The sequence below is a fragment of the Tinamus guttatus genome, unplaced genomic scaffold (genome assembly GCF_059628265.1).
Source record: "Tinamus guttatus ecotype Peru unplaced genomic scaffold, ASM5962826v1 Tinamus_guttatus_pri_ptg000104l, whole genome shotgun sequence".
Taxonomy (NCBI): domain Eukaryota; kingdom Metazoa; phylum Chordata; class Aves; order Tinamiformes; family Tinamidae; genus Tinamus; species Tinamus guttatus.
Window position 1 is genome coordinate 1 of NW_028288638.1, and position 115,070 is coordinate 115,070.

General features: G+C 39.1%; 2 protein-coding genes across 2 annotated transcripts; one reads left to right on the forward strand and one right to left on the reverse strand.

Moving 5' to 3' along the window:
• The first annotated feature begins 1,220 nt into the window (after positions 1 to 1,220).
• On the forward strand, positions 1,221 to 27,970 carry LOC104567375 (histone-lysine N-methyltransferase EZH2). Its single transcript, XM_010214185.2, is given in 21 exon segments — positions 1,221 to 1,309; positions 1,312 to 1,337; positions 1,717 to 1,774; positions 1,777 to 1,844; positions 4,705 to 4,821; positions 6,042 to 6,162; positions 8,373 to 8,516; positions 8,990 to 9,092; positions 9,680 to 9,843; positions 15,262 to 15,353; positions 16,437 to 16,677; positions 16,790 to 16,959; positions 17,348 to 17,442; positions 22,358 to 22,398; positions 23,569 to 23,694; positions 24,074 to 24,252; positions 25,330 to 25,425; positions 26,000 to 26,081; positions 26,885 to 26,965; positions 27,087 to 27,171; positions 27,892 to 27,970. Coding segments are annotated over 21 exon segments (2,238 nt in total). The 5' UTR covers position 1,221; the 3' UTR covers positions 27,953 to 27,970.
• A 2,290-nt stretch (positions 27,971 to 30,260) lies between these two features.
• Positions 30,261 to 74,383, reverse strand: LOC104567377 (cullin-1). Its single transcript, XM_088520854.1, has 22 exons — positions 74,275 to 74,383; positions 61,872 to 62,163; positions 52,549 to 52,723; positions 51,138 to 51,305; positions 50,053 to 50,103; positions 48,944 to 49,034; positions 48,086 to 48,249; positions 44,446 to 44,608; positions 40,823 to 40,953; positions 39,957 to 40,064; positions 39,768 to 39,874; positions 38,952 to 39,000; positions 38,371 to 38,502; positions 37,703 to 37,820; positions 36,249 to 36,325; positions 35,361 to 35,492; positions 33,904 to 33,996; positions 32,742 to 32,789; positions 32,574 to 32,656; positions 32,132 to 32,237; positions 31,372 to 31,485; positions 30,261 to 30,886 (listed from the first exon to the last, which is right to left on the reverse strand). The coding sequence occupies exons 2-22, from the start codon at positions 62,009 to 62,011 to the stop codon at positions 30,806 to 30,808; spliced, it is 2,331 nt and encodes a 776-aa protein (XP_088376980.1). The 5' UTR covers positions 62,012 to 62,163; positions 74,275 to 74,383; the 3' UTR covers positions 30,261 to 30,805.
• Between the last annotated feature and the right edge of the window lie 40,687 nt (positions 74,384 to 115,070).

The following is a 115,070-nucleotide window of genomic DNA, read 5'->3' on the forward strand; positions in this document are numbered from 1 at the left end:
CAAATTGAGTCTAAAAAAGTTATATACAAAACTGTTGAAAATAAATGTCTGTCTACAACAGCAAAGAGCTACCAGTAACGTAGATTAAATTGTCTTCCTGACTGTCAAGGAGCTGTGATGGCAATGTAGCACCAAATGTTTTGCTCCAGCAAGTCACTTATTTTGTTCACATTTATCTTTGTAATTAAGAAGGCTAGAATTATTTTTGCTCAAATTGATTTTTCCCTCCTTGAGAACGTGTAACTGTTGGGCAACTGGACTCTTCAACGTTGCAGTCCATGATGGCTATCACAAATAGTCAGTTGTTAATAGTGCAGCTCTTGAGAATAGCTAACCTTTGATGTAGTGGTTTTGTTTCAGATTGTTGACAAAGTAGTAATTGCCAGCATTATAGCATATGGGTCTTCCTTCTGAAAAATGTTGAGCAGATTGCATATTCTAGCAAAGTGTTTAGATTACAATATAAAGTACAACTTAATTGCCTGTGCTCCTGAAAAAATAAAAATGAAGCACTTTATACTAGAAGGATGAATAGCAGAAGTGGAATCTGTCCTATTTGTGTCCAACTGGACAGTTTGGATGTTATTAGAGTACTTAAGGGAGGGATGGAGAGAGAGAGAGAATAGGAGACCTACAGCCTCATACTTAAGCTGTTACAAAGCTATGCACATATGGTAGAATTTGTAGATCTTCTTTGACCTTGAGTGATTGGCTGGGAGAGTTATGCTGGGGTAGATGTCTATCCAGTCCTCATTTGATGTCTATCCAGTCGCCATTTGATATCCTAGTGCAGGGTGTGGTATTTGTCTGAAGGGGGCAAACCCTGTGAGGAAGCAAAGTATTTTTGTCTGCCTTAAAATAGTTGTTCAGAAGTTAATTTACAAGATTGCCTGCAAGGATTCAAGCCAGCCCAATGCCTCTTCCCAGTGGGAATCCTGATTGGTTCTTTACCTTTTAATCCCTTATCTTTCTGTATACTAGTATACTACCACTATATGCTAGTGGTGCTTAAGGCACCTGAATGCTTTGACTGACTTGTAACTAAACTTTTTTTCAGTGTCTATCACTCTAGTATGTTTTTTTCTGTCCCCGTTTTTATCTGGGACTATATTGCAATTGTCTGGTATTAAAGAATGTCTCTGTCGTGCCTGTCCCATCATTCTAACTTGTGCTTGTCAGAATTCATACTGTTAACAAGATATTGTGACTTGTAGGATAACCATGGGACAAACCGGAAAAAAATCTGAGAAAGGACCAATCTGTTGGCGAAAACGTGTGAAATCAGAATACATGAGACTGAGGCAGCTTAAGAGTTCCGACGTGCAGATGAAGTAAAGGTATTCTATATTTTGGTTCTTCAGTTTAAAAACTGTTATCAAAAGAGATTTTTTTCTGAAGCATGGCTTGCTGTGAAGTTCTGGAGACTGAATATGGGGCTAAAGGAATAGCCATACTCTTTCTATTTCCATTGGAATGTAATTACATGCTAAACCTTAAGTATCTAAACATGAAAATATGTTTAGAGACAAAGGAAGGGATAATCAAAGATACAAAGATACTGATTGGCATTTAAACAAAATTAGAATGGTTTGTTTTGAGCAAATTTCTTTCATCTTTTACATTCATGCTTAACTTTTCAGTAAGTGCTGCGATGCTTTAAGAGGTTAAGAGGTGCCATTTATTTGTAATGGATAAAATTTATGTTTTATTTTTTAGAGTATGTTTAATTCTAATCGTCAGAAGATACTGGAAAGAACTGAGATCTTAAATCAAGAATGAAACAACGTAGGATACAGCCTGTACACATCATGACTTCTGTGAGCTCATTGCGCGGGACCAGGGAGGTTGGTTAACATGTGTTGTGGTCATTCCAATTTACAAGGTTGTCAGCACGTTTTGTTCTATTGCTGAAAAGTTGTTTGTTTGTTTGATGTTGTTTTGTTTTCTGCATGCCGTGACTTGGCAGGTATATATTTTTCTTTCGAGTCTCTTTATCAGATGACTTCTGGAAAGTAATAAAGAGCATCCTATCTAGCTTTGAACTACATGCAGAACTGAAACAGTATCTTTACTTTTGAAAGATTGAATGATTTTGATCATTATTAAGCAGCCTTTTTCTCAAATCTGTTTCTCAGTGACATTTAGTCTGATCTCACTCCTGCTAGAGTTGACCCCACCCCCCACAATGCAAATGAGAAGGTAGTTCAGTTTCTATTGAACTAAAGCACATGAAAGTCATGAACATGATTATTTGACCAAGCCTTCTTTGTGCTAATTAATCATGTAGCCACATCAATTCTAACAGGAGTTAGCTGAGTTAGTGTTCTCTTAATGTTGCACATCCAAATTGGACACCGCTAGAATAGTGACAAACTGTTTTCATTATTGCGGTGCAGTTGTAAGACCTAAACTAGCTTTTGTGTGGGTAGCTTGGATAGTGGTTGAAGCCTGTCTCTATGCTTTCACTCCAGGTTAATTTTTATTGTTTCTCAATTGGTCTGTAGACACTTCGTCAAACTGAGCCAGCTCAAGAATATTTGACATGTAATAATAGGAAGGGATAACTCTTCTCAGTAAGATGCATATAGAAAGACATTAATGTGAATAGGTTAAACTCTTTGAAGAAGTTTGTTAGACTTCCCTTTTTTCATCTGGTAAGGTTTTCAAGGAAACGGGGTGGGGAGTGTTACACACAGAGGGTGTTTGTGTGAATGTTCAAATGTAAGCAGGAAGTTACTTTTACCAAAGTATTTTCCTTTAAACAAGACTGAAAGCCAATTACTTGCACACACCTTTACATGTATGTGTGTGTCTATATAGAAGTACATGTGTTTGGGCAAATACCACATATAAACTGTGGGATCAGAAATTTTTATAATATAATATTCTGTAATAAATGGCAAGTATATCTCAAGATTAGGAACTCGTCTTTTTTTTTGGTAGCTGAATTCAGTATTCTTTTATGTTAATTTCCTGACTGAATTGATGAGTGCATCACTAATCACGTCATTCAAATCCATGCTGTCTCATCAGAATCAGAAGAATTTTAGTGCTTGATTTTTAGTGTTGCCATAATTTAAAGTACAAAAATTGAGAGAATTAGTGGGGTTTTTGAGAGTTTTTTTTAATCATTTTATTAATGTGCTGAATTTCTTCAGAGTTGTATGGTATGTTGACTAGAATTTGAATTACCTAATATGAAATCTCTGTCTCAGTGAGAATCTTCACATGTCTGGTAAAGACTGCAGGGTCTCACTGGCGATGTAGCCCTTTCTTTCCTGTCTATAGGTCTTTAGTTACTTCCATTGATTAATCTGGTCAGCAACAAGCAGAGACCGCAGCACGTGCTGTGCTAGGCTAACAAACATCTAACTAAGCTTCAAAGCAAAGCAACTGGGGAACGTACCTGAGATTGAGCTCCAAATAGTTGAGTCATCTTGATACAGCTTATTTGTCAGGCTGAGACTTCTAGTTCCAAAGATAAAAGTATATATTTTTTTTTCTCGTTTTTCTGTAAAAACATATGAAAAACTTTCTACATAGATGACTGCTAGCTAGAAAATTCAGTGCTAACCTGCGATGGGTAAAAAATATTAAGGTGTCATTAGTATTGATATACACCTGCAGCTAGGAAAAAAAAAAATTGACTTTTGTCATTCTACCATTCTACTGCCATTCTACTGTCTCTGTGTACTGTTTGTTACATTACTTTGTGTATTTCTTTAGAAATGTGAAGCTCTGTTCATCTTTCCCTTCTGGAAAGGAGAAAGATCTTTTGTCTCCACTTCCTTTTTTCCTTACAGGTAGCTATGATAGCTGTTCTAAACTTTATTTTACCTGCCTCCAAATCTTGCATCATACATTTCCTGGCTGTGTATGTTCCTATATTGCTTTTGTTTGGAACTTTTTTCAGAATTCTTCATACTGCTGTTTGACTAATTGAGAAAAGGTTTTGGTATTTCTATGGCATGTTTATTTTTTTGAAAGCTGAATAAGACTTTGAGTCTCCTGTAGCTAAAAAAATATGTATTCCCATAGCTAAAAATTATTGACATGTCCGGAGTTGTCTAGTAAGAGTTAACTTTTACTTTTCCTCTGGCTTTTGTAAACAAAAAACATAATCAAAAAATAGAGTATAAGATTAAGTATACGCAGGTGGAAAGAGGACACAGAAAGAGGATAGGAGTCAACAAGACATTTGGAGCATCTATTTCCAAAAGATGTCTTGTATAGTTTGTTTAGTTTAACATAATTTATGCGGTTTCTTAGTGTATCTAAAACCATCAAAATTCAGCTGCCTCTCAGATGTTTTGAGTAAATACACTTTAAACACCAGTATAGCAGCATACGATTCTAAACCATGTTTTGAGGTAACAAACATGATCTATATTGCAGGCTGCATACTCTGAGGAGCAGCCTATGAATCTGTCACTGCTACTTACATTTGGATCATTATGTATAACGAGGAAAAAAACACACCATGATCTATTCACTAGAATACTGAAAAAAATTCTTACCTCTTTTCACCTGTTCTTATAATTTCTTAGTGTGATTTCCTTAAAAAAAAAAAAAAAAAAAAAAAAAAAGATTTTGGGAGGCAGATATGTTTAATTTTGACAAACAGTTTGAATTTTGAATGCTGAGTTGTTTTTTTTTTTTTTTTGCTGTTGCTGTTGTAAGTGTAATTTCAACCTCTTATTTCAGTGCTCTGTTACCAGCGACATAGATTTTCCAAAACAAATCATCCCTCTAAAGACTCTCAATGCTGTTGCTTCTGTGCCTATAATGTATTCTTGGTCTCCTCTTCAACAGAATTTTATGGTAAGTTTAAAAAAAAAAAAAATGACGTGAGGAGAAATATTCTGTGAAGGGGGGTTGTTTTAATTTTGGAACTAAAACATCAGTACATCTGTTGTGTTACACCTTGTATCTTTTTGGTGTAATAATAAGGCTCAATTCACTGAAATCAAGTAACTGTTACTTATTAACCAAATCTGTGTCCTCATTGAACCTCATGATCTTGAAAATCCAGCTGTAAAGACAGAGTTCTACTTAATTCAGATGCTCTATTACAATGTATAGCATTTGACAAGTGCAGGTCTGTTTTAGAGAGCATCTAGTTAGTGTAATGAAAAATGTTTTCTGAGGGATATTAAAGTATTTATGCATAGAACGACAACTGACCAACCTACCTTGAGGTAGGATAATAATTCTTATGGACTAAAGAGAACTTATTCCTGAGAGAATTTCTTTATAAAATCTATAGATTTCTGATATTGGTATTTGATTTATTTGAAAAGCTTAGCTTATAACCAAGTGGTTTCTGTACTTTTTGTTGTTGTCTTTTTTTTTTTTTTTTTTTTTTTCTTCCTGTGTTATTTGGTACAGGATAGCCTTTGCTGACATGGCTATGATGGTAATAATGTGTTTCTAAACAATTGAAGGTTCTTTTGAAGTAGCAGAAGATAAAGCTGAATTTCAAGGTTCCCAAATTCTACTGTTAGGATATCGTAGTACTAGATATTTAGTCTATATACAGATGAAACAAAAGGAGTTCAGGTTAAATAGTCTGTGGCCTATTTCCATTTTTGCTGCTTTGGACTTGAAGCCTTTTGCGTATGCATGCTTGTTAGTTTTGGTTTTTATCATCATACTTTCTTATCTCTAGTAAAGGAATGAAAACGTGATTTCTAATGCACATGACAATGGAAGAGAAGTAAGCAAGGAAGAAAAATTACAATCAAATGTACACTTCCCAAGGCCACGTAGCATACTGGACTTCAGTAGCAGAAGCTTTATGCAAACACCTTCTTAATGTTAGAAGCTCATATCTTGTGCTAGTCACTGCTAGTGCACTAAATAAACATCAAGGGTTTTAAGTATTTACTTAATAATCATAATAGGTTGTAGCAGTGGAGTCCATTCAAGTGTGATAGCTGTCCACTTGTGAAAACAGGAATGCTGAAATGCACTGATGAAGACACATTTTGCATTTATTTGAGGAACATCACCCTTTCATAATCGTAAACGTTGTCTACTAGGTAGAGGATGAAACTGTTTTACATAACATTCCATATATGGGAGATGAAGTGCTTGACCAGGATGGTACTTTTATTGAGGAACTAATCAAGAATTATGATGGAAAAGTGCATGGAGACAGAGGTGAGCCCAAACACTCAGGTATACTAATCCCTTCTTTATATATACATAATTGCTTTCAATTTTATGTCATAAGGCCTGGAGTTTGTTTCTTAGAGCATTATCTTTAAAATGACTATACTATGTAAGCATTGGGTTCCTTCTTTTAACTGTATTGACTTGCATTTTCAAAAGACTGCACAATATTAAAATAGTAGTATAGAGAAATAGAACACTATTTATTTTTTTTTTCCATGAGAATATAACATGAGCCATCATGGTGGCTAGATTTTTACCTGAAGTAGTTCTTGGTCTTCATTTTATATCCAGAGCTCTGGAATAAAATGCTGTAATGTCCCTAAGCGTGTTCTGCCTAGCAGAAAGTGGCAGGAGAAGAATGTAGAACTCTGGTGACAACACTTACAAATATGTTTTGACAGAATAACTGTTTGTGTGGGCTTTTCCTTGCCTTTTTTATGGTAGAATTATATATATATATGTGGGTGTGTGTGGGTGTATATATATGTGTATATACACACACACGCATATATACACACACACGCATATATACACACACACGCATATATACACACACACGCATATATACACACACACGTTTTCCAATAATTACCACAAATGATTGGATATATATAACTTCTTCCCTCTTTAAGATAAACCTGAGGAAAGTTTGGCCTTCTGTTGGTATCCTGTATAGTGTTTCACTGGGTATTTTTCCTCTGATTTTGTGTGGGAGTTGTACTACATGTGGTATCATCTGCCTCTTAAAGGGTTAAACTAACCCTTTAGTTGCATTTTTTCCCCTTTATGTGCCTACTCAGAAATGGCTCATACGAACCTGATCTGAGTTGTGAAGGTTTCTTTGACCAATCTGCCTTCCCTGCCATTTAAAAGTACTTTTTTTTTTTTTTTTTTTTTTTTTAGGAGTAATTGTTTCTTGCAAATTCCTTATTGATTATATTCCTGTTAACAGTGGAATGCTGGGGAAAGGGAATACATTGTGTGCTGCTCATGAAAGTTAAGCCAGTGATTCAATAGTAGATGTTACACTCTGCCTTCCACTGGTCTTGTTATTAATGTCCTGAGGATGGCTGGTGCCTTTTTATTTCGTGAGCGAAGTCATGGATTTTTTGCCTTTGATTATTTTTACAGATGTACTTGTTCCCTGACACCCAGGGAACTTTTTAGGTCAAGAGAATGACTTATAAATGTGTTCTATTATGAAGTTATTATTAAATGGTTCTAGCCTAGAAGTAGAAATAGTTGCTTTTATTTTCCCAATTACATTTTTATGTGGTTGTAAATAAATATAAATGCTGTGGGGAACCTGTAATTCAGAAGAATACCTATGTGGGAGACAAAATTGTAAATTGTGCTCTAGAAAGAGAAATTCATACTAACTGTGTGTCTGTATTATGATTCTATTTAAAGATAGCTATTGTTCTATATAAAACATCTTAATGTAGTACATGCTTGTTTCCATTGTCTACAACATAATATATTTTTGAGCTTCCTAAAAGTTAGTCTGCCACCTCACTCCAGGTCCAAAAGGATGGTGATAAACACTACGCTTCTACATACTTCCCAGTTCCCCACCACCACTTTTTTTTTCTAATAAATAACAACATTCACTTTCTGTCGATATTAACTACAATTTTCCTTCCAGCAGAAATGCTTTTTGTCAACCTGTGTTGTCCTCTAAATTTTGCAGCAGAATCTGAGCTAATGAGCAGCCTTATAACTGCAGAGCTTTTCCTTGAATTTATTGCATATAACTGAACTCCCTTATCACCTTGCTTATCACTTGATCTGTAGTGAGGAAGTGGGTAATATAGGACTGATAACGAAATATTTATGTGAAGATTCCATAGCTCCCCAAGAAGGATAGTTTCCATGGTATGTTTGCCTACAATGCCAGACTGGCTTAATCTGACCATATCAGAATTGGGATTCTGGCCTAAAGTCTCTGAAATCATCTAGATAGCAGTTTCAGTCACTTTTTTATTTTTCTTGTAAGGAAGAGAGTTCTATTCTTGTCTGCTGTTATGAAGAACAGAGTCAAGAACACAGAAAAAAACATTCAACAAGCTTCCTTCCCAGTTATGAATTTGAAAGTCCAATACTGAGCACTTCTTAAGTCACGTCTAGGGAGTATTAAAAATAATTCATGTATGTATTGTGCTTTTCTGTTCACTCCCAATTTTGCTGAGTTTCAGAATGTGGATTTATCAATGATGAAATATTTGTTGAGCTGGTCAATGCTCTTGGTCAATATAGTGATGATGAAGATGACGATGATGGAGATGACAATCCTGATGAAAGAGATGACAAGCAAAAAGATCGGGAAGGTAACAGGATGGGTACGTCTGTCTGCAGACTTTAAAAACAAGACAAAACTCCCTTTTCTTTGCTCACTCAATAAATTAAATTTGTCCAAACCTTTCTGCTTGATAGCTTTCAGATCCAAAGTTGCATCATTCTCTCCATCATTTCCTTTGCCATTTAGTTCAAGATTTGCATAAGAATGCTATGAAAAGTGCTGTTGCCATTTTATGTTTATTTGCATACAGAGAAAGTCAAGTGCTCAGAAATCAGTAAGGGATCTAATAAATGCCTAAGTAGAATAGTAATATTCTAAAGTAGGCAAAGTTCTGAATTGCCGTCTCCATCTGCTGGTGAAATAATGGTTTGACCAAATCTTACAAGTGCAATTCTGTCAGCAGGAAAGATCACTCTAAGCAGTTTAATCCAAGAGCTCTGTAGAGCCATGAAGTAGAAAATGAGAGAGAAAAAAAAAAAAAAAAAAAAAACTAAGTGTTTTTTACTTTGACAGAGAAAGAAAGCCACCCACCTCGGAAATTTCCTTCTGACAAGATATTTGAAGCCATTTCCTCAATGTTTCCAGACAAGGGTACTGCAGAAGAACTGAAAGAAAAGTAAGAAAGGATTTCTTCTAGGATGTATTGTTGTGTTGCATAAAAAGACGTACTGATTTTGTTAAATATTTTATGATCAGGAGTGATCCTCCCTGCTTCTAGGTTTCACAGCAATTGATAAACCAACTGATGCTTCAAGGAAATTGGCTATATCAGGCAAGACTAAAAAGACTGTTCCTTCCAACTGAATGAAATAATAAAGAGGGATTGCATTAGCCTTCCTTGCAAACTATCAAAATGTGGTAGCTTGTGGGTGTTTAGTATTGCATGTCATTGTTTAAGGTGGGAAAGTAAAAGCTGCTCTTACAAAAGTCTCTTTTTGGGGTTGGTGAGTAATATAAATGAGTAGATGAGCTTGTAGAAAGTAAATGCCATCTTTCCTAACAATTTTATATTTGTGCTAATGAGTATGGAATTAATAACTTGTCATGTCATTGAATGACACTGATGAACATACTGTTATCTTTCTAGTAGACACACAATTCTTACATATTTTTTCATTTGTCACTGAAAATGTGCAGTGATGCTACAATGAAAATTATAGTTTTAAAAATTATATTGAATAAATAATTTTTATTTCTTTTAAGATACAAAGAACTCACAGAGCAGCAGCTTCCAGGAGCTCTTCCTCCTGAATGTACACCAAACATAGATGGACCAAATGCTAAATCTGTTCAGAGGGAGCAAAGCCTTCACTCCTTTCACACACTCTTCTGTCGGCGCTGTTTTAAATACGATTGCTTCTTACATCGTAAGTACAATTGCTCTTTAGTGTTAAGGAAACTTAAAAGTGCCATAAAGTAGAATACAGAAAAAGAGAATAAAAAATAAAAGCACTGATGTCTGCTAAAGTTCACAGAATAAATTTGTGTATATCAACATCAGTTTCTAGTGAATATTGTAGCTCAAGAAATTTAATGCCTCTGTTTGGCATAGTTTAATATCCTTTTTGCACTTGGGAATTTCCGTAGAATATTTGGTGTGGACCAGCCTGATGCTACTTCACTTCTTATTTTCTTGCAGTAAAACAGCCTTATGTTCTGTGTTGTACTTCTAGAGTTTGTACAGAGAAACTGAGAATAGGACATATTTTTTCATAAAATCTCTGGTCATTCTTCAAACTTGCTTCATTTTCATCAGAAAAACTGAATATCCCTGAACAGTTTTGTCTTTTTTAGGGGAAGGGGAGTAATTAACAAGAATGTTAGCAAGAATTTTAGTTTCCATTCAAAAATGTGAAGAGACGATTCTTTCTCAGAGAACTGAGCTGAATGTAAAGGAGAGCCAAGCTGTTGAATAAGAAGTGGTTTATACTTGCCATTGAACACTGTGACCTTCTCTGTTTCAAGTTAATTTTCCCTCTTGACTTAATGGCTTGTGTGCATGTTCCACCGATAGTGTGCAGGCATGTTGCTTATTTGGAAATATTTGTGTGCTGTCAGCAGCTGTCTGTTCCGCTTGCATACGTTCTGCCTGTACTTGTATTTTAGACATAAGGCTCCGCACAATGCTGCTGCTTTTTACTATCCCTTGGTTGCCTTTCATTCTGAGGTGGAATTGGAGTTGTGCTTTTTGAGTGGGGGGAGAAAATTCTTCCTATCCCTAGTTTCTTTACTACTTGTAGCTTTTGGAGTTAAATCCATTAGTGTCATTTCCTAACTGTTGACAACTGTTGCTTGAAAATAGAAACAAACAAAAAAAAAGCTCTCATCTGTCAATAATGTTTAAGAACAGGAATTTTTTTTTTGGATAGGCCTGCAGCCAGTTTCAACATTGTCCTGTGGAGCTTTACGTACTGTTAAAAGTATTTTTTTTCTGTCTGACTCATTCCAAGGAAGTACTATATAATCAGCTTTCACCTGAAGAGCAGAGAAGCAAAGCAGTATGCTGCCTCTTGGCAAAACCATTAGTCTGGTGGTGTTTTCAGGAGTGCCCAATACTCGTAGTCTGCCAGGGAATTTGCATGCCAATCCAGTTGTCCTTCATTAAAAAGATTTTTTTTTTTTTTTTTAAATCAGTAGGAAAGCATAACTCGGCCTTAGATTGCATTTATTTTCAGTAGCACTCCAGTCTTCAAGTCCTGAGATTTTTACAGTGCATGCATAGCCACAAGTGTATGTTTAAAAATACGCTTGTGTTTGATTACTTATTATAGCTTATGGATTTACCTTTCCTCTTCACCTTCTGCAGGTCCTTACAAGTAGAACTGAATAGATCTGGGGACCACATGATGTGTCTATTGCTCTGGGGAGCCTGACATTGTCACCCCTTAGCTTTGTTGCTCTAGCTCTGTGATACTTTTTTAAAGCTGTAGAGGCCTGGTTCAAAGCGTTAATTTTTTGCCATGCTTTTAAGTGCAAGAGCAAACCTGTGGTGCAGTGGAAAGCCGCTTACCTGCTATGGGATCTCAGCTCTCAAGGTAGCAGCATCTTTTGAGATGAAAGTATTTGGCTCTTTTTCTATCTGTTCACAGTCCTCAGATGATAAACAAAGTCTTCATTCTTAAGGATTGCCTATGTTCTTGCTTCTGATGATTTTTGTAAGTTCCTTAACTGAATCAGTGTTCTTTCCAAAGTAGCTTGTGTTCAAGGTATCATTTTAAGTCATGTCTTCTAGTTAAAAAGGCCTAGTCAAGCAATCTCTTCTGGTTCTTGGGGACATAATGGAAAGAAAGAGGGGAAAAAAAAAAAAAAAAAGCTTTTGCTGAGGAGATGGTTTAAATAGACCGAAATGTGAAAGTGTAATTGTTAAGCTGTTCATGACAGCTCATGCAGCATGTGAAGCTGAAAAACTATCAACAAATCTTTGCAACTATCAAGAAATATCAAATATATCAAATATTCTTGATAGTTGCAAAGACATCTCTTGAAGCTTTATTCACACGTTCACAAGGTAGTTTGTTTATGAAGCCTCTAGATCGGACACTGAGTTTAGCAAACTGATGCTTCATTCACCATTCCCTAAATGCGTATCCAAATCCCACTTTGGCTATGACTAATTACTACTCTGGATGCGTCACTTATTTCTGTTTTAATCTGTGATATCACAAAAAAAAAAGAAAAAAACCCTTAGGACTGGATTGCTTGAGCAGAACAAGAGCTAGGAGTTAATTTGTTAAGAACTGAGAAGTTCAGTTGTGTGACTTCTTCATTTTCTGAGATGATTCCAGACTATTAGTCAAAATCTACCCAATTTAGTGCTGGAAATAAATAACCCATCAAGAAAAAATGCATCAGTAAGCATGAGACTGCACTCATTTGAGTACCTCCACAACAATACAACTATCTTCTAAATTAAATTGATATGCTCCTGCCAGCAACCTAATCAGTTACCCCCAGTTCTACTTCATGCAGTTGCCAGGTCCTGCAGGACAATGTCCTGGCTTCCACAAATGATATTGTGGTTGAGTTGTTTTGGTGAAATGTGGTTGGCTCTGGCAATCATATTTCTAATTTGAGAGGCCTAGATCTCAGGAGGAGGCATTGAGAATAAAAAAAAAACAGGGATTCTTTTAGTTCTATTCTTGGCTTTGTAATGCCCCCCTCTCAGATTCCCTTTTTTTTGTTTGTTTGTTTTTTGTTTTTTAAGATTAAACCTATTTTATGTAGATTCAAACCTTTATTCTAGAAAGCTTGAGTTAAATATTGAAAAAATTATCACTAGGTTTTTAACATGTCACATCTTGATTAGGTGGCCAGCCTTTCACATGCAACTGATGACATTGCTGAAAAAATAAAAATAAAAAAATGTGTACAGGTTTCATTTGCTGACAACATGGAATTATGCCTTGCGTCAGTGTGTTAGTGTCAGGCCTAACTAAGCATTTAGGAAAAGGAAAAATACCAGGTAAGGAAAACTTCTTGTATAACTGTGAAGCAAATGTATATTTCGGGCTAAGCTATTGTCTGTGTATTTTCGCATGAGGAAAAATAAGAAAATTGAGCCCACTGGGAATATGATACAGGCGACATATCACCAGGCAGAGTAAAGACAGAACATGTGCTTTGTGTTTCAGGACTGGAAATAATTTCTTAAGGAAGCTAAAGAAATGTGGAGTGCAGTGATTTGGGAAGTTCTGCAGAATCTTCTTCCCTTTTGAAAAAAAAAAAATTGCTCCTGATGCTTGAAACATTCATAGCAGAGCTATATAAGCATACTTTTTTTCTTGATCTGTTATTTCTTAGACAAGCCTCCAAACACTTTGCACAATTCTGATAGATTCTGGTTGGAGTTGTTAGTACTATACTTTGCTGAGTACTTCGAAATAGTCCAACAGAAATAAAGGCTTTCAGAGTAAATACCAGGCTTAGCGTATTTTTGAGTCATCTTTTTTATTTTTTTTCCAGTAAAAAAGTCAGATGTTTCAGGTTTCATTGCTTTACAAACTGAACATTTTCTAGTCTAAAGGAAAAACAAAATTTCAAAAAATAGCCTGTTTTTTAGGACCTCACACAAAAGACTGAGAGAAATGTTTACATTTGCAGCTGATATGTAACGAAAATAGTTTTTATTCCTGCACATTGGAGCAATTTGATGATCATGGCTTGAAAATGTTTTTAGAGTGTTTTTTGCGTTGCTGCAAAACCATATTCCATATGGTTTGAAAGAGAAATGAGTGAAGAAAACATTGAATTAAAAGATTCAATGTTTAAAAAAGTCAACTTTTTCCCCCCGACTTCTGGGGGAGGAGACTATCTTTTTTTTTTTTTTTTTTAATTGGGAAAAGTGGAATACTTCAAGCTTAAGTTGTAAGAAATCTGTTTACTTTTTAAAATTATTTTATCTGTAGAACATAGGAACACATGCTGTGTGCTAATAGCAATAATATACATAGATTATGTTTCTCTTCTCGCTTGTAATTGATTTTTGCATACCTATGTCCCCACATGGTAAATGGAAGCTACACTGTGTTTTTGGATTTATAAATTGTAATGCACAAAAATGTTTTGCATGTAATAAAATGTAATAGCGGTGAAATACTTGATTAGTAATACCTTTATATTTGTCTGCACCGTCTGTGTACACATGTGCATCTAGCATTTTACAGATGCTAAGCAAGCCTTCGACAGCGTTGCTTCCTATGCTGCTGCTGTTAATGCAGACATGTGCACGCTGGCTTGCTTTCTTTTTTCTTGATCACGCAGAACTATTTAAAAAAGATAATTGTAGAAAACAAAGGATGTTATTTCAAAAAGCTCCTTATGAGAGTGGAGAGCATGTGCTCCGGTGGCAGATAGGCTGCAAGTTTTCCAGACTTTGGTTACTAGGCCAGTAAGTACTTGGAGTACTCAAGGCCTCTAACAAAAAGAGGAAAGCCTACGACTCTGAAACCCTTCCTGGTAGGAGGAAAGCAGTGCTTGAGAGGGAGGAGCTGCTAGAGACAAATTCTGGCGCAGGCAACGGTTGTGTGTTTGTAACATTGCCATTCTGTGATGCTGTTATAAAGGTCTGCATGTTGCACCTGTAACACACCTAATGCTGCTGCCGGCTAAGTCACCGTTTATACAATTTAAACTCGGAAAGAAACCGTTCAGTTACATGAGCGTAAATAACAGTAGTTGTCTGCAAGTTGCACGCATACTGTGGTGGTTCTGAGCCATAGGGTGCTAATCTTATTTCGCCTTGCACTCAAGGAAGGTGAACCGTGCTCCTACAGCCTCTCCGCTTCCCTGGGGTGCTGGTAAAAATGGTAAGGTCCTCTCCTTACTAGTGCAGATGAAAATTAGATCTATTCTTTTCCAAGGTCAGTGCGGTTGTGTGTGGTTTTTTTTCCTGGTCAACAAGGTAGAAATTGAATGATCAAATCTTAGAGTTGAAAGATAAACATTAATAGGAGAAACCCTGAATATTATTTTTTTGTCCAATGATAGAAGTCAAATTTGCTCTGTTTGGGAAAGGCAATCTAGAGAATCTTCCTTGATATATGAAACAAATTGATGTAAAGGGGCATATGTAGAACTTACTCGAGTATTCAAATGGTAAGTCAAATGTCACTAGTTGGGATTTATTTTACTTTTTTTCTAGTTTTTATCATTTTTGTGGTGCTTCTGGTATATTTTGTATTTTTTAAAAAAAAAACAAGGTAAGCTTTGTTTCTTCAATGCTATTTGAGATATCTAATGCATTCTTCTATATTAAGGCTTACAAGTGCAATATTTTGATTCTGCAGCATTCCACGCAACTCCTAATACTTACAAACGAAAGAATACAGAAACAGCACTAGATAACAAACCTTGTGGACCGCACTGTTATCAGCATTTGGTAAGATAATTTCAAGTGGACCATCAAAATTGATTGAAGCAGTGTTACCATATATAATAGCAAGCTATACCTGGAATCAGGACATACGGCATCTTTGAATGTGGGGAATATGGATGTAGGCCACTAGCAGACAGATATGTTGTGTTAAGGTTTTGAAAAAAGAATTGCTAACTTCCAGTCATTAAAAGAAAGCCAAAGTTGGAAGCAGAATATTTTTTAATTAAATTATTTTTATTAAATGTAGTCCAAAATATTTGTAAGCAAAAAAAAAAATTATTATCTCTTAATAATGTGCTGCTGTTACATTGTATGCAATCTAGCTGAAAACAGGGTGTTACATAACTACATGTCTATAAATTAACTGAAGACTGGAAGGGATTGATTATCTCTTCCTTAGCAGAACAACAATTCCATCCAGTGTTCTGTGCTTAAGAAATAAGATATTGGAAAATGGGAAAGGCTTACGAAAATACTTTTGAATCTCTCTCATACGTATTCTAAATTTTCCATTATGAGAAAATAAGTGTCTAATTTTCCAATCCAAAAACTCACGATGCATCACTGTACCCTTTTTTTCACTAGCAAGCAGATTATCACTGATTGCATTTTGAAAAATGTAGAATATGTACTGTTCAGATGCTCTGTGCAAGAAGCTCTTGTATTTTGAAAGGTAGTTTGTTTGGGAAATCTTTGTTTTCTGTCATAAAGGAAAATGAAAACTTACTACTGATTTTTTTTTTCTTCTTCATAGCCAAAATGAGATCAGAGCTCATCAGAGCTTCATAGCCAAAATGAGATCATTGTAAATATTTTTTTAAAGTAGATTTATTTATCCTAGGATCAAAAGTATTCGTGTTTATGACTTTAATTAAAAAACGCCTGTATGTGCAGAAACCCTTTAAAACAACTTGGATAAATGCCAGAGGACATTTAACTGGAATTCATATGTGAATTGTGAATCACATGTGAAATAATACAGGCTTCTACATTATGGAAATAGTGCCTGTTCTCCCTAAGCCTCTGACCACAAATGAAATTTTTTTTAAAACTCTTGTACTGAAAAGTGTAATGTTTTGTACTTAGGAAGGTGCAAAGGAGTTTGCAGCTGCCCTCACAGCTGAACGTATAAAGACACCACCAAAACGCCCTGGTGGTCGCCGAAGGGGGAGACTTCCAAATAACACCAGCAGACCCAGTACACCGACAATAAATGTGTTGGAATCAAAAGACACAGATAGTGACAGAGAAGCTGGAACTGAAACTGGAGGAGAAAATAATGATAAAGAAGAGGAAGAAAAGAAGGATGAAACATCCAGTTCTTCTGGTATGACTTAATGGATGCTTTTTTATTTAGTTACTTACAGTGCTTCAAGGGATGTGTAAATCTTTTGGGACAAAGCCTTACTTTGACCCGCAATCTCAATTATTTATTACAGAAGCAAATTCCAGGTGTCAAACACCAATAAAGATGAAGCCAAATATTGAGCCTCCAGAGAATGTGGAATGGAGTGGTGCTGAAGCCTCAATGTTTAGAGTGCTTATTGGCACTTACTATGATAACTTCTGTGCAATTGCCAGACTGATAGGGACCAAAACATGCAGGCAGGTAAGAAGGGAAATTGCTTACCAAGGATGATAGCATTTTACCTTTAAAACTCTAGGGAAGTATATAAATGCTAATATTAAATGCTTAAAGAAGAAAACTCATTAATTTTATTTTATTTTATTTTTTCAAGAGTGCTGTGATCCAGAATTCACTCCACAACTGTATAAAAGTTGGTTTAAAATCTGTTTTTAAATTATATTTACATAAGATTTAAATTAGACTTTGTTCTTAAATGATGAATAGAATTTAAGTATGTAGGAAAAAGGCTATGGCTGGATATCTGTAATCTGTAAGCCATTGGTTAGGGGAAATCATACTAACTTAGAAAATGAGTAACTTTCTACCCATGAGAGATTTATCGTGGATGTATTATGGTATCTCTTGTTAGGTGTATGAGTTTAGAGTGAAGGAATCTAGTATTATTGCTCCAGTCCCTGCTGAAGATGTTGATACTCCTCCCAGAAAGAAGAAAAGGAAACACAGGTAAATCTGTTACTAAATAACCTTAGCATTAAACATAATACATTGGAGATAAAATGGACCAGTACTAAATAAAACACAAAATATTTTGAAGGAAAAGTCATAAAAACTTCTCTTTTTTCTTTAAAAATTAATATGCAACAATAAAATCTCAGATATAAAGTGTTTTTGGTTTGGGGCAAGTATAACAATTTCTCTCCCCTCCCCCTGTAAAACAGATAGATTCTTGTTAGCAGATTCTTATAGTTTATTGCTGCAAATATTCAAACTAAGGTTAGCCTAGGAATGCTCTACACATTGGTTATAACATTTGAGACATTGCTGCATGGTTTAGTTTGCAACAGTAAGTATTAAATTTACAAGTATTGTAATTGGATTAGATATGGGTTGTATATGGTATTTTGCAAATTAATTTATTTTAATGTAGAAAGTATTACATTGAGATAATCAGAAAGCAAAAATATTAGGGCAAACTAAGATTTCCTTATTTTTAAAGAGAAACAATTCTTTACAACACGGACAAGGACCTTAACTTCATCAGCAACTAGAATTTCAGCTGAAGAATCAGATTAGCAAATTACTGTATTTCCAGCTCATAAATTTTGGGTTGTTTTATATTCTTCTTTGTCTAATGAAAAGCTGTAGTTCAGATCAAAAAACCTCTTCTGGAGCCAGAAAACCCATCTAAAATGATTTCTGTCAACATTTTAAACTTAGTGGCTCTTGTCTGAATTTTTCTTTTATGAGAATCTTGAAGTTTGACAAATGTGACAGCTCTGAACTATGATTATTTTTATTCTTGGAGAAAAGAAAATAAGGGATAAAGAACTGACCGAAAATTAGCAAGAAGAGCATTTCTTTCGGGAGGCAATAAGTACACTTTTTTTTTCTACAGCATTTCCTATTTCTTCCCTGAAACTTCCATATTTTCCTTCTCTGTCTCCAACTTCTTCCTTCCAATTCTTCTCTAGTAATTCTTCTTGCTTCTCGAGGTTTAAACACTTCCAGGCTTAGTGGAATTCCTGATGCTGGTTCCAAAAACTACTGTTCAAGTAAAACAAACTGTTTCCTCTTTGTAGCACAGAAGCAGCTGATAGAGCTGGGAAAAGATTCGGTGAATATTTGGAAGAGGTTCTGCTCATTCTGGGCAAAACTATTGATTAAATGCTTCTGGCACAGCTTTCGAGTCTGTGGGCATTTCATGGGCTTGTTGTTTGAAGATGGAGTTATTGGCCACGCTGCGAATTTGGAATTTGCATTTGGAGGTTAGCTTTCTTGCAGATTCAGGAAAATTGCTATAAATAGTGCCTTCTGCATCTTTTTGAAAAGTGCAGCTGAAAGGCTAAAACATGTATTTGAAAGCTGAAATGGATCATCTGGTTACCAGGTTGGTATTTATTAGAAGAATTTGTCTTGTTTCATTTGTTTAAACAAATAAATGAAAGCATATATCAATATTCGAGGGTTTTTTTGTTGTTGTTGTTCTTACTAGTTACCACCATAAATTGGATGTCAGCAGCTTGGTTGTGAAATGCCTGGTATCACATGCATACATGGTGATCAAGCTATTTCAGTTTTTCTCTGCACAACAGTCTTTAAGAACAACCTTCTAGTCCTTCTGTGTCGTGGTGTAATCCTAGGCATCTCTAAAGATGTTGTGCAACTAGCGGTTGGGAAAAGTTAAGTGGAAATCTTCCTCTGTTTCTTAGTCTATTCTGAGTTTACTCAGTGATCAGACTAAATCCAGTCCCAGAGCCAGAAAGTCCTTGTTTCCTGTTGGGACTTTTTCATTGCAGATTTCAACCTGGTCAGATTTCACTGATGCACATGTAGCAGGACTTACGGAAGAGCAGCATTTGCTAAAAAGGAAAGCAGCAGCAGCGGGCTGAAATGATAACTTTTTCTATCTGATTTAATAGCACATTCTGATAGGACTTTCAATTTCTCACTGAGCATCTAAGTAGTATTATAGAATGACAGACGCCCTCTTGCCAGGGCAGTGTCATTGTCAGCGGAGTCGCTGCTCACTCTGGTGCTTTCCGTGCCATCCCACACCAAGCAACTAGCCCATAGGACTAGTAGAAGTACTTGCCTAGCAACAGACACGCTCTCCCTCTTACCACGTCTTTATTTTTCTGGAGAATTTTCTGATTTTTTTCCCCTTTCCCTGCTCTTCTCTAGGTTACTGTTCACTGTATATATTTCCTTAGCTTATATGATTTTGTCTGGTGCCTTTATAAATAGATCAAAGACTCACTGCTGTCTGGCAAAGATTTTTCTGAGGCCATGTCACAAATATTCCTCTCTGGTACCTAGAAGGAAGGTGGAGTCTTAGTGGGGCGAATGTTTTAGGAGACTTGAAATAAGAGAAGTCTCTACGTGAGTGATGCCAGAAAATCAAACACTGAAGTTTTAGCCACATGTGTTTGCATAACTGTTGTGTATTTTGACTTTCCTATTCTATCACAGCATCCCTATATCTTTATGTGAAAAATAAGTTAATAATGTCTTTCAGGAATGGATCTCTGCTGTCGCAGTAGCTGATAGCAGTATTTCTTTATAAAACTGGCAACACCTAATAGGCTGTTAGCAGAGCAGAACAGCATTTTCCACAGCTTCTGTAAGAAGGCTTGTGAGAGAAGAGAGAGAAAAAAAAAAAAAAAAAAGTTAAGCTGACTCTCATGCAGATGTCGGGAACCAGATGCACAAAACCACCTGCTTGCTTAGAAATCTGCCACTGAATTTCCAGTTTGCTCTCTTTTCTGGAGCCTAGGCTCACAAATGCTTTCTCAACTTTCTGCTTTTTTTTTTTTTTTTTTGAAAACACATGAAATTTCTCTGTATTATCAGATTGCCTTTAAATTAGAAGATTTCTACATTGGAGCAGGTAGTAAGTGGTTGGAATATTTGCTTCCCATCACTTGAGGCCTTGCGTTCCTGGCTGAGATAGGGGACCACAGGACCAGTAATGCAGCGAGATCACTTTTCCTGCATGAGGTGCTGTGCTCATTCAGGCCTCGGCCTCGTGCAGTAGCCGAGGCAAACAGCAGGGCTTTCCGGCAGGTTTTGAGCATTGCACGGCTGCTGCTGTGGGTGTTTGACTGCACCACTCATCAAGCTTCTTCCTCTTGCTTAACCCATCAGTGCTGGGCAACTTAGGGCACATTGCCTTCTGCCATTTCCCCTGGTCACCCTGTCTCCCATTCCCTCCTTGGCAAGTCGTATTCCACCTGCTACACCAGTCTCTGTTACAAGACTGGCTAAGCTGGTTATAATCATTGGGAGTTCTGTTTTTTTTTTTTCTGTGAGTTTGAGTTATTTGGATGTTGAACTTTTTGTTGATGAGAGTTATTTTGTCATATTCAGGTCACCTTGTCAATGCAGCCTCTAATTTTCTTAGGCAATTGCCATAGAAACCCCCAAATCCCAGCTGGCAACTAGTCAGTAAGTAGCATTTTGTTTTGGAGTATTAGGATAGTGTTTAACTCAAAGCATATTCATGTAATAATTGGCTTTCTGCTAATGAAATGATGCTCATCCCCAGAAAGCTTTTAAGGGTTTGATCTGGTAGGAGGTCGTTATTATCTTAGGCAGAGAGATTAGCTTATATGAAAGAAGTTACATATACGATACTTCTCAGCAGTACATTTGCCAAATACCAGACGAACAAAACAGAAGTAGCTCGACTGCATTAGAGTAATTTAAGTCCAAATTACACTTGTTCTCCCAATTACCTGGGAAGCTGCTGCTGCTTGCAGAGTATCAGTGCCTCATAACTCATAAAAGCACATTGGTGGCTCTCTACTCTGGAGCGAGCCACTCTTCATAGGATGTCATCTTTTTAGCAGCGTGTTTTGTAGTTCTGATGGTCTTTGGGACTGGACCCTTCCCCGCAGCCTCCCAGTTACCTGGACAAGCTCAGCCTCAGCAGAGGTTTTCTCTCGCGTGTGGACCATTCAAATGAGTGAAAGGAAGGAAGTTAGCTACAGAGTATTCATTTAATATGAGGCTTTGAACCAGGAGTTCCACAGACAGCATGGCTCACGTAAAGCTGTTTTGTGTGCATCTGTGAGAGGGTTATTTGTTTAAGACAGAACTCGGTATAATGCATGTGCAAAAGAAAGTGGCAGCTAAAATTTCCTGTTTGCATTCATAGAGCAGGAGTTTATTTGGGAATTCAAACTTTTGAGTGTTTTATTCATTTTTTGCGCATTTTTTTGCATGTTCTGTGCTGAGGATTTTTGAGTGCACACATTCACTAGTATTTTGGACCAGTCGTAGTAATAAATCTGCATAGAAAAAGAGATTGAGGTCCGATTAACAGCAAATTCAATAGTTATTTGGCTGGGGTGTGGAGAGAGTCCCTTACTTTTGATGTTGCTATGTGACATCCTAACAACTGTGAGAAGTCTAAACTTTGATAATTGTTACTTCAAATAATTCCTTAAAATTAGGTTTAGGTCACCAAACTTTAAATGCTAACTGAAAGGAATAAAATCATACCCCTCAGCCTAGATTAAAAATTAAAACAGTTGATTTTGATTTTATTTTAAGCTGTAAGTATGTCTGTGTGCAGCACCTGGAGGCCGGAGAGGTGCCCCTGCAATCCCTGGGGTAGCAGGCAGGCCCTGCCTGGAGAGGCAGTTATCTGAAGTGCGTAGAGAATGTAGAAAAGAGGGGGAGTGTTAGGTTTGCAAAGAGCTCACATGCACAGAACGGGCCCAGCTAAGGGGAAAGCAAAGGAGAGGGAGCGACGGGGGCTGTGCAGGGAGCGGGAGGAGGCCAGGAGCAACTTCCACTCTGCGCGCGCTTAGCAGCCACTCGCGTCGGCTCGCGCCGTGCTCGAGCGTGGGTGCTTGCAGCCTGCTGCAGGAGGAGCTCCTGTCAACCTTCTCGTGTCTGTTTTGTGTTTTTGCAGGTTGTGGGCTGCTCATTGCAGAAAGATACAGCTGAAAAAGGGTTAGCATCTTTCTATTCAATTTATGTCCTGAACTTTTAAGATCTTACTATTGTTTTGGGCTTTTTTTTTCTGGTTTTGTGGGTTTTTTGTTCATTTTTTTTTTCCTTATTCTTTTTTCATTTTTTAATGTTAGGCCATTATATGCATTTCATAGGGCTCTAGAGAATATGGAGATTTAAAAAGAAAAAAGTAAGCTCTTGATACAGATACAGAAGGGATGAAAGATTACGTTTGCTTTATGTAACTGTTTGGAAGACCTTTATTAAAAAAAGGGGGAAGGAGTCTGAATTTATAATCTTTTCAGGATGGCCTCATTGAAACACAAACAATACTATTAGTATGAGCTGCAGTAATAGGCTGCATTTGTTTTCTTTTGAAAGCAGTTTACTTTAGAGATAGTTAACTGAAAATCCATTGAAAATGACTGTGACACTTATTTAGCAACATAAATAATTAGGTTTTGTATCTCTTTCCCCTTTTGGTTTGCTGATTGATAACTCGTCGTTTTTACAAATGCATGTAAACCAAGACAGGAGTGTTCACAGCGAACGTAACTTACACAGCACCCGATTCTCCTAGCTGCTCTACAGATAAAGCTCTAGACTTCAGTCCCTCCTTGCCTGCAAGAGTTTAGACCTGTCTGTGTTGGAAAATTGACTTGGGAAAGCACAGTGGTATAATGGCCAGGTGATATTTTGCCAGTGTATCTGTTTGAGAGTTGACTCTTATTCCAGAATAAAAGTGATATGGGGTATTTCACACAAATTTACTCTGAATATTCAACACTGTCATTCTACAACATTACTTACACAGGAAATTATACCATTGTAGTTTCGTGGTTCAGTTTTCCACAGTAGGCAGCTTTGGTCTCTGACTGTGCTAAGCAGATGAGTAATGGGACCAATGAAGTGCATGAGGAAGCAACCAGCTAATGCTGACAAGCACCTGGTTTCCACTAAGCCTTGGGTTTGGTGGCATTGGTTTTTTTTGTTGTTTTTGTTTTTTTAGTTTTTGTTTTTTTTGCCTACTGATTGTAGGTTTGGGGGTTTTTGTTTGTTTTTGGTGAGTTAAGGGACCGAAAGGGTATTTCCTACTTTAAAGAGTGAAAGGAATTGTATTTTGTTTATTTGTACCTCTGAACTCTTCAAAATATTGCTATTTTTATTCAGATGGGTCATCTAATCATGTTTACAACTATCAGCCATGTGATCACCCACGTCAGCCCTGTGACAGCTCATGTCCATGCGTGATTGCTCAGAACTTCTGCGAGAAGTTTTGTCAGTGCAGCTCAGAATGTAAGTAACGACTTTTAAAAGTGACCTGTGACTTTGTTCACTGCTCTGCTTGCCAACATGTAAGGTGATCCGAGCTGTCTGTCCCTGTTGCAGACACTGCTTTCAAGAGCAATAAACAGTGTGAGAAGGGAGCTCATGTTCTACGTTGGCTCTTTTAAGATTCTTTTTGACTTTAATAGCTAGTTTAATAGCTAGTTGACTCAGTTCTGAGAAAGACAGTAGCAAATTCAGGACAGTCCCAAATCTACAGAACTTCAAATTTCCCACACAGATTTGAGGAATATATTTTAAATATTGCAATCATCTATACTCATATTGCCTTCATTTTGCCATGTGCATTTTTCATATTCGTCTTTGTTTTCCCTGCATTCCCTTGTAGGCCAAAACAGGTTTCCTGGCTGTCGCTGTAAAGCGCAGTGCAACACGAAGCAGTGTCCCTGCTACCTGGCTGTGCGAGAATGTGATCCCGACCTCTGCTTAACCTGTGGAGCTGCTGACCACTGGGACAGCAAGAACGTTTCCTGCAAGAACTGCAGCATTCAGAGGGGATCCAAAAAAGTATGTAAATATACACCTATGTGGCTGTTGTCTTATTTTTGAGGAAGTCCCATCTCCATGTGAGGAAGAACTTCTTTACTGTGAGGGTGACAGAGTCCTGGAACAGGCCGCCCAGAGAGGCTGTGGAGTGTCCTTCTCTGGAGATCTTCAAACCCTCCTGTGCCACGTGCTCTAGGTGTTCCTGCTGGGGATTGATCTCTAGAGGTCCCTTCCAACCTCAACTATTCTGTAGTTCTGTGTGTTTTCATGCCAGAGAATTGAATTTGACTTCACACTTTTAACTAGCAAAAACAAATACAGAAGAGGATATAATTTTCTCAGGTGTGTGCTGTTCACAGTTACAGTTGCTGCTGTTAAGCTCTCTGTATGATTCATCATCTGTCAATATCAAATCAGTGTTTTGCATATTATAAACTACAGTGGAGTATTACCTAGTCTCTGTCATTCCCCCATTCAGGCTTTGCTCATAATTTGCAGAATTACTGTTGATTTAAAAAGCTACCCCTTAAGTAGGTCCTTCCTTGGAGCAGCCTTAAGGAGGACAGGTTCATATGCTGAGTGTTGGCTGAATTTATTTTTTTTTTTTAATGTTTGAATAGTTGGTGCTAAAAGATAGATTTGTATATAGACTACTAAAGCTGTCTAAAAAGCCTGCTTAGTTCTCTGCTGTTTTTCTTTTTTTTTTTTTTTTTTTTTTTTTTTTAAAACTGCTTCGTTGTGCTCTGAAGCATCTTCCCAGAGCCAAGTCAGTCTAGAATTAAACTAGTCAATATGAGGCTCCTGTCAGCAGGCTTTTATAGTTTGAAGTCTGTAGTGCATATATAAATAAATAATCCAACTTTGTGTATGCAACACCTTCATTTCAGGGTGAAACTTTGAAACTGTAGTTTCTTGTGCAGTTTTCTTTCATGTACTACCTGTGATCTTTGCACTTGAATGTTCGGGTGCATCTGAGGGTTAGGAAATCTGAGGTCCTGTCTCAGGGGCCCCAGTGGCTCAAACGGGTTGCACTAAAAAAATGACAACAATGAATGAAGCCCAGTATGACTGAGCTCTTTATTTTTTCCTCCTCCACAGCACTTGCTCTTGGCACCTTCAGATGTGGCAGGCTGGGGAATTTTCATCAAAGATCCTGTACAGAAGAATGAGTTCATTTCTGAATACTGTGGTGAGGTAAGGAAGGACAAAACTGTTTATAACCTGAACTAACACTGTGTGTTGGCTAGAGATCAAGAGACTGCCTCCAGCTTGGTAGGGTCTTCAGCTCTGTGTGCTCAGCAACTGTTGTCAAAGGCTCCATATTCAGGAGCCCGATGGTTTAAATGTCTCAAAAATGGACACCAGTTCTTGTGAGGATAAGCGACCAGAGTGGTGGCTGCATCTCGGGATTTAACTGCAGTTCAGACGTGCCAGGAATTTTATGTAAAACCATGCCATATACTACTAACACCTTGAGCCAGTTAAGCAGTCTTCATTTTGAGATGCTTGTAATTTTTTTTGTTTTGTTTTGTTTTCCCACTGCTCTGAAAGAGTAACTACTTTATACTAAGAGCAAATTATAGCTACTTAGTAGGCCCCAAATACTTGCTGAAAAACATTTTAAGGGTGAGAATATTTTTAATGACAGGATGGGGGTGGGAAATAAACCTTTTTTTCTGAGACCCAAGACTCATTTTGTGAACCAAGGCCACAATGGTTACAAAAGAAGGGAGGTGGTGTCTTAATAGTACTGTACTGTTTCTTTCAGATAATTTCTCAGGATGAGGCAGACAGAAGAGGAAAAGTATATGACAAGTACATGTGCAGCTTTCTGTTTAACTTGAATAATGGTATGTATGTATTAGTGCAACCCTTGCACCAAAACATGCACACAGTTTCCTTCATCCTTCGTTTTTGCAGGTAGCATGGAACACTGAGAAAAAAATTCGGAACATTTTTTATCAGCACCTTAAGGATTCCTAACACCGATAGCTAATGCTGGGGGTGGGTTTAATTTCCCATCACATCTGAAATGCACATCAGCAGTGATGGAGCCTGTTACACAAGTCAGCTACACAGGGGGATTTGAGCAGATGGAGAATTTCATGGAGTGGGATTACACACAGGCATTACACACAGTAAGACAGCTCAAGGAACAAAGTCCTGCTAGCTCTTGCCTGCAGGCAGTTTACTGGGACTTTAAATAAGCAGCAAATTATGGAGGTAATTTGGTGGGGGAAGCAAAAACATCTTGGGAAACAGAGCTGTGTGGCTGCATGTTGGAGAGTAGAAATCCTCCTGTGACACACATGAAATATTTCAAAAATTTTTCTTTGAACTGTCTTCTATACATGCTAACTTAGTGTGTATGTATAATGCTCGTACTTGTGAGATAAAGAAGCCTTAAATCATAAACTAAGGTAATGTCACTGTAGCAGGAGATGAATGAAAAAAAACGCAGCATGAGACAACAGAAAGCTTTTGTGTGTTGCAGAACAATAAAGCTGTCCTATGATGATGTGCCAACTCCCCTCCATGGTGCAAGTTGAACAGTTTTCTGGCTGTTAAAATCCAAGTACAATACATATTTTAAAAAGTGAAATTAAAAAAGGACAAAAATCCGGTGATAGGTGACGATTTCTTTTTCTCCTAGATTTTGTGGTTGATGCAACACGCAAGGGCAACAAAATTAGATTTGCAAACCATTCGGTAAATCCAAACTGCTATGCAAAAGGTAAGTTTTAAATGATTTACCTTGATTTAGTCTAACATGATATGAAATGTTGTAGGACACTAGTTTAGAATACACATCTATCAGTATGTTAACATAAGTTATTTCTGTTTCTTCTTAACAGTTATGATGGTTAATGGTGATCACAGAATAGGTATATTTGCTAAGAGAGCCATTCAGACTGGTGAAGAACTGTTCTTTGACTACAGGTTGGTGGATGTTATTTTGTTAACTTCTTCCCTGTCCCAAAAGGGGTTAGTTTACAAGTATTTTTGGGCTAGCTCAAAACAACTAATTCCTGTGTCTGCCTTTGGTCTAGACTTTAGATCTCAGCAGTGATGAGGCAAAGCCCTGGCTTCTTAAAGCCAGTGATCACAAGTTAGGAAAGCAGCTGGCAAAGAGCTTTGTAAACTTCTCTGCTGGAGAAAGGGTTTTAATTCCAGACTTCCCCTGGTTCCCATGATTACTATGTAAACAACTATCCAAGTCAAGTAGCACCAGGGTTTGTCTCTCCCACCCTTCAGAACAGGCTAGAAATTCTCTTGCTGCTCTGTTACCAAGTGCTTGCTAAGCTCATTCTGTTCCTTCCTTCTTCTAGAAGTGGCTTGATTGAAGGAAAACTGAAGCTCTGTAGTGACAGCAGTACTGTTTAAGGCTTGAGAAATGGTTTGAACTAGTGGATTCTAAATAAGGTTGACCACTGTAAAATTTAAGAAGAAAGAGAATAGAATTTACTTACCCTCCTTGTTCAGCCTCTTCAAAAAGAGGGGAAAAAAAAAATGTTTGCTTTTGTTCCATATCTGCATGCTTACCCAGGCCCCATCAAACTGTGGAAAACCCAGGTACAAGAGTTTAGTCCAGGCTGTGCTGTTTTGTCAGAGCAACAAAGATGAAAACATTCAGCATTACTTTCTTTTCTTTCCCTCCAGATATAGCCAAGCAGATGCTCTTAAATATGTGGGCATTGAAAGAGAAATGGAAATCCCTTGACACCAGCTACCTCTTTTTTTTTTTTTTTTTTTTTTTTTTTTAAAGCTGCCTTATCTTCAGGAATTTCTAGTACTGTGGGCAATTTTAGAAAAATAAAATGATGCAATTTGAAATTCTAAATTTGCGAAGTACTGTAACAGTAACTTATAGTAACAAATTTACAAAACAACTTTTTATTGCCTTCTCACCAGCTGCAAAGTGTTTTGTACCTATGAACTTTTGCAATAATGTGGTGTGGTACATTTTTCAACCGTGAATAAAGGATACTTGAAGTTCTTCATTTTTACTGGAACTGATTGAAAATTTGTATTAGCCACTGGAGGAAACCCAGGCTGAGGACTTACCTTCAACTTCTGCACAAATGCAGTACTGAACTAAACTAGGCTTTTGTTACATTACTTCCGGTTGTACTTGAGATTAAAGAATGAACTGTGGAGGGGAAGAGGCCAGAGTCCAACATCATGGGGAATGTGAAAGTAAAAGCTCCTCACTCCTTGACCTTCCTTTCTTTCCCCTTTGTTTCAACTACCCTAAGAACAATTATGTCACACCTCAAATTCTGTTAGCAACAAATATTTTGCCTATGGGTGCAGATTACTCATTGAACTTTTTTATATGTTTTAATCCCTCAGGGGGCTAATGGGCAGCTTGGGTCGGTCTTGTGCAGAAGCTCAGCTTTGCTTCTGACAAACTGGCTTGAGTCTGAACACTGCAGCAAAACCTCTGCCAACCAAAGGGAGGAAGTAATATTGCAAAAAGCAACTGAAAAGCTGTCTCTACTGCTTGCAGAGCAAGTACACCTTCCTGCTGTCCTCTTGCTCCCTATGAAGGCTTTAACTCAAAGGTAAACTTGTTGAGCAAAGAGTCAAATGCGGAGCAGCCTGGCATTTCTCTCTTGAGGGCAGGCAAGCAGGAACCCCTCAGTCAGGTTGAACAGCTAGAGCAACTACCCTTCCTGCCTCCCTCTGCTGTACTTGTTGCTTGGGGTCCTGAAGAGGTGGGAATTCAACTTCTCATCTTATTAATGCAAAAGAGTCTGACCCAAACACCTCAAACCTTTTCCTTGGTGAGACTTATCATATTTGGGACCCCTGCTCCAGCAAGAAGGTGGCAACAGGGGTAGGTAAAGTGAGGAGTACCAAGACTCAACATGTGGGTCAAGGCTGCCTCTCTTCACTAGCTCAGGCTGTAGCCAAAGCAACACACACATGTCCAGCATTAACAAGACTCACAAACTAGAATACTGCTGCTTTCCCTGTGCTGGGTCAGGCTGCCACCTCTACTCTGCTTCCCTTGGCAGCTCGAACCTGGGGCAGATTATTTCTGGTTTTCCCCATGACACATCATTATTCACACCACTCTGGCTCATGCTACAGCCACCTTTGAGTTGTGCCCTTGGCAAAACACAGGATTTTCTGCAGAAATGTTAAAATAAATTTAGCAGCCTTAAAAAAAAAAAAAAAAAAAACACACACACTCCCTTTGTTTCAGTTTTTCAAGCCATTTAGAAACAGTTCTTCATAATCATTCCTTCTTTATAATATATATTCTTTTTATATATTTTAAAAATATTCATGCACACACAGAGTCCTTTCTTTATGTAATCATCAATTTCTGTAGGTCCCACAAAGCAAAGCACAACTCTAGCCATTAAAAGCTAATTTACCTCACAAAAAGACAGTATCAACCCAAATCCTGGACCCCTTTCCTTCTTGTCACAACAAACAGCAAACAAGTCACCAGTTCTAGCAGCCACCCCAGGTCCTTTCACCATTGATAAGAGAAGGGCACATGTGGCAGAACAAGCACCTGTAGCACAGGAAAGCCAGTACTCCTCACTTCACCTGTGTATAGGGAACACACAACACTGAGAACAGAACCAAGTCTGCTCCGGCAGGCTGCATGCAGGAACTCTCCAGATGGCTTTATTCCAGGGCAGGCTGCATTCAATAGGAACTGGGAATTATTCTTCAGGAACATAATCAACTTTGTCTTACTAGAAGAGAAAGGAACAGCCTAAACTTCTTATTAATTCTGGACAGCATTTACATGCAATGCATTTTGTATCTGTTTAGTATCCAAAAAAAAGGCTCTGATTTCAAGTGATCACACATTGACATATATACTCATACTCTTTAACGTATTTTGTATTCTGCATAGTTGTTGAGATCAGCTCTTCTCTTTCAAAAACATAAACATTTCCTCTTTAAACAACATGCATATTTGTTAGAGATGAAAAAACAGTTTCTTAGGTGCTTTAAGTTACTGGAAAACAGTGGAAAGGAGGAAAAGCAAAACAAGCTGTTACAGCTTTCATAACTATTATACCTTTTATTTACATTTAGAAAGGTAAGTAGTGAAACTTAATAAAACCAAATGCAACTTGTACAGAAATCTTTTAATTTTTTTTTATTTATCACACATTAAAAAATGAAACACACTATACAAATGGGTTTTCATAGCAGATTACACATGGGTCCATTCAGACTCGCTCTCAAAGTGCTGCCAACATTTAAAAGTGCTGCCTATGACGACAGCTGTTTATCATATAGCCAATGTATTGATTTAAATGCAGTAGCATGCAACCCTCAAAGGAGAAGGGTTTGATTCCTTTCTGTTCTTAAATTAGGTTAAATGGCATTGGTGTCCATATTTACATACTTGAAATGTATCAATCCTGAGCAGTTCTGATGTAAATCTGAGACTGGCTGATGGGAGTCCTGGTCTCAGTTATTAAAAAGGGAGGTCCAAATGGCAGCAGGGTGGCTGCTATGAAGTTCAGTTGCTTTTGTCCTTTCCATCACATACCTATTTGCCGAGTGTCACACAGTCAGATAATTGCTAATAAAAATGTTAAGCCAAATAGCTGTAGGTGTCCTTCTCGCCATCAACACGTTCCAAGTACTCCTTCTCGATGAGAATGTCGATGCATTTCTGGAGAGAGAAGCAGAAAGAGAAGTGGCGGGTACTCTCAGAAACAATCCTTTTGTGTTTCTAAACCACTAAACAAATCTGATGAAAGAACCTGAATTAGGTACTATCTGTTTTTCTCCCTGCTTATCTTATCCTACAGCGGTTCCCTGCTCTGTTGGATCACACAGGCCTGGAAGCCGTGGTACTGGCACAACTGGGAGGGCAGCACAAGTGTAGGAACAAGAGCTAAACGTGGGGCAGAGGCTGCTGCTTCTAAACACAGCACCCCAGTTACTGCTTCACCATTGCAAACAAAAGTAAACATGCACATTAGCATCTGAGGAACACTGGGAGAAATACAGTATTTTTGGAAGCATTCCCGACTTGTTTAGAATTCTAAAAATGTTCCAATTCACCTCAACTGTTAAGAGGTCCTTTCTAGTTGGGAAGCGTGTGTGTAACATTCTCCTTGCCCCCTCTCCCACCCGCCGCACGTTACCGTGTACCTTAATGACGGGAACTCGTGGCTTGAACCGGGAGGAGAGCTGCGTGAGCACCTCCCCAAGCAGCTGCTGGTGTTTCAGAACCTTCCTCATTTTCATGATTCGCACAATAGCAGCCTAAAGGGCAGAGTCAGACAGGCAGAGGAGGAGCTCAGTGCTGCGCGTGCAGCAGACAGAGCCCGCTCCAAGTGCTTGAGACGGGCACTTGGAACCACCCTGCTTAAGGCCAGTAATAACAACAGCACCCACATAAAAACATATATGTTAACACAAAGCCTCTATTCAGCTATTTAACATTTGTGTTTCATTTAGAAACAAAATTTTACTTCCTTCCCCTGTCTCGTTTGCATCTCAAGTGGATTCTTAGTGGAGTGATAAAACATCTTCAAAATATTGTTTGTAACATACCCATTTATCTAGACATTATCTATCCATCTAGTTAGCTAGCAAGCTATTGCTGGCTTTCTTCCAAGATCACTATGTGGTGAGGCTGTGCACCTCTGCAAGCCAAAGCAGCATGTTGAGACGATCTGAACAACACAACGTGAACAACAAGGTCCTACCATGCCTTTCGGCATCTCTTATTACTGGCCCTAACAGCCTGTAAGGGTACTGTAAATACACCCCTGGCTTCAATTTGATTATGCACTGGATAAGCACATTGTCTTTTAAATAAAAACAGGAAAACCCCAATCTTCCTTAAAGAATTTTAAAGTTACAATTATAGGTACACAGTGTGCAAATATTGTGCAGTCCAAATCACCTGAATCAGTAGTTTCCTATCTTCCTCTATATTTTTGTGTGTAGTTTCTTGCTCCTGCTTCTGTTCAGTCTTCATTGGCACATTGATGTTTACCCTTAACTTTTTGCTACAAAAAGACAATAAATAATTAGTTTTTTAAAAATACTGCACCAAAACCCACACTGAAATGGTAATCTTTTTAGCTTTGATACTTTGAAAACAGTATATACATATATATATTTTTTTTAATTAACATGCCCCTAAAGAGAGTAAGCATAGCTTAATGCCCTACTAGCCACCTATCTCCTTCAAAGCAGGTTTACTGGATCCACACTGAATTTGCACCTGAACCCTGAAGCTTTTGTCTCACACAGATCAGGGCACACACAAATTTTGAACATGCAGAGGCAAGGATGCTGCCAAGCACACGCACAGGGCGGATGCGGCTGGAGGTTTGGCTTACTTTTTATAACCGAGAAAGAGTTTTATTAAGGTATCGGGTTTCAACTCCACTTCGTCAACATTTGCATTTTCATCTTCTAAAACCTGCAAGAAAGGAATTAAATAATTAAGCAGGAAGACATTTGGCTGAATGGTAAGCAGATCATTTAAAAAAATCAAAAGCACTTACGAGTAATTTTGATTTCAACAGTATCTGTAGAACTTGTGCCAAGATATCCTGCAAAGTTACAGGAAAAAAAAAAAGTTATCAGTGCAGACATATAGCACCTTTCTCTCGAACTGGCATTGGAAGCATTTTAAAGATATGGCAATTAATCCACGTTTCATTTTTCACAGTTTGAATCATGCTACAGAAAATGAAACACAGAGATTTAGACCAAGAATCACAGGAGTGCTGAGGCTGGCGGGGAGCTCTGGAGGTCTGCTGGGACAACTCCTGCTCAAGCAGGGGCAGCTGGAGCTGGGGGGCGCATCTCCAGGACTCCAGAGGCTCCGCAGCTAAGCAATGGGGCTGGCAAACAGTAAATAGCCCATTCACACAGATGAAACCCTGTGAGGTCCTTTTGGAGCGCTGAGACACATTCTTGTTGCACTTGGTCAACTGTTGGCTGAAGTATTATATACAGTACATATACGAAGCATTTATTAGTATTTATCTAGCTGTCCATATGTATATTACACAATATATTAAATACTATGATAAACGCAACTCAGATCTCTGAATATTCTGTAAAGTAGTAAATTCCTATATATACATAAAATTTACTATCTAGTAAATACACATAAAAATCTTCACTGACTGGGGATTGCCTAACTTTCCTGACTTGAAAACTAACTTTCCAGGTTTCCTTTGAACCTGACTTGGTTCAAAACTATTTCTAAAAGACACAGATGTCTAATAACCTGTGGGCCATAAAGTCTAAAAGAAGGAACCTTTTCTACAACATGTAGTGAGACAACAAATCTGAAGTTTCTACTAGGAACCTTGAGATACAAACAGGAGGAAACCCTACACTTTAAACTGGAAAATGCACTGCTTTTCCTTTTTTTTTTTTTTTTTTAAAGTACAAACATATGCACAGTGGAAAAACTGATAATATTTATTCTACTATCAACAGCAGTTTGGATATGCTAACCAATCTAAGAAATTATGATTACAAGAAAGCAAACCAGGAAAGAAAGTTGACCAAGAAAAGAAAACAGCTGCTCCTTCAGAACAGGAACCAGCTCTGGCTTCTGGCATATCTAACCCCCGTTTCTTATGATACCAGCAAGAGCTCTAAAGCCCAAGAGACACCTCAAAAGTGCAGTTAAATGTGCAAGGTCACTACCATTTTTATTTGGGTGCTGTCTGTCAGCTGCTGCACAGTATAGGCATCTTCTGTGTTGTATTGCAATAAAATCGCCATCTGGAACGTCGATGCCTTCCAGACCCAGAGAAAGAAGGGAAGGGGGGAAAAGACAAATATGAAATGAGTGAACAAACATACATGCGAAATGTGAACAGCTTCTACTTCCCCAGTGCATACACATATGCTTTCTAGTTGGATATTGGAAAAATATCCCACTAGTGCTAATAAGAGAAGTCTGACAGATCTTGCACAGCCACAACTCTACATTCCAGCATTACCTCAACACAAACCCCGAGACTGTCAACATCTAACTAGCTGCAGCCCCTTCTCCCCATCTCCTACTGTGGTGTCAAAGTTTAATCTATCTTTCTTACTAATACTACCCTTAATTATTTTCCTCTGTCTCTCTGACTCTTGCTCATTTAAACAGGCATTAAAAACCTACACAGACTACCGGATTCATCCTCACAATCCTTCCAGCTCTAGCAGAGTAATTAAATCAAATTTATAAACGAGGGGGCCACCAGCAACTTATGCAAGTCTATCAGCAGCATGTTGGTGACCCAAGTTCAGTGAGAAGCAGCAGGATAATCTCAGGCTTTGATCTCCTTCCTGTGCCAACTTTGCGAGACAGAAGTGTACGAACAGTATCAGATCACATCCAAAGCACTTAGCACATACAACCCAGTTCAACGACTGATTAAACCACAAGTAATTTGCTTCTGTAAAGTCAATTTTCTTTTAAATTTTGATCTTAAGTAGCATTAAAGCAAATAAATCAGATGTGCAAGAAGGGCTCTATGAATCTGAACACCAACAACTGTCTGGGGAAGTCAAACAGCACTGCTTCATTTCAGCAATACAGAAAGGATTTGTGCTTACTAGATTTGCACTTGTGCTTTGTTCTATTTATTTTAGAGGCAGCAGGATTACTCTCGGGTATAGAGCTGATCAATTCATATAAGCATTTTAAATGCAGGATAAACATCTATGTGTGTGTAAACATATATATGTACACACAGGTGCATTATTTGAGGAATTCAATAATTTAAAACGCTTACTGTGAAATCTCATTACTTACTATTAATGAATACTTTGACATAAAAAAAAACACAGCTCAGTGCACTCCGTTATCTATTTGAATTAGTTGGTGTGTTGGTGCAGGTGAATGAATGCATGAATTTCACTGCTTCAGCATATGAGCATGTCTTTTTTTTTTTTTTTTTTTTTAAACACATTTACCTGCACAATGCTCCTCTGGAGGCAGGGAAAGTCTATTACCTCCACTTTGGGAGTAAAGACACCTCAGGGATCATCCCAACAACGCACAAGTAGCATAGCAGAGAGTGCACAGCTCTTCCAAGGGACCAGCTGGCATTCAGTGCTCTAGAAACTGCATTAAATCAATGTTTCTGTTAGCGCAATGTTTTGCTTACCTGTAACGTGTATCTGTTTTTGAAACAATTGGTAACCAGTTCCCCTTTGGACAGCTGATACAACCAGGTTAATTTTCTTCCACTATGACGACTGGCATAAAATGCTGTAAATCTCTGATAACTCCGTTCTAACTGTATGAAAACAGCAGCAACAAAGAAGATTAGTTTCTTTCATGCTTCTCCCTGCAATACGGTCCCAAACCTGCCATGAGAGAACCAAACTGGGCAACTTTCCACTGCCACGTTTTCCTCTACTCTGAAAAATTTGAATAGTTTGGGTTTCCATTTGTCTGTCCTAGAAAATTTCCCCTTCTCTCTCTAAGGAGGTCCCAACAGGAAGAACCTACCCAAGGGAAAAGGCTCCCATCTTCCTTTATGACAGATTAAGCAAGGCTACAAAGACAGTTTCCTTTAACCACCTTACTGTTCTATTTAGCAATATTTCTTCATTCCTCATGTTAAGTACCTGTCTTGTCTATTCTGGATAAACACTCAGCAGAAAACTGATGTTTAGCAGCTGAATAGTTTACTGGACTGAAGTTAACTGCCAGAAAAAAACGTATCTTAGGCAAAGGTATACACAGAAAAATAACAAAGATTTACTTTAGTTACTGTTCAATGTTTTGAAGAAAGATTCATTAATCATAGACTTTCCACCAGAAGCATCAGTTTAGTCTTTGGACAATTTCCTCCCACCACCTGAGTGACTTATTTTCTTTCAAATATCCTCCAGCCAAAAAGTCAATCTAGACCCACAAAGCCTCTAGACAAAACAGTAAAAGCAAAAGAAATCCAGTCCTCTTCGAAATGCAACAAAGTAGGAGGAGAAACAAGCCACCCTCTTGCAACATAAATGCACGTAAAGCTTTGTAAAGGTCATGGCCTCACCTCGGACGGCAGAGCAAACGTGCAGGACTGCTGGAACGGCCACGATCCGGAGCTCAGGACCTGGATGCTGAAGTCCACTGCAAGAGGGACACAGAGGTTAACAGGCTTAACCATTCTCCCCTCCTCTGGTCCACCCTCTTTCCAAACATGCAGCTTCAGAGCTCTAACACAAACCAGGATGGGCGCTGTCCTCCTCAGACTAACATGGTGCAAATCACAAAACAACATGGACAATATTTTACTTATATTTATTTATATTTTAGTTACAGCGTAAAGCAAAGGAATCCATGTAAGATGAAGTTGCTCTCGGGTAGCGTGAAAGTTCTTATAATTTAATTTTCCTCTCATTTGTAAAGGTCGCTATCCTGTTTTTACCCATATGAGAGATTTTTCTAACTAGCAAATGTTAAAAAAAAAGTGTAAATGCAGATTTATTTACTTAATTTTATACGAAACTTTCCAGTCTACAGTAAATACCGACAATAATAACGATAATAAAAATCAAGTTCATGTTTGTATGGCATTTGGGACAGGTTAGTAAATATAATACAAAAATAATTAAATTTGAAGCTTGATAACGAGCATTCGGACATCATTCAAAACATAATTACCAATTTCTGAAAGAATTTGTTTCAGCAAGTTTCAGTGAAAAAAAAACATTTCTTCATAAGAAAGCAACACCTACTGATCTAAAGCGTCAGTGTCAGATCATGTCTATAAGTACCTCAAAGGAGGCAGCGAGGAGGATGGTGCTGGCCTCTTTTCAGTGGTGGCCACCGACAGAACTAGAGGAAACGGCCGGAAACTAAAGCATCAAAAGTTCCATAGGAACTTAAGGAAAAATTTCTTAACAGTGAGGGTGACAGAGCACTGGAACAGGCTGCCCAGAGAGGTTGTGGAGTCTCCTTCTCTGGAGATCTTCAAAACCTGCTTGGATGCAGTCCTGTGCCACGTGCTTTAGGTGACCCTGTGTGTGCAGGCAGGTTGGACTAGATGATCTCTAGAGGTCCCTTCCAACCCTAAGCATTCTATGATTCCATGAAAAGACAGCACTCTTTTTCTTAATATTTTTATTCAAGTCTGATTACCTAAGCCAAACTCTACTCCAAAATTAAGGTTGTTTTTAACAAAAGAATCTTTCCGATCACTAAAAAAGACAGGATTCAACTTAATTACCTACCTAAAGATGAGCTGCAAAATCAGGAGGAGGCTACCCATAACAGAAGATACAAAGCGCTATTAGAAGACACAGCACAGACCTAGAATATTAATTAAAAAAATACTACCTATCTTGGTCAAAATATATTAATGATGCTAACCTTTGGAGGGCATGATGTATAAATCAAATGCTTCCCTCAGATACTTAACTCTTCTCTGTAGGATAAGAGGAAGCTAAACTACTAAACAGTAACTCAGACTGCAGAAAAACAGCTGGTTATAAATGTATTACTTACAATCTAATGGCTCTGAATTGGTCAGGTGCTTTTTAAATTGCTCATTCAAGTCCTTGCTTACACCAATATCTTGAAACATCCGCTGCAGCTTGGAAGTGTACTCAAAACCACAAGCTTGCTGCATTTTAAAAGCAAAGATGTCAGCAAGTTTATACATTGGCATTAAAGAATGAAAAGTCAAGAAATCCATTTTCGTAAAAGATCACGTACAAAGTGCACTACCTCCCTTACTCAAACCATTAACCCAACTGGGTAAGGGGTATTTAACTGCCACCAAAAAGACAATTTTGGACAATAAATCAATCAATCAATAAATAAACCCACCGCACCTACATGCAATGAGCGGACTACTAGAAGACCTTAGACCTTATTTGGTTCAACTTCTGTACCAACAAGGGTTAATAGAATTAAGCAACACGACCAGCAACATTTCAGCAGTGAATCACTTGGATAAGGATGTTTATGTAATTTATTTGCAGTAGAATTAAACTTATTCCATCAGATGGACATGCAAGTCTGCCAAAAGCACAGCAGTCCGACTTTTCTATCACACATAATGAGGTCTGAGTAAAAATCACAATGTTTTGGGAGAACACACATCACCGCTTTCCAAGATAATGCCAAGATTGGCAATACTGGAGGATTTGGGACAACCAAGGGGTGCTTACTTTAAGCTTGGAGATCATGCTTGCCTCAGCATCATCACTAGCACTGTTCTGATGCACAAGTCTCTTGGCCAGCATTTTAGCATAGAATTTTTGAAACACATCTTTATCCTCAATATACTTGAAGACAACCATCTGGATAAAGACAAGAATATTTATAAGAAAATATTTAAGCATTTGTATTGAAGGAGAGCAACAATAGTAACTACTTCATTAACAATTAAATTTTTAAGATTTTTTTGAGAGTGAATACAGTTGTAAACATGTTTACATATTCTGCAGATACACCTTGTATACGTGCATGGACACACACATATACATGTATCTCTACATAAAAATTCAACGGAGCACATTCTGTTCCGCCATTTGAAATACATTGTTGAATTCAAGCTAAGGATTTTTATTTTTTATTTTTTAGTACAATCCCTATAAAAGCAGCCCTGGCAGAAATTATTAAGTATATTATTGAAAATCTAAGATATTATATAACAAAAGCAAATATACAGAACAAAGTGGGGTTTTTTGTGTGACAATTGAATAATTTAAGTTGTCAAAGCTTATACAGAACTGTATTTGAGACTTACCACTTGATTGAGTGTATCTTCTAATTCTGCTTCTTCGGGGTTCTTCGAGCTGCAATAAAATTAGGATTTTTTTTTTTTGTAATTCCAAAATCACTAAATTGAAACTACATATGGAGGTTTGTGAAAGTTTATTTCATAAACAAGGATCACGGTTAAAATGACCGAGATAATATTTTTGGGGCCAAGGATTCTTTTGAGAGGAAACCATGTACTGAAATGAACAGTTTTCTCTTCACTACTCCACAAAATGCACATACGTTAGCAACTTTAATGGATAAGAGCTCTAAACAACCAGTCAAAAATCCTGTACCATGAAGTGCTTGGGACATCCTAAGAGCCTAGGAAGATATGCAGGCTTTGTGTGTTTAAATGTGCCTCTCTCTCTTCTGGCTTCCCTCTGCTGCTAAATGCTACGGCTATTTCTCATCCCAGGTGCCGGAGACAGCGAAAAAGCAACAGCTCCCAGAGCTCACTCTTGAGCGCGTGACAGTTAAGGTGGCAACATCTTGTTTTCCTCCGCATTCTGCTAGTCCATCAGTCAAACCCCAAAGCTACCTCAAAGAAAGAGAGTATTTATAGTGGGAATATATATTTGGAGGGAAAAAGAAGGGGAGGAAGGGGGACAGAGAACCTTTGTTACCCTCCCTGCCCTTAACGGAAGAAAGTCCTACTGAAATTTTTAATTCAAAATGTGGTATAATTAAGTTTTATTGAAATGTTCAGTTCTGTTGCTCAAGATAAAATAAAATTTCACACAATAAATCTTTTTAAAACAGAAGTCAACCTGAAACAATAATTCCCACTTTGAAGACATACCTTTTCTTTAGTAAAGAGTCACAGTATCGTGCCAGTAGCTCCGGGGATTTACTGGATGATTGAGCCATTTTTGTCACTGCATTATTATTTATAAATCGACCGCAAGCCTATAAATCACAAAAGACAGTGAAATTTTTAGGAGCCAAAACATTAAGGATGACTACATCATATGACTACACATATACCTACTTTGTCCAGTGCAGCCACAAAACCGGCATCATTGTTGAACGCAGACATGACTAAAGCATTATACTTCTTATGGACATCCAGCACTGTCTGTACATACATTTTTGGATCCTGTAAGAAAAAGAACTTGTTGCCTGTAATGAAACTCGTTGACTTTCTGCTGTTTCTTCCAAAACCCTGCCTTAAGCAAATTTTCATGGTGAAGATCTACAAAGCATTTAGAGGAATTTTAAATGTAAGTTAGCGTGCAGACTTTTCTTTTTTTAAAGACAGAATTTGAATTCCAAGCAGTCCCAACAGAAATGGGCAATCTTTTTTTTTCTTTTTTTAAATTAGAAGAAACTCTCCAAATTCGTAAGTAACAGGTCTGTAAAAGGACATTGAAAAGGAGTGCCCCCTGCCCCACCCATAACATTCCTATCATATGAGCTCTGGATAAGGAGAATGGATAGAAAAATGCGGCTACACTTGTATTAGCGCTCTGAAAAGCTTCTCCTGCCACCAACAAGAGCAAATTTGCAGCTGTAGGGCCACTGCTCTAGCGCATGCGCCAGATGTGCAAGACCCTCACATGAGAATTTCAAGAGCTCCCAGAGAACTCTCACAGAGGAATCTCCTGATTACAAAGACTCTAAAAAGACAACCAAACGTATTAAAGGTATCAATCTTCTGACTGACATTAGTTAACATAGTTAATGGAGTCTAGAACACAACTCATTCTACACTAAAAGTCTAAAATAGTCAGCTGAGTCATTCTGACATCTCTCTCCACTAACTACCAAGTATGACCGACCAGTCACCTCTATCCCCTGAGAAGACGACTCAGGGGAGATGGGCAAAGGGTGAGGTGTCCCTGATGGGATACTTGCATTTAGAGCAGCTTCTCCACATTTCTCAATTGCAGCTAGACCCTGATTATGAATGTGGGTTTCCAAGAGTTTTTTCAGCTCTCCAAGGCCATCCTGGATTCGAGATACAAGGTTATACATGCGTCCTAAGTCTGAAAAAGAAGAAAAGAAAGTCAATGTCTCCCACTTGTATTAAGTATAACTCCAACTCCTCACGTACAAAGTGGAGAATAGAAATTGTCTAATTCAATAAACATTCAACATTACCAAAAACATACATGCGATTGCTGTTGTAAGAAGTCACATAAGTTATACCAAAATATGAAGTGCTACAGTAAATCTTTGCAATAACCTGGAGAGTTATGATTAGTTAAAAAGGAAACAATTTGCATAAGTATCATGTTTTATCTTCACAACACCATGGAAGTTTCAGGAACTGAAACTAAATTACAGAGGTATACAGAGGTAAATTACAGAGGTATATTAACTACTGATTTTCAGTTTTTATAAACAATATCCCTCCCAACCCCCTTATTTCAAGTTTCTAAATTGATACATTCAACCAGGACTGTCACTAGTATTACTACTAGTTAAGAGTGCAGTGTTCTCTCTGAGCCTCCTGCTCATACAAAACAAGTTTTCAGAAATACAACAACACCGGCAGCCTTTTGCATATTCTGCTGGTGACAGCAACAGTAGCAACTGTAGCAAACAAAAACTATAAACCAACTTCCCTGCAATAAATGAAGTGCTGTCAGTAAAGCTACCTTTTAAAAGAACATTTAGATACCTGACATTTAGTAACAGAAAAAACTAATGAGAGAGAGAAAGCCATTGCCACAAAGCTCGAGATTAATAAAGGTGAAAAGAAACTGGACATAATTTCATGGAGGCTAAAACCTCATATTAAAATCTCACCAATATTTAGTCAAGACTTCCCAAAGCAAACAGTAATTTTTGGAAATATAATAATAAAGAGGGCTTTGCACTTATTCTTTTTAAACAGGGCAGAGTCTTGGTATTTTCTGAATGCAAGACTCAGAAATGCTTCAACATGGACATAAACCATAAAACTACTAGTTAGCTCTAGCAATCTTGGCCTTACTTAGTAGACACTCATGTGAAAAGGCAAAGCACCAAATTAGCTACTGGAGACTAATGAGAGTAGTTCACCTTAAGGTCTTCAACTATATGCAGCTCTTCCACAGCTCTCTGAAGAGCTTACATATAATTTATTACCTCTTGAGTATTATTAGACATTAAATAAGTTGGAGCAATAAAGTAGCTGTCCGGCTAACTACCTCTGAAATACAACACTCAAAACTCGATGCGTTTCTCATGAGGCTATGCCAGGTATGTTCAGGCCAATTGCTCTTTCCATTTAACACTTTCAGTTAAACAGCGGCAAATTTTCACCTTTTGGATTAAAAATATGTTGTTCTTTTAGCAATAGGATTTTATCAAGATGATAGGACAATAATGCCAAGCATGGGTGGGATGTTCTGCCACTAGTCCTGACCCCAAACAAATGGTTTGGTCATAGGTTGCTTTACCAGGTTGTCTCTAGTTAGCCAAGTATGAAGCTGACACCACAAAAGCTCAAGGAAGATTTGGATAAACTCTCCCCATTCCTCAAAGATAATTATTTCCCACAGTTATCATACTAATGTGCAAAGGTAACAAGCGGTCAATGTGCCCCAAAACCTTTGTTACTGGTTGCACAAGAAATTTAAAGTTACAGAACAGCAGCTGAGTTGCCTGCAATACAACACACCTAATGTACTTCATGCGAAGGACCTCAAAAATCAACTTACTTTCAAGAACAAGGCAATAAAGATGTTATATGAGGGTAGGATAATCTAAAATAGACTATGTAGTCTATTTAGAGTTACTGTAAATTTAAGACCAGTGCTTTGAGAGTGAAATGATCATAGATTTTGTGGCAATTCATGTGTTACTCATGATCAGAATCCATGTTTCTAACTAAGAATTTATGATACTTAGAAATGGCCAAGGAATAACTACCTTAATTTCTGCAAGTGAAATGCTGCAAGAGGAAGAGGAATATTTTGGAAAACATGACTTGTGAAAAAACACCAAATAATCTCAGAAACAGCTTCAACAAAGGTAAAATAAGACCTAAAAAACCAACCAATCAAAAACAAACACACACACGCTTTATGGTTTTGGCTTTTTGTAGCTCAAAATGAGCTACAAAATGAAACAAAACGAACAAACATACGAAGTTCTATCACTATGATAAGTGACTACATTAGGTGATCACAAAATCCACAGACTTATTGATAAAAAAAAGAACATGGAAAGGCCTCCTGAGTCCAGAAACTTTTTCAGAATTGTGCTATTGCTATTTCTATTACTGAAGTCATTTTACTATTCAAGATCCACCTGTATTCGAACTTCTTCCAATTATGGAGAAAAAAAATGTTTTTTACAATTGTAAACAATAGCTGATCTTTTAGGGTTATAGGGCTAACAACATTCAATTTGCTTTTGAAATAGGTAACTTTTGATGCAACAAGCGTGCTTAAATGTTTATTTTCATTTTGAAGCAGCTCTTGGTAACAGAAAAACGATTACATTGATTGTTTACAGCTGGTTAAGGTTGATATACCAAGAGTTCACAAGTCATAACTGAACAATCATAACTTAACAGCTTTGCAAAAAGGCAAATGTCACGCTGGCCACTAATCCTCTATCTTGAGCCACTCAGAAACCTCAACACTAAGTGGTTTACAACTCTCAAACCAACATCATTGGCAACATCTCTTCAGCTCTGTCACTTCCTTAAAAGAAACATTTTAGTGTAAAGCCTTACTCTTATTTTCTAGATAGATTTAATCCCCATTGCGAAACACCATTCATTCTCCCCACCTGCATGATCTACAAGAAGTATGTTTTTGATAGTTTTGTTTTTGTTAGGCATTATCTCCTTCTGAATGCTTACAGCCCAAACCAGTTGTTAACTTCTTAACGATACCTCAGCTTTTGGCAACCAGGTCTCCAATAGTTCCTCTAAAATAAGTAAGCTTCTGTACTGCGTGCTATCTACGAAGGCATAAACTTACTACATTAGTGGCATTTCAGACTAATTTTCACAGCAAAAATTATATCATTAATTACTAATTTGCACCTTTTTGTGTTATCTGTCCTATGTGCATTTCTAATCAACGTCTCAGAGGCTCCCTATTTGTTTCTATTCTACCTTTAAATTTCCTTAAGCCTACTTCTAGAAAATTGGATTGCAAAATTCTCATTACTGACTCCAAAGAGGTCTTGGAAACAGATGGTGAGAACAGCGGTCTGTTTTCTGTCTCATGCCTCTCGTGCAAGCTTAGCTCCTGCTGGAAGAATCGCCCAAACGTTCTTGAAGCTGCTGCAGGCATATTTAGAGATACCAAAAATAGTACTGTTTTGCCTTAAAATTTGAGATTGGAATGGGCGGCCTGAGGTCAAATCCATTTAATCAACAATTGCTCACTGACTGGTTCAGCATCTATCTTTTCCCTCATTCTAATTACTGCATAAAACCATCACACTTAGCCATTATCAGAAGTTACATTACTTACAAATCACCAGAGAGGAAGAGTGGTAAAAAACTAAACCCAATATTTCAGTTGGCTTACCTTCATTTTTGTCAGCATCCAATAAATTCTGAAACTCTGTATGAAATATCTCCAAGTGTTTTTCAATAAGTACTTGCTCACACTTTCGTGCCAGTTCATCTTGCGTGCTCTCATGGAGATACACCTGAACTCTGCGCTGCTCCTCAAGAAGACGCGCTTCAGCCTACGGAACAACCAGGTCAACCTCCACGAAAAGCAGAGCAGAGCTCTAACAGCAAAAGTAGATGCCTGTTTAGTTAGTTCATTCAAGAAAACTAAAATAAACAAACCTTTCCATAATGCGGCATATCTGTTCCACCTATGTGAACAGTTGTTATGTTTCTGGGAATTGTAGTGTAACTCCTCCCCTACTGCATAAATACAGATTCAATGTCTATATTGATGAAAATCTTATACTGTTGAAGTAGGGGGAGAATCACAGCAATGTTACTTTCCCTCCTTTTTTTTTTTTTTTTTTTTTTTTTTTTTTTTTTTTTAAGATGAAAATCTGCTGACAGAAGAAAGTGGCCAACAGGAGATGCTCGCACCTTCAGGATCTGCAAACTCTCCAGCCACAGAGGTAGTTTCCTTTAAAACAAACATGAACACATTTCATACCTGCACAAACACTAAAAGGCACACAATTACCATTTCATAATTTGCCCATCTCAAATTTATTTTTGTGTATTTAAATTCATTGAAAAGCACTACATTCTTGTAAATAAATGCTTCCCAATAACCTACCGTCATTTAAATTGTACTAGTGTTTAATTTGGCACATTAAATGCTACTTATGCATGTATTCCTGCTAAACCAAATTTCTAAGTGTCACTTGAGGAAGAATACTAAACTCAAAAACATAAACCTGAAGTTGTTTATATAACAATTACCTCTATTTCATTTGTGAGAAATGTTGCTTTAGAAGCCATCTGTGAGAGTGACACATTATCAGCAATAAGGCATATATGGCTTCTTATCAGTCCATATTATTTGAATTAATAAATGTAACTAAGAGAAGGAAATGAAATTAAAGCAGTTTCCTAAGACTTTAGGATACAAAGTGATCATGAAGGATCACATTAAGGACAACAAAAATCACAACTTAATTGAAAAAATATTGTATCACACACAGACAACTTTAATCTCCTAGATAATTGCTAACTTCACTCATTTTTGTAATAATTTTGCACTTAACTTTGGTCGCTTGACTCTGGGTTACTGTCTTTCACTGTTAAACCAGTACAGCTCAGAACACAGTAAATAAAAAGTTTGGAAAGGGAAATAAATTTGTGTTTCAGAACACACATCAGCACTAAGGACTAACTTCCTTAATGACAGCAAATAACAATTTTTTGCTGAATTTTCTACAGCAAACAACCAGAATCCTGTTAGATCAAGGTAATGCCCTGATATGATGCTAAAAGGTTGGCATGCACTAAGGTACCCAATACATTTCTTTATACAATAACTTTGCAAAGCCATTTAATCCAATCAGAACTCAATACACAGAGGAAGTGAGGCAAGGAAGTCAGCTGAAAGTACTAACAGTATATGATTTTTCCTATCTCCTAACAGGGACTTTCAAGACCCTCTTAGTGATAGTATGTTATGTGACTGCTGGACTACTTACAGATGTGCACAACAGTGTCATTAAAGGCTTTTCACTAATGTGGGGAAGGAGGGAGATAAATCACAAAGAAAATTCTATTCATATACAAATAAATGATTATAGAGAGCATTGCTCTGTTCCGGGCATTAAAGTAAGTTACACATGTGATCTCAGTCACTGAACAGAGCAGATAACTAGGAAATTGACCCTTGTGATGCTTAAGGCAAAAACATGTTAATAATTCCTTATGCATATTAAAGTTTTTAAAAAATCATATCTGAATTACAAATGAGCAGTTCATTCTGATAACTTGCATGATCTCTCTTAATCCCTCCTGCACAGCATACTGGTTCACAGAAATCAATCAGACTTCCCCCCGGCCCTGCCAGGCAATTCAATTCATGCATCTCTCCCCTTTCTCCGAGGTCACAGTCACAGTTCAGACCATTTTGCATATTTTGCATGCTCCTACTACCTTGACTTCGGGGTCCAATATGAAGCTTTTTAATTTGACTGTTTAAACGCAGCAAATGAGTAATGAAAACAAGAGTTTCCTGTCTGGTTGGATTTCTACATCAGCACATTCTTTGTGAGGACATGGCAATCCAGCCCAAAGGGCTTACTTGTCTCCAGTATCCGAATTTGATCAAAGACTACAATAAGGCTGCACTGCCTTCTTGAAGATTTTCTCTGCATTTGGACAGTTTTTTACATAAGCTTATCTTCAACATCATCAGCTTCAACCCACATGTGGAAATTGGAAGTCTTGATGATTGTCTGGGATACTATTAAGTCACTATTCACCACTAATCCCTAGTTCTTGAAACAGTTCCAGCGACTTTCAGCCAGCTTTTCAGTGTCCTGAACCAAAGATGCCTGGACAAGCCTGTCATTTCTGTTATGAGTGACTGAAATGTCCTTATTCTAGCTTTATATAAACATTTTGAAGGATGAAAGACAAGAAACGGAAAGGGAAGTAATTAAAATCATTACTTCAACAACAGCAGAGAAGCAAATACAGATGTCTGAAAACAACTGACTCTGGGCACCATCCCACTGATGTCCAGATGACTTTCACTGGGTTTTTCCTGAGCATATCTGTTTTTTAATTATTATTATATTTTTTTAATCACTCACTTCAAAACTAAGATTCAGAAAACCTTTGTGTGGTAAAAGGAGCACAGAGATATTGATGCAAGGGACACATTTTCTAGGTGCGTGAGCAGACTTTTTTTTGCATACTCAGAGCTCTGAATTAAATTGAAAGGGAGGAGAAAGAAGTAATTTAGAGAGCAAGGAAACATACTGAAGAAAGTGTGCATGTGTGTGTGTATATAAATAAGTATATATATATATGTGTACACAACACACACAAGCGCGCACGTGTGTGTGCGCATATATAGAGCAACACCTGTTCAGAATGAACATGACATATTTATTTTAAATTCAGTAAGACTGACCCAATAACCAGCCTGTAAATAGTCAATGTTTATCCAGCTTGTTCTTAATTACCCTGCCTAGGATCCCAGAGGCCAGAGAAACTAAGAATTTAAACCAGGTCTCTGCTGATCAGAATTATGGTGTAGGGTTCACCAGACCAAAATATTCTGAAAGAGCCAAAGCTAATTAATGATCTACTTATTCTATGGAGGCCAGTTTGCTCAGGAAGAGATTTCAATAACATGCTACCAGTGCCTGGTATAGAAACAGTAAGCTTGCAGTTTCAAACCAGAAAGGACTATTTTGGAGGCAAATCTGAAATCCTACAAAATCCGTATTTATTTTACTGTCCTCTTCTGGCTTACCCATTAAGTTTCAAATTTTCATTGCACTTAAATGCAATCCACTAAAGAGATAAACTTCAGACAAGATAAAGCTACTAAACATAGGAACAAAAGACCTTAGCAAAAAAAAAAAAAAAAAAAAGCTAATCGATTTTCCTTCATTTTTTAGAAATTTTAAGAAATTGATAAAAAGGCAAGAGGTTACATTATTACTAATTCAAATAAACATCTCAACCCAGAAAATAATCAGAGTTATTCAATAACTTACCTTCTTCATGTACTCTGTGACTGGGTTCTGTTGCAAGAATTCAGTGCTTTCTCGTGTATAAAACCTCTCTGTGTCAGCAAGAAACTGAGATTCGAAGGATTCTTTATAGACAGTTAGTGTAGGCCCCTTTGCAAATGCATCGTCTTCATTCAGCCCCAGCTCCACTGCAAGAAAGCCAATCACGATAAAACTGTCTCTTACTAAACGATCTCTTGCACATAAACAGGTACTTAGCACTTTTAAAAGTATACATTTATTCTGCATTTAAAAATAAGTGGCAGAGATTATTCATGTAAATTGCACTTTTAAATAAATTAGTGAGTAAACTGGAGAATTCAGAAAACTTCCCTATCTTAAATGCTAGTTCAAATTCCATTTCCATTTTATCTCTGGAGTTCCAGATTATATCCACATGTCTATTTTTATTAACGATTGATTAATCATTAACCATCATGAGAAAATTCTGTTTCACACAAATGAGGGTGATGGGGAAAATAAAATTAAAAACAAACAAACAAAAAAACCCACACCACACACAACCTTGTAACTTCTTATGCTGCCCTTTTACCCCTCCCAATTCTAGTTCCAAAATACCTGATTCATAAGTCAAACTTGTTCATCACCGTAGGTTACACAGTTTATAGGCACTTCATTATCAACTGGAATTGTAAGCCATGTATCTCAGCAAACACAGTCATTCACAGTCTCAGCATAAGTTAAATTTTTTCATAAACAGGTTTAATTTATTGCAAAAATCCTTACTGGACATCCATGGAGGTGGGAGGCTATTTCTAGACTTTGATAGGGCATTTTTCCCCCCTGAGGAACGTAAGGAAGCCTTAAAGAAATCTCATTTACCGTAAGATTGTACAACTCCACTGATCAGCCTTGTATTGATAGTTTCACCATTTCTTTCCTTTTCAATCAATTTCAATACAGCATTTGTTACCTTCGACAACAGGGAATAAAAGTGAGTCAAGCAGAGAGAAAAACAGGTGGTAGTCCAAGCACAGTACTTAACTGGGAGCATAATCCTATATTCAAGACAGTTTGAGCCCCTTAAGAAAAAAAATTAAAGAAACACGAACATGGAAATTTCCCTATCGCAGAGCAAGGTACAGCTGCAATTTCCACAATACAACCACAGCTGATTAGGAGAGAGCTATAAAAGAGTATGAAAGTGCTGGCTTGATTTACTGTTTTTTTTGTTGGTCTTGTTGCATTTCCCCTCTACGTTTTTTATTTTTCTAGAGGACCTTCTAAACCAAAGTACTGTCTATTTTATACTTGAAATACAGGAGAATCTTGTAATAACAGCTGAACTTGCCTTCTGTAACTTGTACAAAGAAAGGAATAGCTCATGCTCATGACTTGTAAACATGTTCCTTACAACTGAAATGTAACCAGTATTTTAAATGTAACTACTATTTTCAAAAATGAGTCTTTTCACTATGAAATACTGTTAAATAAGAGTGAAGTGTACTGTACATTTTGATGGAATGCCTTATTGTATATTCTGCTGACTCACCGATTCAAAACATTTAATTAACCTGACACAAATCTTCGAGGCATCAGGGTATATTTAAAGATTCATGGTAACATGAGAACAGACTGAAGTCCCAGTCCTGTCACTGTCCTCGGAGATTCTCAAATCTCAAACCTTAAGACATTAAGGTCAGTAAGTACTCATCTGGCTTCAGGTAACACCTTCCACTGATTCAATTTAACACAGTTAGCTTTTTAAAACTGTTAGTTTTCTTTAAACGCCTGGGGTCCTCTCATCAAAGAAATCACAACATTCTTGGTATCAAGGTTCCTCTTTTGAACATCACAAAAGGAAGAAAGAGGAAGCCTCTGCTGTAGGTTTTGATCTTTTAAAAGTTCTCTCTGGAACAATTACCAATTTAAATTTATCATTTAAAACTAACCCTATAAAATAGTATCACATTCATAAAATACACACATACCTGCTTATTTAATGGCCTGAATAAGCAGTCTCTCCAGGTCACCAAGGCAAGCTAGAATCGGGGATGAAAAATGAAAGAAAAAAAATATCTATAAATAAATACAAGCAAACACAGACACAATAATTCTTTACAGAAAGCTAACACTATGCTACATGATCAGAACTGATTTTTACCATGATGTTTTGGTGCACAAATCTCTCATCTAACAACATTTTTTTCAGAGTAAAATTATTGTTTCTTTTTTTGCCAATCCCATCTAAGGTGTCTCATTTGCTGGCAGACAGAAATCCATCAACAACTCTGAAAAACAACAGACCTTTCAAACTCCTTTGACAAGATAGTTCTTCCTGTTGGCATTTTTCAAGTTTATACAGTCCCTTAGCATTAGGCTGGTAAAAAGCAGAAGAGCTGAGAGGAAGGTAAGTACAGATAACCTAACCATTTGTTTTAATCTATGCAAAGTTATTCTAGCAATAAAACCTAAGTTTCCTAACACTCAGACTTTATAAAGAAATATTTTTAGTTATTGGCTCTACCTTGTTAATATTACTTTTCATCACAAAAACTAACAAACAAAAAAAACATAGTAATCACATATCATTCTGCTGTAACACAAATGTACCAAGGCAATCCCTGTTAAAAATCCAACGTTGACTGAATCTTATCAGGCCAGATGCCAAAAGAAACTGTAGTAATATAGTAATGTTAACAAAGAAATGCAGTTTGCTTTCCTTAATGTTGGGAACAACTGGTTCAGTTTTAAGTAGAATAGCGAGGCTACAGTGATACACACAGAATCGTATCAGCATATATTCTTAAATACACAGCCCATGACATACAGTCAGTGTGTAAAAACATACAACGCAGACTCAATCTTACGGATTGGACCCATGGGCTTTTACAGATATACGTGCAGGAGCATGGGGAAATGCTGTGGGCATTTAAAAGGGGGAGAAAAGCAATTTTAATTATAAGCACACTTCAAAACACCTATGAACTTCACACAGTTTCCAGGAGCAAGTTGTAGGATCAGAATGCAAAGGATAGGTGAAAAGGATGACTCGGTCACTTCCAAAATGACTTACTGAGTAAATTTCATATATTCCTTTACGACCTTCATCGCACTCACGACGAACCCAATGTCTATTGAGGTAGGCACATATCCCATTCAACACTTTGCTTGAGAACCTATAATCTTCCCACTGTTGAGTGTAGAACTTCAGCACACTCTCATCCATCAAATCTTCACCATCCTGAAAAGGAGAAGGGTTATCAGTATTGCAGGGCAATTTCTGAAGTACACAGGGACATACAAAGGCACACAAATGCATGGTGTTAAGAAGTCCACATTGTACAAGGTATTTCTGCAGTATCTCAGGATGGCAGCGTCATAGGAAAAAGTGCTAAAATATTTTCTATTATAAACACAAAGCCACTATCAGATATATAAATTTTGAAAAATGGTGGAAAAATAAATAGCATAGATGGAGCTCCAGATGACACTTGCTCCTCTCTTTTGGAAGGGAGCAAAAAGCACCACATTAGAAATAGAGCTACGCTGATGAGTGTGCTAGGTAAAACTTGCCAGCGCAAAGAACAGCAATGCATCCAGTATGGCAACCTTAATAAAACTGCAACTTCCCTTGCTGCTGCTACTTGAGGAGCTGAAAGAAACGAGTGTGTACAAGGCCTTTTCTAGGAGTAGAGCATCAGGTAGCAAAGAGAACTCTATACCCTTGGATCTGCCTATGGCACTGTGTTTGTTCATGTTTTAGGAAAAAAAAGGATGTGTGTGAGTTTAAGCATATTTCCCAATTAGACCAGTACATCTTGAATGGACAGGGGAAGAACAACAGGAGTTCATTCTGGATAAAACATTACATATATATCTATGCAGCTGCATCATCACCATTATCAAATTGCAAAATAAATTCACAGGGATTCCAGAAATTCTTCTATCACTGCTTAAATCTAAAATTTCAAAGATTAAAAGCGAGTGTGGTTCATTAACACTGATCCCCTTTCCAAAGGGCTGAGGAATTAGTCTCTCAAAAAGCAGCCCAACATAGAGTTGCATCAGTAACTTTCTTATTAATGACTGTCATCAGGCATTTTCAACATTATAAGCAACACTCCCATTTTTGCCAGCGCTATTTAATATGCTGGCTAATTGGTTATAAAGTCTGGCTGTACTTTTTACAAGCTACAGGAGAGCTTAAGACGACGATGCTTTTATCTAAGTGAATGTTTTCTCTACAAACACCACTTCAGTGCCAAGAAGGAAAGCTCATGGGTTTGCTCAATAACTGCTCTATATGCATGGCTAAACATATGATATTTTCTAACAGCTAATGGAATATTTAAGAAAAAATATACATTTTGGGCTCTCCTAATTTGTTTCCAACAGCTGCACTTAGCTCTAACTTTTGCGATGGAAGTTTTCCTCCAGCAGCTTGTAGTTCTACAATTCTGAACTGATCCATGGTCCCACCTTACCTTAAGAAGGTTTGTCAAGTAGTTCTTCAGAAACTCTTTTAGACGTTTGTACAGCTCCAAGCCAACGAACTGAGCCCCTCCAGGGGTCTGGCCTTTTTTCGACTTCGACGGGGGTACCCCAGCTCCCCGCGCTTGGTTAGACTGGTGTACGCTAGTACAGTAGTTATAAACGTGACTGGCAGGCAAGTTAAGGAGTACACACGCATGAGTAGAACATCAAAACGCAATAAAAAAACAGTACGTTCATTTTAATGAGCTCAGAATGACCATAAACAGTGACCTAACCTTAATGTGTTACAAGACACAGTAACCTACATAAAACTAAAAAACTAAAACAAAAACAAACAAACAAAAAAGTTAAAGCAGAATTGTCAGTAACAAGAACATTTCATACTGCAAAGAGACTACACTGCAAATCAAACTTACCTAACACTGTAATCAACAAGCCGAACAAACAAAAGTGGTGGAATTTACAGATAACCTTATTTTTAAGATGCAATTGGAATTTGATGTATTTGAGTGTCCTAAAAGAAACTCAATAAACCAGAAGTAGTCCTGAAAATAGGCTGGATCAGGACTTGGATGTGACAGCAAAGCTTACTCGAGTGACTCGCTCAGCAAATGAGCACTGCAGAAGAACAGAGCTACTGAGCGCACCCGTTTTTACCGACAGGTTGAGAGCTGCTCTAGCCTGAGCAACACTGTGTTAAGAAACCCAGAAGGTCTATTCTGATTTTAACTTGTAGTTAAAAGCTCTCAGACCTAGGCAGACTTCCTTCAATGAATGTATGCTACTAGGAATTAGTATTTTGTTGAGATTTGTTTTCCACTTTTTCCTCCAGAAAGGACAGCACAGTAAGCTAAAAATTAAAGCAAAATTAAACACCAGGGGAATTAGAAAACTAAAAATACACAATGTGTTAAGAGTTTTTATAAACAGACTTATTTGTAGTCTTGGAACAATAATGCTTCAGCAAGGAAAAAAAATCTTAAAAAATATATCCAGTTAATTCCTTTTCATTTTCTTTTAAAATTACGCTGGTGGCTTCACAGACAAGTCAGATCCTTAAATTGGATTTTCAGATGAGCGTCTACTCCACACTACGCAGTGGGTCGCTCATGGTCTTTGGCATAATTGGAAAGGAAAGACCTTCCTTCTTTCCCTTCCCACCTACTTTATACGCTTGTTTCAGAAAGTCATCTCAACTCTGCACAACAGAATAACATTCTTAGCTTAACATTCACTTTTTCAAAAAGTACACATTTAAGCCTTACCTGTTGCCTCTTCTAAGCGAGAAGTAATTTGTTTCCCCACACTATTAACCAATAATGTAAAAACCCATTTGTGGTAGGAAACCAAGGCTTTATTCTCTACCAGCCACTTATGTCCTGAGAATGTTCCTGGCTACTTGTTTGTTCGACTTTCCTAGCACTGTCCTTCCTTTTGCCATCGATGCTTCCATCCCAGAATTCCTCATTTCAGCCATGTTCTAGTGTATAACAACACAATACAAGAATGCTTTCTCCCATCTTGTTTACAACCGTGTCCCCACCTGCTAACGCAAACCACCAGCACAAGCGATTCAAGCAAAATCAGAATTGCGCAATTTACACCAAGGTGCATCACAGGCCGTGCAAGAACCATGAGGAAAATCCTTTTAAAACTTCTGGGTTGCAGAAAGCAAACTAATCTCAATTGCTGCCCGATCTGGAAGCCATACAATATCCCAGCAGCCATCAGCAAACATCTTTGGCAGCGTCTGCACAATTCTGCTTAGTAACTCATGCATTACTACAAGTGCCAATCAAGTTATAGACAAACCACTCTGTATTGCAGGGAAGCCGATTGCTTCTCCCAGCTTGGGACATGGTCCAGTAATCAGGCAAAGCACCTATTGGAAGAGTAGGTCAAGATCATTTTCTTTCAAAATTCTATACCGTTCCTATGACAAAAGATAAATTAAATTTTAATTTAAATGCATAAATGTAAGGTAGAAGACTACACTTCAACGTTGTGCAATTTCACAGGAAAAGAAAACTCTTCCAGAATTTAACTCCTTTTTTAAACTCTAAAAAGAGCACAAGAAGCACCCCATAAACTGCTCTAAAAATAATTTTACCATCTTAGTGTTCAGTACCCTAATCCATTTACAATGACTTTGAAAACCTTGACTCAGTTTCTAAAGTTGGGCAGTGCAAAAAAGACAACAAAATCCCCATGCAACCATTTCATAAGTAACCTAAGGCCTTGTAGGGGATCATTCCCAGTGAAGGGAATGATCCTGACACTCATCCCACCGGGAGGGCTTTTCCCCCAGCCCAGCCACCTGCTTTTCAAGTAGCACAAGCACTTGTGCAAACGGCAATTCCATCTGGGGAAGTGACTGAGGTTGCAAATAACCATTTTCCCTTTTCCCATATACTCTGCTGAGCAAACTTCTGTGTCAGCACAGAGGAAGTGGGAAACACTCCAGCAGCACCAGCGCAGAAGCTTCTTGCACAGATCAAAAGGCAAACCAGGAAGTACCAAGACCATCCTCAGTGTAACCACTCCACCCAAAGCATGCCAAAATTCACCACACAATAGACTGTACACCGATAGGTAAAATAATGCTTTCACACGACCTCTAAAAATTAGGGGCCTCCTTTTATAAGGGAATCTGCTCTTCTAGAGGTAATAATTGGTTGCCTTTTCATAAGGTCATATGACCTTTTTTTTCCCCTAATTTTACTAAAAAAAATGACAGCAGTGGAACAAGTCACTTGGAGGAGCAGACACGTAAAGCCAAAAGGGAAGCCCAAATAACAAAGCTCCAGCCAAGTCGAATTTCATCAGAACACAGAGCAAGACACCACGTCAAGCCAAATACTAACTAGGTATTTTTCCACCGATTACTTTGGGTGTTTTAAATTAGGTCACATTTAGGCATCACATTGCTATTTCACACATCCAGTGAAGTAATTAACTCTGTGCTCAGGTCCTAGCACCTGGAGAACCGGCTACCAGGAACGAGCTCGGATTAGTTGGGCTCACACGAAATGCGTTTTCCTAGACTGCACTCAGGCATGCACAAGCAGGGGGCAGGAGGAAGGCCGCAAACGCTGCCTTAGAGAAATTGCCTGGAGAAAAACACAGGAAATTGGTATAGCGTTGTAAAATGACCTCTAATATCAGCAGCTAGGCTCACTATATTCAGTGAGACTTGCATCTTTTCTTCATCAATTCAGATCATTCCCTGTAAAGCACACATGGTCACCCCATGCCTAAATAAAGCTTCTAAGGGAAGTGGACACAGGTGCATTATTCTTCTAAGGTTTCATGATCCACAGACAATGGAATCTGGTGTAAATTTTGGAAATATTGGAATATTGGAATATTTTGCAAATTTTGGTGCAAATTTTGGAAATTTTCTTAAACTGTTGTTAAGCAATCACTGTTCTATGCATCCAAGCAGACCTAAACTCATGTTCACAGAGGTAAGTTAGAGACTCGAGAAACTGGGTGCAACAAAAACCATCTAAAGGCCTCTAGATAATTTCCTTTTGCCGTTTCCATGGCATAAACTCAAAGGAAAAGCAGTGAAGCTTCGAGCTGCAGGAAAATACACATTTTTAAGCACACCATATATAAAGTGTACAGTCTTTATGCCAGAAAGCCTGAGTCACCATTAACATCTGTTGCTTTCAAGTTTAGTTTACATTATCAGAAATTGTTTTGCACAGAATATTCTTAGTAACTATAAACAGCAGGTAGAACAGCCAGTGATCAACATGGAGAAGAAAAAAATATATATATCAAACATAGAACCAATAATCAAACAGAACCAATTGCACTACGTAAAAACATAGTTAGCAGATCTTTTGAACCAAGGCAGTAAGCTTTATAAATAGCAACAAAACCATACCTACATTTCCAGGCACAAAAATGTAAAGTGCAAAGGCATGCTACTGTCAGCGGAGCACACTTTGAACACCTAAACACATACATTTATTTCTAATTTGACATTCCTTTAAAGCACTAACCGGCATGAAAGAGATGCTATGAAATACCACGCGGAACCTAAACAGGATTAATCCTAGAAGACAGGGGAGGCTGCTCTGATGTATCCAAAGTGACCTCAGACAATTTGATGCTAAAGTGAAAGGAAGTCTTAGAGAAAACCCATCTCTGAAAAAAGCGGAATAGTTTCCCACATTTTAAATCAGCACTATCTAAACTTCCCACTATCTTTTCCATGCAGGAAGAGCACAGTCTGCCCTGAAATTGCCTAGTACCAGCAAATCTCTGCAATGAGGAAGCAAGAATGATATTTGTATTTCTGCATTTCAGTTCACCAGGGCTTGGGCTATCCCAGGTCATCCATCTCTTCCCATCTGCAAGCACGTTACCCTTAGTCACATACTGCTTAACTCAACCTCTCCTTCTGCTCCTTGCTCATAGCTCTCTCAACAACCCACCAGCTCATAAAGCACAGGTTAAAATAACCTCCTGTGATTGCAGCACATATTTGCACCCAGTGAAAACAATCATTGGTAACTATCACTTTATCACAAAACTTGAACCAACCTAAACAAGTTTAGATACAGGCAAAAGATGATGCATAAAATGGGAATGAACATCCTGATGTTTACCACACTTTGCTTTATATGATACTTTTGAAAAGTATTTTAAAGTAATGTTTTGAGAAGCTACTGACAACTCTGTCAGTAATGAAACAAAAATAACCAGAGTCAGAGAATCCAACTTCGTGGTATGAGCGGAGAAAACTTTCTTATAATGTGTGTGACCGTTTTCCTTCAAAGCTTTATACAAAGTTTAATAACAAGTAAGCCAAACACCGCTACTTGAATGCGTTAAAGGAACCTCTAAAATTGACATTGAGACTTTTACGGAGAAAACAATAAAAGACTTTCAAAGTCAATCTAAACACTGCAGATTCATTTTTAGTAACAAAACCAATCCTTCTACAGTACTGTATACTTCTCAGCTCTTCCTCATCAGCATCCTCTCTCATCAAAAAACTAAATTTAAAGATAGCTTCCTGTTTCATGTAAATAGACGTCTTATTAATAACAAATACCACCTAAAATATTTTTTTTCAAATTAGGTTTTAACTATGAAAACTGAACAAAGAGACTGCTCTGCTCAGCATACAAACAAATTACACAGTCTAAAAAAATTCTTAAAAATAACATTTATCAGATTATGTTCTGCAAGCCAAGATAGTGAGGTGAAATCATGAATTTATGCCACAAAGATCACTTTGATATTTTAAATTGAAATTAAAATCAAAAGTTCCTGTGTGCTTAAAGTAAGAAGTTTCAAAAATTTACTCATATTTGTGTAAGGCACTGAAAAGTTGTGTAGTTTAATATCCTGCATGAAAGCTTTCTGATATTCTAAAAGCTGGTCTGAGCATCAGTTCAAGATACAAAAAAAGATTCCAAATCATTTCATTCTCTCCAATGCAGAATTACTCATCCTCTCAGGCATCCTCTGAGGAAAATGTTGCAAATTTACTGTATAATTAGTATGAAAAATTGTCAAAGAAAAAACAAAAACAAGGTGCACAAGGATTTTATCAGTATCAAACTGTTTAGTTTAAGGAGAGGTAGCCATAAAGCCATGCGACTTGCGACTTGCCAACATCCTGGTATTATACCAAGAATAATTCTGCCAAAGTAATATGTTTTCTGCCAATGGTCCATGACCGAAGCTCAGACCTTGCTGCACACTAGCACGGTGCTCTCTTCCACCTTCCCCTTCGCTTAAGGTACAAAAAATTACTTGACGCTAGAGTAGTTACTCTCAGCTGCAGTGTACCAAGACTTATGATTTCCCCCCCCCCCACCCTGAGAGCTCCAGAGACTTTTACAACTCAGACATTTGCTAACAACCTCCAATCTACTTTTTACTGAAGGAAAATCACTCCCTCATAACATTAATGATTTAGGTCTACCATCTACAGAAATCTAGTTCATTTCCTTGAATGTTTCTTTTTTCTCTACGATCTCAATGGTTGGTGTGTAATTCTATGCTAGCTAGCAATAAAGCCTGTCATAACACGTTATTATTGCAGGAGATACTGGACCCTTCAGTACCAGAAATAACTTCATTATCTGGGTGGGTAAGTGGCAGAAAAACACCAAGATAAAGGAATTCATGAGTATTTCACATGAGAAGGAAAAAAAAAAAAAAGCTCATTTATTCCACAGTAAGAACTGTTCTAAAGGAATCCTGTTTCTATACATAAGTCTTAAATTCGCAGAAGGAAATGCATATGAAGAACATACCTCAGAAGATAATTTTAGTATACTGACCTTCATAATCTTGTAAGGAGTGGTAAGCAAAAAATATCACAACTTCTATAATGGTCTGCTCTTCTGGTTACACATTCTGGCATAGCCAACAGGGCATAAGAAAGCAAAAAAGTAAATGGAGTACTAGGAAACATTCAGGGATGCTCTCATCTCTCAGAAAACAAGCTCTTAAATCAAGAGGTACAAGTCAATTCAAAATGCAGCGAGAGAAGGGACGAGAATCCTTATGTTTAGAAGCATTTTTTGGTTTGTCCCTTCAGTTTTCTTGAATCTAGAAAGCCTCTGGAATAATCACAACCACTTGCTCCTGCTGAAATATAAATAAATAAAAGCGAAACAAAGAAAACGAGTTAAATACAAACTCTGGATTGTACTTGAAAAATGACAATTCAGTACTACACAAAAACAGGCCCTGGTGAGGGATCAGTGAAGGAAAGCAGTAAAGATAAGACGGAGGCCTAAGCTGTCTGGACTGCATAGCTATCTCTCTTCATTTTCAGATTCACCTGAGTACAAATGTTCAGGTTTTAGCTATTTCAAAATACAGGATGCCACTGCTTGATACAAATAGCTGTGAAACTTCCACATTTCCAATCAACTCTGCCTGAAACTTTGAGAGCAGATAGAGAAGTGAAAACACTTTTGTTTGTATGCATGATTCTCCTCCTCTTCTAAATTATAGAGGAGAAATAGAATCCACTTTAGTAACAACAATCCGACAGAAAAAGAGACGATAAAAAAAGGATGAGGAAGTGATTAGGCTGTCCATAGCACAAAGTTTCCAAATTGCAGCCACATTCGACATTCCCCTAAGGACGGCTGGTCTGCAAATCCATTACAGCTGGAGATGAAACTGGTCTCTCTTGCTTTCCCAATCAAGTTGCTCTACAAGCAAGAATCTCCTGAAATAAAATCTGACAATCTATTAGACTTTCTTTGTGTGATCACTTAGTAAATACATTACATATACTACATCTAACAGAGTGAGAATAAAGAATAACTTTCTTCTAAGTACGTTCTGGAAACGTGCACTTAACCTAGGATGCAAAATAGGATCACTATCTGCAAAGTTGATTCAAAACTTCTAGTTTAACTAATTTCAGTAATAAATTAGTCACAAAATACAGCTTATCTACTAAAATTATGCCCTGTAGTATGAAAGCAACAGAAACTGCCCTAAGTTTCTGACCCAATAACTGCTGCTGAAGCAGCAACTAGAAGAAAGTGAGTAGGTAATAGACAATATATCCCTTTTACAACTTTGTCCCATGAATATTTGGAAATGCCAAAAGCAGATTAAAAACACAACAGTGCCATTAAGAGAGGTACTTAGTATTCATCTGGACTGCTTAACAGAACTCACAGACAGGAGTTAAATGTTAAAGGTACTTTGCAGGAAAAAAAAAAAAATCCCTCGCATGTTCTGCTTCTTTTGCTTCTAGCACACACTCAATTACTGCAGATTCGTTTTGCTCAGTCAAGAATAGCAACAGGCCTCGTGCTTAAAGAAATCAGGCTTGCAAGTTGTTGGGAAAATTCTGACTCTAAACCAAACCATCTTTAATCTTCGCATGCCTATTCAGGAGGTATCTTACAAAAATATTAAGCAGACCTCATGGGTTATTTTCCATAGCAGCATCAACTCCGCAGGTACAGATAAGATTACACGTTCACTCCAGGATTGCACGTACAGAATGCAAACTCCTTTCCTCAACTTAGGAAGTCCAGAGAACTACAGAATTGTTTTATAATCATCAACAGCTTTTTTCATAAAAAAAATCTGACCTTTCAAAAGAATTCACAATAGACTCAAATTTGATATGAAATTCCAAACCAGCGCCAACATGAGTTTTAGATGTTAATTTATGCATTATAACAATAACCTTAAAAAAAAAAGACCCACAAAAGCAAAACACACATTACTTGAAACTAAATTAAGAGCCAAACTACTTACCTACTTAAGAGAGGACATATATTCATTTACTGAGTAACGCTTCTTCTACCACTTGCCTCTGTATTCTGCTGTTAACATCAACATCCTCATCTTTAGCAGTACTTACTCTACTCAGAAAAAACACAGTTCTGAGAAAAAACAATGACTAACAGATGCAAACAGAGGAGAGCTGAGAGATCTCATCTTACTGTGGCTTCATACTGAGGTTTCAACTTATTTTTCATCAAATCTCTTTACATACAACCTGACAGGTGGAACACAGAAGTAGGATTTCTCATGTTCCAAACCAAGACCTCAAGCCATATACTGAAACTTTAATACAGCAAGAGGCATTACCTCTCCTTAAAAAGTAATGCAAGCTCCTTACATGCTCCTGTCAAACAAGTTCCCTGAAATTTTCCACAGAGTAATTCAGCCTGAATATTTAAGCGTGAACACAGCACCGTTTTTGTATCCTAATCCCCAGTACAGAAGCTGCTGAGAAGCTTCAATAGCTCCTAGATACAAGCAGGAAATTCAAGAGAGCACCAATGGGCACATCCTTGCCTCAGCTGGAAAATTATAAAGCAAATTCAAGTAATTCTGCAGAGAAAAGGACTACTATAAGGCTGAGTAGAGAATGTACTTCAAGGTAATTGGACATTATTATAAATTAAACCTCCAGCATAATGTCAGAGACCACTAACACAGAAAAGAAAATTATACCTTCTTTTGATACATCCTTTGTACAAATATTTGGTGTACATAATATCTGGTGTATTGTGTATTCAAAATAAAACTTATTAATCAAAAAACCTTAAATATCCACTCTGTCAAAGTTAATTGCAATCAAAACCTGAAATTCAGAGGTAAACATAACTATAAAGAGAGTTTCCCAGGAACCAGAATTTTTCTGCCCATCTGCCAGAAAAGGCTAATCTTCAAAGCAAAAATATATGCTTAGAAACCAGCAAAAATCAATTAGTTATGAAGCAATTTTAAGTTTAAAAACATAAAAAACCCTCATCTAACAACAGTGGAAGTACCAACTGGCTTGGTGCTAGGATACGTGTAGAGTTCCATGTATCTGGATTTTGCCATACTTTGTCTGGTGTAAACCTGTTGAATTCCAGCTCTTAGGTCATCCCATATCTGGTCCAGACCAATCTGTTTAAGTCCATGTGGGTTCTGACTTCTATTCGATGACATTTTGTATTTCCTGTAAAGTCTTCCAGTGCAGCAGTCTGAGATCTGGTTATTCCTCCATCAGATTCACAAGTAAAGTAACATTCTAAACCCAGTTGCGGTAACTCAAGAGATGATCTCTACATACAAAAAGCAATGCTTTCCAGGAAAGTAACCTGCAAAAGGAAAAGAAAATACATATGCATTATATGCACAGATAGTCCAATTGGCTTCATTAATATAGATGAGAAAATATAAAACCAATGACTTCATCAAAACAGTTTTTATTCACAATGGTGAGAAATCCATGATGAGACCTGAAATACCACAGCCAGAGAAGATAATTTTATGAATCGCCACCCTACAACCACTTGTGCCTGAATCTGTCCAAAGCAGTTCAAGGATAAAACTGTAGGTACTCTGGTTAGCACAACTGAAAACAAAAACCTAAGGCTGCCAAGAAAGTGTAATAGAATTACTCACAGCAAGAAACCTTCCAAGCAGCAGACATTATCCTCCTACAAAGGGTTTCTTCCCTATACAGCATTAAAACTCCAATAATTCACTTCAGAGTTCTGTAAAACCTCACTGCTGAGCAAACTTCCTGAAGAACGTCACCTAAGATTAATCAGAAGCTACTAAACCCATTATTTTTCTTCCGTTATCACTGAGCTCCTCCAGACTCAAGATTCCACTAGGGTAAAAGCCCAAGGTATTTTGGGGAGGCATGTTTTCATCTCTGATAAATGCATGTTTACATTAATTTTAGGGGTAATTAAACAAACATCCCCTTCTTGCATGTCACCTTATGAGTGAGAGAACATGCAGCCAATAATGAGGGGGAAGAAAAATAGAGCGCACAAAACAGATGTACAATCTTACAATGAACCTGTCCTATAATGGAATATATAGGACAAAGATTACAGGGGCCACCTAAAATTTCAAGAATAGTATACATGCTGTATATGTCAGATGAATCATATCATTTATTTGTGATCTTTGGGCAACGGAAAATACATTCCTTCAGCACCTACAGTATTTAATACGTGCTTTGCCACAGCCACGAGTGGATTGTTACACGTCCCACTCCAGATTTTACTCTGTGTCCAAGACTTAGTATCTTATGGGGAAAAAAAAATGTAGGACTTACCTTCTCTTCGGACCTTAAAAACAGCTAATATTGAGAGAATTACTACTGCAAGGTTATTGCAATTATTGCAGTAACATTCCCCACAGTCCTTTACTACCCACCACTCTTTCTTAGTTTTTAAATGGTTATTTAAATCTCAAGCTTTGAGTAAAAAACACCAAGAAATATTTTCATTAGGCTGATCTAAACAAAAAGTACTGTCTCATTTCAATCATGGATACAACTGCTTCTGTATCTTTTTTTTTTTAAGGAAAAAAAGGGGCAACAACTTATTGGAAAAATATGTAGAAAAACAAAATAATTTAATGAATATATCGTATCAAACATACACCTTAAAACATACATCTTAAAATATAATACACTTGTAAGATAAAGATAAAGTTTGCCATTCTGCACTTCTATAATTAGAGCAAACTGACTTATATAAAGAACATGCAGGCATGATTACCACCACAATGAAATGAAATGCAGATCATTTCTTGGTTGTCTTTCACTTCTTCAATTTCTGGAAGTAGAACTTGCTACAGTACCAACAGTGATGGGAGTCTCACGACTGAGAAGAAGAGAAGAGCAAAGACCTGCTAGCGGCCATTCGCCCTTATTGCCAGCAAAGGATTGTGCAGGTAACACCCTGGGTATGGACTATGATCCTGGATCAGCACTGCAATACAAAGCAAGAAAAACTCTTTCTGGGTCTAAAAATTAAGCTCTCTGATTCCTTAAATTTATTACTTGAACTCTCCATATGAGAAGGAGAGAACCTGGTTAAGAAACGACAAGTCTAGCATTATAATAATGTCTCTAAAAAGTAACTGATTATTACCGTTTTCCTAATCTGTGAAAAGCAAGTAGCCTTGAATTAGGGTCTGTTTTAGAAAATATTTTGGGGTAGCAAAAACAAAATACCTTCTGCCACATAAAAGTTCCCAACAAAAATACAACCCTGTAACTAGATGGAAGAAAAATAAATAAATAAGGCAAGTGCGCTGGAACTGGCACTAAGCTTATAATAATTTACAACAGAGACAACGCCAAAGCTAATGTGCCTTTCCAGGCAGAAAGCAATGGCCACTGTTCTTACTTAAATGTCTCTCTAGGTGCCACTAAGAGCCAACCTCTCTTCCACACAAGCCCACATCACCAGCTGCCTAACCAAGGCGAAGCTTTCCCGTCTGCAATAACAACAATATTTAACTTCCTTCCCTAATTAAGACTCTCCTAATTGCGTAGATGCCCTGGTGCCTCTGCAAATATCACCACTACCACTGTCTTTTGAAATCAGAGCATTGCTTGTTCACATCAGACCTTACTTCCCCTACCATCCTGTGTTCTCAGGTCAGGATAAGATCATCACAAAAAAAAGCCACCAGAAGAACATTATTTTGATTTGTTTCACATATATGTGTGAAACTTATTTTTTCAAGCCCTCCACTCTTAAAAATATCTTCTTTTTACAAGTGATAATGTGCACTACAATATTTGGATTTGACTACATGACCCGACTCTCCGTTGGCTGATTTCCAATTTGAATTTTGCAGCTAAATGAATCAACACAGAATCATAACAGCATCATATTACTCACTTCCTAGACTAAAGAGATTGACTTTTTCCAGTTAGTTATTAGTTAATACAAGGGGGAAAAAAAAAGCAACAGATGAATAAGTGTATGAAAAATAAGTGATTTATAGCTTACTAATGCGCAGCACATAGAAAGAGAATTTAGTATATTAACTTTATAGGAGTAAAAAGTGACTAGTACCACTATACAAGATTAATTTCCAAAGCTCATTCGAGTGATCTTTTGTAGTGAGCTCCTAAACTAAGAAATGATGTTCAGACTGCAGAAAGGGAGAGAGAAATGAGACTCACTGCTGAGCATTTTTATTATATACAAACACGCACTGATAATACGAAGCTCTATTCCATAAGCCAAGTTTAAGTGTAATTTTCAAAATGATTTTATGATTTAAGCTCAGAAAGCTTCCTCTCCTAGACACACAACTCTGGAAGGCCAAATTTGGTTCACTGTAGTTACTCCACATCCCTTCACTTGAGGACCTGATTGCTAGGCTTCTAAAAAAGAAAGAAAGATCGAAAATCTGCAGCAATATTTCTGTGAATTCTCTGATAAGCTACACAGAGGTTTAAGCCCTTAGAGCTGACTGACAAGATGACATTGTACGGACTACCTGAAATTATACAATCCAATTTTGCTGATGTGCAAAACTTTTTAGAGAGAAGATAAAAAAAAATCCATTGGCGTGATCCTCATGGCTTCTGACCTTTATAAATACCGACATACAGGAGAAAAAAACACAGCACTATGTGCCACTGCCAAGAGCAGGATGCCCGTCCTAGAAGCGTAAGCTGCTACAGGTGAATTAAAAGCTCAACATTAAGTCGTAATCTTCACATTAGCAAATTATTCACCTTGTAAGCATCGCTAGCAGGAGTAGGTACAAGGGAATCTTGACCTGATGGTCACCGGGCTTCCTCCCGCAAAGCTTCATCAGCAAGACTGTCGGCCAGAGCAACGTCTGCTAAAACCCACTGCGTTTACAACACCTGAATCCATCCTGAAGGGGTTACTACCTTATTTTGATGTCTTACTACCCTTCCGCCTCACAGCTCCAAGACCTATGCACCCACTCCCACAATCATTTGTTTTCCAAACTATCAATCTGAAGATAGTTCACTTAATCTCCAAACTAGCTATTTATACTGCTAGTTATTACCTTCCTGACCCCCATAAGAAACTTGTAGCTCTTGGATAAGTTTCCCACTGACCCAAGAATCTAAACAGCATTTTTTTTTTTAAGAGAAACTGCAGAGATTTATAGGACCGTGACTTAGTCATTTCCAAATATTTCATTCATTTTCTAATTTCAAACACATGGAAAATATTCTTGCCACTCACAGCACCATGAGGTTTAAGGTGACCAGATTTCATCATGAAAAATAAATACATTGCGCAGAAGAAACAAGCTTCACTAATAATATATGATACCACAAAATCTATTAAAAAAAAAAAAAAAAAACTCAAGGACTACGCTATGAGGTTTCCAAAATTTACACATATATATTAAAAGTCAGAAATTAACCTTCAAATCCATTTACAACTTACAAAATGGCAATCCTTGAGAAGGTTCCGAATAATTTTACTCCCCCAAAGGCCTCTGCTATTTCTCTCCACTAAGTCAAGACAATCATTAAGCTTATTTACCTAACATATGCAGTATGAAACAAACCAGCTCCCTTCTAAACAAGTATTCCAAAAGCATTTTCACATAAGAAAAATTAGAAACACATTTAAACACTACCTTTGCACTAACACAATTCATTTGTTTGTTTTTATACTTATTTTAAAATCAATTGATTGAAATGACCCTAAAGTATTACCACATTACAATATCTGACAAGTTTTTGTCTGGCAATAAGTCTCCAAAGGCACATCTCTTAGCACCAAGCCTAATGCTAAAAACATACAAGCAAACAAGCCGCTCTCATGAAGAAGTCCATTTACTTTCCATATAGCCTTTCTTGCCAAAAAGGGCAGCTCCACAGATATTGCTACCGAAGCCTCTTCCTAAAGTATGTAAGCAACACATACCTTTTCAAAGCACATGCAAATGCAAAGCAAACTGTTGAGAACAATCTACCTTCACTGCCCATTAGCCTGTAGAACAGCAAGATATAATCTACATATTTAATCAGACACAAGCAGGGTGGGAAGAGGCAGGAGAAGTTGCTTTATTTTGTTCCTACAATCATTTGCACTCAGAATTTAGAATTCTGAGGATAATTTTCACATGTACTTGTCTGTAAATCTATGGGTTACCTTCATGATGTAAAAAATGATAATGGAGCACACAACATTTTACACCACAGATGTTCCACAGATGTCCAGAAATGTTTCAGGTCACTAAATATAGAAAGTATAAATTAGGCAGATGGATACCAAATGACCCCAGTTCTACTATCCTAGTACTATCAATCTTTCTATCAAGTACAGAATTATATCCTCAGCATTTTACATCTTACATTTGCATCATTAAACCAAATCTAGAACCTCTGTCTACAGCAGACATTTCCACTGTGAGCCAACAAAATGAAGCCACAACTACTGTGAAAAACAGCTATTCCAAAATTCCTATCAAGACTAAAAGAGAAATATTGGAATATATTTCTTCCCTCCTTTCCACTATAGCAAAGATGTTCAAGAGAGGTTACACAAATCATAGTGCTTGGTTCCCCTGTATTATTAGGAAATACTGAGTTAGATGTAGCATGAAAAGTTTCAGCTTATCTTGTCTTCTAAAGAGTTAAATTCAGTGCAAATCATTATGAAAAAAATAGGCATATATACCCTTCCTTCCCAAAATTGCCTTTGAATAGGAAAAACTTGTTGCATGTCAGGTTCTTTTAGAAAGAAACTCAGAAGTGAGTCAGGTCACAATTTCCCAAGAGTTTAATATCAAGTTGTGTAAATTTGGTACGAAGGTTGCACAGTTGCTAATTTCCTCCCCTGACAGGGCTCCCACTCAGGATTTCAGGACTCTGGTGTTTTTCCTCTTCCTTCTTTCCTTTCTACAGGTTACAGCTCTGATCAATAATGTGTAAAGCTGTATAAGGAATACATACCTCTTCACACACCAGCAACACAATTGCCAGCTGGAAAAAAAGTGAAAAACAAATTTCTGGATTTGTTCTTGACAACCAGAAACACCATACAGTCACCTTATTTCCAAATTTAAACACAATACACAAACATAATATGGAACTGCAATTTTTAGGCTTCTGTTAACTTATATATCATCATGACCAAACTAACATGGCTTTAATTCGCATTTCCAATCACAAAGACTTCCAGGACATAAGTGAGTGCACCTCAGAAGAGCATCCAGTAAGTCTGAACATGCCTCCACTGCACATTTCTCTTTGCTTGTTCTTCTAATAATTTTTAATGTTCTTTCATTATTTCTTAGTTCAGCTTTACCCTTACTTTTCTTGAGCAACAAAATGTCCCACAGCATGACAGAGATGTCATTGCAGCAATGCAATACCTAGTTCAACAAAACAGAAGCATGTAGGCACTGCCTAGTAATTGAAGAGGTAGGCTGTGTGAGAGGTAGTAAGGTTTACTAATGTCTCTATATAAGCACGCAGTCCTTTCTGCACACACAGATAAAGTAAAATCTGTCAGAATAAATAATCTTGCTTAACGAAAAAAAAAAAAAAAAAAAAAAAAAAGGGGAATGAAGCAACATCCGATGCAGAGAAAAATCAAGACAAGGAGTGAAAAGGCTAAAGGGAAAGCAGAAAAGTTTAGGCAGTCTCAAAGGAGGATATGGATCAAGATGCATTTCTTGAATCAGGCAAGGAGGTGCAGAAAAGAAAGGCAAGGGTAGACAGATCAAGAAAACACACTGCTAGATATCCAACTTGCGAAGCCAAAGACAGAAAAACCCACCTTGTGTTCCTATAAAACAAAAACAAAAGGCAGTGGGGAGTTGCATCAAATGCAACCTTACAAGAACGAACACAGACAACCCTCGGAACTCAGGAATGTCTTTGGCCAATTCAGAGACCCTGCTGATCTTAGGAGGAAAATTCTTTTGGATATCCAATTTGCTAAGAGCTCTGCATAGCCACTAAAATATTATCTGAAACTCATTTAGTAACTGGAAACACTGTGATCTGAACGATCGCCACCAAGAACATCCTGGTGCAGTTTGCGAGTCCATTTCAGAGATGATATAATGTACAAAGTAACCTCAAAAATCGCAGGAGAAGTTTCTAACACAAAATTCTCTCACTTAGAACTTAGTACCTCAGATCTTGTAACTTCACACTGACCTGTTAGAGATGAGCAGAATTTTTTTTACTTGCAATAATGCTTGCGTACCAAGTTTTCACTTCACTCTTGGACATGACCTGAAAAAATCACTAACATTAACAGTGCCTCCAAATTCTAGCTGGAGTGGCTTCCTGAAGCAACTTACTAATTTTACTTCTTCCATCTTGTTACTTGTGCAAGGGCTCAGCTGATCAAAGCAATGCAGTTTGCCACTTCAGTTTATAAATAAAGATAACAGGTCGCATTGATTTGTCTTGCAAGCAGGCTGGAGTTTCGGAATGTCCAAATATATCACAAGAGCACGGCTTAAATGCTGAAGTGCCTCCTCCTTATCTGTCTTCACACAAATGTTTTATTCAGGAGTGACTGGCATTATAGCTAGCAGAGAGTTAAAATGCTTCATAATAACAGAGAGTCCTGCATTCTGAAAAAGTTTATTCTCAGCAGCATTGAGATTATTCACATTCATTTCCTGCAAAAATCGCTACTCTGGGAAAGCTGACCACTTTTAAACTTATTTTTTAAAAAGTGTGCAAGTTCTGCATTTGACAATATTCTAACTGCATGTCTGCATTAAGCTCACCCATACATCTGCTAGTGATGTAACCTCCTAGTATGGTCTAGTGCTGTAACACTGTTAGCAACAAACAGTATGACTCCAAAATATTCCATCGTGGGCACCTAAATATTGACAAAAACGCACCCACGCATCTCCAGAAGTGGCAGGAAAACAAGGGGAACTTCCTCATGAAAGCTTGGAAAGGTATCCATATGTTATTTTTCTTGCTCAACTCAAGTATCTTAACTGTAACAGACACAAACTCAACCTTCACATGGCACAGAATTGACATCTTGTAAAACATTTGTTCCACATACAATTCAGCAAGTTTATCAGTTCTGTCCTACAACAGTTGCAACAGGCGCATTTGGTACAAAGTGAAATGGGTTAGCTTAACTTTGTAAAGGTTGAAGTCACAAAAATCCAAAACAGACACATTTAAATCTTAACAAAACAGGAACTATTTCCTACAATCCTTACCCTTAATTTCCCTCACCTGAATTCAGTCCTCCAAACTACAGATAAAATTCCCATAGACGACAGTCTTTGCTATTACAGGAGAAAAGGAGCATGTAAAATTACATGTGAAATTAAGTTTAAATTACAGAGCAAAGCAAGATGAACTTAGGTCAGAACAGGAGCCACAATTTTAAATTCTATCAGTGTTAAGACACTGCCTGACGTTAAACACACCAAACACAAAAAGTCAAGTTAGGTCAGCTGCAAAAAAAAAACACAAACAAGAAATTTCTGAGCTCAGCTGTGGCTGAAACTGTATTCCTAACGACCCAATTTCTTTTATCTTCCTGTTTTACATTTAAATGAAATCCTCACATTAACTTTCGTCTACTTTGTACATGAACAAGTCACATTCACCTGGGTCCCAGGAACAAAATCACCAGCAGCCTCCCAGGGAAAGGGGAGAAAAAAAGTCTCTCAAAAACCAGGACAGTATCAGAGCAGAGAGTGCCCACACTAACTGCAAAGTTATTAGCAAACATGATCCTCACCTTCCTATGTGTGAACGAAAAATTTCAGCTACTCATTCACAGTAGCATCAAGTTTTTGGCGTGCAGCAACACTGACTAGAGCAAATCAAATGAAACTAAGGATAATGGATATCTTCTTGAGTACTTCTTGAGTACTTCTAGTAAAAAAACACAAGCCAAGGGTACTAAACTATGGCTGTCATTTCTTCTGCATGAGTATGAAGACATTAGAAAGAAAGTGTATGATTGTTTAGTCTTAGTATTGATTTAAAACATCTCAAACCTGCTAAAGCGATCAGTAATAGTAAACAGACTGACTCCAAAAACAGGGGAAAAAAGGGGGGGGCGGAAATGAGATGAGATTAATTCTTTTCTGAAAGAAGCACTGCATCAAAATTGTGCTGTTTATTCAAGGTAGGACAACCTCCAGAACAAAACACCAAGGGATCTCAAACTCAACACTAATTGCCCTGTGACTCTGTGCCACAGTTCTCTGAAGTGAAAAATTAAATTAATATTTTCTCATCTTTACAATATCCTTCACTCATCTTTTTTTTTTTTTTAATTCTTGGATGAAGAGTGACTTTAGAACTGTTAAATAGAGTGAAATATTAGGTTTCTTAAAAAAAGACATTTTATTTTGACTAATATCATATATATGATAGCAAGTCAATGATGTGAAGAAGTTCGTAATTGTAACATCAGGTGTTTTATGGATAAAAAGAAAACAACCAGAAAATAAACCAAGACACAGACCTTTTCCTAAAATAGTATTTTTCCCCACCGACAGCATTACAAGTATTGATTAGACCATATATAACTATTCCTGCTGGATATAATACAAAGAATGTTTAAAATGTAACCGTCTCAGTAATTATGTTAAAGTAAGCCTACAAGCTACAACACTATGCATCAGCTCCAAAAAAAAATCTTACTACAATAAGATACGGTGTCCTTTAGTCATGTCTATAGGAGGTCCAAAATACATTTTGGGCCAGCCTACAGCCATCGGCAGCCAACTAGTAGTAGTTCTTTCACTAAAAGGCCAACATCTCTTACAATAAAATAGCAAGTTACTTGAAGAAGAATCCAAAAGCAGTTGAGATCAAGACCTCTGTAAGATTTTCCAACGATTCATTTTTCTTGATCTTTGCCATCTCACTTCTTAAAGGAGGACTTCAGTAAGAAGAGGAACTGGTCTCCACAACAAAATTAAGAAACAGTTTAATTTTGCGCTATATATAGGCTATAACTTTTAACTAGGCCTCTAAATGTTGGTTCCAACCACCAGTTGCTTACCTTGAGAATATCTCAAAATTAAGCGGCACATATGAGCCTGTCCCTTTCAAGACAGACCGGGTTAGTACACTACCAACAGAAGCATCACTACAACACAAAACAGCACCACTAATCTAACAAATTACAATTCCAACTGATTTTGCCTTCAGCAAGTTAGAAAATCCTGGCCAAAGAGTGTAGTACAAATAACATAGGTATCCATCTGTAATCCACAGACAACGCCTCACTAGGACAATGTGCTCACATCACATTCCCAGTGTGTATTGTTGATGGTGACAGTGGTACGACTACAGGAGAGAAGCCGCTTCATCCACCAGAAAAAATAAAGAAAGAATTAAGCAAACAGTCTCAGTGCCAAAAAAGAAGACTCCAGGTATATCGGATTCACCTCTCCACTGACATCCAGGATGTGACTCATCATTAAGATGGGCCTCAGTGAAGTATGAAGTTAGTTTTGTGTGGCTACACAAAAGCAGACACCGCTTGAGAAATATAATCCATGAACAGCAGCATTCAGAAATGCTGGCACCTAAACTAATAGACGACACTTAAGCTCAATATCTGATAAAACAACTTTTTCAAACCCAATGTTATTATACTCATAACAACATAGCTAGGATATAAGAAAGACTTTAAGCTAATAATGAGAGCAGGCTAAAAATCAAAAAAGGCACCCTCAAATCAGTTTCCAAAGAAGGGTGTGCACTGAGCAATTGAGCTTAAATTAGTTTAAATGATAAATTAAAGGGATTCAATTTTCTCATGCTGGCAGACTAGGTAACAGCGTGAAGCAATAAGGCAGGTTTAAATCAGTGTAGAAAGGATAAAGTGCAGATTTAATTAAATGGTTTGTTGAAGTAGTGACACACATGTGCCTTAGGTGCCTGAACTAAAAAACTGCTCTCCATGTGACCCTTTGATAGAAAGGGACTCCTCCAGAGGAGTGATTCTGACTAGAAACCTGGTTCAGCAGCTCCAAGTTGTCCTCCAGTTACTTTCTCAGTGAGGAACAAACAGACCCTACTGTGAATAAGCTGTTAACATTGGACTCTTTGGGAGTATAAATTACTACAAAAAGCGAATGTACTCCCCACATTGCCACGGGACAACCATGTACAGTGTTAAAATGGGATCTCAGATACATCATGGTGATATAAAAGGCCGTATTAAGAACTAAAGCAATTAAGAAACATTTAAAACAGGAAGTTGGGCAATCTAATACTGAGAAACAGGAGAAATCACAAAGCAGAGGGAAAGACTATTTCCCAGTAAAATCACCAGCAGAGACACAAGCCAAGCACCAGTGCAACACAGACACCCAGCCATGAATCCTCAACACTGCAGCAGGTCACTGATGGTGTTTCCTAAGGAAAATACATGCATCATGCTCCTAGTGAGGCCGCTTCCCTGAAAAGAAACCACCCCAAACAGCCTTGTTCTTGTCTGAAAAGGATTCACAGAACAGTTCTATAAACAGTATGTGGCACTAATGTAAGTTTACAGTTTCTTCTTCCCATTCCCCTCAATCCCACCAGGAGGTTTTCCCAGAGAGTTGAGTTTTCCAGACTAGCATTACGGTATCCGTGTGTATTGCTGGAGAAAGTGAGCAGAGCACACCAGTCCATAGGGGCAAATATACTGGGGGAAAGGTCTGAGGACGAAGTCAGTAATACAGAAAATAAGGTAAAACAGGCTAAATTCTGCTGCGCCCTCCTGGTGCCACCTAGCAAACATTGGGTTCCTTTCTCCTCAAAGCCCCAGCTGTAGGACTTAAACACAAAGTTGGGGGGAGGAAGGCACCAGAGCCCACCAAGGATCCTGTCACAAGATGGCAAGGATGGCTTTCATAGCAGGGAAATAAGACCAGGACAGTCAAGGCAAGGCTAAGAGCCCTGTGGAGGAAGGAAAAGGGGAGAAGGAGGTAACCAGGCCCTGCAATGATGAAGGGTTGTGACTTGGAGAGGGAAAACAAGGACGAGATGGGGGGGATCCCAGCAGAGACAGGCAAAATTTGTTAGTCACTCGTCCTCCGCTTGCCCCTCTTAGACCTGCCGGGCTAATCATTTCTTGCCCACACGGAGACAATAAACACATAAACAAACATGGGAATAAAGCCCGCAGGAGAGCAAGGAAGCACACAAGGCGGCAGCGGGCCGGGCCGGGTGCCGAGGGCAGCCGAGGAGACGCGGCGCTAGGAGCGACGCGTTGCGGAGCCGCTCGCAGGCCGCGGCGGCGCCGGGATGGCGACATCGTGCCGGGCTCCGCCGCCTCCGCCGGAGAAGAAAGGCCAGCGGCCCGGGCCACTGCCGCCGCGGCAAGACCCGGCGCCGGGCCCCGCCGCGGCCTCCCCCCTGCCCTACCCCGCGCTGCCCCGCGCGGCGCGGCCCGGCACGGCCTGGCTGCGCCACAGCGCCGCGGCCTCCTCGCACTCACCAGCATCGCGCGTCCCGCAGAGTCAGGCCGCGTCCGCCCGCCCCTTCCGCCTCCGCCGGGCCCGGATCCGCCGCTGCCGCCGCCACCTCCCCCGGCGCGGCCCCGAGCGCCGCCCCTCGGCCTGGCGCCCCGGCCCTGCCGCGCCGAGGCGGCCGCGGCTCAAGAGGCGCCGCCGGGGAGGGCGGAGGTGCGGGCGCCCGCGCCTGCCGGGAGCGCTTGGGCCCGAAGCGGCCGCGAGGGGCCTGGCTGCCGCCCCGTAGCCCCCGGGCGCGGGCCGGGTGGGCTCCCCATGGAGTCGTTTGCGCTCAGGGACGCGGCCTGCGCAGGCGAAGAGGCTGCACGGAGGGAAGCTAGGCCGCAGCCACCGTGCTGCTGTCCCGACAGCTAAATGTGTTTACAAATCCGTCTGCTATTGCGAATCTCTTTTAAAATAAAATAAAAAGCATTGTTGCAAAGGCAAAATCGGGGCAGGAGTTGAAGGAAAGGAAGTTTTGTCATGCGGTCATGAGGGATTACGTGAAGCTACCCAAAACCCATCAAGTTACCTGAAGTCATGTATATGCAAATTTGTATTAAAATACCCAGTGCAGCGAATTTAAAGATAGATGGCCTGGCACGTTTGTGTTGTGTCTGTGTTGGCAGCGGGGCAGTTAGCACCTCTGTGTACCAGTGCGAAATAGTGCAAAATCACACCAAGGTTAATGTGAACTCTGGGAATGCAGCATTTCAGAGTTGACCACCTTACCTGTGGAATCACATCCGTGGGACTGTGCTGCAAAAAGGAAGGGTGGGATTTAAGTATCCGCACAGAGATACTTTTGAGTGTTTTGTTGTGCCAAGGTGTTTGGTACTGCCCCATCACAACCCATGCAGGGAGGAAGCCAGATTCTGACCCCGGTTATATGAGAAGATATTTGGAGCAATTCAAAGGAAGCCATTAGTGGTTTTTTTTTTTTTTTTTCCCTCCTCCGTTTACATTTAAATAAAGAGTATTGGAATCCAGTCAGTAAGTACAATAGCTTGAAAGGAAGGAATCTTGGGAAACAATAGACAGAAACTAGGGAAATTCCCTTTGCTCTGCAAAATGCCTCACTTGCATCCAGACTCTACCAGCTGCACCCTGTTTTCTGAAATTGGCCTTTTTCAAAATTAATGACCCTTAGTCACCTGAGTGCTTGTAAAATTATTTCCTTGTGCAATAACGCCTTACTTCAGCACAACCCACTACTGCAGACAATAGCAAATTCATTGACGCAGATCTTCTAATGAAACAGTCCTGGTTTAACACATAAGAAGCACTGTTTTAAGGAGCGGGTTTAATACAGGCTGTGAACACCATCAGTTGGATGGTATCACAACACTTACATTAATTTTCCTCCTGTACTTTGCAAACACCATTCCTAGACATGACTGAAATTTTTGGCTCATGGGTTAGATTAGTGCATAGCAGTGTACATTATGCTGTATACCACCTCATCAGTAGGGTCAGTTCTGCATGAAATGTTAAGGACCAGTAAAGGACAGGTGAAGGAATCAAATGCAAAGAAGCAAAGACTGATCATTAGAAAAAAAAAGGACTGCTCTTTTTGCTTTTTTGTTGTTGTTGTTTGTTTTTTCTCAGTCTTGGAAACTAGTTTTTTAAATTGTATTTCACAGGAATTGTATCTATAGAGTCATCTCTATAGAGATAAAGTCATCATTGCTTTAAAAACCTAAAACAAGGGAAAGATAAGAACATAGATGAGCAAGGAAAGACAGAAATGACAGTGAGGAAGATATGGGGAGGAAGAAGGTCTGAACTAGCACCATCACCTCTGCCATCCTGCACTAAATAGAGCGTTTTTCCTCTGGGTTCAGCTTTTAGAAGCTTGAGAGAGGAGAGGTTCTCTCTTGAAGATTCTCAGCCTTAAGATTGAGGGTTGCTTTTAGGGCTGTATTGCGATTTGTGAACTGCATGCACCTTAAAGAGGCAAAGCATCGTTGCTTAATTTTAATAATGATGGTAACAGCTTGGTTGGCGTTAAGAAACGGCAGTCCATGAAAAAATTCTTCACTGCAAGGATTACACATCATGTGTACCATGATTCATTCATATGTCCAGTGAAAGAGTTCCAGTTTCAGGGTTTCAGCGGCCACAAACAGAAAAGGGAATTGGATGCCAAAACAAATATCACCAAATTTTTCATAGCAGGATGACTAATGTGTTGTAAACTGTCCCGTGAAATTTGTGTACTTTGTATGGAAGGAGAGAAGCTTCCTCTGGAGACTGAGGCAGACAAAATTTCAAGGACAAGCTTCATGCAGGAAATCCACCCAATCTAAGCTTACAGTGCTGCTGAGCAAAGTTGCTGAAAGCAACTTCCAAGTCTCACACTTGTTGCGTCAGCAGAGAATCAGCGCCCACTAAGCAAGAAAATTATCATTGTAGTGTTTGCTGCCAATGCTGGTGGGAAGCTCCGCTTGGAATGGGCTAGTATGGACCAAGAGGAAAAGCCTGAGTCATTCAAGGACACAGAGGTGCAACTCCTCTGCTGCTTATTACTGCTGCTCAGGAGGTGGTATGAATGAGCAGGGATATACAAAACTATTGAATGTGGTCAAATATACTACATTACAATGTCCTTTGTAAACTATAGCCAGATCTTGAACATCACAGGTGTTTTTCTGATTAAGATCCTGACCCAAGGGGGGGGGAAAAAAAGGCAAAACAAAAACAAAACAAAAGTCCCCAAACCTTCAGCTTGGAAATAGTCTTAATGGTTTGGAAAAACTGGATGAAGAAACTCTACATGATGCCGAAGTTGTTACTGCTTTCCCTAGGGAATCTAGTATGAGAGGGCTGCTAATAGCAGAAACATCTCTGCTAAGCTGGTATCTATCACAGAAGTTAGCCTAGATATAGAGATTTGAGAGTGTGTTTTCAATCAGTGAAAAGTTAGTGTGAAAAGATAGTGTATTTTGAAGATCAGAAGATATCTTCTGAAGGTCTCCCCGGAAAACCTCTTGCAGAACCAATCTAGATAACAGAAATCCTGCACAACTTCTATTAAAGTATGTGTAATGCTTATCAGTACGCTTTCCACTAACTGGTATATTTGGTGAGTTATAGAAGATTTTTAAGAGCTACTTTACAAAAAATGACCTACTAAATATTTTCAATCACCAGTGGTTTTAAAGAGTGTCTGTTCATTTGTCTTTTCTTACAGATATGACACTATTCATTAGTATTATTCTGTTCTCAATTACTTAGCTCCATGCTTGTATTTGTGAGGAGGCGTTTGGAAAGATAATCAATGAAGGGAGCCTGCTCTTTACTTTCTGCCAAGAAAATTCTTCAGAAGCTGTGGGCACTAAGGAAAGCAATGTTAATATGATTTGCTGGGGGAAATAGTATGAGAGAGCTGCAAAAAATATATTAATGGATAGTTTAGCCTTCATAATACATCTAGATACAAAAAGCCACTGGATACGTACAGCTTTAAATAAAAATCTCATGTTTTGAATGGTCTGGGAAGGCAGGTAAAGGCAAATTTAATTTTTCAAATGGGATTACCAAATTTTAAAAGAGATCTTCAGGATATACAGACTGTGTGAGATGGGGAAGGAAAGCAACTGGAAAGCTACAAGTATGAAGTCCCTCGAGCCCAGACTCAGCATTGAAGGGCACAGGCTTCGCTGTGCACACGGATTTCTCATGTGTGGCCAGATCATTCCTGCCACACTTGTCAGCACTAGTGGGATAAGAGCTGCGACTCTCCTGCCTAGCCTGGTAAATCTCCCAGAAAACAAGAAAAAAGTTTACACACATATTTCCTAAAAGAGTTTTTATTTTCTGATTTTTTTCAAGCAAGCAGTTGTATATAAAGCCTGTTAAAGCTGTTGTGTTCCATGCTGTGAAGATGGACCTACTAGCAGATGCTTTTAGACCTATGGGTTTTCGTCAAATTTGCTGCAGGTGTGTTATGATCCATTCTTTCTTTCTTTGTGAAAAGAAACTCGCAAGCCCCAAGACTGAGGTTGTCATACGTATGACCATGAGACCTTCTCAGTTACGTACCTGAAATATTCAGACCTGGAGGTAAAGAATTTTCATGTTCCCCAAGCAGGGAAAGGAGCAAAGAAAGGTGTTTTGTTCTGAACCCCATTTTATACATGTAATTCCGACATGTCCTGGAGAGCCCAGCTCAACTTCTTGCTGTCTTTCATCCTTGAAAAAGATGGACCCAGGGCTTCTCAGAAGTTTAGTAGACTCAATAGAGCCAAGCGCTGTTAGACTTAGAATCATAGAATCATAGAATCATTATGGTTGGAAAAGACCTTTGAGATCGAGTCCAACCGTAAGCCCCTCAACATGCTGCCTGCTAAACCACGTCCCTAAGTAAGTGCCTTGTCTACATATTTCTTCAACACTGCCAGGGATGGTGACTCCACCACTTCCCTGGACAGCCTGTTCCAGTGCTTGACTACTCTTTCCGTGTAGAAGTTCTTCCTAATATCTAACCTGAACCTCTCCTGACGCAACTTGAGGCCATTTCTTCTTGTCTTATCAATAGTTATTCTAGAGAAGAGACTGACCGTTGTGTCACTAAAACCTCCTTTCAGGTAGTTGTAGAGAGCGATGAGGTCTCCCCTGGGTCTCCTCCACACAAAATAGCCCCAGCTCCCTCAGCCGCTCCTCGTAAGGTCTGTGCTCCAGCCCCTTCACCAGCTTCACTGCCCTTCTCTGGACACACTCCAGCACCTCAGTGTCTCTCTTGTAGTGAGAGGCCCAAAACTGCACACACCATTCGAGGTGCAGTCTCACCAGTGCCAAGTACAGGGAGTGATCACTCCCCTGGTCCTGCTGGCTACACTGTTCTTGGTACCAGCCAGGAGGTTGTTGGCCTTCTTGGCCACCTGGGCACACTGCTGGCTCATGTTCAGCCAGCTGTCGACCGGCACCGCCAGATCCTTCTCTGCCGCGCAGCTCTCCAGCCGCTCTGCCGCAAGCCTGTAGCCCTGCATGGAGTGGTTGTGACCGAAGTGCAGGACCTGGCACTTGGCCTTGTAGAACCTCATACGGTTGGTCTCAGCCCATCGATCCAGCCTGTCCAGATCCCAGTGTAGAGCTTTCCTACCCTCAAGCAGATCAACTCTTCTTCCCAGCTTGGCGTCATCTGCAAATTTGCTGAGGGTGCCCTCAATCCTCTCATCCAGATCATCGATAGAGATATATTAAAGAGGACCAGCCCCAACACTGACCCCTGAGGAACACCAGAAACCTCTTTCAGACTTTCTCTCTCTCTTTTTTTTTTAATCTGAATGCCAAAATTTCACAAATTTTATATTTACTATGTATGGCTACAGCTGAGAATGCCAAAATTTCACAGTGGAAAATCTTACATTATATAGTTGTTGCTGCCAGAATCCATAGGCTGCGCTTTTTTTTTTTTTTGTATCATGAAGCAGGTTGTATGTGAAATATGGTGGGATTAGAATGAAGTACCTACTTCTATGCTCAGCAGCTCTCACTCACATAAAAATATACTCCAAATCATAACTGAAAATGTCTGAGTGAAAGTAATGATATTCATCAAATTGTGATCAGTGAAACTTTTGGGGCAGTTGTTCGATATTTGTTAGGTGAATGCCTGAATAAAGATTTTCTTGCCAGCAGTCACAGCAACATATGTTTGAAATCCGTCTGGCAACCTGACAAAGATGCACAGAGTATTTCTTTCACATTTACACAGCAGTTGAGGACCCATTAATACACTGTGTTCATTTTTTTTTTCATAGCCCAAGTACTGTATACCTAGTCATATGTCTTCAAGTCCCGAAGCAGACACTATATCCAGATATCTGGAATCAGTTCAGGGGCCAACAGTGTTCTGTCTTTCTGCGTATGAAGAGCTTGTACTAGAAGAGTTTTGTGTATGTGTTTATTTGTATATTAAACATTCTTGGAAGATTAATCAGAATCACTGGTGTTTCTGTGAACATTTTAACCATAGGATGTAGCTAAGTAGATTTAAAATGTTTTTCTTTTTTTTTTTTCCCCCCCAAAATCCAAGAGATTTGTCTAGGGTTTCCTTTGTGTCTGGTGTCATCAAATTTACCATCAGAAGCCAATGAAAACTATTTTCTGTAGTCTGAAGAAAAGGGACAAACTTTTGCTCACCATCTACCCAAACTCCTTGCTCACAAGTCTCATTACCTCTAGAGCCTACTAGTATTTTGTACTTGGATGTGGCATTAAAAATCCAAGGAAGAGCATTTGAATCACCTTGTTCTGATGATGTTCTTAGTAGTCATCTTCTTTTGCAGAAGGTCTGGGTAGATAGCTGGTTTCAGAAATTGTTACAGGTCACGTCAGATGGAAATTGCTGCAGTCTCTTCTAACTGAAACAACTTTTTCTGGCCTTTTTCTCTTTCCTTCTTCTGTCCCCCTTCCCCTTCTAAATCTTCAGTTCGTCTAAGACAAAGCATTTCGTTCAACCTGAAAGGAAGTGGCTTCAGCTTCACAGGCTGAAGGAAAGGGAAGACCAGAAGCTGGGTTTTGATTTCTTTTTTAAATAGTGACTTGAGTTAGAGCTTTGTCCCAGGTCTTTTCTCTGCAGCAGAGATCTATAAATCCACCTTACTGACCAGGAGAGTGTCCTTCCCATCCAGCATTAGGCTTCATTTATACAAGTGTGGATCTTTCCCAGGCCCACCACCCATTCCACTTTATAGAAGTGGGAACGAGTGGGAGATATTCTCCTACTGTTACACCATTCAGTGGGCAGTGGGACCTCCTGCTCACGAACTTGCTAGTAGATTGAGATGACTAAGTTGAGATGACAGTTATCCTTTTTTTTTTGAACAAATATATTTTTGCCAAAAAATGTAGCCCAGTTAGATTGAGGATTGGCTTGGGTACTTTGAGAAAGCAGTATTATGAAGGCTTACGTCAGGAACACATACCAACCATAACCGTTATTATTCATCTTCAGTATCTCTAAAGAAACACAGAAAACCCTCCTCTTGAGTCCTTCTATGTCTGATGCCAGACAGTAAATCTCAAAGAAAAGCAAAATATCACTAAAGTGGTATGAGCTACTCTAGTGACATTTTGCTGGTTTTAAAAAGAAAATCTAATCTGCCAATTATTGCTCAGTTTGATGCTGTGGACTTAAGAAAGCAATACAGTCACTGCTAGTAGCATCTAGCTGTTCCAGTACTATACTATATAATTCTATTAATTCTCATATTTAGAAAGGATTTCTTGACTGTTTTGAATATCCCTCATGCTTTCATATCCATTTTCCACAATGTTTCCATGAGTGTTTTGCCAAACTCATAAAAGATGGCTCCTCATTGTAAGGTTTCATCCCTGCTTTTGGGTTGAGCATTGTTTGCTCCCTGAAACTCCAACAACGTCTGTTGGTTGAACTAGTGTTTTTGCCCTAACTGTCCTTTCCTGGGGGTTACAAGCTGAGATGCACGAATAAGGCAGAGCGTTCAGAAAGGGATAAATGCTTAGGTGCAACATTTGAACATACTGGGAAAAGGCTATAAATTTCTGGAACTTTTCTGCTGAATCAAAAATTTGAGTTTCATGACTGTCGATCATTGCTGATAAGTCAGCCTTTGCCTTAGTCACTAACATACTGTTTGTATAAACTAAGTGAAATGAGAGATCACCTTTGCTTCCGAATTCAGAGATGCCTGAAAAATCTATCTGTGATAAGAGTGATTGCAGACAAGCCCCTTGGAAGAAGGACAACACCAGACCAATATAATAAAAAATAGTCTAAAGGTGGTTACACAAATATGGAAATCTTTGGTTAAGCTGTTTCTGCTCCTTTTCTAGGCAGCCATGGGTCAGTGTGGATATTGTGCAGCCCTCTTGCTGGCTGAATCACTGAGAATGGCACAGGGGAGGTAGGCTTCTTAACGCTTTCAATTTTGCTCTCCTCTACCAGGTGTTTGCCACCCAAAATACTACTTCACAGGTTTGCAGCAGAGTGAATTTGGCATTGTAATGTATATCTTGACCACTCCAGAAAGCAACCTGTCAGTGGACTTTTAATTCTGGCTGCAGGAGACAAGTGTAAATTTGGTTCTCATTTTGTCAGCTGGCTGTCTCTTTGTCTGAGAGCTGCAGGCAGGTTCACTCTGATATTTTATTCTTTATGTAAAAATGGGACCAGGTTAGCCAGAATAACCATGACTACTTGAGGGACTGTCACAAAAAAAAATAGTTAATTCATTTTGGATCGCAGGTTTATATATTTTCCCCTAAAGAAAGCCTGGCCTTTTTTAGGGGAGGTGCTCACAGCTTCTCTGTGTCATTGATTAATTTCTTGCCTGCTCAGAAACCAGAAAAGGCAATACTTAATGATGGTCTGAACAGTGTATGAACGATATAGTAGCAAAGGCTGGAAAACTGTAAGCTAAATTTGAAACGGATTATGACTTCAATAAAATATGAATTCAATACTTTAATCTACAGTACTTGGTCTCTAGATTTATATGACATGGTACAGCTAATATCTTGAGTTAATTTGCTATTTTAAATAAAAGTTTATAAGCATCTTAAAATACAGTTTGAGTGATTTCTGTCTAGATCGGATGGATAGGTTTTAAGTAATGAGATACCTGCCAGAATGCCTTATTGTTCCCAGTACAGAAGTCTGAGAAAACCTAATGAATTTCAATAGCTAGGAGGCCCATTCTGTTGATTAACAACTATGGTCACATCATCATGAGGAAAGAGTGGTAGACCTACACTTGGCAGAGCAAGTAATAAGTCTTACCCTAATTCCCTGGTGTTTTTTCCCCAATGAAGTACTAAATGCAGATAGCAATAAAGGTGTCTTTTTTTTTTCTTAAAAAGGAAGCTAATTTACAAGTCAATTATAAAGAAATTGCTGTTGTTAAAATAATCTAAGTACATTTTGTTGTTTGTAACTGGTGTTTTTAGTTATTTGAAATTATAGTTTGCTTTTTTTGATGAGTAATTTGCAGTGGATCTCCCACACAGTATTGCAAATTAGCCTGGTTTTCTGGATAACAAATACTTTTATCTATGTACTAAACAAAGGACTGCATACAATGAAAATATAGGAATATTAATATGGGAAAAAACAGCATTCAAAAGAGCCATTATAATAACTATGCCAAATGCTAATTATAAAAACAATGCATCCAGTCCCTGAAATTTGTCATTGAAATTGGGATGGCACTAAAATAGAATAAATGTGGGACCATTTAGAGTGCCATATATCTAAAGACATTACCAAACCACAGCTTCCCCCCTTTGCAAACCAACACACAAGAGTACCCTATAAAGCTGCAATTGCATTTTATTTGCTCTGTTTGCCATGTTTCAAATGTCAAATAGATGTGTTTGATTTCTGAACGTAAGGTATTTTCACTTACCATTACGATACCTATATGAACTATATAAACTATATGAACTCCAATTATGCAATATGGAAAGACAACAAAGCAAAAGATTTGTCTAGAGTTGTAAGTGGTGTTTGGGCCCATTTGGGGAGGAGCAAATCCAGATTTATGTATCATATCCAGATTACCTTCTATGCTTCTGTATGCACCCATATGCACCATGCCAATTAATTCTCAGTCCCTGTTAGTTTTATTTTTTCATGTGAAGAAATAAATGGTGTAAAGTTTGGTTCTTTGACATCACCTTGGCTGTATGCTCCATAAGGATTACTTATATTTAATATCATGGCAATTTTGTTAAATAAGGATATCAGACCGATGGCTGAAAACTACACTACCGCCCCTCTCCACCATTTAAGGCTATCTGTCAAGATCATGCTATGCCACTAGGGAAAATAATGTTAAATAATACAAGTGATTCCCAAGGCAACTAATCCCTAAGGCACAACATAAGAAAACATTTGAAAATAATTCTGATAACATAAAGGCCAGTAAATCTCAAAGATGTGTTGAACACACTCACAGTACGTTAGGAATGGTTAGTTCGGTACAACCTGCAAAGATGTGTTGAACACACTCACAGTACGTTAGGAATGGTTAGTTCGGTACAATCTGTAAAACAGCAGGCTGCATATGGACCAGGTACAAAACAGTATCTTTATTTTCATCTGACTCTTACCACTAAATATGATGTTGATTATTTCTGAGGTTTCTTCACTATGTAGCCTGACATCCTAAAACCAGGACTAGCTATTACTGGGTTGATCTAGCCAATGCTTGGTGGACTTTGAGCTCCAAATGGCTTCATGTCTGGCCTTGCAGTGTGCAATAAAGCACTAGAAATAAAGCAGATGAAGCCCATGTCTAATGGATTGTCTAAACTGGAAGACTTATATCACAGTAGAAAATATAAGTGCATAGAATACTAAGTACAGCTTAGTTTTTAGGGTGGACAGAGTTTAGGCATTGCATAACATGTAACATACCCCGCCTGCTCAAGGTCTGACAGGAACCAGTGCATCACTGCGGACACCCTACCCCAAAAGAGGTGCCCCAGACACAGGCTGGTTGGCTTGCACAAACAGGCTTTTCTAGGATGCTAAATCCTGCAGCTTTTTTGGCATAAATGTTAAAAGCTGCGTGTTTTATTTAAAACATCCTGAACATTGTCACTTAATGCTGAAAGTCCAATTGAAATTTCTTTTCAGCAATGTAAGACTTCTATTCTTCGCTTAAGAGTACATGCTGCTTCAGAAATTTCCAGATAATTAAGTCATTGAACTACTACTGTCAAAATAAGCAGAGTACACAGAGATCTTTCTTGATTCTGTTATGAACCTACTTTCTTGTGCCTTATTTTCCTGAGCTATATCAATACACTTTTACGAGTTACAAAATGAAATATCTCAATACAAACCTAACATTGTAGGGAAGAACTAAGAGTCAATATTTGTTAAACTAATCTCTAATGAGCCAGAAATGTTAATTTGCTCTTTAAGTGACTCCACTGCAGCCATAAAGGTCTTCATCAATTCAAATCTGTAATTTGCTGCACAAATCTAGGTTTACTCCTGATGAAATAAACAGTAAAAATATCCTGACCTCCACCATAATACTTTGTATATCAGTTTTTAAAGTGTTTTCAAAGCAATACTCACTTTCCTTATAGAGGATGTGTAAAGTCAAATGATTCCAATATTGTAATAACCTCTAAAATTTTATTGATGTAAGGAGCTCTATAAAAAAAATTATTATTATTGGTACTGTAGCTGTCCCTCCTAACATCATTACTTCTCTAGGCTTTGAGTATTTAATAAAAAGTAGGAGTTAAAGGCCCCTACAGATATTCCTCTATTAAATTTAAAAAGCCCTTTTTTACCAAGCAGTACAAATGAACTGCATTGGAGATGCTTTTACTCTACCACTTCGCACCAGGCGAGGTGGACCAACAGGTATGAATCTTTCAGAAGCAGGATCCTATCAAGTCTACTGCAGGGTTTTGAAATGTCCTGCTATTGGTCTGGAAACCTGTTATACATCATGGCACAACTTTTTAGAAATGTGCTCCGCATTCGTATTTGTGCTGCTAAACCATAAATAGACTGAATTTTAGAAGTGCTGAGTAAACGTTCTTTTCAGTGAGAGCTGTACCTATTCAGTGCTGAAAGTGTTGTAATTGATGCGTGTTGTACAGTGTTTATGGCCTCAAGTTTGAAAAGCTGAGACTTTGAAAAAAAAAAGCACAGATGCTCTGTGAAGCAAGACAGTTCTTCTGTCACTTTATAGTGAACATATCCTTTAGATGTGGGAAGTTCATTATAGCTAGCTGCCTTTCTCTTTGGCTCTGAGTGTCGCTAATGGAAAACACAAACTTTTGCGAAGCAAATTTTTAAAGCAGCACATGACTGATTTTAAAGACTCTTTGAACTTGTAGCTTTGTTTATCAGATAAAGCTGATCAGTAAATTAATCAAAAGGAGAGTGCCCATAGCATGTACAGTTTATACTATGAAGTATAAAATACCAAAAGTATTGTCTCTAGAAGAATTGTCTGTAGCAGAAAGCAATCACCTAGTCAGCTCAAAGCAACCAACATGTCAAAATGCACCAACAACAGGGGAAAAAATTAATAAGTGGGCCAGCTATTTTTTTCTGTTTTATAAGATTATCTCAAGATAGTTTCCTTTCAGAGGTATTCACAATACACCTATATTGTAGGGAAGGACTGTTTCCATAAATGAAACTGAGGCCTGGAAAGACAAAGCATCCTATTTTTTTATCTAAGGAGGAGGACAAACACACAGAGAGATTTTTTTCCAGAGTACAAGGATTCTTGCTTTATACAGTAGTGAAGTACATATATGCTGTTAAGAATACCACCCAAATTTGAAATTGCAAGTTTCAATAGGTAAATTATTTTCTAAAATCCTAGACTCATTCACTCTCAAAAGTAGTGGAGCAAGAAATGGGGCTCCCATTTCCTAATCTGAAGCCAGCAGGCTGGATCATGTTTCCTTTTATTCCTCACCTGAATGATTTAACTATTAACTTGTTCCTTGCCTTACCAATTTATTTATTTATTTATTTATTTATTTTAAGTTGTTGTATGGTAAACTCTTTTGATTAAAAGCCCTTTGGGACAGAACTATGTATTTTTAAAGCAATTGCCTTCTACACCTTATTTGTCCCTGGTTGAGACTGATCATTTCTAGGCCTGTAGAGAAATAAGAAATGATCACAGTACCACCTCAGAGAAGTTTTGAGGAAGGATAGCCTCCCAGCTGCACAGGACAAGCTTTTCCTTATTTTTTTTTCCTTCCTTAAAGGAAGTCTGAGAAGGAGTGCATTACATTAATCAGCAAGCTCTGTGCTAGCAGCTGGAAACGGCACAGAGAACTGCCTGAGCCTTCGGCTGCTCTCTGCTGGACAGACACAAGCAGAGAGCTTTTACCTAAAATCACAGGCCTCTTAATACCAAATATAACAAGCGTATCTGCTCTCCATCCTTATTGCTATATTAAATAAATGGAGGAGTGAGAATTTTTTTATGAAATACAAGATGATGAAAAATTAGGATCTTACATTGAGACATATCTTTTTTTCTTCTTTTCCTCCTTTTCTTTTCCTCCTCCTCCATTTTCTTTTCTTTTTTTTTTTTTTTTTTTTTTTAGTAAATCCTTTCATTCCCTCCAGTGCCTTTTTATAGCTTTCTTTAAGGACAAAGGACATTCCCCACCATTGCCAGACATTTGTCATTGCTTTGGGGGATGTTTTTCATTCACGCATTTTTCCTCTTTCCCATTTTCTTTCTCTTACTGATTTTGGTATTATTATTTCACACTTTTACTTGCATGTATTTCTCTTCTCCAGTTATCAGTGTTTTTCTTTTTACAGCTTCTTATCTCATCAAACTTCCTTTTCCTCTATGCTTTCCTTCTCTGCAATATCCCATGATGTTTGCCATTGAGAATCCTGAATGATAGCATATAAAACATGACAGTGAAGGTTCAGGTTAACTTCAAACATTTCAAACTTCATAACTTAAAAGACAATGCTTGGGAGACACATAGAAAGATGTCATTAGTGTGAAGACTGAAGTCAAGGTATATTTTCAGTTGATTAATTATTTGATTTCGCAGAGCCTCCAATGGAAGATAAGCATTATGCAGAATATAGTGAACATGCTTAGTGATGCCTTTGGTCAATCAGGTTGTTATCCACAGCTGCATTTTACAGTTATGGTGGTACAACACACACAAAATAAGTATTTTCTTGAATTCAAAATTGGTATTCACTTAGAAGTTATAGATGTAAATATGAAATCTATGTCTGCAATATGAAATTATCTTACAGAAAATATCACCCAAAGAAACAGAGAACAATGTTTTCAAAGTTGGCTTTCCAACTCTAATCACCAATATCTCAGTTTAATAACCACCTGCAAAATCAGGCTAGTTACAGAGAAACCCACAAACAGACCAACTTTAGTTGCGTAGCTAAAGTTAGGAAATCATTTTGAAATGTTAGTCTAAAATACTGTCACATGCCAGGTCTGGGAGAGTATTCAGTCAAATCTGAGCTTTCCAGCCATCAGCTTAGTTGTTGGATAGTCTTAGGCTTTAAATTTCATCTAATTCAGTATCAGTTCATACAGCTTCACAAAATTTACACACTCAGGCAAATAATTTTGAAGCTGCATGTCAAAAGTTTCATATGCTGTTTCCATTGTAAATGGAAATTTCAACTCACATTACTGCATTACTATGAAAATATAATTAAAAAACCTAAAGTAACTAAAGAGAAACCAATAAGGACATGGCCAGGCTGCTTTCATCTGAAAGCAGATAACATCTGTGCATGCATAACAACCTCTTCTGACAGTGCGGATGTAGCCCAATAACTCATTCAAACTCCTTTCTAAATGGCAAAAATATTTTGAAAACATTATATCTATGAGTGCAGGAATCAAGGTCCTGCGAAGTAGGGTGAGTTTCTCAAGGTGTAAGCAAAAGTAGATGCTGGAGTAGATGGATATTGTCACTGTCCTGCTGTACCATGTGCTGCTGGATAAGTATCTAATAATGCTGAATGGCAATAGCAAAAAAGAGAGGGACGGAGGACCCAGGAGGCAGGGGATGTGCTGAGGGCACACCCCTCACCTTGGGTGGTGACACCAGGGAGAAGCGGTGTCACCACGCAATGACGAGCGAGGCCCTTGTGAAGCAGATCTGGGGAGCAAGCAGGTGAGAGGCCAGGAAGGTTGGTCTGTTTTTCCCAGAAGGGAAGTGTAGGAACAAGAATGCCTGGAATGTTTTCCCTGCTCAGCAATACAGCCTATGGATAACCCGGAGCAGAGCTCCCCTGGACCTCCCAGCCTTATCCTGGGGCTGGAAGTGTGTCCTGCTGCCCAGTGGCCTCGGGCATATCCCAGACTGGAATATCCCTCACAGGAAGCAACCCATAGACTTCAGCCTTGCTGGGCTCCATACTCTTCTGTCTATAAAATCAGTGGTTGAGACAGTAAGTGTCTTACTTCCAGATGTGCTCCTGCTTTTTCAGGTAGATATCCTTTTAGTTCACATCTGTTTACAATGTTTAAACCATTAAATAAATGCCAGGTTAAATAAGCAACTTCAGCTATTGTTTTCACACACACACATATATATTATAAATATGCCTATAAATATATATAAATTAATTAATGAAATCATAAGCAGAATAAATTCCAATGTTTATCCCATTTAAATGATTTGAAATACATATCTAGCAAATTATATAGCTTATCCATCCAGACTAGCACTCACATCAAGTAAGTCCAGTCCTTGATGTGCTGAATACAACAGAAGGTGCTAAAGCAAATGAACATACTCCAATTTCTTTAAGTACAAACCAAGCTTTTGTTGGTCATACTGTGCATGTCGGAGCCTTCAAGCCTCTGAGTTTCCTTCCAGATACCCTAGATTTTTACATTCTAGACCAAAACACATTTTATTTGCCCTCAGGAACAGAAAGCAAAATGCTGGCTTTAATTTTTACATTTGCTCTTTCCCAGAATCACTGCTCCTTACATTTATGTAAAATCACTGCCTACACAGTTGTTAATTTAAAAAAAAAAAGAAAAAAAAAGCTATAAAAAGGCAAAACCATTAAATTTATTGATTTACCATTAGTGAAATAGCTATTCTGAAACCTAAAATTTTGGTACCTTTTAAAACAAATACAGCATTGTCATTCTTGGTATCATTATGTTAAAGATGTTCACACATCCTGAAGACCATTAGCCTCTGACTTATCTTGAAGCACAGGAAGCTAGTCTGTGGTGCATACCAGGCAACAGCATTTTTCTTAGTTTGTCTCGCTTTCCAGACACTAATGTAGTTAGGCAAGCAGCTGGAAATGTTCTGGTGAAAATAATAGACTAAAAGTCTTCCTGTTGGCATGGAGATAGGAGAAAATCAGATTCACTTAAAAAAAAAAAAAACTGTCAAAAAGTGTGTCTTGTTAAAAAATCATGACGCTGTGCTCCATTAAAGCAGCACAGTTTGGGGAGGGATCATTTCAAGTCTCCATACTTCACTTTTGCGGTCATTTTCTTGTGGCGATAATCTAAAATACAAACACTTTTCAGCTGGGGAATGTGATGCATGCTGCGGGCTTCAGGTGAACATGTAAAATTGAAAAATAAAAGCAGTCATCAATAGCACTGCTGACACAAGAATTGCCTCTTAAGGTGCTGCATGATATGGAAACAATGCTTTTTAGATATATTAAAGAGTCACTGATAGGACATCTGTCACCTGTTCCAGGCACTGGACAGGACCCTGGTATACAACACACACATGGACAAATGCACCTGCACAGATGTGTACATGTGTGTGCTTATAGGTGACAAAAACGCTCGAGGCACCATTCACTCCCTCCCTCATTAAAGAAGTCTTCCTTAAATCAACCTTCAGTAAGTACTGAGTAAAATTACTTTTCTTCTTTTTTCATATTTTTTATTAGAGGGGGATATCCTGGAGGTATGTTATTAAATTTCTTCTTTCTGGAATAAAAGAAATAATGAAATCTTTCCTCTCCTTTGCTTAAGTCACCGGTCTGGCAAAAGCCAGATAATCCCTGCCAGCAAAGGCTTCCCTCTGCACCTCCTGAAAGTGCTCTGCTGCCCAAAGATTTGCAAATTGCAGCAGTGCCAGGTGTTTGCAGCTCGCCGTATGGCAAAACAGAGAAGCTCTTGGGTTTTCTCTCCCTTTTGTGGCATCACTGACACCAGCTGGGGGCTTTGCAACTCTCATGTTTGCATATTAAAAAAAAAAAAAAAAAAAAAGAGCTTGGTCTGTTTTTGGTTACTACTGTCATTTGGAAGAAGTAAAGTTTTTTTTTTTTCTCCCCCGCTAAATCCTAAGCATCAAGTTTCTCTGGGAGGGAGAGAGGCACAGGCTTGTGTGAGATACTAAAACTTCAGAGGCAGGAAATTTTGCCAAAGTCTCTCACTTGCATTGGCAACTCATTACCTAAATATATATATATATTGCAGGGATTCTACGTTAAGGCAGCAGTTGGAAGGCAGTTCTACTTGGATGTCAGGAAATGTATCAGCTGTGGTTGCTGCAGCGCTGTGCGAGGCTCCCCATCTAGTGGCACTTTGTGTTCAACACTCATGTAGTACCCAACAGCAGCGTTTCACAGCCCTCCTTGAGAGGAAGAGGAGGACAAGGAGGAAGAGGGTTGCTGAGTCCTGGAGTCTTCGGCAGGGAGAGGACAACCCACCAGCAGCAGAGCAGACTGTACTTCTAGGAGTTTAATGCAGGTGACATCTTGTGGTCCTGGTCCTGCAGCATGTGCTTTGCAAAAAAGTAGCAAGTCGATGCTGAGCCTTTTCATGTTTTGAGGACATAGATTCATAAGAGTAAATTTGGGAGGGTTGTATGTTTCCCACAGCTTTCGTTAGGGAAAAATCTGTTTCCATTGGTCCTTAACAGGACTCTTAGCAGGATTATTAGAGTCTCCAGAATATTGTCCTGGAAAGCGTTTATTTGCATTGATGTTATGTCCTCTTAAGAGATCAACTGTTTATAACTGTCTGAAATTATCTCATCTATGTCCAAAGTTTATTCTTACACATTTTTATATATGCATATGCATGCACATGCTCACACGTATGCATTACATATATACATGTGTGTGTGTTTTATATTTATTTATATATATATATATATACATACACACATTCAAACAGACAATATATACACATGCATAAGTATTTACACAGAGAAATCACTCTGTTTTCAGCCAAAATACTTAAGCCATTTCATAGAATGAAGATAGTGGGAAATACTTTGCTTTGCTCATATTACAAAGTTCTGATGGCTTTTTCTGTGAGATGTCCAGCAACTCTGTGCATTACACACCCAGCCCTCTTGCACTCTGAACCTCCCTGTAGTTAGGATCTCTTCTAGAGAAAAAGCCTCTTCACTGGATTCCCGCTTTAATATATTAGTTAGGGAATATAACTATGGCGCTATGCCTCCTATTCGGTTTCTCTGTGCTGCTGGCTTTAGCGACATCCAGGCAGGCCTATCATATATGCAACAGCATATATATCGCTGTGACTTCTGATGGGATGTAGGCCATGAAAATACTGACAGACAACTCAATTTGCCACAATAAAAGTTGTTGCATGAGTTAGGAGCAGAAGCTTAAGGACATTACCTCCAGTGCAACTTGGGCATTGGCTGCATTTAAGCGTGTTGCAGGTTGGCGCCAAGTTTGTCAAGTGCCTGGAGAACCTCCTGTGTGAGTCAGCAAGCTGTCCTTAAAATATTGCACAAATGCTGGTTTGCTTTTGGAAGTTCTTTACCGTCAGCTGTGTGTTAATGTGGCTTATGATGTCTACACACGAAACAAATGGCCACATGAGAGGGCAGCTTCACATTACTTAGGCACCATGGTATTTGCCCCAGGCTTCTCTCATGCATCGAGTATAAGGTTTAAATACAAGGCAAGGGTTTCAATGCAGAGAGATTGCACACTGTTTACAACTCTCTCTGAAATTTCACCAAGTTGTTTCAACCATAACAGCTCCTTCTGCATCAGCCTAAAGGGAATAATTTGCAGGTAAGTTATTTTTGCACAACAGACAAAAGGAAAAGCGCTCCCAGCCAGCTGATACCATCAATACACAAGATCCTTTTATCCCTTAAAAACAGAAAGCAAGCTACTTTTGTGCCTTAGATCTTGTCTCCCAAATTTTTTTCTCCCTTTCACTTGCAACCCGTTCTGACCAAGACATGAAGGGGAGGCACAGCATGTAACAGCTTCTACCACCACCTATTGCAGAAGGGAGTTCACGTCTCTAACTTGACAAAAGTTGATTCAGCTCTAGCGGAAAAGCACTTTAATTCTCTAGAAGACTGTCCCATTAAATAAAGTTTTTTTTTCAGTAATCTTGATTAAAAGCAGCCTACACTTTTCTTTATATTATTAAGTGTAGACATATGCCTGGAAAATAAAAATTTTCTAAAAATATATAAAAATATTTTAAATTACATAATCGATACTGGTTTACCCAGTGGACATATCACTCCTGTCCAAGTCAGTATTTTCCTAACAGTGCCTGCAAGTCTATGTAAAAATAGCTTAAAGTTTTTGGAGCAATAGCAGCATTTAGTTGTGCTCTTGCGATGAATAGCAGTAGGGAAATTTCTGTTGCTAACATTTCTGACACGACAAAAAAAAATCTACTAATTAAGCTTTAATGCTGTTCTCACATGCTTATTTTAGTGGTATAACAGAAAATAAAACCATCCCAAAGAGAGCTAAATCTATTCAAGGATAAACAGGGACCTAAAATATGAGTGTTTACAGCTCATCAGCTGCTCGGTTCTAATTTATGCTACCTGATTTTGCCTTAGATAATATTCCAGTTAACTTGTGAACTCCATCCTGTAAATATTCTTAATTCTTTTCCAGAAGGAAAGTCATTTGAATGTAAGAGATGTACATCTCCTTTGAAAAACATCGTTATTTAAAAGCTACAGGGGAAATAATTTAATGTAACAGGAGCTACAGTTTCTAAGTTATCATATGGTAATTATAAAAAAGTCATTCACCCATTATAACAGCTCAGTAAGTCATTCTTTGACTACATCCACATATCACAACAAAACATTTTTTTTATGATACAGTAGCAATGTCTCGTGATGGATTATAGACCTTTGCACAAACTCAATGCACTGCTCTTGTTGAAACTTGCACTGTTTGAAATAATTTACAAACTTTGAAAATTTGGTATGGCAGGATAACTATCTTAAATATCTTAATAACTATTTGTACACGTAAGAAAAATAAATGTCCATGCAGGAACAGCCTGTGAGTTTAATCTTTAGTCCTTCCCACTTCAATGTATGTTCTCCTGAAACCAGGTCAGCTACCCACTGGCTATTCTGCCTGTAGTCCAAGGCCTAGGTAACTGTAAAGCTTTGATATGCAGTTAAAAGTCAATTATTAAGTTATTTAAAATGTTGTTATGGAATCTGATGGGTGTCTCCAGTGCTGAAGATGTGTTTTTGTTGAGTATCAGTCCCCCACATTTATGCAAGCGGACTAACCTCCAACTGCATTCCTGGCATGTTTTTCCTTAAGAGCCAGGTCTACACACACCCTGGTTAACCCCATGCCTTGGAAATCACTTGCTATTTTACTGAGGCAACCTAGCAGAAAGCTATGGTAGAGCTTATCTTGGCCATTAAAATCAACAGACACCCTACCCTTGAGCACACTGGAGATGCAGTGCTGAAAACAGGGCTCATTTCATATGGTCAACCCACACTCTGAGACTAATGCTCGGTGTTATCATAGTCTTGCTGTGCTTACTGGTTCTTACTGTGCTGAATATGCAAGGCAGCTGTGGCAACCAGTTCAACCCGCCTCTTGAGCATAACCATTACACAAGGGTCTGGGTGGCTCTAGGTGCATTTCCATATATTTTAGATAGTTAATACTCTGATCAATCTTACAAGTCGCCTAATTGCAGGTCTGACCCACCACAATTACATAGGTCTACAAACTTGCTATGGTAAAATGAGGTACAGCAAAAGCTGGGCTGAGCCTGCAGCTCATTAGTATTATGCAAGCAAGCTCACAAAACGTCAGCTTTCCTTCCCACAGGCACTTGGGGAAATTTTGCTTGCTCGCTTTTTGTTTTTGCCCAGATTTCTCTGATTACAGGAGAGAAAAAAATGAAAAGCATATTTTGCATAGAGTGACCTGCTCGGTGACACCAGTCTGAAGCTAAAACAGCAGTAATTATTCTCTGTTGGGTTTGGAAAGGGCTGGTATAGCACTGCGGATAAAACTATTTGGTCTAATTCCTTCCAAAAAGGAAGAGCCAAGGTTGGAGAGGACAGACAGAACTTGCTGGTTTTTTGAAGCTACCTAGTAGAGCAGCCTACGAGCAGTATAATTTCTGAGATGTATTGTAACTCCTTTTGTAATTGGTAAAATAAAATAAAATAAAATAAAATAAAATAAAATAAAAACTATTTTGTGTTCATGAAATCCTTTCTGAGCAAGACTAGAGTGATCTCAGGAGTGTCCCTGTAATTGCACCAAAGCACGTAGCCTGGCCTCTCACTTCGGATCACTGCCTCCATCCTGTCCCTTTGGCACATGTATTTCTAATGCCAGGCTCAACAAGTGGAGTAACTTCGGGGATGTACATAACATGTGTGTGCTGTGAAATGCAAATCAGTAAAAAGCTCAATAAAGCTGAGCTGTATGAGCAGATCAGATCTTTCTCATCTTGTAAACTGAACCGATGACCAGGAGAGAAGGAGTTGTAATGCACCAGTAAACCCAAGATTTGCCTGAGCCATTTCCTCTGTGCTGATGACCAGCAGAGATGTCCCTGCTGGCCGCACAGTCACTGTGCCAGGGCCTTTTCTGCTTGCTGGAGACTGCTTTGGGTTCGAGCCGGAGAAGGAGATTTTGGTGCCCCCAGCCCGGGCACAGGCTCTCTGGTTACCTACCCTGCTGATCACCTGGAGGAGTTTTCATTAACATGACAGTGAAGCCAGCAAGGTTTTGTTTTTTCTGTGCAAAGGACTGTGGGTTTCTGTTACATGTTTCCTCCAGGGGTTTTCAACAACAAAAGATGGAGGGATTTTTTGGAAATGGAGCCTTCTCAAGGAAATGTGCTTTTGAATGAAGCCTGTTCGCCTGAAGAACATTTTGAAAGAGAAATGCCGTTTGACTTTAGAAAGGTTTCCTTTCTCCCATTCTTTGACAAGCAATAAATTAGTGTTAGCATCAGTATCTGAAATACTCCTGGATTAACATCTGTTGAGATAGACAGGCAGTTTACACATATAATCTGATTCTCTCAGGATTTCTAAAAAATGCAGCTCCTAGTTAGCAGTACATTAATTCCACATCAGACACTGCTCTTTGCATCCTTCTTCCAGCTCTGCCAACCAGATATGTCTTGTGGTATGAAAGTGGAGAAGGCTGCAGCTCAAAAAGATGATCCAAGACATGCTGTCCTGCTTATTGCTAAGTCAATAGACATTGGTCTGGATGTTCACTGTATTCTGTAAGAGTTAATATGTCTAGGAGTAGAAGATAAGTTGATATTGCTGAAGAATGACAGTCCTTATTGCACACACACTGCATTTGAATCTCAAAGTACTGGGTGATGCTATAAAGAAACGCAATATTGGTTGTACAACACTGTGTTCTTTGGGCTCACAGGACTGAGATAAGGTAGTTATTTATGTCCTACTAAATCACAAAAAGACAGACAACATTTGAGTGATAGTATTTCATGACTCTGGGCCCCACGGTACAAGAAGGATGTGGAGCTGCTGGAGAGAGTTCAGTGCAGGGCTACAAGGATGATCAGGGGCCTGGAACATCTGCCCTATGAGGAGAGACTGAAAGAGCTGGGCCTGTTCAGCCTGGAGAAGAGAAGGCTGAGAAGGGATCTAATCAGTGTCTATAAGTACCTCAAGGGAGTCAGTGAGGAGGATGGTGCTGGCCTCTTTTCACTGGTGGCCACCGACAGAACTAGAGGTAATGGCCAGAAACTGAAGCACCAAAAGTTCCACAGGAACTTAAGGAAAAAAAAATTAACAGTGAGGGTGACAGAGCACTGGAACAGGCTACCCAGAGAGGTTGTGGAGTCTCCTTCTCTGGAGATCTTCAAAACCTGCTTGGACGCAGTCCTGTGCCACGTTTTCTAGGTGACCCTGCGTGGGCAGGTTGGGCTAGATGACCTCTAGAGGTCCCTTCCAACCTTAAGCATTCTATGATTCTATGATTCTATGTAAATTAATGAAGTTGGAGTCATAACCATTCATAACATCTCCAAAGGGAACTGAGATTTACTATACTTTTCACAAACTGCTCATCTGAGAGATGAGAAACACAGTCTCTTTTTTCTGTAGAAGATGTTATCTAATGGAGAATGTGTGCTGATTTAATACAGGGTGATCCAAGCTTTCTGGTTATGCAGGATACAGAACATTTCAAGACCCCCCCTTAGAGGTCTTCTCCTCAAGTGCCACACCAAGATTTCCTTCTGTTTCCTGGATGTGCATGACAGTAGCACCCTATTACATACAGAGTATCTCATCTCATGCATGTAGCTCAAAATCCTATGTGTTCTCAGTTGCAACAGCAGATATCTAGCACTTATTTCAAGAATCCTAAGAAGAGTTGTTTGGCATGCAGCTAGAAGAATTCTTTCAGAGTCCAGTCAGCAGAAAGCCTTGGGGTCGTGTGCTTTAACATATAAGCAGATATCAGAAGAGATGCACTTATTCATGTTTTAGTTTATTTGTAGATAAAGGAGCATCAGCTTCAGCTGTTTTACCAGCAAAAAGAATTCGCTAAGAAACATAATGATTCCATGACAAGCTGTAGAGCTTGGGATGAGCAAGGAAGAATAATAGCGACATGGAGGAAATTTATGGCCTTTTCACCTGGCAACAGCCTGTTTGAGTCGCATACCAAGCAGCAGTAATCGTATACACACGCAGTCACACACGAGGCATCGGAAGTCCATTTGTGGCAGGTGTTGCCTTGCACGTACCTCACATCAAGTTGCATCCCAGCTCCTGGTTGGTCCCAAGAAGGAATTAAAACAACCAAAGTGCTCATTAAAACATGCCTTGAAGTCCTGATACTGAAAGCGAGTCTTGCTGCACTTATGTGCGCTACTCGTTCTTGCAGGCAGCAGGTGGCACTCTAGATTAACTCGCTCTCCATCATTTCTTATATTAATACACACATACACAAAAAATCTTGGCTTCTCAGTGAAATACTTAAACCAGAAAAGCCCTTTGGTTGGAAATTTTATCTTAAGCTTCCTTAAGAAAAAATATGAGAAAGAATAAATTCTGATCTGGAATTTTTAGGATTTTGTGATTGCTCCGCAGTATTGCCTCTGTTTCAATTTTTAACACCCTGGCATAAAAAGGGAACCTCTCCCACATCCCTATTTCAGAGCACCTTTCAAGGCTGGTGAATGAAGCCCAGAGCAGCAGGATGGTGTTAAATTTCCTCCTCTCCATGTGTTTGTTGTTTTTTTTGTTTTTGTTTTTGTTTTTTTGTGTGTGTGTGTTTTTTTGTTGTTTATAATAATAAGCACTAAGTTTTCCTGTCCCCTATTTTATCCCCCTCACATCCTGTTGTACAGCTGCCTTCAACCCTTGTTCTCAGCAACTCCAGCAGAAGCTCTGCATTTGCTACAATTTGCACTGATTTGGGGAAAATAAACTATGTGCTACTTTGGCCTTCTTCCCTTCCCTTGCCTTGCCTTGCCGTGCCGTGCCGTGCCTTGCCTTGCCTTGCCTTGTCTTCCCTTGCCTCTCCCTCTCTCTCTCTCTCTCTCTCTCTCTTTCTCTCTCTCTCTCTCTCCCTCTCCCTCTCCCTCTCCTATCGCTCTCCCTCTCCCTCTCCTCTCCCTCTCGCTCTCCTCTCCTTTCTATTTGAATTTGTGAAATTGTCTTCCAAAGAGCTTTTCTGGAGCTATAGCAAGATGGAGACTATCACCTGTTTCTGAGACCTCCTGACTCTACTAAGGCCCTTGTCACAGAGTGAGCAATGCTTAACTGACTTACTATTACAGCCATCAGTACAGAGAGCAGACAACTTGCCCAACTCATTTATTGTATTCTGAAGCTGTAAATCTTACCGAGGAAATCCTGCAGAGTAATATAGCGACCAAATGTTTAATGAATCACATAATCTGATGTATCTGGTACTACAGCAATCGTGTTATGTAAATCAGATCACAGTGTCACATGATATTGGGAGGCAAACCACACTGAAACTTGTTTGGAAGAGTCTACTTTTTGTCATGTGATTTAGTATAATCAGCAGTCGTTTGCAATTAAATGAATATTGAGTGCTTGCATGATGTTCTTAATCTGCCGAGGGAGAAAAAGAAACTGCTTTTTATTTCGCTCATGTCTGCATATGAGACTTTCAGTCATATACACTCAAAATGTCTATGTACAGGAACTGTTCTGAAAACAAGTATAATTTATAGGAATTGTTTCAAAGGAAAGAGTATAATCCAAGGCTCTTCTGACAATTTGAAGCTACTACTTGTAAGTCTGTAGTGTTAATTTACAGCGAGGTTAAACAGTTATAAACGAAGTGGGACAAGTTTTCTTTCTTCTTAGTGAGTTGCACCAGGGTGGGAGGGATTAAAAACTTACTCCATATTGAAATTAATCCACAATAGTGGATTATATTCACTTCTGATGCTTATTTGGTTGCTTGAAGTTTTGCAAAGCTTTATTATTATTATTATTCATTATTATTGTACACTTTTGTTTAGTTATTTTTATCCTCAAATTTACCTTAAGCTTCCAGTAACAGAATGTAACTCCTGACAAAAGTCCAAAATGCCATTACTATGCAGGCATCTCAAGGGCATCCTGTAGAACAAATGGAAGTATTAATGGAAGAACTCAGCCTCAGCAAGCCAGCTGATAACATATTTTGGGGTTGAGTCCCTGGTGACAATATCTATCATTAGTGCTAGAAATGCTTACATTTGAAGGGAATACGGTGTCAAACAGCACATTCAAAAGCTCCTAAATGTCCTTCTAAATTGAGCTATGTTACAGGAGCCCATACTAAGGTTTTTGAATATTTTTTTCATTTTTTTTTTATTCTCACTTTCCTCTTTTTAGGCTTTTCTATTGCTTGTTCTGTTGCACAGTACTCACCACCACTGCCTCTCCCTCTGCACCATCATCCTTGCAAGGTAATGCAGCAGCATCAGTCCCCTTCTCTGCCCAGAAATGGATGGACTAGAAGCAGTGCAAACTCCTACGAGAGGAGACCTTCAGAAAGTCTTTTCTTAGGATAAGCGACAAACCCGTGCAAAATTAGGGACAAATGTGAATATGTGATATTCACAATAGTAAGGGGACAATTCACAAATCAAAATAGTAAGGGGAAAGGGCCAAAGAAGTCTAGGGCTTGAATTCCTCTGTGACCAGAGGGAGACAAATAGCGTTTCGTAATTTATTCCCAGGCAAGATTCATTCCTGCCTGATGCAGGATGATAATTCAATTGAAAAATGATGGGTGTTCCTGACACACAGTCAAGTCATTCATAATTTCTATCCAACCCCTTTCCCTGAGGTAATTCTGCCCTGCTGTGACACTGTGAGCTGAATCATTGCCGCATTCTTGGTCCCAAAATCAATCGTACAAGAAACCAAAAGGAAAAAAAAAATCAATGAAATTTATTGTGATGCACCAAAGTGCCTTTTTTTTTTTTTTTTTTTTTTTGTGAGCACAAAACTGCAAGATTTCTTATGGCCTTTGAAAATGGCAGAAAACTGGGGAGGAGAAAGGAGTGTGAATATTTTTTTCAGGGTTGTAACAAAGCTCACACTGAAAACTCTAACCCTGCTCAGAGAAATTGCTTTCCTTGGAGCTTGTGGAAGCTACTGGCCACACAGACGGCAGGGTGCCCTGGCTGCTGTCAGAGTTGCCTGTCCCCAGGTGCCTGCTCCACCTCAGGCTCCCTTTGGCCATGCTCCAACTCTGCTCTTCCATCCTGCAGACTCTCTTTGCAGGCAGCCGCAGGGATTAAACAAGGTGAAGGTGCCTTTGCTTCCATTCAGATGCTCACCTCTAGGGCACACTGTGACGGATATGCTCCTTCCCCAGCTCATCCTGACTTCTCACACGTAGCCCTGTTCAGGTGCTAACTACCACATTCCTGGTAGTTGCCTCCCTGATTTCTTCCCCCACCCAGACATTAACCATCAATAACAGTCCTGATGGCCCTATCCTGATGGGGAGATAAGGCTAACTGTGAGTACACCAGCCAACAGTCATTTCTGAATTGAAAGAATGACTATCAGTCAATCATCTTATCCCATAAATACGGAGACAGCCCAAGAGCCCATTGAGCTCTCCTTGCACGGCAGTGGGCTGCACGCTAGGATCTCCCCTTGAGCAGGGACGCCTCTCAAGGATACTCCTCGAGGTTAAGAGATCCTTCCCACTACAGATTCGTGGTAAGTGACTATAGCGCGCCTTTCTCTTTCTGAATTTGTAAACTTTACTTTGTAACTGTGCACAAATCCCTTTTAGTCATAAACCGTTGACCAGGTCTGGGACTAGGACTGGATTCAGCCGCACCCAGACTCCTCTCAGAAGGAGTTTGGAAAGCAAGGGGGTCCAGTCTGAACCTCGTGACCCAACGGGAGGGTGTCCTTGATAATTCTGTGTATATCTTGAACCTCTATGCAGTACCTAATAAGTGACCTTGCCATAGAATCTCGTGAAACCATTGTCATTACCAATAAAACCTATTCCTATTTCTTTCCCACGAGTGAAGTGCATTGTGTCACTCACCACCCCCGCAACCACTCGTTCCGTGACACACACCTAGGGACATTTACAGAGAGAGAGGAGCCACTACCACAAATCTGCTCAGATCCTGGTATGAAACACCAAAAGGATTTGGAGGATTACCCAGCCCAGCTCCACAAGGGAAAATGCTCTCTCATGGACTACTGAGGCTTTGCATTTAATAGGATTTAAAACACATCTTTATCGCATGGCTTATAAACCAAACCAAGCGGCCAAACCACCCACTTCTGCTCTTGCCTTCACCACCTTCTGCCAAGACATGTAGGAATTTGCAGGTTTTTTATTGATGTGGTTCTTGTGACTCATCCCAATGTCTAGTCAGTAGCAAGAAGGTGCCGGGAGCCTTTCTTTCCATCTAGGGAATGTTCCTCTCATAGCGCTCCTGGAAAAAAAAAAAAAAAAAAAAGATATCAGAAAGACTGAAACAAGATTACTACAAGGAAGACTCAGCAAACAAGTCCAAGCACAACAAAACATCCTTGCAGAGCTGATGGGTGATGCAGAATGGAAACACAGCAGCTCTCTTCCTTATCTGTCTTGCTTTCCCAGGCCAAGTGCTTTCTGACATCCTGCTCTTGGTTCTGCTGCCACTGAGCAAAGCACTGAACCACACCTTAGCCACTAAAGTTTTTCTTTTACCTTGGTGAGATTGTTTCATTAACGAGCAGAGCAAAAGAAAAAAAAGATCTTTTTGCTTTGTTGCTAGTTTTCTTTAAAAGCAAATGGCACAGTGATTTGCTATTTTGAAGCTGCCATTGAAGCCAAGGAGATAACACTTGTTGGCAACAAGCACATACTGAGAAGGGAGGAGAAAGATGACTGAAGCACTTTTAAAAACATCCCTGGCTCAGAGATGCCTTTGTGACTATACTGTGTTACTCACCTGCATTGTTCAACCTAAGACCTAGGCGTGTGCTTCTGGGAGAAACAGGGCAAGGAATGAGCTGCACCTTTGATCTGACCTGTGATGAGCAGTCCTAAATCACTCAAAGCCTGAAGGAAATTCCTGAGATTCAATTAGTAAATCAGAGGGTTTTCAAGAAGGAAATTCCCTGACCCTCGCTTTCATATCCTACAGGCAGCACTAATGTGCCTTCAGCATCTACGGGCATTGTAGATGCATGGGCCAATGTGCGGGACAGAGCAGGATGAGGGCAGGAGGAAGCCGACAGCTAGCAACACCATGATCACTCCTCCTCTATCTAGTCAGCATTGAACATATTGCTTCATTTAAAGCCGATGAACCGGGCTGCTGCTATCTCTGTTACTCTGGTGAAGAGGGTGGTAAGTTTTTTTTTTTTTTTTTTTTTTTTAAGAGGGAGCACAATTAGAGGGTAATCTGTAGTTGTAGATTACAGCCCAGGGTACTGGCTAGCAATTATTCAAAGCACGAGGTACCTTCTTCTGGGATCAAAGCCAAAGAAGTCGAGTGTTTTATCTCCTTATTCCAGAGGGCAGGAAGAAAATGGAGGTCACAGCTCGCCACGGCTGGTGCCCAAATAGTATGTAACCATATATTATTTTCCTGGCAGTCCCCTTACATATAGTATTTGAGGTTCAAACACAACAACCTGGGTCTCGGGTCTACGTGATCACTTGGGCAAGGAGAGACATACTCCGTGCAAGAAGCGGGTTAGATGTGTGCACGTCAGGGGAAGAGCCCACAACCACAACACAGCCTGTCAGGGTGATGCCCAGGCTCCTGCTACGAAGAAGCCTAGAACTTTCTTTCTCCCATTAAATAAGCACTAGTTGGATGCACTGTGATGGGATTCATTTCAATTTTTAATTAGTATTTGCTTTAATCAATTCTCTTTAAAAATTCTCCAGTGGTGCTCCCAGTCACTTTTGTTTTCCTAAAGATCTTTGTGCAAAATTTGCTTGGAGGAGGAGCCAAATGATACAGAAAAAAACAAATAATTCATTTGTTCCATCACTTGAGAGGCTGTACACAGATAAATATCTGTTCTTCTATCATAGAATCATAGAATCATAGAATGCTTAGGGTTGGAAGGGACCTCTAGAGATCATCTAGTCCAACCCCCCTGCATACGCAGGGACACCTAAAGCACGTGGCACAGGACTGCATCCAAGCGGGTTTTGAAGATCTCCAGAGAAGGAGACTCCACAACCTCTCTGGGCAGCCTGTTCCAGTGCTCTGTCACCCTCACTGTTAAGAAATTTTTCCTTAAGTTCCTATGGAATTTTTGATGTTTCAGTTTCCGGCCATTTCCTCTAGTCCTATCAGTGGCCACCACTGAAAAGAGACCATCCCCATCCTCTGCACTCCCTCCCTTGAGGTATTTATATACACTGATTAGATCCCCTCTCAGCCTTCTCTTCTCCAGGCTGAACAGGCCCAGTTCCCTCAGCCTCTCCTCATAGGGCAGATGTTCCAGGCCCCTGATCATCCTTGTAGCCCTGCGCTGGACTCTCTCCAGCAGCTCCACATCCCTCTTGTACTGTGGAGCCCAGAACTGGACACAGTACTCCAGATGCGGCCTCACCAGGGCTGAGTAGAGGGGCAGGATCACCTCCCTCGACCTGCTAGAGATGCTCTTCTTAATGCAGCCCAGGATCCCATTGGCCTTCTTGGCCACGAGGGCACACTGCTGCCTCATGGTCAACTTGTCGTCCACCATGACACCCAGGTCTTTCTCCGCAGAGCTGCTCTCCACAAGCTCGGTCCCCAGCCTGTACTGGTGTCTGGGGTTATTCCTCCCCAGGTGCAGGACCTTGCACTTGGCCTTGTTGAATTGCATGAGGTTTTTCACCGCCCAGTTGTCCAGTCTGTCCAGGTCCCTCTGGATGGCAGCACAGCCCTCTGGGGTATCGGCTACTCCTCCCAGTTTGGTATCATCAGCAAACTTGCTGAGGGAGCACTCTGTGCCTTCATCCAGGTCATTGATGAATAAATTGAACAGGACTGGACCAAGGACTGACCCCTGGGGGACCCCACTAGCCACAGGCCTCCAACTAGACTCTGCACCGCTGATCACCACTCTCTGGGCCCTGCCATCCAGCCAGTTCCTAATCCATCTCACTGTCCACTCATCTATCCCACACTTCCGGAGCTTGCCCAGGAGGATGTTGTGAGGGACGGTGTCAAAAGCCTTGGTGAAGTCGAGATAGACGACATCCACCGCTCTCCCCTCGTCTATCCAGCCGGTCATTTCATCATAGAAGGCTATCAGGTTAGTCAGGCAAGATTTTCCCTTGGTGAATCCATGCTGACTACTCTTGAGCACCTTCTTGTCCTCCATGTGCCTGGAGACAACAGCCAGTATGAGCCGTTCCATCACTTTTCCGGGGACGGAGGTGAGGCTGACTGGCCTGTAGTTGCCTGGGTCCTCCTTCTTGCCTTTTTTGAAGACTGGCGTGACATTGGCCTTCTTCCAGTCTTCCGGCACCTCCCCCGTTCTCCAGGATCTTTCAAAGATGATGGAGAGCGGCTTAGCTATGGCATCTGCCAGCTCCCGCAGCACTCTGGGGTGCATCCCATCAGGGCCCATGGATTTGTGGGTATCGAGGTTCCTTAGGTGCTCTCTGACCCAATCTTCCTCTACCCAGGGCAAGTCTTCCTCTCCACCAGCTTCTTCTCTTGCCTCTAGGGCCTGGGGCTCTAAAGGGCTGCCCTTGGTAAACACCGAAGCAAAGAAGGCATTGAGCAACTCTGCTTTTTCTGTGTTATTTGTAACCAAGGTGCCCATCCCGTCCTCCAGCGGACCCACGTTTTCCCTGATCTTCCTTTTGCTGTTAATGTATTTGAAGAATTTTTTTTTGTTGTTTTTAACGTCCCTTGCCAGCTTGCCTTCCAGACGTGCCTTAGCTTTCCTTGTCGCATCTCTGCACTCCCTGACTACGTTCCTGTATTTCTCCCAGGGGGCCTGTCCTTTTTTCCACATTCTGTATACCGCTGCCTTCTGCTTGAGCATTGCCACAAGCTCCCGGCTCATCCACGCAGGTCGCCTGCCCCCTCTGCCTCCCTTCCTACACACAGGGATGCACTGTTGCTGGACGTGGAGAAAGTGCCGCTTGAAAACTAACCAGCTCTCTTGGGCCCCCCTGCCTTCTAGAGCACTAGCCCATGGGATTCTACCGAGGAGGTCTCTGAAGAGGCTAAAGTTGGCCCTCCTGAAGTCCATGGTTGCAAGGCTACTTACAGCCCTTCCTCCTCCTCGTTGAATCCTGAACTCCACCAACTCATGGTCACTGCAGCCGAGGCTACCCCCCACCTTCACATCTCCTACTAGGCCCTCCCTATTTGATAGCACGAGGTCCAGTAGCCCACCTCTCCTCGTCGGCTCCTCCACAACCTGCGTCAAAAAGTTATCGTCGACGCTCTGCAGGAGCCTCCAGGACTGCTTATGCCTGGCTGTGTTGTCCTTCCAGTTGATGTCGGGGTAGTTGAAGTCCCCCATGAGAACCAGGGCCTGTGACCGTGAGGCAACATCCAGCTGCCTATAGAAGGCCTCATCAACCTCCTCGTCCTGGTCAGGTGGCCGGTAGCAGACACCCACCACAGTGTCTCCCACATTAGCCTGCCCTCTAATCCTTACCCACAAGCTCTCAACTCGCTCATCCTCGACTCCCAGGTTGAGCTCCATGCATTCCAGTTGCTCTCTCACATAAAGAGCAACTCCACCACCTCGCCTTCCCAGCCTGTCCTTCCTAAAGAGCACATAGCCTTCCATGGCAGCGCTCCAGTCGTGCGAGCTATCCCACCACGTCTCTGTGATTCCGATGAGATCATGACGCTGGGACCGCACACAGATCTCCAGTTCATCCTGCTTATTCCCCATGCTTCGCGCATTGGTATACAGGCATTTCAGGGAAGCAACAGAGGCCACAGGTTTCCCAGGAGGGGTGAAAGAGGACCCTCTGTGATCATTTCCTAAATATGTCACCCCTTGTGGCCAAGAAGGCCAACAGTAGTCTGGGCTGCATTAGGAAGAGCATTACCAGCTGCTCAAGGAAGAATATCCTTGGAGATATTCAAAACAGCCTGGACATAATCCTGGTCGACATGCTGTAGATGACCCTGCTTAAGCAGCTGGTCTGTGATTTCCAAGAGATTTCCAGCCTCTCCATTTGCTAAGCCTACCCTAAATCAGTGCTTATTTTCACACTCAAGCTAATACATTTTTCCTCAATTTCCCTTTCCCCTGAGTTATCTGAGAAGAAGCTGGAAGCTGCTCTGCTCCATGGTCCACTTGGTCCATTCCTTTTCCTGCTGCATCAGGCAATGTTGGAGTGCTTTTCTGAAGAGCTTCCTGACCATCCGCTATGGCTCATGTGCCTCTTCCTTGAGAGGGTCCAGTAGGCACAAGCAAAGAGAAGCTACACCACTGAGCTCAGCCCTCCTGCATCCCACCCACACACAAACCTGCATCTCGTCTTTCCTCTGCTCCCACGAACCCTGCCTCGGTCATGCTGGAGGTCCTAAGGACGTCTCTGGAAGCAAGGGAAGAAACCTGGAGAATGTAACCTCTTATATCCTGCAGTAGAAATGTCACTGAGATGATTCTTGTAGCAGCTGGTTGTTAGAGCACACAAAGGTTGTCAGGTTGTCACAGTTGCTCAGAAGCTGATTGTGGCTTGAGTGGTGTGTTCACATGCAAACCGCAAAGCTTTCTTGTTAAAGCAAGACATTAAAACAAAATAACCGTACGTACACACACAAAAAGACAGACCTTATCTATCTGGCAAGGCTCTTTTAATGTTGTACTTTTACCAAACCACAGTACATAATTCAAATAAGGCCTAACAGATTATACTCTTTATAAATTTACAAACAGTTTATTCTCCTTAAAGAGATTGTATTACTTTTATCAGTCTGTCTCATGTATTTCAATGAATTATATGTTTATCCAAGCATAACATAGCAAATGTAGCCATAAATCTGTAGACTAAAAGTCTATAACAGAGGAATCTCAGATATACTATACTTTCAGGTTAGGATTTTTTTTTTTTAATATACACATTTTTGTTTAAATAGCTGTCATATCCTGATTAAGCTCTCTCTTCCCATGGGAAAAATTGTGCTCAATAAAAAAAAAAACTGTGGATTAGCATAACTGGAACCAGACCACATCTTGTTTTACCCACCAGGATGCTGGGCCAGCAGTGGGGGCACAGAACCCCAGGACTGGCTTTTGTTTGGGTTTGGAGGGATGGAGTGAGAGGCTGGTTTAGTTTTTCGGACCACTGATGGCCTCCTGCCTTCCCTGGGTACAGCCTGCTTGACAACAACATGTGGCAGGAGTGGGTAAGGAAAGCATGAGCTACATTTTTATCTCTAACCAAGAGCCCAAGCTATTGAGAGCTGGCTGGCCAGGAAATACAGATTATTCACACGTGACATACAGACAGAAAGCACTAAAAAAAAAAAAAAAAGAGCAAAGGAAAACTGGAATTAAAATAATCTGCCTTGATAGCCATTTTGTCAGTGTTTTGCTACAGCCTATGTTTGTGAATCCTCATTCAGGTCCTACTCCCTGCTGGCCCCTTTTCTTGCCTACTAGGCTATATCCATTGCCCAGATGGTGCTAGTTGCTGTCTTGCCAGACCAAACTAGAGAAATTGGATCACCTCAATAAAGAGTAGAGGCCGCAATAGCTTGCTAAAGAAATACTGTGTTGAGGCCCTCATGCTAGCCACCCTCATGTGCTGTGCACATGACACGGATGGCTGTGATTCCACTCTCAAGACTGAGAAATAAGTTCCCAGCATGTCCCCACCAGAGAATCCATGAGGAAGGAAATCAAACAAACAACAACAATGAAAAAAGACACAGAGACAAAAAACAAATCCAAACCATGCAGATTATAGCTGAATAATAAAATCAAAACATACGCCCACATCCCAGGTCCTGCTTGCCACAGAGTGAGGTGGTTACTTCCCAAAGGCTACAGCATCAGACATTTTCTAGCTCCTAAATAGCAACAGTTTGGCAGTAATTACCATGCACAAAGTAAACGCCACTTATAAAACATCTCCATAAAAATATCTATTTATCTATATATTTGTCTCTATATGTCAGTAAGAAGCTTCAGACTGAGCACATCCCAAACTCTCTGTAATGGAGGAGTTTATTGAATCTCCACAAATTAACTTGATTCCCATGAAATAAAACACTGTTCATTAAGGTTGGCATCTACGTGTACGATTACGTCAGCAGAAATCATTTCCAGGAGGATGTTAATCAGCAAGAGTCAAATGGAGATGTCAAGGAGCTGAAGCTTTTCAGGAATATTGTGCTGAATGAAGCCGTAGTGTCAGAAGAATTCCCTGAACTCCATCTGCTCAATGAACGGTTTGTTAAGACTAGATATTTTATGTCACACCTGCACAGACCACTGATTTGTCTTCACCCACTGAAGAGCAGGGCGGAATTAAATACCTTCCTTATCGGGATATGAAGGGAAACCAACCATGCAAAGCAGATTTATGGAGAGCAAATGCACAGTGCTTCCAAGTAAGACTTAATAGGAGCCAAGGCCTTTGCCTTCTCTATTCCAAAGTGACTTTGATCCCATACCCTAAGTTATTTGAGGCTTCCAAAGATAAGACTTAATGGAGGAGGTGCACCAGAGTGAGGATAGTATCTCAGGAGCTCCACAAGCAGAAGCAGGTTTGGGGTTTCCCCCACCTAAGTGAGAGTAGATGCTGGTCCAATGAAAACAAAATTCTTTCGTAAAGACTGTTAATATTTTTTTTGGACATGCCAATAGCTGACATATGTGAGAGTGGTGAGGTGCTGCCCCTGTTGAGACAGACCTTTAAAACTCCAGGTGATTAAAACCATTAGAGGCAAAGCCTTTATAATGGTGCTATAAGAACTGCAGAGGGTGGCACTGGCCATACGTGCCATGAAGGCAAGGCACATCTGTGGATTAATTCTGCCATCTTGTGCCCCTGAAGAAACTACAGAGATGGCTTTTGCCAGACATTTGTTTTAGAATTTATATCTCCTGAGAAAAAATATGAAACAACCAGAAGACGGTGAGTGTGCCGAGCAGAAGGAAGTGTGCACAGGACTCCAGAATTGTGCACTCTGGAAGGGTGCATGCTTTTAGGCTCGCTTTGCCAGACAAGGTTGTAATTTTGGAAAAAATGCAAAGAGGTTAGAAAATAATGCTGTAGCTGGTGGAAAGTAAACTTCCACTTTCAGTCACTGAGTACTATAGATGGGGAAAACTGCTGCGAAAATATGATATGAGTTTAGCAGCATATAACCTTTCCACTAAATTAGCCACATTTTAGGGAGTCGGGAGACCTCAGGGTAAGTCTAAGTGGCAAGTGTTACTAAGAGCTGCGGTGTTTACATACAATGTAATACACCACAGTAAAATGTGGTGGATTTATCAGTGAAAGGAGATTTTTCTAAAATAAAGACACGGCAAAGTAAAACCAGAAGACTTTGTTAGCCAATTTCTTTCCATTCTGCCTTGGGCTGTGCATACGGGGTTGGAAAAACAAGAAGGGTAAGTTACATATTACTCTGGAACATTACTCTGGGCTTCAGGGTGTGCACTAGTGGGAATTTCTTTTTGTTACCTTGCCCTGTTGTAGCAGTTTATAGATCAGGGATACAGGGATCACATTAATTCAAGTGACACAAAAGAGAAACCTCTGCAAGCAGCCCTTGGTTTTATAGCAGAACTTAAAAGTACAGCTAGCTGCTGCTATGGAGCCAGTCATCCCAACATACATCAGTGCTTTATTGTGGCATAGCATAAATTCATTTTGAAATATTTACCTAATACAGACATTGGAGATCAAGCAGTATTGGTTTGTCAAACCAGCCTGTGAATGATTTATGGACTGTGCCAAGGTCAGACTGCTTCAGGGACACCCTAACAGTAGCTGGGAAGATGCTCAATTTAGAGAACAAGTACTAGCATGAATGAGATGACTGTCTTTTCTTTATTCGGAGAAATTTGTTTATCTCACATACCTGCACGTAGCTTAAAAAAGGTTGCCCCAGGACCGAATATAGGAGCTCTGTTAGGCTGGGGAGCTCCCAGATGAAGCCTAATTCAATTTGACTTGCATTGCCTGCAGTTACTGCTTGCCTTTTTAAAGCACGTGAAAGCTCAAATATTTTGGCTAAAAAAGATGAGCATGGTATAACCACATCGCAGTGACTAACCTAAATCACTAGCTGCAGGGCAACAAGAAACTCTTCCTGGTATTGTTTATTGTTTAGCACGCTAAAACTCCCCTCAAATTGTATAATTCCGATGATTTACATTTCCTATTTCTTAGGAAATGTCATCTACCGGCCTTCATATGAATTTTCAATTAAAAAAGAAAAAACTCTTCACTGTAATTCAGAATAACAGTTAACATTATCAGTGCAAATGCCCTTACACTGTAATAATTAATATGCTAATAATACATCTCTGACATTTGGAGAGAACAGAAATAATTTTGTGAAATGCAAGGTTGAAGAAATAGCCATTTGCTATGCTCTCTGCATAGGGATCTGTTCATATCAGAATTTCCTTCCTATATGAAGTGACATTTTTTTTTAGGAGTTTTTCAAACATTTTTCTTCCTGGTTTGTACGCTGATTACATAAATCAGGATTTAGAGCTTAGTGTGTCAGGAAAACTGCCTATATGGGAAAGTCAAACAGAGTATTACAAAGAGAACTGTGTTGTGGAGTCTTAAATAAAAATCCAAGGTCCAAGCTTGTTCTCATTTAAAGTAGCATGGGAAGTATTGTAGGGCAAAATCTTGAGTTTATCTCCAAAACTGCACCTAATTTTAAGTATGAGTGATTTCTGCTAGCATTACAGACTCCTGGATTTAAAGCAAGTATGGTATAATTATGGAGATTCGTATAATCTCCACTGTATACCCACATGCTGGTGGTAATTACTGAAGAGTTGTAGACATCGCATCCAAAATGCCCTTGTATTTCAATGTGAACTTGGACACTTATGACCTCAGCGAACCTCAAAGTGAACCTCACAGTGAAAAGCAAAGACTTTACTTCTTTGGGCCACATTGCACAAGTATTAAAAGCCATTGAAAAAACTTTGCTCCTTGCATTGCAGACTTGACTGCTATTATATTCTACAACATGTGTTAATGTCTTGGACAGGCTTTAGAAGGGTGGTTAAGGCGATTTATTCTGTGAACAGAGCAAGAGGTTGGGACAATCACAGTCCCACTGACTCCAGCAGTGGCTGTGCTGATGTTTTTGCCTAGATTTCACACTCTTAACATAGTCCTTCATAGAATGATTTCTCATAAAACCTTTTTAAAGGCTGATAAAGTAATTTGTTAAGCGAAACAGACCCAAGTCTGTGGAGCTGTGCATACATTTTATTGACAGCTTCAACACAAGGCTCATTTTCAAAACTCAAGGAATAGATCTACGAGAGGAAGAGGTGGCAAATCACCAAGTCATTTTAGGAGTGGAAGTTGTTTTTAGAGTGGAACTTGGGCCAAGCAGGCAATGCTGCACATGATATTGCAATTTCAGTTAATCTCCTCCACAATGTGTCATCTGAGCTGCCTGGTGTAGGAAGAACCTAAATGCCCTTTAGTAATTCTCTCTGGTTTTAACCTCTCTTCTTATGTATAACTGTGAAATCCCCTTATTTCATGTACTTTAGCCTTTTCTTACGAGGAAGAAATTTCTGTCCTTTCCCAAATCATTTTCCGGTACTAGAGTAGGAAAAATTACAAAGATCAGAATGTACAGAGCACAAGGAAACAGATCTCAGGCTAATTAAAACTCTTTGGAGTTTTTCCTTTTTTTTTTTTTATTCACCATTTTTTTTTTTCTAATAGAACTTAGTTAAACGACATTCACAGAAGATACTAGGCATACATACATATTTTCCTTCTTTCACTCTAATTTACATGCTGTTGCTTTTAGAAGGTAAGGTCTCTGTTTCATTTCTCTAGGAATGGAAAACCAAATGTGAATAATGGAATTTAGGAGGTGCTTTTAAAAAATTACATCCTTATAGAGTAACCATGTTTGTTGGAGTGTAAAATAATCCATGGGAGAAACCGTATCAAAAACTATTGCTTATCAAACTGAGAGAGCACTTTACATTTTAGTACATACCCTGCAAATTAGATGCATCTGCCATTAAACAACACTCTATTAAATAAAATGTGATTATTTACTACAGTCTTTTAAACCGAATTCTTATAACTACACTAAATTTGTACACATACATCACTGCTTTGGCAGTCCTAGTAAACTGATAACAACCGTCCTTTCATATAGTAAACTGATAACAACCGTCCTTTAATATCATGCTAGAGCATGATATTAAGATGGTGCCATACTAATGAAGCAGTAGATGCTCTGCGAGATAGGGAGGGAATGTTTAAGGTTTAAGACAACAAAAATACAATGCAGAAATACTCTAATACCAGTTAAAGATAGATATTCCTATTTAATATATCTGAATTTGCTCTCAGTAAATATGGAACAAGCAGTGTCTGAATGATTTTTTTTAAAAAACAAGTCCTTGGAATGTTGCTTTTTCCCTAAAGGCTGCATTGATATCAAAATTAGTTCTTCAGCATTTTAACTCCTTCGGAGTTCCACAACTCATTACCTGGTGGTAGCTGTGTTTTGTGATGGGGAGCCAAATGTTGCTTACATTATTCACTAACCGAGACTCCTAATTCTGAGCCCAGTCTTGCTCTCTTGACAGTTAATGGCAATTCTGTTGGGACAGTGGTCTGGTAGCAGGCCTTTTACAGACACAGCTGGCACTTGGCACAGCTGGCAGCTCCCCTCCTATCACAAGGAGCTACATTTTCCTCTGCATTGGAAATAGGTGAAGTAATTCAAACAGCTGATATCACTGACTATTTTAATATTGTTCCGGGAAAGTACAATAGGAAAGCAGGATTCCTCCTCCTCTCCCTCAGATTTTCCCACTACAGGAATAGGGAAAGTACTTTGGCACAAATAAAAATGGTTGACCAAGAGCATTATTTCGACTTTCAATAATAGAACCACAAATAGAACCACAGAGGAGCAAGTCCTCAGAGTATATACTATACCAGCAAAAATATACACACTACTCTTTGAGCCTGCTCCTCCTTCATTCCTAAGGTAGCAAATAGTGGCCAGCACTTGTAAAATTAGACTTACACCATCTCGAAGATGGAAACACAAAGCAGACGGCCAAGTTGTCACCCCTACAGTCATCAAAGAGGAGCTGCTAGTCTTAAGATCATGGCTAAAGTCCAGTTAAGGAGATGCGGAATTATTTATGCAGCTCTCAGGAAGTAACACTTAATTCAAGGCAATTGTAGAGTTATGAAAGTGACTTATCAGGAAAATAATGACAAGTTTGAAGATTATCATCATTTTAACACAGTATGAATTAATTTCACATAAATAATTTTTGATGTTCAGTTTAACGGAGACACGCAGAGGCTTACAACCCTGTTGTTAAGAAACAAATCCTGAAGCATTAAAACTTAAGACACCAGTTTACTGCATCCACATGTGCACTGGTCTGAGGATATTTTCTAGAGATCCTTACTTGCAAGGTAGCTTGGCCAAAGGCTTTGGTAGTCAGAGACCTGGTTATATCTCCCTGATACCTCTGTGCTGAGGCACAGATCTGCACAGCTGCTGCCAGGCTGGTCTCTCTTATGTGCAGACACAGAGGATTCTCATCTGTCCAGTTATGCACATTTGCTCCCCTCCCAAATGTGACATTCAGATTAGAAAGTGAACAACCCAAACCCCAGTCTATGCAAATGATGCTCTACTCCCTCCCCTTGATAACTTGAAATTACAGGCAGGGATATAAGAGAGTGGACTGAAAAAAAAAAAGCAAACATTAAAATCAAATTAAATATATAGAAAAGAGAACACTTTCATTAAACATGCTTGAAACATGAAACAACTGATGGACCTTGCTGAATAGCTAGTGGTGCAGGCTCAATTCCACCTTTGAATGTGCCCATGGGGAGACAGGGACAAGGGCTCATCCGCTCAAGTAAGCGCAGGAAGGGGAAAGGTTAACACTGGAGGCCAGGCGGCAGACTGCAGGGCACAGGAGTGGCAAGGGTGGTTTTACCTGAGGAACAGTCAATATATATATATATATTTTAAAAATTTACAGTGCTTTGTTTGTTAAGTCCAAATTCATAAAATGAAGAAATGAATGGATTTGATTTGGTCTGAAATCTATGTTCAGGAAATGCAGAAGAGGACTTTATGCTACCCTCCTTAAAATCAAACCATTTGGTTTTGTCTTCCTATTGTGCCTACAAATTTCTTGCTGGGTAAGACTCCAGTATTTTCCTCTCCTTCCATTAAATCTTTTTGTTTGTTCATTTATTTCATTTTATAGCAACTAGAAAAATGAAATATACACAGAAAAGAGAGAAGGAAATTAAAGTTGGCAGCTCTGCTCAGTATATCAGATCGGAGAGGTGGATTTAAAATATAAATCT

Coding starts and splice junctions, on each gene's coding strand:
- LOC104567377 (XM_088520854.1), bottom strand. CDS start 62,011: ATGTCATCGAATAGAAGTCAGAACCCACATGGACTTAAACAGATTGGT. Junction 49,035..50,052: donor TCAGGCCATTAAATAAGCAG/GTATGTGTGTAT, acceptor CTGTTGTCGAAG/GTAACAAATGCTGTATTGAA. Junction 37,821..38,370: donor GCATGATCTCCAAGCTTAAA/GTAAGCACCCCT, acceptor TTTAAAATGCAG/CAAGCTTGTGGTTTTGAGTA.